The following is a 144,179-nucleotide window of genomic DNA, read 5'->3' on the forward strand; positions in this document are numbered from 1 at the left end:
ACTAACAAACAAGACCAGAAGCCAATACGATAATATTAGCACTGTAGAAAGCTCGTGCATGAGCCAGAAATGGGGTTGATATATATTTTTCCACTAAATGTGCCAGTACAATGTGAAAATGAATAGGTACGAAATTAGGGGTGAACAGGCAGCAGACACGGGAGGGCGGCAAAGACGACTGAACATGTTGGAATATGTAATAACTTTGTGATAGTCTGACATGACTTTTCCAAAACCCGCTTCAGGTCACTTTTAGACGAGAGAAAGACACGAAGGCATTCTGAATGCCTCGGAAAACTAATGACGTCTGAGTTTCCTTTTTTCCATTGTGCCGATTTCTTTGAAGGAGTGACTCCTCGCCTCTGAAGACGATCTCCGCCTTCGAGCCCAGAGGTTCGGCTCGTCCCTGCTTCTTCTCCCACAGTGACACCAGCGTCGAGTAGCCACAGCCCCGCACCCAGAAAAGCGCCATGAAGACCTTCAGCCTGACCACCAGGCTCCCGTCTCTGCGGCGGGCTATAATTAGCTCTGCGGCTGAAACAGACAGATGGGAGGCTGGGGGGGGGGGGGCAACACCAGTGGCGCAAATATTACCTGGGCCACAGCGCGAAAAGTTGCGGTGAGGGGAGGGGGGTCGCTCTCTAGCAGCTAGGGGACCCGCCCTGCAGACAGGCAGTCTGAGGACGAGCTCCAGGAACATGCACAAGAGCCCTCAACACAGCAACTCTGCCGCCAAATGCTGTTCGCATGTGGGCCAGTGGAGACGGGTGTAAACGATCATTTGAAGTGAAGTAAATCTGTGATACGCTTCAGAAGGATTCTCTATTCATCGGACCACAACCACCACTACACGTTTTAGTCTGGAGGAATATGATAGTGGCCCCCTCTGTCTCACTGAAAGTTAACTCCAAGTTGTAAAAGCTCCTACCTGTCAGTTACTTTATCACAAAGGGGGGTTCACAAGATGATTAACGGGATAAGCAAAAGAGTCATTTCCTCTGACCTCTGGTGTTCATCCCGTGTGATACTTTCACCTCTGCGTTCATCTGAGGATCCTTCAAATCAAAGCATCTTGGCCAGTGGGTTGGAAACCACTGCTTTGTGATACAGTCAGAGCTCTGACGTGAAACCGTCACTGTAGGGTCCTTGTTTCTGACTTTGAGTGATTCCGTTTGTCAAACCAATGGAGTATCTTTGGGCTAGGGAAGGGCATTGTGTTAAAACCAGTAGAGTAGCCAGTCCTTTTCTTTTTGATCTGAAGTCCAAGTTATGACTAAGAAATCACTTCAGCCAACGGCTGCCAAACGTGACACGATGTGTTCCCAGACTCAAGATAAATAACATGCCAGGAAAGGCCCAGTTCCAGCTGCTGACGCTGGCCTAAAGTGCTGCTAACGGGAGCTGGTTCCTGGCTCGAGTCAGCCCAGGTCAGCCCCCTAAAACGGATCCGGCATTAATATGTGAACCAATGCCTGGTCGCATTCAGTCCTCCATAGGGAAAGAAGGCTAAAAATTCAGGGCGCCACAGATGAGTGACTGTAATGTTTGACCGTTTTTAATGGCGTTATTCAGCGCAGCACCCTTCGTACAAATGATTCGTTACTGTAATTCATTTGAAGATCAAATCAAATGAAACGGCGACGCGTATTGGGAATGTTTTCATGTGCAAACGGCAGTTCTGGCAATCAGCGCTTTTGAAACACTGATGAGGGCCATGTTAATAGCTGGTCATCACTGTGTGAGGATTATGATTATGATAGAGCAGCAACAGATGCAGGTCTGCATGCAACACACATTTTGTTAAACCCTAGCTGTTAAATCCAACGTTTCTTTGCTTTTCTGCATTTGAGCTCACAAAGCTTGTTATGTCATTACACTCCCCAATTTCCCACTTAAATAACATTCTTAGCTTCAATCCAGCTGGGGCCCCAGACTACCCACATCAAGAACTTTAACAGCCCAAATCAAAAGGAAACTGAACTGGATGAAGTGTCAACAGGTCTGTTTGCTGTCCAGAGTGATGGACTTGGCAGAGCTGCTCCTCTGTTTTACATTTCAGACACCTCTTTGCTTCTCACAGGTCAGTCTGACAGGCCAGTGCCTGTTCGGACAAGGCCTGCACCACTTCTTAGTTGTGCAGGCACCCGTATGCCTGCTTATTCGTGCAATTATCCAATCAGCCAATCGCGTGGCAGCAGTGAAATGCCCAAAAACATACAGATCCAGGTCAGGAGCTTCAGTTAATGTTCACATCAAACATCTGGACGGGGACAAAATGTGATCTCAGTGACTCTGACCGTGACTTGGTTGTTGGGTGCCAGACTGGCTGGTTTGAGTGTTTCTGAACCTGCTGATCTCCTGGGATTTTCACACACAACAGTCTCTAGAGTTTTTACTCAGACTGGAGCCAGAAACAAAAAAAAAACGTCCGGTGAGCAGCAGCATTTCTGTGGACGGAAACACCTGGTTGGTGACAGAGGTCAGAGAAGACTGGCCAGACTGGTTGGAGCTGACAGAAAGGCTGCGGTAACTCAGATGACCACTGTTTACATCCGTGGCGAGCGGGAAAGCATCTCAGAGTGAACAACACGTCCAACCTTCAGGCGGATGAGCTACAACAGCAGAAGGCCACGTCGGGTTCCTGTCAGCCAGGACCAGAAATCTGAGGCTGCAGTGGGAACAGGCTCAACAACACTGGACCCTTGAAGACTGGAAAAACGCAGCTGTGGAACCTTATGAGTTAATACTTTACTACAAACCAAAGCGTCTTGGTTCTTACTTTGGCTCTCCACATTATTCTCTTTGAGATTAATTGTATCTGTATAGTTGATGTTGTATTGACACCCTGTGGAGAAATTTTTGGGACTTTCAGTGTAACTCACTGAATTTTTTACTGTTCTATTACTTAAGCATAGTGGTATTTCTGTTCTCTTATTATAGCTCTCATTCTAGATACCGCATAGACACCAAGTGCAAACATGTGCAGCCTTCTCGTAAAGTATGAGAAACCTTTGCAGCATCTCCTCGTGTATTATAACAGATACGCCACAGTGAAAACACACTCCACAACAGGGGCATTAAGAGATCTCACACACCGTCACAGTGTTCCTGTTATACGTCCTGTGTCCCGCTCTAGTCACTACCAGGGTAGGCCGCAGCTTTAGATATCAACAGAAACCTGGTTTCAACAACAACAAAAAAAGCACATGCACCCATGTTGGACTTATTTTCAATAGCCACCTTTAAAGAACTTTGGCTTGTAAGGAGGACCTGTTCAACAGCTACCTCACCGACAGTATTTTAAGATTGCTCTGGCTCAATTTTCACAGCACAGTTTAGAGTCTGCACAGCTCTGAATGCAGGAGCCCAAACTGACCTGCTCAGTTCTGTCCTTGAAACTCAAAATGCTGTCTCTGTAAACAGCGAAACACTAAATCACATGCTCATCACTCAGAATCCGGACACCTCATCACAAGCAAACCAACGTTTGCAGGCATTTCTCCATCATGTTAGTGGGCAGCGTCGTAATGTAAATGTCAATTACTTAGCCACAGCTGCCCTACATTTCCAATGTTACAGATTGATTTCTCTGTGATCGCTGTCAAAATGTCAGAACGTACCGAGTGTCAGTTGCAGTGGCCGAAGTTGCTGTGTAAGGTTATATGCTTTTCAGCATTACAGTATCACAGTAGCTCGCTGTATTTTAGACCATGAATTCAACTTACCAGTGATGTAAATACCTGAAGTTTGTTAAAGTGCAATAACAACCATCATTGTGCCTTGTGTGAATATCGCACACTCTAGATTTGATTATCTACATTTACCGTAATCCAGCACAATAAACGGCATTAAAAGCAACTCTTTATATTATTTCAAATACTGTCTTCTGCATGAATTTGACTTTTTTTTCTTATTGCTATTTGCATAATGTTGAGGAAATGAACATTACAGTTTTGATGGAAATTAGTTCAAACCATTATTTGATAATGGCCATTTTATTTAAAAATGCAGCTTTAATTAAAATCCAATGCTAAACAACATTGTGAAGCTCTGGTGAACCTACTGTGCTGTGTGTTATCTAATCTGTGTGCTACATGATCATTTTGGAGCCAAAATTAGTTGAAACGTCTGTGTGAGGACTGAGCAAAAGTAAATGCAAAACACAGCAGAAAACCACAGCCGAGTTTTTAATATATAGCAGACAATTTTCATTTCCTTTGCTTGACTTTTGTCCTGTGCTGACTCAGCACTGGTGATGGTTAGCTTAGTGGGGGGGGGGGCAGCTTAGGGAAACAAGTTCAGGCATGAGGCTGTGAGGGTTGTTGAGGCCAGGCATTCTGGGAAAGGTTGAAACAGCCTAGAGAGTGGATCCAAATTTCCTCTGGGAACGCACTGATCCACACAGACTGAGATGGTGTGTTTCAGTTCAATAGAGGATGATGATTTCCTTTACTGTCGAAGCTCCACTTTGTTTCTGTTTCTGCCTTACTCTCTCCACCTCTCCCTCTGTCTCTCTCTCTTTGCCCTTTTCCACTTCCTTCTGCACCTTTATGCCTCTGACACACACACGTCAGACTTGTTGCTGCCTCTGTTTCGCTGCTGGCTATTGCATACTGACCTTTTCTCAAACTGGTCCCCTGGAAAATTTCACACTGATTCCCACTGAGCTGAGTGCAGACATTTTACAGCGTCCACAACGTCTCATACCTGACACTGACATTTAGTAAAGGCTTCAGACACAATCTTCAGGCAGCTTCCCGGGCGTGGCTCGCTCTCTGTCCCAGTTCATCTTTGTACATACTGAGCGATTCCCCTTGAAACGACTAATCTGAGCTTTCAAAAGTCATGTAAATATGTTGTACCTACTCTCAGGGCAGGTTGACTCTGACTTTTCAGTATGGTAATAGTCATATAAGTGAGATGGATCCTACTGTAATAGTAAAGCAGAATTTTAAAGCTGTTGCGTGATGGTGCCTTCAATGTCTGCAGGAGGGGTGGTAAATATTAGCTCACCCTGAGGTCCATGTACGTGAATATACCGTATATTAAGTTGACCAAAACATCCTCTAATCAAACAACACTGTGACTTATAGAGGGAATGTGTAGATGTGCTGTAGACCATACATTTATGGTCAGACTGAAGCAGAAAAAGCGTCAAGCAGAGTTTTTTTTTCATCAGTTATCTTGCGGGATCGTGTATTTGAAGATAGGCGCCTTAAAACGACAACCAAACGTACAGATGATAACCCCAGGACCTTTTAATCATCTGAACGGAGTTAATGTCTCGAGGGACGGAATGACTCATGTTTTTCAAAACACAATTTACTACGCAAACCAACCTTCACAAACCGCTGCCATTCCCATTGCAGGTCACGTTCCGTTTAAAGTCCAGATTTAATTTGAAAGGCTCAGGCTGCCCATCTGGGGTACCACGCCCCACCGCTCTCTATTCTCCAGACCTGCTACCTGGGGTGTCCTCCTCTGCCAGTCTCCAGCCTCCTTTGTGTTTCTGCCACCTCAACCCCCCCCACTTACACACCTTTTCCATCTTTTCCCCGCTATCCCAGCCTGTGTTTATATAGATCAACAACGTTGTTTAGGTTTCAGTATCTTCATTGTGTTTTCTCCTTCCTGCCTGTAAGCCATTGCTATCACCATCGTTTTCCCTGTTAAAAACCACTTAACTGTCCCTGCCACCCCGGTCTGTCTGCCACGGGATCCTCCCTCCCGATTCCCCAACCACACCTGTGACAGTTACTACGCAGGATATACTGTATAGTGGTACATGCAACCACGTTAGGTCAGAACACAGAGAGGGCATTTCACTTTCATGAGATCTTCAAAGAGACGTCTGTTCCAGTCTCCTTTGCTGATTCTTGGTATGATAACACAGTGTTTCCTTAATCCAGTCCATGCTTTTACTCGTGTCCAACTAAACAGATGTGCGGTCCTTAATGGAGTCAGCTAAAACAAAGATAAAGCAAAAACTAAAGAGCTATATTTATGTACTAGATTTTGAAACAGGCTTATTTAGTAATAAAGGCTAATAATGTACAAAAATGCACTAACGATTTGGATACTTGAATGTATGTGTGTGTGTGTGTGTGTGTGTGTGTGTGTGTGTGGTTAATTGTGTGTTTGGAACATTGTGTATGTGCAACCCTATCCCCTAAAATTAAAGTTTATACTAAATACTCAAAGAAATTGCCAAATAAGTTTTCCAGGACTCATAATTGCTGCCTGGATTCTGTTCAGTGGTGTGTTACATTTTATGTGTGTGTCTGCAGCAGCTGCCTGAGAAAGATGGCCCCGTGCAAATTCTTCTGCTCACATGTGTGTCTGACAGTCTGCTTACAATTAACTCACTTATAACAACAACGGTGTTATAAGAAAAAAAAATTGTTAAAGCCATCTCTATGCAAAAGAGGAAAAAAATCAAACTGTCGTCAGTTCTAAGGCACGTTGACACAGTTCAGTAAATCCAGCGGTAAATAAAAAACCCGGTCTCGGTTAGATTTAAACTAACGCATGAGTTTAAATCTAACCGAGAAATTTCCCCGCCTTCTTAAAGCATCGCTGTTGAACAGCGGAAATGACAGCGGACACGCAGGAATCGCTGAAATTTTATAGAAGAGTGACGATAAATGGGAATAGAAGAACCACAGAGAAGTAGCACACACAAACACAAATTGTAATCAGAGCCCACCAAATGTCACAAAACATCAAATCAAGTAGGTTCAGCGCGTTAAGACTGTTGACTTTACATATAATAATTGGGTGCTCAATTATTCTAATGACACACTGTCTGGAATGTGCATCCAATTTTATATCAATCCTTATTCACCAAATGTTTCTCTTGAGTACAAAGAAGTCAGTGATTTGCCTCCAGCTCACTGATGGAGTGTTTTTCTCATTTGTCTCAACAGTTAAATCGTCACGGGTCAAGGTGGATGCAGAGCCAGCTTGAACTTGTCTGCTCTCATTGGAATTTAACTTCAAGACTGAGATCACCTTTACCTCCAGAGTAGCTCTACATGTGAGAAATGTTATGGAAATGCATTATGGTGGTTTAAGATGATCTGAGAGCCACTCTGTAGCGACACTGCTGTCAGACTCTCATTTCTGTTATGAGACAAATCTGTGACTGTCTTGATTAACACCTTTTATTTACTCTGCTGAATACATTTTCATTCATTTGCGTCTGGCACTCAATGTTTATTAGTTTACATTTGAAGATTGTACTATACCTAACTAATTGTGAGCACGTTGAATTTAAAGCCAACCTTGCTGGATCTTTCTGGCTCATCCTTATTCACCTCTTAACCCGTTGAAATCTATATCAGAATTGATATCAAAAATATGTCACTGAATTTATTTCGGTTTTCCCAAAGGGAGGCTGTGTTCCTCCAGCAGGAGGTTCAGGTGAGTCAGTCAGTCTTGATTAATGGCTCACTTAACAGCAGGACTCTCCTGCCCCCCTCTGCCCCTTGGCTCTTTCTTCTTCTCCCAGCCATTTTGTGGTTAAGCAGACAGAAGATCAATAGCTCTTGGAAACCTCTGATGATGATTTGATGGACTTTTTATTTAGATGACATGAAGACATTTGACATTTGATTAAATCACCTTCAAATGTTGTTTTACCGCTGTAGTCATTTAAAAGGGAAGGGATGCTTCTCTTGCCTTATTCAGTCAGCAGGTATTTGAAATATTAATCAATGGAACATTTATATATATGAAGAATACTTTGAGTATATATAATATAGAATATATATAAACTTTAGAAAATGTTTTGTTTTGTGCCTCCATGGAATTTTAAAATATTCGGCTCATGTAAAATTGTTTCCAAATGGAGTTTGCAGTGATAAGCTGACTTTTCTTTAACTCTTGTTCCCTCCCCTACTCAAAGAAACTTGGCCGATCAATAAATGTAGGCTATTTAATGATCAGCTCATTAACAAACGGACATTATCAAACAGAACGCTGACGAGTTCCCAGTCAAACTGCTGAGATATAAATTACATGTAGGCAGCCAAGGTCTCTCTGCCGTTGTAGCCCACACTATGACGCTGTTTGCTTTAGGGACTGTGTGACTGTTAGTGTGGTGGGGAGGCAGCGTGAGTCTCATGTCAATTCATAGAAAAAAACTGCAATACCAGCATATCTCATAGTAATTGATTCATGGCAAAATGGTGAATATTGCCAGCTCTTTGGGTGCCGATGGACAAAGTGTGTGTGTTGGACTGAGAACGTGTGCGTGCATTAATCAGCTCAAACCCTAGATAGTCATGGTCAGTGTGTTTCTTTTAAATTCACGTATTAGAATAGCAGGTTAGCAGCATGTGATGCTCCACTTGCATCATAAGACTAACTATGAAACGTTTAACTTGTTTCTGTTATAGTGAAGGTATGAAGGAGAGAGAACCACAAAACATCACTAATAACAATGAAGGGTTCATGTCTCTTCTGTTTCTAAAACTGACTACCCCTCCTTCAGCAAAACAGACAGATAACCCCATCCCCCGCCTGATAATCTTCGTGCAGTAACTTAGATCACCTGAAAAAGCCTCTTTTGACAACTGAAAAATGAAAATGAATGGAAATGGACTTAGACCCCGAACCACAAACCCACGATGAAAATCTATGGATTAGTCCTATTCCAACTGCTATACAAACAAATGTGGAGATTAGTATTGATTTGAGGGTGGTGGAACGAATAACCCTGCGGTGTCGCTATGAAATTGGAAAAGATGCTGTAGATGTGCAGAGGGAGGAGAACAACCTCTACTTGTGTCCTCTGTGGCCACGAGTGATGATAAAACCAGGATAATTTCTCCTGTTTTCAGAATATTCTATTGTATCAACCATGAAGGGGCCTCTGCACAGGCTCAACAGTGGATCGTTTCATCAGATAAACACTGTTGGGATTTCACTATACTGCCGATGGCGTGTACATAAATTGTTCCCAACAAACAATTACCTGTGAGTAAATGGGTTAAGGCTAAACTTCACAATCATAGAATTGTGAATTAAGTGAAAATGACTGACATTTGTCTGCAAATGAGTCCGTGAACTTGTGTCGCTGTGAAAAAACATGTCAAACTTAAAAAGTACTTCCAGCAACAATGTGACTTCAAATTGCAAAATAACCACACAACGTTATTTATGTTTGGGCATGTGACTGTGTATTTTTACTTTGGCAAAGCTGTGGCCCAGAGCATGTACGTATGTCCCTGGCATAAACAACTTGTTAGCATTTATATTCATGGGACTGTTATATCCCCAAGTCTTAGAAATCCACATAAACATACCCACAATACAGATGAGCAGAGGCAACAAATGATAGTTGTTACCACCTTGGCACCAGATGCATTTTCAAACCCACTTTTCTTTGTAAATACGAAAACATAAGGAGACCAGAGGTTGGATTACTGAGAGATGATACATTACACAATATGAATCATCCCAGATAAATAGTTTGGATGGAAGAGAAACCTTGTTTATATCTGAGAGGTGTTCTCCATCAAATGCCGCCCTCAGTTTGAGTGAGAATGATACCGCTGCATATTCTCAGCCGCAGCGTGAAGCAGGACGCAAACAATATCAGAAGAAAATAATTTGGTGCAATTTGGCGTCGAGCCGACCGGCCGGCTGCTTGTTAGGATTCACATGGTTGATGCACGGTGATGGAGAGAGCTGGAAGCCTGCGGGAGGCTGGGCTCCTCCGGTGAACTCAGCCTAACGCTGCAGTGAAGTGGCTCAGCCCAGGTCTCCGTTTCCCGACACATTTACTCAACAGGGTGTCCATGCTGAATCCCGAAAGCCAGCAGCTGCTGCAGTGTGGCCTGGATTCGCCTGGGCGGGTTTTATGTCATATATGTTTCCTAGTAATTTGTATTGCAGGTGTGTTTAGTCCAACTTAAAAAAGTGCTGGGTGCTTGTGTCTTTGGGGAAAGTATACCGTCGGCTGTTGAGGGGACCTTCACAAGGTCTTGTGCCCGGATTTTTTGACCTCCTGGCACAAACCCACTCAGGTCAACGTGTACATCCTGCGCTGTACTTGCTAGTCGCGAGGTCTGCTCCTCTCACTACCTCGGCTAAACTGTTGGGAGTGTATGAGGTATAGTATAACGACATTCGCCCAGCAAACTTCAATGTCACACCTGCACAGGTGTTTTTTCCCTCTGCCGGAGTAGACTTCTCCTCGGGACTGCGTGAGAGTGTACAGACTGGCCTTGTTTTTTTTTGAGATCAGTCTCCTTTTTTTTGTGTTTGTTTGTGAATACTGGCCAATATCATTTTTTTTTTTAGTGGATGGACGACGGACGACGTGTGTGTGAAAGATGCTGCTCGTTCCGACAAACCAGGGGAATAATCACTCAGCTCTGCAGTCCCTCTGCGTTTCGGTGTCTTTCAGCTCATTGTTTTGGTTTTCCGGCCCACAGCTTCAGTGCTTTGGTTCACTCTCATCGCTGGTCTAGCCTAAACCCTCTGTGTGCTACCACCTAGCTTCAAACATTAGACAGACACAGCTACAGAGAAGGCTGTGACCAGTTTCCTGTCAGCTTTCCAATAAAGGCCAAACGCCCAAAAAAAAAAAGTCGATGATCTGCTGGACGTTCAAAATAGACAGAGTAGCATAAGCAGACTGAGTTGACCTGACAGGAGTGGAGCTTGGTCAGGATTCATATTCTGATGCTGTTGGGGATGGACTCTGGTGGTCTTTAAAGGGACCTTTGGTCATTTCTCCAGTGTTGTCCACACACTCCAGGGCCAAAGGTGTCCTTCCTTCCTCTCCTCTGCTTTTCTAACTGTGTCTAACTTCCAGTCGGGCGCATCACAGCGGTGATAGCGGATGATGGCGAGACCTGACCACTAAATCACAGTGAGCAATCGCTCAGTCGAACCTCCTTCCCCTGCTCATGAGAAGACTCTTGCCAGGCCACTATGACCCTTGACCTTCTTTCAAATTGTAAATGTTACTGTCATATTAAATGTAATGAAATTTAGAGTTGCTTTTTCTACAGTGTCTGTTAGGTTGATTTGGTAGAAATAAGTGTACCGGATAAGTGTCGCTGGTGTAGGCGAGTGGCTCTGTCTTTGACGGTGGCTCGGCTCTACCTGCTGCGACCTGTGTCGCCATTCCATTAAAGACGGACGAGTTTTAATCCTGGCTCCTGTATGTTATTGATGTAAATCAAGGCAGATGTTTAGCCACAGCTGATTGTGAAGCAGCTGCAGAGACAGAACTTCACACTAAATCGTCAAAAGACTCTGGTGGATTACACAGACAGGAAGCTACTCCCTTAGCATTTAAAGGCTTGCTTTTAATTCACTGCCCTATTGATAAAACAAACTTTTATTTTGATATTTATTGGAGATTTAGTCACATGCAGCTTCTCACGTCACTTCTGTTCACCAGCATCCTGTGAAGTGCAAAAGATCTTTTCATCTAAGCTCCATGTAGAGTGAGGGCTTGAGCCTTGCACGTAAAGATGAAACGCACCCAAAGATGTAGCGGGAACACAGAGTCTCTCATGTGTGCACCGTACAAATCTGAAATATAGGTATAGCTGTGTTACAAAGTGCAACAAATGAAAAGCTTGTGATTTTATAGCATAGTGGACCTGAGATCCTGGGGCATGGTGTTTGTTTATCTGGGTGTTTAACCGGAGGATTGCAGCTTCTGTGAGCTGCTCTTGATAATACAACTTGTAGATAATAGCTGTATCTTATACTACATACACGTTTACAGTGAAATTCATACCAAACGTCACAGTGTAATCTTATTGCTGCTACTGTACAAACAAATCCGGGATGTCTTGGTAGGGGAACATACTGTACAATAGTACTACTGTACTAATACACGTCTTTCAGCTAAGTTGTATTAAGTGTTCTATGAATGAATAATCATTTCTAAATCTTTAATGTGTAAGCAGCATTTTGACGTTGTAGCTGGTCAGCTGCAGCTTTGTAACTACGTTACTTACTGTTGGGTAGTTTAATCTGTAACAGTGGATGTAAAACCTTTATCTGCAAAGTAACTAAGTCCTGCTCATGAATAAGCGTATTGGATTTAAAAGTAAAGTAAGTCCCCCTCAGTTATAGTGGAGTAAAGGCGCACATGAAGCTGCACACAACAGAAACACTCCGGTTAAGTAGAGTACACGAGTAAATGTACTCGGTTGTTGTACACTGTTGACCAAAGCCGCGAGGACAGACCAGCTGGCTCTTGACACCAGCCTGTTCCCTGCGCTGCTGTGGCTGCCGGTGTAGCATTGCGGCCGCCCTCAGAGTCATCCCTCTCAGTTTGTAGCTTTCTGGTGAATTTTAATAATGGACTTGGGTGTGTTCGCTGCACAATTAGCTAGCTCCGACTGTTACTAGCCAGATACTATTTCCTCACATTAGCCTACAGCATATATAACAATTGCGCGAGGAGCGACTTTTGTATTTTTGTCAAGTTTATAAAATGAAAGATAGTAAACGGATTCACTGCAGCCTGACTTTGACTCCTGCCCCTACCCAGTGCTGGGTTTGTGCAGGTTATGCCGGCATAAACCCACCACTACACCTCTGCTTTGCCGTGACAGGAAGTGATACAGTGGGTGCTGACGGACATCTGTGACCTTGGCATGCTGCTGCCAATTCAACAATTTATTGCAGTTTATTTACAGTGTTTGCTGATGTGAGCAGCTTCTCCAGTTCCTTTTTAAAATGCATTGTGGGACAAAAGTGTACATCAACACTACGCTCCAAAGTCACATGCGGCATGCACACTGGCTTTCTATCGCAAGAAGTGTGAAGTTTGATTAAAAACAGGCCCAGAACTAAAGAGACACACCTTCTCTCAGTATCTTTGCCAGTCTGCCTAGCGGTTGCAATGAGGCACAGTTTCAGGAAACCTGCATATCATTGAGATGAGATGTAGTATTGTCGACCACAACTAAGAAGTATTTCAGGTCTGAAATACTTCTTAGTTGTGGTTGACTGTACAAATGACGTAATATACAATATTTACTATCTGATTAGTTACATGTGAAAACATGAGTCAACCCTCTATGTTAAATGAGGCACTACACCGAGTCAAACCTGCGGAGTAGTGTTTCACACCAAGCTGATCAGAATTTGATGGTTTTCCTCAACACCTACATATGTTCTACAGGTTGCACTGACATGCTTTTGCAAAGTGAAAATATATAATAGCATAAAGCCAGTACGCCTCAAACAAAGTGCTTGTCGGATCCTTGAACAGCCCCTGAAATCCCCACAGCGCTTTGATCGACCTATTTTTTTCCCAACTTTCTGACACCGACAATCCGACGACCACAGCCGCGCCATGCAGCAAACTGGACAGAAGCCTCCCCACACCTGGCTGTGGCTTTTTTTCCTTTTGTCACGAAACTTCGTGCATATAAACACGGAAATCATTCCATCTCCACCATGCAGACCATGTTCCACACAGACACATAAACACACACACACACACACGGTATATCGATTTGTAATCCTCTCCCTTTCCATCCTGCAGTCCAAAGACTTGATTTATGTCAGGACTGCGATGCCAGGTGACCCATCTATATTCCATAAGTGCTACAAAGCAGAACTCGGAGCACATCTGTGTTTTATCTCAGAGAGAGCACAGAAGATAAAGGCTTGAAGAGGCAGGTTGGGAACAGTCTACTAAATGATAACAGGAGACTAGATTTGGGAGCCTAAAAGCAATAATTCCAGTTTATCTCCTGCATTTCAATATTAAGAGGAAACATAGAGTTCCTCTGAACTGTGAAATGCAGCAGGCAGATGTGCTCTGTGTTGTTGAGAACAGATCGATAGCTGGAATCTGTCAATATATGACCAACAGGCAAATGTAGCTGTCAAGTACAGCGACAAGTTAGTGGCCTTTTGCCATTCAGGCTAAAAAAGGCAGGGAGACGACAACAGAGGAGTGAGGAATGATTTTTCTTTAATGATTATGGACAGATGACAGATTGGAGTTATAGATCTGAAAGTTTGATATAGTGCTGCTGTAGAGGTGAACAATGACCAAATATCTGGTTACTGCTTTTCTATCATACTTTATTTTTTTTTTTTAGATCAAACGTTTGAAAATGTGACCAGTGAAATTTCATGTTATGCATCGTGGGCTGAAAACCAATCTTTCCCATTACACACAGTTACCCGATTGACTGCCAAAATAAACATATGGCTTGTTGTAGACATGTAAGGCTAAGGGAGGATTAGTTTTGACTGTTGTCAGACTGAATGAATGGCCCACGCCGCTGAGATGAAACCTAAATCTGCATGTGTGTCTATGCAAGCCGACACAGAAGCCGTAGCAATGAGGGTCTCCCACTTTGTGTGTGAGCACAGCTACATGGTTAGCATAGTAAGACCTCTGCTGCTGTGATAGATGGTCTCTGACATCAGAGGGCGGCTGGAGACGTATGGCAGATGGATGAACAGCCTCTTTTGGCTTATACAGGCTTTGCAGAGCATCAAGTCACGTAGGCACTTCCATCAGCCTCTGCCCCCCCAGGACAGTGGCATCCTCTGGGGCTTAGCAATGCTTCAGGTGTCTGCCACCGTTGACCATCAGTCTTAAGCTGGGCTATCAGACAGGTATGATTTAACTACTAGCTTCTTGGAGAGAGGTCAGAGGAGAAACAGAGGCTCAACTGATATGGATGTTTGGGAAGTGTGTACTTCTTCACTGAAGCCCAATCGCTAATAGCTTCTGATCTCATTAAAATGCAGGACAATATTCTGGAGGATTTACGAATTTACACCTAATGCTTCATACTTGCTCAGCAGTCTATAAAAAGTGAGGCTGTTTACCAGTAAACAGGATGTAGCTCTTCCTTGTGCTATTTAGGGTCAAGGTAGAGAGATGGGAGGAAAACCGAGGCCTCAGTTATAGAAACAGAAACAGGGAGGGGAGACGGGAGAACAATTCAGTAATAGGAGAAGGGTTAGAGGATATGCCTTGTACCCAAACCAAATCTGGTAATTCCCAAGCAAACGGCAAAATCAGATTTATAGGCTGCATCCCTACATCCCTTGCATGGTTAAACAAAACGCACCGATGGCTTTTAATGTCAACTGGACCCCCTGAAAACTCCATCTGGATCTGTCCTGCTGACTGGACGATGGTGGCCATGACTGTTGGGGAAAACCAAAGTCCTCGAATTGGTACAGGGATGAATTGTGCAGACCCCCAAGTGTCAGCTATCTAAGTGTATCATGTTGCTGAAGCACCCTTTATATGTGAAAGGCCATTAAAGTCTTTGGCAACATTCAAACCTTACATCAAAATATTAAGAACTATAGCCTTAAAAAGGTTAACTAAACATGCCAATGGCAACAACCCAAGAGATAAATGTTATTTATCAGTCATATATTTTTGATTTTCAGGAATCTATGTGTGTTCCTGCATTTGTCTCATTTCTTTGTTGCGCCATTCAACACCCAGATGTTGGCTGAACTTCAACTCCTCCTCTTCGATGGCAGTGTTTCAAATGAATATGAAGCTTTGTGCCTGATTTTTTCCCCTGTTGTTTTTATTTAGTTAAAAGGGATTTGTTTCAGTCCATTACCCTGACCTTCAGGGCCTTTATTGTGGTGCTTTGTAGTTCCAGATGGTGCAACAGCTCAGTTATGACAGATAAGGAACAGTCCTCTTTTATATTTTTTCGTTAAACATGTTAAATGTGTAAATAGGAGCCCTGTCAGTCTGATGGTGTTTCTGTCCATTTGTGGTCAACATACAATTTCATTTCCTGAAAGAGGGAAAGCCTTCTGGGCGACGGAAAGATTTATTGATGGCATTCTTTTTCAGGCCCATAACATGCACTTAAAATACATTTGATCTGTTAAACACATTGAACAGCTGATATTTTCTCACACATTTACATGGAGACATAAATTCTGGAAGAATAATTGGTAATGGTGCCAAATGTTCCTTACAAACATGACACCAGTCAGGCATGCGTTGCACTGCGATATGGCTCGTAACTTAGAGCCACCTCTTGCGGGGTCCGATGGCTGAACGGTAAAGCTGTATACCACATAACCGCTGTGCGACATTTGTTTCATGTAATTCCCTTCTGTCTGCCCTTTTCTCTATCTAGACTGTCTATTGTCCAGTAAAAGTCACCACCAAAAAGTCAGTATTCTATGCTTTTGCATGGTCAGAAATTCAAAACAGGCAGCAGAATTTACTAACACTAAATGATGAAACTGATGGGAAAATTGATCGGGATTCAGGGAAAGTGTTCCCGGCAGCCATGGCCACTAGTAAGGGCTTTGAAAACCATCACTAATGGAGCCTAAGCGAGAACAACATTCTTCTTCTTTAAACTTTTCATTGGTGCTACCCTCCCATCTCATGCACCAGCTGCCAAATATCTCCAAAGTGTTCTGTAAATGTGCGGTCATGTCTGAATAAAGTCTTAAGGAACATTAACATAAGTCACCCAAGTCTGAATGACAAAACGGCATCACTTTAACACACAGATAAAGCCATCACTGGTGTGTATTCCATGTCTGAAAAACAGGACAGTCCTCTGAGGAAAAATGTCAAAATCTGCCGTGACAGCAAAGGAGGAAATGGGGAGATGTTGCTGAAAAGGGCTTATCACACTCAAACGCCGGTCACTTTCTACATCCTGTATTCTCTGATGACTCCACAATTCTGATGTACACACGACGTATAATTTGATTTGGCTGTTTAAAGGGGCTGATCTAACCAAGCAAACCACAGAACCTGACAAAAGACAAACTGCACACTCCAGCGCTCTAGTTGCTCTCAGAAGCAGACCCTGTAATCAGTCACATCCCCTTATTTTGTATTTCACATAACACACATTGAAAAATGGGGGAAACAAAAAATGTCCTTGTCTTTATTAATGTAAAACAGTGATTTGATCAGAGGCTATAAATGTTTCCTGTTAACCACAGAGCAATGGCTCACTCAGAGAGAACGTTCCATTCAACCCCCGTTGGAGCTACATGTCATGTCATTCATGCCAGTTTTGGGAAGGTTGTCAGTAATATGCTAGCATTTCCAAAAAGCTAAATGTCTCATCACACACTTTCACACGGGACTGGTGTATTCATTCGCTTTTATTTCACGTGGTTAAGTGGCACATCCAGTTGGGCAAATCCTTTTGTGAAACATACCTTTGTGTAACAGCTGGCACCATCATACAAGCGCAGTTCACACATAAAATGGATGCGTGAACTGTAGATGCTGCAGGATCCAAAACCTTTTACATACAGAGTGTAAACCTTGAGCCAAGGCGTTTCTTATCCTCCGCCCACACAGCTTCCACTGATTCCTCCTGAAAGCAAAAACGTTGTGTAGCAGTTGTATTGTGTAACGTTGACAGGTGTTTCTATCATTTTGTCCAACCCATTCCAATCAATGAGGGTAGACTAAGAAACAGACACACCTCCATGTATAGCACAACAGCAGCACAAACGGCAGCCTCTACAATGATCATACAGCTGAATCAACACGTCCCTGGAACTGTTTCAACACAAACTGAACATTAGAACCTTCGTGAAGGAGGATTTAGACTGCATTAGTTTCAGATAGATGTTCCTAATAAACTGACAACTGGGTCTGTGTATGTACTAAAGTGACATCCATCAGAGAAGTAAGTGTATCCCCGAAGCAATACGGTCCCAGCAGATGATGACCAAGATGGCAAAATTGTGGACAAAAGTGAGTTTGTTTTCTGATTTTGTTCAATTCAGCTGCCTTACAGTGACATTAACTTTTCACTCGTGTGTGAATGAATGGACATGACATTCAACATTCATTCTAGGAAGCGCCTTGATTTTCTGTTCATGAAAATCCCGAATGTAACCGGTGACGAGGGACAACCCCGGCAGAGGTTGTCACACCTAGAGAACATGCTTCACTTCAGTGGATTCGGAACGGAGCAGGTGGTATGTAGCAACAGCCTTGGCACAGCAAATACTCCACTTGAATTTTTACTCAAACTGGATTGGACAAATATTTTTTCCCGCCTTTGGCTCAAGCCAAGGCATGTCAAAATCTCCCGTCTAAGCTCCCGCATCACTAGACACAACAAACATCAGCAAGAGGAAGTAAATTAGGAATGGGTTCCTGCTGTGTGCTTTAGGGGATTGAGACCTGTTAGTCAAGCTTTTGAAACCACAATAGTGGTTTCAGGTTCTGGCTTGGATCCCCGGGTAAATAGTGCAGAAAGTACATGAGTCACCTTATCTCTTGTTCTTTAGTCATAGCTGAATTTTACAGTTATTATCAAATCATGATGACAAAATATATAAACTCGCAATGGTGGGTTGATTCACCGATTAGTCACTGGACAGAGTTTTCATCTGCAAGTATTTTGGTAACTATAATTTTCGTAATCTTTTCAAACAATAATGCCAAATATGTGATGGTTCCCAATTCTCAAATACTAAACATCGAAGCTGTTCTTTGTTGTATATGATAGTCTTTGAATAAAACAAGCAATGTGGGCTCCTGGAAGGTTTTCGTTTCTTTTTTTTTTTTTAATTTTTTGGACACTTTATTTCTGGAAGTTTTTATATCATACAAAAATATAATTTAGCAGACCAATATGCACAACTGATGCAATGGTAAACATGTCAACCTGTCTGACAGAACAACAGATCAAAGTAACCCCCCCCCCCCAGCAGATAAATGAGGAGTGGACCATGTTCAGAATTGAAATGCATGTACTGCGTCCTCATCCAGTTGCAAATTTAGTCCCTCTTCTCATAAGCCTTTAATTATAGATAAGGAGGGGCAACCACACCCTTTCCGAGTGGGTTTATGGCCAGAATGTTGTCTAACGTGGTTTATTTGGTGGATAAGGGAACTGGACCAGATTAGTTAGAGCAAAGTTTTTTAATGTGTAAATATCTTAAAAAACACACTGGTTGTTAGTAAGATTATATTTCTATTTCAACCTGATGAATGAGATGAAGCACCATCGCTCTATAATACATATATCGAGATCTTTTTTGATGGTGTTTCTTGTGACCAAGCCCGTAACAAGTGGCAGCACTTGGTCTGAGGCATCTGTACTTGAAAGACATGGAAAAGTGAAAGACTCCTTGCCTGAAAAATGACAGACACTTTTGGAACACGTATCTTCGTGGAAGAGTCGTCAGAAAAAAAAAACCTTTCCTGCATCCTCACCACAAAATTCAATATCAGAAGTTTGTAAAGGAAAATCTGAACAAGCCTGATGTATTTTTTAAGCAAGTCATCAGCAACTTCACCGAATTTGAGTTTCTTTATACTGTATATAAATTTGAATATATGTATAGTATAAAGTACTCTTTTGCACAAACCATATCTCTTTCTGTAACTTGTTGTTGCTATTTTACTGCCTTACCTCTTTGTGATTGTCGATTTCCCAGGGAAAATAAATCATGAATACTGGCTTTTATGTTTGGTGCATTTGTTTTTGTGCTAAATATGAACTCTTGTGTCCAGCCGTGTAGCTGCACACCCCAAACCCCCCTGTGGACTGTTTGGTCCGTAGACTTCAATAATCTTAAGAATAGGTGTGCTCTTACAAACTTAGTCAAAGAGGATTTTATCTTCCACAAGGCTACAGTGCTGACTATATACATATGTATATAGTGTGTACAACATTTTAACCAAGATTAGTGTATTATTTTTGTTTTGTACAAGTTTAGAGGGAAAAAAAGGAAAGAAACACCATACAGAAGTTTGGCCCCCCCAAGAGGGGTGAGTTCTCAGATAACTTTTACCAAGGTCTCAGACCTTAGTAGATTGTCAGGGCTATGGCTTGTTCACAGTCATCATCAGGAAAGACCAGGTGATGCAAATGTCAAAACCTTATAAATACTCTGACTCCTCAAACTTTGTCCCAACAATCAGCAGCCATGGGCTCATCTAAGCAGCTGCCTAGTACTCTGAAAAAAAAAAAAAACTGATGCCCACAAAGCAGGAGAAGTCTATAAGAAGATAGAAAAAAGGGTTTTCAGGTAACCGTTGCCTCAGTTTGTAATGTAATTAAGAAATGTCAGTTAACAGGAACGGTTGAGGTCAAGTTGAGGTCTGGAAGACCAAGAAAACTTTCACAGAGAACTGCTTGTATGATTGCTAGAAAGGCAAATCAAAACCCCTGTTTGACTGCAAAAGACCTTCAGGAAGATTTTGCAGTGCAGCGACACCTGCAAAAATATGACCTTCATCAAAGAGTCATCAGAAGAAAACCTTTCCTGTGTCCTCACCACAAAATTCAGCATCAGAAGTTTGCAAAAGAAAATCTAAACAGGCCTGATGCATTTTGGAAACAAGTTCTGTGGATGATGAAGCTAAAATAGAACTTTTTGATCACAATGAGGAAAGGTATGTTTAGAGGAAAAAGGGTGCAGAATTCCATGAATCCAACACCTCTCCAAATCTTAATCACAGGAGGATCAATCATGCTTTGGGCTTGTGTTTCAGCCAATGGCATGGGGAACATTTCACTGGTAGATGGAAGAATGTATTCAATTATATACCGGCAAATTCTGGGAGCAATCATCACACTGTCTGTAAAAAAGCTGAAGATGAAAAGAGGAGGCTTCTACGACAGGATAATTATCCTAAACACCTCAAAATCCACAATGGACTACCTCAAGAAGCACAAGCTGAAGGTTTTACCATGATCCTCACAGTCCCCCGACCTAAACATCATCGAAAATCTATGTATAGCCCTCACAGTACATGCAAGACGGCCTGAGAATCTCACAGAACTAGAAGCCTTTTGCAGGAAGAATGGATCCAAATCCCCCAAACAAGTACTGAAAGACTCTTAGCTGCTTTCAATAGCGTTTACAAGCTGTGATACTTGCCAAAGGGGGTGTTACTACGTACTGACCGTGCAGGGAGACTGAACTTTTGTTTCAAAAACTTTTCCTTTTTTTTGTTATTTCGAAACCAGTAAAAGAAGGAAATTAGAAAAGTAACCTTGCTTAAAATATTAAAGAAATGTTTCATCTTTAAGATCATGCCTTTTCGAAATCAGATCATCTTCCACTCACTATTCACAGTAACAGAAACTTTGACCAGTTGTGCCCAAACTTTATATATATATATATATATGTAATATAATAATATAGTGGCAAGAAATGTCTTCACTTTTTGCAGATGTTATTGTAGATTTAATTCTAAATGCATAAAATTGCCAAGCTACACTCAATAATCCATAATGACAAAGTGAAAATTTCTTTAGAACTTTTTGCACATTTATTAAAAGTCAAACACTGAACTATCTCATCTACAGAAGTATTCAGACTCTTAATCCAGTACTTTGTAGAAACGCCTTTGGCGGAAGCCACAGTTTCGAGTTTTCTGGGCCTTGGCTGTGCCACTCAAGGACAGTCAGAGACTTGTGTTGTCTTGGCTGTGTGCTTCACGTCATTGTTGTGCTGACAGGTGAACTGTCCCCCCAATCTCAGGTCAATTCTGACCATTCTCCCTGTCCCTGTTGCTGAGAAGCCCCCACATAGCGTGATGCGGCCACCACCTTGCTGCTCCACAGGGATGGTATTAACCAGCTGATGAGCGGTGCCTGGTGTTTGCCAGACAGAGTTTGGAGTTCTGCCCAAAGGGGTCGTTTTTCGTTCTGAACTGGCTGAGCAGAATCTGGGAATGAAATGTTGTAAAAAGTTCTGAAATATGTGTAAATGGGAAGATGGAGTGACAATACATGTTTTAGCATTTTACGAACTGTACAAACAGCATGTCCTAACTTGATCAGACTTGATGAAAATCTCTATGTTGATCAAAATCATGTCACTTTTCTTTCAGCATTTTATTTATATGTAAATTTGAACTTTTGTTGAATATTCTAACTTCTATTAATTCTCACAGACCTCCATTGCATTTAACTTCAGGGTTGTGAAAACAGAATCCGTCCAGTTCACCAGCAGAGCTGATAGCTTAGGGGTTGAGACGTATGACTACGAATCACAGGGCCTTGGGTTCGGATTCAGAGGGGGACCTATGCTGACTGTCACTCCTCCACTCTCTCCTGTCACTTCCTTTGCCCTCGAATGGGTGTTCAAAGCATAATTCAACGTATTCCAACCTCACTATGTCGCCCTGATCACAACAGCAACATTTCCCACTGCAATGCAATACATCCTGCAGAACTTAGTTAATGTTTGTTGTGTCCGTAGCTGTCAAAGAGCACCGATCTAGTGGTCTAAGACACACATACCCTGTGACTGCAAGGTCACTGGTTTAAATCCAGCTAGGGAACCTCTGTGTTTTCATCCTGCTGTCTCTCTCTTCTGTCTGTTGTGAACTCAGTTCACACGCATCATGACTCTTGTGCTTTACAAGTTGTTTAATCCATATATTTCAAATCAATGTGCTTGGACCCTGCTAATCGCTGCCCGCGGCTTTGTTCCTTCTTGTCCCTGAACACAGTTCTTTATGACTCTGACTGTGTGTTTTGGGTCGTTGTCATACTGCAAAATGAATCTGGGACCGAGCTGACATTTGCCCGTACTTCTCAAGATCGAGAAGAGAACTAATTCTGACCAAATCCCCACCTCCATTTGCTGAAATATGGACCCAGACCTGCAAGGATCCTCCACCACGCTTCACTGTTGGCTGCGGACACACATCCTGGTAGCGCTCTTCAGCCCAAACTGCCTGCCTCTGAGCTTAACATCCTACCTCGGACATCTCTCGTGGCATTACAACAGTGGCATTTACATACTGATCACTTGAGTCAGTAAAACCACTAGGCTCTATGGCAATGTGGAATCAAGTACCGTACAAATCTGGTTACACAAGAATGTCCACAATACAAATGAGCAGAGGCAACAAATGATAGTTGTTACCACCTTGGCACCAGATGCATTTTCAAACCCACTTTTCTTTGTAAATACGAAAACATAAGGAGACCAGAGGTTGGATTACTGAGAGATGATACATTACACAATATGAATCATCCCAGATAAATAGTTTGGATGGAAGAGAAACCTTGTTTATATCTGAGAGGTGTTCTCCATCAAATGCCGCCCTCAGTTTGAGTGAGAATGATACCGCTGCATATTCTCAGCCGCAGCGTGAAGCAGGACGCAAACAATATCAGAAGAAAATAATTTGGTGCAATTTGGCGTCGAGCCGACCGGCCGGCTGCTTGTTAGGATTCACATGTGTGATGCACGGTGATGGAGAGAGCTGGAAGCCTGCGGGAGGCTGGGCTCCTCCGGTGAACTCAGCCTAACGCTGCAGTGAAGTGGCTCAGCCCAGGTCTCCGTTTCCCAACACATTTACTCAACAGGGTGTCCATGCTGAATCCCGAAAGCCAGCAGCTGCTGCAGTGTGGCCTGGATTCGCCTGGGCGGGTTTTATGTTATATAATTTGTATTCATCTTGCAGACATGTTTGTCAAACTAAAAAAAAAGAATCAAGCTAAGATGTGAAAGTATATCGGACAGCCAAGGTGTCAGTCGGTCTCTGGTGCGGGTACGTTTTTCATGGGTCAATTTGAGATCAGGTCTTTTGTCAAACCAACAGTTGGAGACTCCGACCTATGCCTAGTAATAAACCTTTTTTTATTGCAACAATTACAAAGGAAAAATAACAAGAATTTCAACGAACTGTGTTATTAGACTATTTGTACATTGCTTAATGTTGTGTTTGAAAGGTTAACGTGGATTTGTCTAAAAACAGAAGCTGGGATTTATAAAAATACAGTGGTTTGACTGTTGAGCCCAACTGGTAAGAAAATCACGGCGGAGCTGGGAGTTTTAAAGTTTCTTTGAGGGTTGTTTTCTTTTTTGTTACTTTGATGTGAGAGAATTTCTTGAAGCCCCTCTAAAGTCAAAGGTATACTCCCTTCTTCCTCTCCTTCCGTCTTCTCAGCCAGGCTCTCCTCAGCGGTGACAGCAGACAGCAGGTAGCGGCTGAACGGACCTGATTGCTGAATCATACTGTGAAGTCACTCAATCGAATCTTCTTTCCCAGCTCTGGATGGGTCAGAAAACATCTGCCTCACCACTGTAGTCATTCATCTAAGCTGCTACAGTGTCCAATATGTTAATACTAAATGCAGGCTTTTACTTTTTCTACAGCCTCTGTTAAAAGCTGGTTCAGGTAGGTGAGAGTGAGCGTGCAGGAGAGATTTTATTTTCATCATCCAGAATCACCTCTGGCAAAAATGTTAATGCTTCCATCTCATGTACTTCCCACAGTAGAGGCACGTGTGTGTGCGTATGTGTGTGTGTCTGTGTGTGTGTGAGTGCTTGTATGCACATGAGCACTACAGCTACGATGAAAGATATCTGACATTGGATGTGTAGAGTTGAAGACTCTAGGCGTTATTAATAGCAGGTGTAGCTGAGTGGCCCTGTCATTGACGGTGGCTCGGCTCTGCCTCTGACAGTCACCATGAATGAAATGAACTTTTGACATTTATTGGAGGTTTAGTCAAATGATCGTTTCTGCTCAGCGAGAGCAGCGACATCAGCAGCGCATGAGGCACATAAGATAAGCTCCATGCAACGTGATGGTTTGACCCTTGCATCCCTTAATGCATCTCAGGTGCATCCCAGACCCTCCCTGACTGCTGAATGTAACCAGGTTTTCTGTTATAAAATCGCTTCACTTACTCTTCCACCCTGCAAGAATAAACGAGGTGGTGTACAGAGACCGAAGGTAATGACTTTTTTAATGGTCAGTTAGCAAGCTCGTTAGCATAGCTCAGTCGCTAACGGGACCATTCATTGACACAGTTTATTCAGAAGATGTACTTGTAGCATCGACTCGTGTCTCATAACTGTCTGCAAACATTTCTGTTTGGTGGAGCAGTTTCTGCTCCAGTATAGGGGGTTACATAAATGCGAATTGTGCAACACAGCTAACAAGCTATGATGGCTGCCTCTGTTTTGGACTCTCCGCCTCTCTGTCCCCTCAAAGGTCAGCACTGTCAAGACGGCTTGCTATTGGTCAGCGTCAAAGTTCACCAAAGCTGGACCTCACAGGAACGATCGCTTCTGAAATGGATGAGTCAGAAGTTTTGACTGTGGCGTAGAGCGCGGCAGGTTTTTTCTTTCCATGTGGACAAAGCACGATGATGCTACAAAGTGACTACTGTTCTGCCCTTAATACTGTCGCTTCGGGCAGGCGGCGCACATGACATTCAGTCGTAACCTGAGGACGCAGAAACAGAGCTGAGCAGGAAGGCCGCAATGTTGTTGGGTGTGTATTTGGGTGAGTGTGTGTGTAGGGGAGGGAGAGAGGAGAGTGATGGTGTCAGGAAAATTAGCAAAGACTGGTCCTGTCACTATGGTGAGCTGAGCACCAACATGAGGAAGGCCAGACCAGAGGTAGTGACGCAATGAGGCTCTGGATTTCCATGGCGAAGTGTAGTGTGTGTTTGTGAAGAGACGGTGCTGGCACAGGAAGATGACGAGGAACGGGCAGCAAAGCAGGAGAAAGAGGGAGAGAGGAAAGGCTTCGCTATATTCACCACAACTAAAGCTAGACCTTTCCTAGACCTGCACCTAAATCCTCTTAACAGTTGTCCCTTGGTGCATATGTTTGGGAGCCTGCTGCTTGTTTTGCCCTCCATCTGTTTTGTCGTGTTTGGCTTTTCAAGTGTGACTAAACACTGGCTGCTCTACCCATAGAATCTTGGATTTTGGGGGCATTTCCTGGAGCTAGTTTGCATTACTTCTCACCACAGTGCGTTTGGAAAATGGCTGATATTCACGTTATGCTTCTGCGTAGCTCCTTTTACCCTCATAATTTAAGCAGATTTGTTTGTGGTTTGAGCAGACCACTCCCTAAACGCCTGACCAGACAGTACTCATGAACCTTAAGTATCTAACTGGTGACTTGGAAACAAATGTGAGATGACAGACCAGTCCAACCTGCATAATGACCAAGTCATAATGCATGGTTAGTGTTTCCATCGTGCTTGGAACATAATTGTGATGGATACTGGACCATTACAGATGACAGTAAAACATGTTTTTGCAAAGTGAAAATATGTAGAGGGTGGTTGTTTTGAAAATGTATATTCTTACGCATGAACTTTAAAAGGCATTATGACTATGACATGAGAGGTCAGCAGAGAGGCAGCAGCACCACCTCCACCTGTGTGTCCCTTTAGTCCCTTTTATACTGTTCAAGGCAGGAATGTTGCGCCATAATTCCACCTGGAATTATGGTAGTTTACAGGACCACTTTCCAATGTCCATATCGTAATGATGAGTAGAATAAAACTTCATGATCCGCTCAAGAAAAAGGGGAACGGGAGAGATGGTGTTAGTTTATCAAACATTAAGCTTACTGAGGTCAAAGATATAAATGATTGAACATTCTTATTAGCTTTGCTCTCACTTAACCTTTACCCAAATATCCTCTCTTTTTTGCTCTTTGGGCGCATTTTTGTTAAATGTTATGATAATAACATCGGTCGGTATTAAAACGATGATTAGGTTTTCCTGACACAGAACACCTCTCTTGGTAGCAAGACAGAAATGTAATGTTGCTGCATAAAGCCAGTAGGGGGTAGGGGTGGATGGATGGTGTGCAACGCGTCTGACTTCGGACCACCATCATAGTGTAAACTGCTGCCTGTCACAACACAATAACATTTCCTGGTTGTGAGTAAATGTACAAATCTGGCAAGGAACTGAGCCAAAGGGAACTGCAGCGTCGGGTGTTTATTATAAATGGGCAAGGCGCTTCTTTCACACTGTCACATTCAGTCACCTCTGATACTGACAGGCAGAACATGAAAGCAACAACCTTTTATTACAAAGAACAACATTTTATTACAAAGAACCAAAGTTCCTTTTTGCCCTCTTTTCTCCCTCTTTTATTTGATATTGATTTGAATTTATATCTTCTCTGATTTCCATTCCTGTCTAATTTTTGGAAGTCATAATCCTTTATTTGCACCTGTGGAGCAACTCGATTAAATGTTACTATAACTACACCCTGCTATGTCAACACATAAATGTTTCATGTCAGGTTTTTCCTCTTCAAGAAGAGATCCTTCAAGGAGACCTTGAGTTGAGAGAAACTCAAACTGGCATCTGCACACGATGACGCTGTTCATACAGGGTCTATACAGAGCTATAGTGCAAATCAGTGTCCTCTTACTGTTGGAAATCAAACTCAAAAGCGGCCCCTCTGTTGTGGAGGCTTAGTTGAGCCTCGAATCACGTAGGCACCTCTGTCACCGTCTGTCCCCCGGGACAGTGCCATCCTCAGGGGCTTAGAAATGCCAGAGGTGCTTATGACCGTCAACCATCAGTCTTGGGCCGGGCTGTCAAAGAGGCATGATTTAAGTACTGGGTTCATGAAGAGAGGAGAAAAAGGTTCAGCTTATCCTGAGACTTTTATGTCAGCATTTAAAATGTCATTGTGCCTCCGGTAAAGGTTTACTGGGAATCTGAGTTTTCCAGGTAGAATCATGCCAGTTGCTTTACAACAAATTTGTTTTAGGTGGGTTTCACATCAAAGCTACAGTGTTTATAATAAAGTTACTGTACTGGTTTGTGAAACACACACAAAAAAAAAGAAAAAAAAGGACAGACGATGCCGGTAAAGACGCGTTCACCCTACAGTACAGTGGACTTTCTAATAACTTATGATCGCATTAAAATGCAGGACAATATCCTGGAGAATTTACAAATGTAACCTGATGCCTCACCTGCTCAGCAGTCTGTAAGAAGTGAGGCTGTTTAACAATAAATATAACTGCCTTGTGCTATTTAGGGTTTTTATGTTAGAGAGACATGAGGAAAACGCAGTCATAGAGAGTGAAATGGGGAATAAACTGGAGGTCAGAGACAATAGGGAAAAACCAACTGGATGTTTCTTGTAGAACCTTAAAGAACTCGGGAGTAATAAAGCACCTCTACCTTAGTGAAGACATCTGACCCTTATAAGGAGTCTAAGCGCAATGTTGTGCACATGCCGAACGTAAATTCATCATAAAACAAATCTGAAACATGAAAGCAATCTACTACCAAAGTCTGTTTTCCCCAAATAGTATGACGTGGTGTATACGTCAGTGTTCGCACCAGAGACACGGTCCTATATATGCCCCATGCTGTGGAAGTGCCAAGAGAGACGTTGTCGGAGGAGAAGGTGACGGACTCAGCATGACTGACTCTCTGGAGAGACGGCCAACACAAGTCCACCACAGGCTGTATCAAGCTCCCAAGCGTGGTTCTCCAAACCCACCGATGGAACATAAATGTCGGTTACTCTACATCCACCGAAAACAAGAAGGAAGAGAAGATAGAAATGGAGGAGTACATTAATATCTGGAACTGCACTGCTAATACCAAGTACTCAATATACAGTGTTTAATTTTAGTATATGTTATCGTCTGCTTTTGTCCTTGTTCTTTCCTGGTTGTATATTTTGATGTACGCATATCTTGCGTAACCGTACAGTTTTGTGATATTACCAATCAAGGTCACGAATGGGGGCACAAATCAATCTGCTATTTAACACCCAAATGCCATAAACGTCATTTCCTCTTCTTCACTGGCAGTGTTTCAAATGAATATGACCCCCTACCAGTGTGTGAGTGTTTTGTGTTTGTTTTCTTTGTTGGTAGTTTGTATTCATGTATGGATAGTGGATTTGTTTCAGTCCATTACTCTGACCTTCGGTAACTTTCTGTGCTGCTTTATGGTTTGCAGATGGTGCAACAGCTCAGCTATGACAGATAAGGTAATCCTTTTAGATTGTTTTTTTAAACATGTTAGATGTGTAAATATGACTCCCGTCAGCCTGATGGGACTTCTGACCATGTGGACTGCATTTGTGTCAAAGATGCATGTTGTTTATTTTCTGAAAGGGGAGCATTGTGCTTAAATTGAGCTCGGGGAATCACAAGAGACAAAGCCGCAGAGGGAAAATATCCTGATTGTCCATTCCTTCGTATGGATCAAGCCACAAAAATCCTGCTCCCATGTAGATTTCCCGTAATGCAACTCAGTGGCATCTTTCATCAGCCCCACACCCGAAATCCCAGGCTGGCTGTTAAGTTTAACGGGAAGGTTTAAGGATCATTAAAGCCTCAGACTCAAGGTGAGGTCCTCAGGGCTATCTTTTCAAACTTTGGAAAGCCTCCCTTACAGCCATGGAAGATATTAGACAGCTGTTCAGGCAGAGGCAGAGTAGCACTCCTCATTACAAGCAAACTGAACTATTTTAGAGATGTATCCATTACCATGATCTGTCCCTAACCATGACCATACCTTCACTCTAATGTAGTTGCTACGCTAATAAAAAATACTGGCATGGATGTAGATTGGGGTTGCTTGGAAAGCACAACATTCTCTACGCTGATTATCTTTTTTATAAATAGTGTAGTTAATGTTAGCAGTATTACTAAAACGGGGTCATGGTCATAGTCCACCAGCCCCTGCTATCTAATTTGCATATTTAGAATTACTCACGATGTGGACTGTGGCCAGAACTGTGATTATCAGAACACTTTGGTGTTTTTCCTCGACGCTGTCACCAAGTTCTTGCTCATGGGGGAATGTTGGGTCTCTGTTAATATAACTATAAAGAGTCCCGGTCTAGACCCGCTCCACAGGAAAAGTGCCCTGAGAGAACCTCTGTTGTGATTTGGTGCTATATGAATAAAATTGACTTATGAATTGCATTGAATTATGAGCACTGGGTGCTGTACCAAAGTCGAGGAGTAAAAAGGCCATTAAATATTATAAGGAGCTCAAAACTGTTGTAAACCACAGCTGCCAGCTCCATGTAAAAGATGCAGAAAAGCAGTTCATTAGGTGTAGCACAACATGTTTACTGAGGATCCTGTCTGTTCGTCTACACACATACACACACATTCCCGAACATGAGTGTAAAACAGGTACATGCAACAGGCACACGGACACAAACATGTCTTCTTCACACACATACTGTATAGGCACAACATAGTGTAAGTGTACAAATGAGTAATTGATGATTGTGGATTCAGAGTGTGGGGAAATTCTGCTCAGTGGATGTGTTATTGTGGACATGGCATTTTTATGTAACCTGTAACCCCATCAAATAATGTAGTAAGAAATGCTCCTCGGCCTTTGAAAGTAATGCTGGGCTAAGTTATTAATGTAGGTAGTAAGCTAGTGAGCTGGATAACCATATGATTGCAATCTACGTTAGAACAGACAGGTGTAGTTTAATCCATTCGTTACACTGGTGTTCTTGTGTCTCTGATTTTGGAAAGGCTAATAAAAAAACAACCCCAAAAAAACCTACCCTCCAAACTCTATAAACCCAGTATCACTCTTACTACAGCCAAATGCACACCGCTTTGGCATGTGGAAAAGTACGAAGATTGACATCTCCATCTTATCTAGCTGTTTACACGGTGATGAGGTTATGGGTTATGGTCAAGCCTCAATAGAAATAATAAAGGGCTAAATTTTAAGTCAACACTGGCTGCTTTTGATGTCATAGTGTTGTGTGTAGTGTCAGGTGTGATTATGTAGTTCATCAGAGTGGAGGTTCAGATGAACAAGGGTGGTGGCTTTTCAAATCATCGAATTTCAACAGCACTAATCCTTAAAAACTGCAAAGCATCCATGTTGAATAAAATTCATAAACAGTAAGACAATCTACCAGATATTAACTTAGTTTTGTTGTTGGCTAATGAGACCCAGTGGGATGATTTACACGGTTTTTGGTGGACAGTAGGGATGGTCAAGGTCTGAGAAAGCAAAGAAGACTGATGGCCTCACAAGGTAATGTTTTGATCGACAACATAATAAAACACATCCTCCTTCAGGTTATTTTTGTTGTTTTTTTTAAGCTAGTCCAAAATGGAGGAACAACATGATAAAAGTTTTCAAACTGAGTAAATATTTGAAAGGAAAGCTAACGTATAGAGGTAAAACTAAAGATAACCTCCTAGCTTCCCTAAATACCCTGCAGAACCAGGTCTGGCTGGAACTGAGCATGGGTCGAGCGTATGTAAGCCACACAAACCAGATGGGATGTAGGACAGCATCTCTAAAGAGATACACTCAGAAGTTGATCCAGAGGTGCAGAGACACAGCGAAGACATGAAAGCGGCTGCAGCTGTGTTACCTGGCTGTCAGTTTTTAGAGAATTCATTTTTGAGGCCGTTTAAGGTGAAATCAATTTGATTTTTTTTCTTCAAACGGATCTATAATAATGATTGTCTTCACAGCATTGAGCTGCAAGGAGCCTCTGCGGCTGTCTGGTGCTGTACAGATTGATGCTGGACAGGGGAAAGTGGTCGCATGAAACAGGTACAATCAGGTGTTGTTGGTACAGGCTAAGATCATGCAGCTTCAGGCATGTCTCAGTGGGACCTCACGGACTTTGGGGAACTAGCACCACAAACAAGGTCTCCAAATACATAGCTGGCAACTGGTAGGTGTGTATGGGCTTACCTGGTCATCAACATTGATTTTGTGAAGTTTACTGTATAATATAATGGTGCTAGCGAGGTACAGTTCTCCTACTTGGTCAAAAAAAAGCCTTACACTGTCCGGTTTTCATTTCAAATCCAGGTGGTTTGTAGTATTAGGCAATGTTTAGGTTAAAATCACAAAGAGGGACGGCATCTGCTTCCAGTTCATTAATGACAAACTGAACAGGCACAAGACACATTCAAGTACTAATGAGTCTCCAAGTGAGTGGGACAGAGTGTGGCGACACATTTGTAAGAGGGGAACACGTTTGAGACTAATGAGGGCAGACTCATGCTTCTGGAGGTGTGAGCTGTTCGTATGCCTTGCTTAAAAACTCCAGCTGAGCAGCGTGTTCACCTGATTTGAAACAGAAGTAAAGCGATCTCCCTGTTAGTCCACCGTACTTTCAGCCACGGATTGATACGAATTTGGTGTTGCTGGTAAGTGTTTGTGGCGGCTGGACGGTGTGTGTGGGACTGACTCAAAATAAACTCCAGTGTGTGTGTTCATGATAATGAAGGAGTGTGGCTCACTGGTATGTTTTTAATAGTTTTTAGCCACACTAGCAGCGTTGGCTATGTGAATGGTAGCGTTGGCCGGTCCACCACTTTGGTCCAGATTGAAATATTTTGGCAACGTTTGAATGGATTGCCATGAAATTTGGCACAGAAATGAATCCTAATTACTTTGGCGATCTCCTGACTTTTCCTTTAGTGCCAACAGCAGGTTGACTTGCAAGGTTTAGAGTAAAATACTGTATCTCAAATGAAGTTTGGTGAAAGTTCGACCAGGCAGACTGTCTTCGTGCTTCTATTTTATCTGTCTCTCTCTCGCTTCCAACTCAATCAGCTGACTGAGGGCGGTCACCCTTTCTCAGTTAAACCAATCAGATTTTTAGATGACTTCTATAAGCCAATCATCTTGTTGCTGACAAGACTTTAAACTGTTCCTTTCTTTGCTAATGTCAGAGGTCATTTCAGTGTCGGATGGATGCAACCCTCCTCCACCCCATTCTCCTCCAGTTCTCATCAGAACCAGCGCACGTGGGTCCTCCACTGACCTCATCAGAAGTCCTGCTTCGTGTCACGTCCATCCAGATCTTCAGCATTGCCTCCTCACCCCTTCACCACCGCCTCCAGCAGCATCTCGACTAGGACTTTGGTGATCCCCTCACTTTTCATCTAGCAGCATCATTAACTCAAAAATAATTTGTCCAATACTTTGGTTCATGACTAAATATCTTTAATTTATGGGCTCTGGAATTCATAATTAGCTCACAGTCAGTAATCAAATTCAAGACAGTTTTCTGCAGTCCAGTGGTAGAGTCAGACATTACCTTTAATAGAAAAACTAACAACCCACTCTAAGGAACATTTATAATCTCTTGACACGTGACATGAACAGCATCACACATCTACTGGCCAGTAAGATCATTTACATTGTGTTAAACTGCCTGATCTATGTCACATTTTCTACAAGTGAGCATATGAGCCATGTTAGAGGGTCCTCTCCATCCTCTACACGGAGAGTTAGAGCCTCTCGCCTCTGGATGGGGAGTCGGCCTACCAAAGGCCAGGTCTAGCATGGGTGAGAAATTCTTCTGTCTCCCATGCCAGCAAACTGTTAAATGCTCAGGATGAGTGAGCCAATGATGACTCTTTCACAAAACAACTGGTGGGTGATGATGGTGATGTTAATTTAACCACTGATGACTGGGCTGGAGGATGATGGCTGGGTGCGCTCCAGGTTTATGATGCTGTCACTGGATGTACATCATTTTAACGTGGACACCGAAAACAGAGCTAAAAGGAGAGGGAATATTGGACCTTTAGATTGGAGAAATGGATGCTAATGCTAAAGCTAATGCTAATATTGTAATAACCATCTTAAAGGGTGATAATGAGTCAGAGTTGTGTTCACAGCTTGTTTCTGCTCTCCCCGTGTGGCCAAAAATCTTTTCATGGTAGGATTTGTTGACTGTTAGAAAAACTTTACTTAATCCTTTATATACACACACACGCACACACACGTATACACACACATTTGTACATAACAGTCGTTCTGCATAATTCTTCTGATTGGCTGAATGAGAGACACAGACAGTAGTGATTGGTTTCCTCATGGGTAGACACGAGGAGATAACAGGGGCGGCTGCCAGGCAATCAGTAAAGTTTCCAATTACAAGAGCTACTGAAATGAAACACATGCTGGATGAAGGGAGTGTGCTGATTCCACACACACACACACACACACACACACACACACACACACACACACACACGCACACACACACGCACACGCATGACCTGGTCTTGCCTTGCAGTCTCTGTTGCTCTGACTAAATCACACCCCTAGAGAGAACAAAAAAAAAAGTGGTCACTAATGATTTCTGCCTCTCCAAACATGGCTGACAGGTCTAATACGGGGTGATAATGGGTGCTGAAAGTGTGTGTGTGGATCTGTGTGTGTGTGTGTGACCTCCATACTACTGTGGGGGGGCCTGGCCAGGCCAGAGGCTGGAGGAAGGTGAGAGGAAGAGGACACAAGACTTTTTTAAAAGTCTAAAAATATATATTTACACAGGGAAACTTTACTATATTACACTAGTAACTGAGAAGTGAAATGCTTTTGGCTTAACTGAGGAATACCCAGCTCCTATCAAAGTAACTTAATAGAGTACTCTGCCAGTTCGGCTTTGCACTCTCCTAACATTATCACAGTCAAAAATGGAGGCAGCCGAACCAGAGCTATTTTCTTTTTTTATTCTTTATTCCACACATTCTTCCTCCTTGTCAAAACCTGGAGCCTATGTTACCCACAATCCACCTCGACCGCCGACCCCTAGAAACTTAGTCTTCAGAGCCGACCGTCAGTGACTCAACTGACATAACTTGAGGCAAAGTGTCAGGCTTCATCGCAGCCGTCTTTTTTCACATGTACCAACACCTACAGACAGAGTTTGATAGGCTCTAAGGGAGCATCACAGGCATACAGCCGCACGGTCGACTCCTCTGGAGGCTGTCAGACGGACACACAAAGGACTCATTGATAGTTCTCCAGTCCTTTGTAAGAACAGGATCTGTTTTGAATGAGTAGGTGGGTCCAGAGTTCGGATTGGCCCAGTTTGACTGCTGATTGGCTGCTGGCCGTGGAGCCCTACACAGTATATAAAACCAGGTTGCTCAGCGCAACGCAACGTTGCTGTGCGGTGTTTAGTTTTTCTGTGTAGTGTAGTCGTGCTGGAGAGTTTGGCCATCACCGGACATTGGTGGGGCTTTGCTTTTGGTTCCCCCTTGGCCCGAGGTCACACAGAAAAGAAAAAAAAATTCAAATGACGCCTGATCAATCCAAATCTGATTGACAATGAATTATTCAAACCTATACACTTATGTTGACATATGTATACATGTGTTTTCAGATTCTGCCAAGCATAAGCAACGTCCTACCATTCACGCAGTGAAGGAAATCAGCCTCTATGAGCCCGTCAGTCAAACCACAATGTGTGCCTGCCATCTAATGCAGCTTATACCTTTACTGGGATTGTCTCCAGGTTGAGGTGGGCGACTCACGAGAAGGCGGAAGACCTGAATCACCTGCAGCCTATCTTAACGGGGCTTTTCAGTGATGGGATGTAACAAAGTGCATTTACTCAATTACCGTAGTTTTGTCGGCATCAACGTACTCGTACTTATTACTTGGTATTTTCCAGTTTTGCTGCTGTAAGCACATGAAGTGTAAAAATGCTGGAATCAGCTAAAAACACACAAAGCTGACATAAAAACATACATTTACTGTTGATAGAGAATCGGAATACTTCTTTGATTCCAGCTGATTTAACATTGGATCTACCGGACGTTAGGGAGATTGTCCCACTGAATAACAAGCTTTTGCACAATCGTGTGCGTGGATGGCACTGTTCACGACCAGCGTAGATTTTCCTTCAAGACAAAAGCAACGGTGGATATTCGTTGAACCCTGGAGGCAGCTCAGTGATGGAGCCTAGCGTTTTCTGAGGGGGAGTTTGGGGCCCTCTTGAACCACCTCCGGGACGCTCATCGTGATTGTGAGCGCAGTGGCTCTGGTGGCGGTGGGGTCTTTCCCCCCCCTTTAATACCACGCCGGCAGTTCCCCTCCCGTGGACCTCGGTGCCCATCTCCAGCCGTTCCCCAGCCGCCTCAGTAGGCTACGCGGCGCGCCCTCGCCGCATGCCTCCACTGCCGAGGATCTGGTGTGCAACAGCGCCATCCCGTGTCCGGCCGCGCGGCTGCACCCCCCCGGCCGAGCGCTCAGACGGGCTTGGCGCTCTGAGGTCTGCAGGCTGCTGCTGCCGCCTTCTCTCAGCCTGAGCAGAGCTTTTCCTCCCGCAGAGGACAGGCGTCCCCTCCGCGCTTCAGGAACATCCTTTGGGAGACCTAGAGCAGCTTTTTCCGACGCCGTGCTTCCTCGAAAAATCCGCCTCGGTCTGCCTGCGTGAAGAAGGAGCTGCGGTGAAGAGAGAGAGCCTCCCTTCTTCAGCTGTTACATCCCAGGTGAGACCGTTTATCATCAATTTGCTATGAGAGACGTGTGATTTCGCCACTTGGCGATGTGCTGCTGGGTCGCTGAGCGCTCAGAGAGGCTTGTGGGGATGAACAAAAGCACAACACGGATTGTTCCAGGGAGACGCCACTTGATCCGAAGGAGTGTGGCCGGTTGTTGGCTGTAAATATATAAACCACTTCTGCAAGGTGCTGTCAGATCAACGAGGAGGTTGACTGATTAGTATTTACGGCGCATCAGCTGTGAGAGACAACGCAGACTAACCAGGAGTTGCAGATGGGGATCATCGGGCCGTTCAGAAAGCCCCTGCTCGTCTTCAAACCAGTGATATCCCAACCACGAAGAGAGCAAAACTTCACCTGATCAGGCAGAGAAGTAAAGCTGGAGCAAACTGAGTCAGGAGATCTCACCCCCCACTAGGCTGCATCAACCTGTTTTGGGTGTCTGCCCCCCTTGATAATGGCAAACTTTATGTGGAGCTGTCGTAGACGTGCACTCCCCGGACGCCCGGCCAGCTCAGCCGGCTCCATCCATCACACTGTCCCCTGCTCCCTTCACAAGGTCTGGAAGGTGCCACCTAGGTTTCACCATTCATGTCCCTGAAATGCTGCTTTGGGGAAGCCAGGGTCTGAGGTCCGTGTCTTGCCAGACGCAGAGGTGGAGGGAGGCTCATCCTAATCTATTTAGTAGTATCACTGGCAGCCTGCTCTCATGAATGCTGGAACATTTTTAATAATAGATGGCTGAATAGATTTGCTGGCTTGCAGCATCGATTTTTGTCCGTATGAGCCTGTAAAGAGTCCAGCGATACGAACCCAATAGCAGCACATTTTCCTTTACCAAAGGACCCCTAGTAACCATATGGCGGATTCTGAAATGGATCGCTTATGAATAGGCAATTATGCAAACCCAAGTCCCCGTAGAGATACAGTGATGCCACAGGAGATAAAAAAAATCCTGCGGTAGGTTTAAACTAACTGAAAACAACTGGAAAATTATAGTGATTTTTCATCTGGGTTGGAATAGATGAAATCCATGCCTTGCCCATGGGCGTATTCCTTCAGCTTCTTTTGATTTCACGGGTTGAAGAAACTGTAGCTCTTGTCATGTCAGACCCTTTGTATTGGTTCCAGAGAATAATAACAGCTTCTTTATTGCCCTAATTGAATTACACACCCAAGTCAGGCGCACCAATTATTTCCTTGATTGTGTAACAAGTGAGATGCTGCGGCATCTGGTGTCCCTGTCCCACAGGACCAGTGTGGGGCCAGAGCTGGCCGTGGGCCCATTGATGGTATTAACCCCCTCATTCATTCAACCAGAAACTGCAGAATTGAGAGGGCTCAGGATTTCATCCCCAGGGAATACTAATAACCTTACCAGGGAGATTTGTCTAAGCCTCGCGTACCAGCGGCCCAGTAGGCAGGCGTGATGGCGTGCCAGGACTCTGCAGTCATTTTAGGGGTTGATATAGTCTGGTAGGCTGAATGGGGCTGCTTAAGTAAGGACTTTAATTAGCCCAAGAGAAGTCATTAACTAGTGAATGCTGCTCTGAAAACCAGCAGGTAGGCCGTGTGCTTGCCAAGTCAGGTTTTTCCTCCGGGCATTTACCAGGACTGTGGTGTCTGGGTCCCGTGGGCTCGGACCTGATTTGGTTTTTGCCAGATTCAGGTGATGAGTCAAGTCTTTTCTGCTTATAAACAGTTTCTACAAATACATTTTCTCTCCTTTCAGTATTTTCTTTTAGCACTACATGTAGAATGATCACATGTGTGTGTATACAGTGTACTGTGTGTACATAAGGCTGCAACCAACAGCTATTTTCATTTTTGATTAATTTGCAGATAAATGAATTGTTCTTTTAGTCTATAATTTTTTTAGATTGTGAAAAATGACTTTCACAGTTCCTTGGAGCCCACAGTGATGTCTCTAATTTGCGTGTTTGTCTGACCTACAGTCCAAAAGCGAACGTTTTTTAATTTGCGGCCACGTACGACAAAGACAAGTAGCGAATCCTTCCATCTGAGAAGCTGAAACCAGAGAACATCTGGTATTTTTGCTTGAAAAATGCCTGGAACGATTAGTCGATTTTCAAAATATTTGCTGAGTAATTTTTTGATTAATCTTTGCAGCTCTATACGTACACTTATCAGTCAAATCTGTTGCGTTACCCTACAGATACGTCTCTGTTCATTTTTCAAAAAAATGTTCAAACACTATGGAACGATTTTTCAGAGGTGGCTTACGCCTAGTTCTGGATGTGAGCTCTCATTTAAAAAAGAAAAAAGTCAAGTTGGAACAAACTACAACTAACAAGTCACTTTTCTGGAATTGATCTGAATGGCAACTACGTCTTTACTCGACTACCTAATTCTAAACTGTGTTGTAGAATTGAATGACATAACATTTAATGATCTGTGCCACTGCTTCGTAACTGACCTGACAAGCTAATGTTATTGTTAGCTTTCATCTGTTTGATTGTCCATTTAACTCAGCTTGTTAGTTTTCATCGGCTAAAGAAAACAAGTACAGCGAAAGCCTAGTTTACTGTCAGGAGAAAAGGGCAGTGGGTCAGATGGGCAGTGCATTTTATGAGCTGTACTTATTGGCCTACGCTGAATTTCAAATTAAAACAAGTCTTTACAGATCATTCGCTTTAGGCCCACATTCCAGCAGTTGAGATATCAAACCAAAACTGCTTTTCTAAACTAAATAGGTTTTTATTTATTTTTGTAGTGGCCTAAGATCTGGCTTAAATCTTGACCATTTTTTACATTTGGAGAGACACAGAGTCTTTTTATTGGCATTGCTGGTTTTGTATAGAGTTTTATTTGCTCTGGTTTCTGCCTTGCCTCTGTATCAACCTCGTTTGGGCGTGGTCTTGGCTTTGAACTCCAGTGAAGCTGCTTGTAGAATTGATTTGGATTTGACTCAGGTCATCTTCTCTGTCTCTCTGCCTTTTGGCATTTTTTGGCTGTTTTCTGCTTTCTGTTTGTAATGATTCAACTTTCACTAGGTTACTTTCAGGTACCTCTTTCCAGGCACTATGGCTGGGTATTGAACTTCAGCACTTCTCCTGGTACCGACTGAAATGTGTCCAAAGGTCTGACAAATGCCCGGTCACATTCTGAATCTTCTTTACTTATGTTTTCATCAAATAGTCTCAGATTTAAATCAAAATGTTCTATTCATACAATTTTTTTACTCAGGCAAAAGTTTCGTACACTGTTTGTGTGTAGGCAGCCTTTAACATTTGAGAACTTTGGCTTCTTTTGTGAAATGCCAAAAAAAAAGGCTTTTTTTTAGGAAAACTTTTGTTTGTAAGGAAAAAGGATCAAAACTCGGGTGTCGAACTAGCGCTAGTGGTGAAACATTTCATTCCGTATATTTTCTGGTGTAAAGGATGCGATGCAGTTTACATTAGTGGCACCTCTCTAAGTAGACTGTTTGTAATGAGCAGAAGATGAGAAGTCTGGTACTTAGGACGAGCTCTAAAGTGAGGAGATGTGGTGCAGGTATGTGTTGGGGTTTTGCAGTTCATTAAGGTTGGTTGCGAGCAGTCAGCTGTGCTGCATGAAGCCGACAGAGGTGGCAGTGAGCCCTGAAGGGCTCGACCCCCATCTCCAGCCTCCGTCCTTCCATTCAGCTCTCCATTACCCCTCTCGCTCCCATCGTCTGCTCCTTCCAGTCCTCTGCACGGCTTTGATCGTACTTACACTCAATCTTAACCACTGTCGCTTCCTTCTTTTTCTTCCTTTTCCTTCTTTACTCTTAAACTGTCTTTTTTACTCTCCTTTCTCTCTATGCATTCCTCGTCACATGGATATGTTGAATATAATTTTCTTTCTCCTCTCCCATCTCCTCCAATCTGTCCTCGTTTCCCTCCATTCCTTCTCTTTCATGTCACAGCTTTCATTTTCAAACTTTTTTCCATGCCCTTGGGTCATGTCTGCGTTGGATCACAACGGTAGCGTTTCACTGAGATCAATGACGGCTGAAGATATTTCATTTGAAGTGCCAGATTAAATTAGGACGAACCTCCGCAGACAAGGGTTTAACGGCCTTGATAGAGAGCTGCGACATGCTCTCCCATCAACATCGATTAGCTCAATTGACATTTTAGGGGGAGAGACGAGTTTGATTAATCGGACCCTAAGTAGTACCTGGAGGGATGCCATCTGATGCTATCATGGATTCCTAATTAGCTTTTCTCAAAACTGAGTAATCAATAGCCCAACATTCTTCTGCCACGTCATGCATTGCCGTCTGACCAGCAGTGAATCTGGGCTAAACCATGAAAATCTGCTCTGTTTGCAAACTACTTGCGGATGAGTCGACTGCAAAGCAGTTTTGACACCGGCAACAGCTTGAGTATTAAAGGCTATTACAAAAAGGAGGATAGAAGAAAAAGGCGTCTGTAATCAAAACACAGAGACAAGAGTGCATGAAACAAACGGCTGTTTTCGTCAGTTTTCTGGAGAGGGGAGAAGCTCACTGTGTCTCCAGGCCGAGAGAATAGGGAATAGTGAGAGACACAAAGGAGGGCGGGGTGGGGGGGGGGTTATTTGTCTGCAGTGAGTGTTTAGGGCAGAGAGCCTCATGACACTGATGGCCTCTGGAGCTGCTCTTTGACGATACTGAATGAACTTGTCATGACAGATAGCGCGCTGGGTCCCCGGGCTGCCGGGAGCTGTGGATAGATTCTCAACCGGTTGTTGTTGTTGTTGCTGCAAATGAAGACTTAGACTGCTTGAAATTTGACTTTCACCTGATCCTTCACTTGGGGAGGCTGCAGTGGAGGGAGATGAGTAAGGGACAGAAGAGGAGGTTGAGACAAATGAAACTTCTCAAGCAAGTAAGCTTCTTTGTTGTAAGGTGTTTTAAGGTGTCTCAGCCACTGCTGGTGGTGCTTTTTTGTCATAAAAACCCCTCAAATTGCAGTCACATAATGACACTCCGGGGTTTCTGTCAATGAAACCAAGTGTGCAGTGACACGATTGCTGGGGTGGCTTCACTGCTCATGCTAAGCACACAGTTTGTTCCATGTGTTTATAGATGTAAAGCTTTCATTAGTGTGGATTATGTCCAGCTAATGCTGTCTTGTGTGTAGGGCCCTCTATCTTTGGTTTTTAATTTTTTGGGGGGGAAATTAAAAAAACAAACAAAACAGTTGCACATTTGTGTTTTGTCTGAATATTACTGTCTGCGTTTTCTGAAAGGTGCTTGATGCAAGAGAACCTAATTGACTAAAGAGGTTGGCAGTGTCTTGTTGAAGTAGAAAACACAACTTTTTGAAATGTACTGGCACAGATTGGCTTTTGGGGGAACAATTGCTAAAAACTGAAAACCGTGAGCCATGCTAATGTACAAACGTCACTGACATTAACTTTGACACTGCATATCTGCCATGATCACCCAGGGTTTTTAGCAATGCTTAGCAGTGTGGCTCTAGGGATGGCAGTGTCGGTCCGAGCGCTACCTTGGTACATGCTGAAATATTTCAACGGGTAGTGGATGTATTGTCGTGAAAGTTTGTACAGAATCAATTTTTCCCCGAGATGATCAGTCCTACTCTCTTTGGTGATTTTTCCTTTAGCGACCAGCCACCATGTGGATGAGATTTGTGGTTTTGAGTGAAATTCAAACTATTGGCTGGATTACCATGAAATTTGGTTTTGTAATCACTTTGGTGATCTGGACTTTTCATTTGGCAACACCACCGGGTCAAAAATTCATTTTTTTCCATTGCGTTTGTTTATTCAAAATGCTTGTAAATCGAATGATATATTCTAGTTATTCTCAGCTGTACTTTGTATTTGGTGCTAATTAGTGAATGTTTGTATGCTAGCAAGCTAAAATAAGATGGTCAAAATGGTATGTTACACCTTCCATATATATATATATATATTATATATAATATATAATATATAATATATGTAAATGTGTGTATATATATATATACATACATATATCCTATATACACTACATTTGATGTTAGCCTGCTGATGTTAACATTTATATTAAAGCTCTCAAAGCTGCTAGTGTGGCTGTGGACTCTTAGTCTTAACTACTGACTGTAGCCAACTGATTTGATAAGCACTGCTCGTCTATTTTGTAGCCATTCTCTATTTTAAAAGCATCTGGCAAGTTAGGTAAGAGCATCACGTAAACACTTTAAATGAAAAGGCCTATGATAGTGGTTCCCATAATTTAAATATCAATGACTTAATATGGGTTGGACTAGGTATCCCATCACGAGAAGACGTCAGTAGTTAGATATATTCTGGAGCAGGGCTTTTAGGTGGGGAGATAATAGTGAGAGAAATTTGTCGTGGTACCCTGAATTTCCCTCAAAGTGACCTGGCTTTAACACTAGGGTAACGTTTTCAAGAGCAGAACAGATGTGAGTAGTTCAGTCTGCTTGTTTGACTATACTAACCTTTCTAACAGCTTCTCCAACAACCCACGATGGCACTAGCGCCTTGTTGAAACCTGACATAGTCCTACTTTCGCTGCCTCAGCCATCATTGCTCAGTGTTGCCTCTAACCTTTAATGGTCCAGAGAAAGTCAACAGAGAGCATGTTTTTTCGCCAGCAACATCCCACTTCAGCTTCACACAATCCCACACATTGCTAGTCCGCTGAACATGGAGCTGTTGAGTGCAAACATGCTCTTCAACTGTCAGTGAGCTCCACGAGAATTGTTCTTTCTTTTTCTAGCTACGTTCTTTCAGCCGATCCAGCCGTATTCTTTCTTAAAACGAGGAAAAGGAGTAGGGATTTGGTGCTCTGTGGCTGGCAGCCTCCGCTGTAACTTTGATTAGCTATAGGTTTACTGCTGATTTATCTCTGTATAGGTTTAGAGTGTTGTGGCGTCATTGCATAAGCTACTGCGAGCTCTCTTCGTCGCCTCTGGATGACTTTTAACATGCTTATGTATGCACACAGGGCTGTTACCAGAACTCTTCAAAGAGCACTTAGCTGTAATATTAGTTGTTCAGAACTCTCCATTTCCATTGTCCAGTGTGCTCTCTGTCACCAAGCTTTCCATCACGGTAATACATTTATTATTTTTCTTCGTTTGAGGCTTGACTGGCACTCTTTTAAATACGTCATCCACTGCGCCCTCTTCTTCTGCGGTGTTATGATGGCACCTGACTGGAGAATTAACGCCACCTACTGCTTATCTCGATGAGCGAACTCCTAATATTCGCATACGGTAGTGGATGGAAACATGCATAAATTCGCATTTTCTTTTGTAGAATTTCTGAAAATTTGGTCAAATTTGTGATACATTTGGAAGGAAACCCAACTATTGTGTCAATTGAATGCTCTACACGCTTCCATCATTCAGTGGCAAACTGCCGTTTGATCCAAACCAGCGGAGCCCTGAATTAATCCAATGTTAATTCATTACTGCTGTTAAAGAGCGCTCACTACAGGCTTAACAGCAGCGTTACGTTCCTTCTGATTATTAGAGCTGACAACAGGTTCTTTACTTTGATGCCTAAAATACCACTGATGTGGAGGGAACAAGCTACAGTTGAACAGCTACAGGAAAATAACAGATGAAAAGAGACTTGTATCTTGAGCCTGCAGAAGGAAGAGATAACAGACCCTGGATCTGCTTCATCTCATGTGTAGTAAGGGCACCATTGGGCCAAATAGGCCTCTTTCAGTCCTGGCTCATGCTAATGTATTAATATGAAGCATTGCTGCTGTGCACCACAAAAATGGTATGAATCTGCATTTTTATATCATTTTCTGCAAGATTGATAACCCATCAGCGTGAATGTGGCAGGCTGAGATTTAAGTCAGGAGAAATATCCGAGCATGGTTCTTATTTACATGAGGCTCATTCATCTCCCCACAAATTTAAGCTGAGTTTGACACTGAAATGGGTGTGTATTAAACACAGAGAAAGGAGACTTGGAAATGTATTGTAAAGTTTTCTTGCTCTATCTTAGAAAAGTAGAAATGATGAATGGCAGGATTTTGTAGCAGAAAGGCACGTACTGAAGTAGGCACATTACCCAACCCCTCCCTCGTGATTATGTCTGTCTTCTTTTGTTTTTATTACAAACGCGTACCAGCAGCAGAATTTGACACATTTGCTGTGACTCCCTTAGGGTTCGTCACTTTCAGCTTTCTCTCTAACACACACATACATCCATACACCTATAGGTGTCTAGGAAATTAAGGGAGCTAATTTACATTTTACAGGCCTCCTTTTTTTTCTGCAAGTCCCAAGTCTTCCACACGAAGCCCTGTGCCGTTCGTCTCAAGGCACAGCTACCCGACATCGTGGGCTTTTATGACACGTGAGCTGCGAGCTTCAGTCCCAATTAGAATGACATCTCCATTTGGGTCTTGAACTTGGCTGTCGGTGGCATTCAAAGGCCAGTGGTCACATTTCATTAACCTAGTTGTCTCCTTGTGCTGTCTGTCTTTCTCAGCATGTAAAGGTAGCAAAGCCAGAAGACGTCTGGAAGCACTAATCTTTTCCCAATTTATTTGTCTGTTGCACAATGCAACATGTTATTATGAAAGTACTAAATCCTCTCTGTGCCCCTGAGGAGTCCTCAGAGCTCAGGGTTTGGGATTTTGTTTAGTATTGTTTGTATGTGCAAGTTTTTATATAAAATTAGTGTTTGGATTCACTTCTGCTGAGGCAACTAGCTGTGTATGAGTGTGTGTGTGTGTGTGTGTGTGTCACTCTACTTGCATAACCGGTAGTGGTGTATGTGTGCATGCGTGTCTTGGCAAAGATTTGGCTGGAGCCCTGGCCAGGGAATGTTGCTGACACAAAGGGAAGGCAACCGCTTTTTCTCCTTGTACAACAATCAGCATGGCATCAATCGTACCATCAAAGCAGTGGTGGGTTAGCGCTAGGGGTTAGCCGCGGGTAAACCGAACGGGGCTCCTGAGTCATGAGGTTTCGGGGGGTTATGTGAGTTCACTTTAGCTTAGTAATGCCACATGTTAATGTTTCAGTATACATTTCAAAGCGTGAGCTGTGCTGTCGAAGATGCAAACTTCTCGAGCCGCGTTAAGAATTGAACAGTTGGAGGCTACATAGACAACCACTGCTCTCACTGCATGTTACATAGTCTCACTGATGTATAACACACACTGTAAAATGGTATTTTCTACTGTTGCAGTAAAGAAGGCTAAATTTTTTCAGTGCACAGTAAATGGAGGTAGATGAAATGTAGACTGTCACCCATGAGACAAGGATTGATGGGAAAACGGCCTTATTTTTAGTGAGGCAGGCGACATATAAAATGCATTCCTCAGTAACACGACACAATGAACATTTCATTCTCAGAGGAAAGATGAGTTTTGTTTGAGGGCAACTACAACAGGGCTTTTTGTGGCGTTCTAAAGTGGAGGCGGCCTACCTCACTTAAAAAGAAAGAGCACCTCCACTAACATCCAATGAAATGAAAACAAATAATAGACCTATTAAGTGTTTGGGAAAATGTGCAGGGCACCGCATGTCACAGCAAGGGCCATGTATTTAATAAGTGAGTTGAGTCGCAGATAAACAGAGGTTAGAAGTTGCCTCTATCTTCTATAGTGTGACATACTCTATATCTGAGGTAAACTGAATGTGTGCTGGGTATAGTGGTGAGAGCGATTTAAATCCGATCCCCAAAATTTGATTGGATTTGGTTTGGATTGTTGAAAAGTGGGTGTGGCTTAAACAAATACGGCAGCGAGATTGGAAACTGTGGGGAAATGCGGAGCTGGAGAGACTGTTGGCCTCCACCCACACCTCCCACACCCTCATTGGTTGATCAGGAGGAGGAGGATGAGGGAGAAATGATTAAATTAGACTTCAGTCACAGTCATTTTAAAATGTTAGTTTCTGACATCCAGGCCTCTTTAGCCAACGCATCGCTCTGATGACTGTCACAACCCACCAGCTGTCGGTCTAGTGCTCTTTTATATGATGGGTGGGTAAGCTGGTGGCCCCGAATCACAGATAAATGGATAAATAAATGTATACGCACCTGAGTTCAGGAGGAGTCATCAAAAATAGTGTAGACTTTGGGGATTATTTAGTATAAAAATTCTCAAATGACTTCTTGAAATATATTTGGCTTAGAACAAGAGACTATCGTTAACATAGCTAATTTCCATTTCGCTGTGTCTTTAAATCATCATCTTGTAACTACACGGATAGTGAGATGAGATGCATCAGGATTGAGCTCAGCAGGTGATTGAGTAGCATTGTATCGCATTGTATTGTAAAGGTTACCTGATGCATATCAAAAACTGATACAAGAGTTAGTGCTTCTGCTACCACAGATCTGTCCCAAACAAAATCAATATGGCTGTCAAAAACAGATCCGTCTAAGTAACTTTCTGTTTACACCCCTGTGCCACTAGCTTTTCTATGTTTGCCCCTCTCCTGCTAGCTAGCTACCTAGCTACCTTCACTCTGCTCTCAGCCTTCGTAAACTAACAGAAATGTCAGATCACTGTATACCAGCACAAGGTCCGCGCTGGCAGCGAAGTCACCAGCACAAGGCAAGTAAAGCTAGCGTTAGCTGCTGATGCTACTTCCAGCTGGCCCAAAACTCCTGCCGGTGACTGAAACAAAGAGCTGTGTTATTTACAGGAACATACAGAGTTACTGAAAATGTCAAATACAGAGGGACGACACTGACCCAGGAACTGAGGCAAACTGTAGCGATTCAGCAGCATTTTAGTGAAAAACTCCTTAGGGACTGGCTGAAAAAGTTAAAAAGCTAGTGTGTACGGCTGTCTGTGCTTGCTTACCAGCTTCACAGCAACAAAATGTATAGCTATATATTTTGGCGACACTGGTTTTGGCACAATTTATATGGTCGTGTCTTGAGTAATATGGCTGTATTTGCTCAAAAGATGTGAAAATGGCACAAACACAGCATTTCTATGAGGCCCAGGGGCAGCAACCCATGCATACAAAATGAGCTCGAGTTTGTTTATTATTTCCCCTCTCATTTCACTGGTGTTGCTGCTAATATCCTCTGGGCCTAGATGACACTGCAAAGCCTTTAATCACTGACTGATACACACAAATACATACGCACATGTGCGCGCTCATTCACACATATCACATATACAAATGCATTTCCAATTACTGATTCAGCATAAATTATTTTCCCAAGACTCTGCGCTCGTTAGAAGATACAATTGCAATTAGGTTCCCCGGCTTCGTTAGCTATGGGATTGACAGTAGGCGTGTGCAATCACTCTGGATACAGGATGAGCAGATTTTGCATTCACTGGCTGCTTGATGGGATTTGAGGGGGTTGTTATGATGGAATTGGCATGCATCTTTTTGTGGCCAAATAGACTAGTCGTCATTCATTGATCTGTGTGTTACAGGTTCAAAAGTTGCGGTGAGACCTAATTTATTTAATTTATTTGATTTGGGCGCGCTGTAGCCAACAGAAGCTGTTGGTTGACAATATGAATACCTCTTGTCTTCTTCTGCTGACTCATGAGTCAAATTTAGTTAGATGTAACACGGATCTGCTCAGCCAGGTTTTTCAACCAATGACCAATGACAACCAATGAATGTTTAAACAATGACTCATGAAACAAACTGATGAAATATGTGGGATAATCTCTCATGGCATTTCCTCTATTAATGGCACTATTTCGTTGTTGAGATTAATGTCGCGGTTGTTATTGCATGTGTCATTGTGAGCATGGCAGGTGAGCATGCACACCTCCCTGAATGCATGGCCACATGGGAACAATGACTGAATGCATGAGTCAGCTGAACTAGCGTCATGTAGATATGTGACAAAAGCGCCATTTGGATGGAATTAAGATAACAGGGGGAGGTGGGAACTACAATATTCACTGTGCTCCTTGGTAATTTAGCAAACGTTCTGGATGACATTTTAACCATCAGGAAATAACAGGATGCGGTCTCTAATAGACATCGGCATTCCACAGGACAAAGCCGAAACAGAGGGCCTCCCCGGGGAGGCGCAGGAGAGCGAAAGGGGAGGTAAAGATACTGATTAAAATGACTGACCAGGTCAGGTAATGATAATATCCCCCCACCTCCCATACAGATATAAGTCGAGCCCAAATGGGGCTAAAGAGAGGGATACTCTGTGTAATGGGAAAAAGGGCATCGTTTTATACGGGGCCTTTAGTCATCTGCACACACTCTAGTAGCCTTGCAGCTCTTAGTAGAGTTCTACAGCATATTGATACCGATATTTTACGGCATTAAAATATATGAATCTTAAGATTATGTCTACAGAAATACAAAATGAAATTTTTAAACATAAACTATGCAGTACAGAAGAGAAGTAGGAGAAATGTATGGTGCCACCACTTCTTTGTCCCTACTGTTGCATCTTTTTTGGCATATGTTTGGTTCTTGCTGGTTTTTGTGTGTTTTACAGCAAGGGGAAAAATTACTGTGTGGTGACAGCATACTGTAATGGAAAGCATCTCACTCAACCACTCAGTCTCAATGGCAAAATTCAGAAAAAAAAAGAGAAAAGAAAAGAAAAGACAGAACTAAAGAGGCAAGTGAATGATTTCCAAAACCCACTAAAGACCGAACCACAGAGGCCTGCGGGGGCAATAGGAGCTACATGACATCAGCAACCAGCGGCAAGAAGAGCTTGCCATGTTACATTTACATTTTTATGTTTACACGGTCTGCATGACTCACAGCTTGAGACCATTCAGTAGTCACCTGATTGTCCGTCACATTCCTCTCAGTTGCGTGCATAAAATGTCATCAATTGAATGTCTAATATTAGGTTCTGGCCACCACGTCTAACCAGTGCAATGCATTGATCTGTGCATTCAATAACTTCAGCCATCCGTGCAAGTGTGTTTGGTCATGCGCCAAAAAACCTGAGAGACAGAGAGGAAGCAACAGACTGAAAGAGAGTGAGGAAAACATTTATAGCTAGTAGCTTGGGGTTTTAATGCAAAGAAAAGCACGGTACCACATAGAAAACCTCTAGGTCCTTGTAATATAGTCACATGAAAAATGTCCACTAAAAGTGCCCAAAGAAATTACGACAACTTGAAATGTCAACTGTCAATTGACAAATCCATTCGTATACTAGTGATTTCAGCAATGGTTAAAATTCCTAGATGACCTGTATTAAGTGCAACAGAGCCTTCGACAGTGCTCAATTAAATCTGGATTCCTAGAGGCCAGCTTACATTAACCAGTATTTATGATTTAGGCTGCTTACACCCAAATTTAATATCTACAATATCTTTTCATGTTTTACACTCTGATGCCCCTGAGGCAGCTGAACAAGTCTTACCTCTATTTCCACCCTATCAGCAGGGGAGGACACTGTATCCAAGAAGCAAATATCGACCTGATATATTTAACCAGGTCACCAGATACGGTCTGTCTCTCTGTCTGTCCTCCCAATAAATAGGACATATATAAAATATAGGTAGACAGAGAGAGGAAGAAAAAGGGGTTAGTAAGAAAGGATTTTGTCACAGTTGGAGGTATGTACCATTGTTTATTAGCTCCCTGACCAAAGCAGGCCAGATTGTTTAGTGCTGGCATGTACCCACTTGGCAGAGGCTTCCTCTACATCACCCCCCGTCTCCCTCCCTCTGTTCTCCCTCTGCTGTCCTCAGTTAAAATGTGGTCTTATGTAGTGGTTTACAGGAAAAACCATGGTGTGTTAAGAAACCAACCAGCTCATAATTGCTTCATTATCCTTTGTTAGATACAATTATATTAAAGGAATCAATCTGAGGGTCTTTTGAAAAGGAAGGAGAGCAAAGTACGAATGTTACGTGTGGTTTGCGGTTCTCTTTCCTTTTATAACTATGAGAAAATGCTCTGAGTTAGGCATTTACTTCTGAGGCCACATAGGTTTATGCAAAAGTTCTATCACATTAACTTTACAAACACAATCGCAGCCATATTGAGGTCCTCAGCATTTTATCAGCATCGTTTGCATTGCCCGGAATCACTCTGAAAATGAAACAAGAATAAGAGTCTACAGTGATGCTGGCAGCTCTGTGAGGCTGTCCTTAGCTTTAGCTCAAGGCACTGTTCTGCCTAACATCAGCATGCTAACACAACAGGTGTAACATCTTATTTTAGGGAGTCAGCATGGTAACATTTGCTTCCTTTCACTCATTTTCTCAATGTCCTGCACTGGCAACATCTTCCAACAGGACCAAAGCAGCCATCGTGTCATTACACATCACACTGTAAACCATAGCCTAGTGACTGATCCATGGGCTTGGCCTAATTAGTGGTAATTTATATTACTCAAAAAATAGTGGATGTCTGAATTTATCTTAAGTTTCATCATTTCTGCAGTGATATATATATATATACACACACACACACACCACTTACCACTATTGTTATCTTATAATGCAGTTAGTTTTGATTTCATTTTCTCTGGTTTTGAGATCTGCTGAAATTTGTGCTCTCCCCCCATTGTGATGGAGGTGAATGGAATTTCACTTTATTTGTGGCACTAAAAAAAATTACATCTGAAAAACAGCAGCATTGTGTCTTTTCAGAGTTCCAGTTACAGTTTTTACTGGAACTATTTTCTTCTGAAGAAATAGTCCCAATGAAAACTGACCCCACATTGAGGTCTGCAGACTATCGGGGTCACCGGTACATTTTCTCTGGAAAGACACATTGCTGTCTGTGCAAGCTTTTTGAAATGTCATTTTCCAATTCTTCTAGCAGCACAGATTAATTGCCATTGCAATGAAGCAGGAGTCTAGGAGGTGGATATCTCAAATTTGGGTAATTAAAAGTTGCTGTGTGGCTGGATACCACTGGCAGTAAGTGAGACAAGACTGGATGTTTTTAGGTGAACTGACCCTTCTAAGAGTTCTGACCATCTCACGAGGAATTAAGATTCTAGCCCAAAAGGTGAGATATGTATTGGGCATCTCAGTCAGGATTTGTCAGTGTGAGCAATGGCACATCAGCATAAGAATCAAGAAAAAGAATGCTAATATTTGAGTTTATTTCCTTTGGAGATGTCAACAGTGATAAAATAACCTTAGAAACCAGTACGTAATCTTTACCTACAGCCTGGGGATCGTCTTTGGAAAGTAGTTATTTGTGTTCCAGAACCTTTTTGGAAGTACCACTGGCTGTAGAAATAACATAACATACTGTATGTGGATCATCCTTTAGGAAACTCACTTCATTTTGAAATGGAGGATGGCTAATTATCCTGGAAAAATGCATTTGCAGTAACCATGTAATTGCAGTGTTTATGCAGTTTACTAATGCCAGGCTTGGCCAGAGGTGGAGAATGTCTGACCAAATATTTGTCTGGACATTCCTTCTCATCATGAATCATCATCACATGGATCTGTGGTGTACTGTCTTATCTGTCAAGTTCCACTCTTCAAACGTAATGCTTGATTCACTATTCTACTGTTACCTCCTGCTTTCCCTGATTTCTACCTTCTGTCTCTCTGTACTCTCTTAGTCCTATTCAGCCTTCCATCAAGCTGGATATTATATTCATTACTATTGATCAGATTAGTATGTGCATCCAAGGGGGTTTAGGTTATTTTGGAAAAAGCCTGAACACATTGTAAAGATTTTATCCCTGACCCTGCAGGCCTTGTCAGGGACATTGCTTATTCTTTAACTTTTTATTGAACACAGTGGAAGAACAACAGGGTATTGGAACATCTTTGATGCATAATATATTAAAGTCAGAGCAACTGTCTGTCAGGTTAGCAGTAGCCTTCTCGTCCAGCTTTCATGTAGTTTTACATTTTTCATTTATGGCATTTAACTGATGCTCTTATCTGGAGAGAGGGTGAGCTGGTTCAGTTAATTAATAAGGCTGCTCAAGGATACAGACTGTTGTAGCCATCAGATCCGTGACCTTTTAGTTGTATGATGGTCTCCATACCCTTTATGATATCCGAATGCTCATTTAGAAGGGAATTTTTGAGTGATCTTCTTCTCAAGGGGGCATTTCTTTAGACTTTATGCCACTATACTGCCCAGTCAGATGGAGCTGGAAGCATAATGAGAGAGTTTTTCAAGAGAAATCTCGTATGTCTTTTCCGGTCAATAAGACAACAAAACCGAGGGTTGGGTTCTGACAGTCGGTTTCATTATGGATGTTGGCAATATATTCGAATTCACTGAGCCTCTTTCAGCAAAAAACAACATAGGAAGCATTTAAGGAACTGATTTTTAGTTGGCCTGGACCACCACTTTGGCCTTTTCGAAAGATTAGTTCAGATGTAGCTAATCAAGATTAATTCTGTATATAACTTAAAAACGAGCCAAAGTGAAATTTTGGGCTGCTGGCTCCCTGCACTTGGCCAAAGACCCTCTGTCAGACTTAGAAACACCACTCTTTGCAACATTATATGGTTGTGAGTTGACTGTGTTTTGCAGTCACCAACACAGCAGTGAATCTACCCTGCTTAAACGATCGACAGTAGTTGACTGCGTCACATCTAGATCTACTACAATTCTAGATCTACTACAAATCGACAGTAATTTAAATGTCAACTTTGTTAATCGATAAATTGTTTTGAGTCACTTCATACAGGAATGCCGATATTTTCAGTTTTTATAGTCTTTTTGGATAGTGAACTGAATACCTATATAAAGACCAAATAGTTACTCAGTTAATCGAGATAAATAATCTAGGGCTGCAACTAACGATTATTGTCATTATCGATTAATCTGACAATTACTTTTTTAATTAATCCAATATTCATTTAGTCTATGAAATTTCAAAAATTGTGTAAAAACACCCACAATTTCCCAGGTGATGTTTTCGTATGGTTTTGTCCAATCAACAGTCAGCGTGTTATTTTTTGACAATTTTTGCTTGACAAATGTGTAAAATGATTAATCAATGTTAAAATAGTTGCTAAATAATCAATGGATTCACTGATAATGGCAATAAATGTTATTTGCACCCCTAGTCACATCAATGTCATTTGCCACAATATTCTAGTTAAACTTTTATTCACGTTATGTCAACATTTTAAGCATTACAACGCACTAGTTCCAACTACAGTATTTGGAGAAAGTAGCTGATCACACAGGATTCAGATTTGATAAGTGGATTCAAATTCCGTAGAAGCTGTTGAACCCTAGTCTGAAAATCAGACTGAATTTCTATTTTGTTCCACTTCTTTCTGCCTGACAAAAGCTGATTTCTTGGTGAGGAATCAGCGACAGATCCGTCTCGCCAGTGTCATTTTCAGTTGATACAGCCGTTACGCTAGCAGTTGCTAGGACCAGTTAGTTACATTTTTTTCACATTGACCTAAGTCGTATTTTGATTTAGGAGTTACTGTTTCTGGGAATAGCCTTAGAACAACTTGTAGAGCTCATCGATGTCATCCACTCTGTCATCCACGTTTTTGGGGCCATTTTTTGTCCCAGTTTTTCAGGGATGTTGCTAGGTAGCTAGCTGGCTATGTAGGCAAGAGGAGGAACTCTCCATTCTTTAATCCACCTACAAAGCTCTGATTAGTCAACTGCTTCTCTAACCAAGGGAAACGACTGTCAGTGGGCACAACCCCAGAATTGAACCCAAACTACTGCAAGACCTAATATTTTCAAACAGTTCCTCTTGTTTTTGGGGATAAAATACAGAGGGATTTTAACAAGAATGCTGCAGGGCCTTAATATGAGCCTTCTACAAATGCAATTCTAACACCATTGTTCCCATTATCACAGAAGGTTGAAGTCACCCTGTGTTTGGCTCCACTGCTTTATCATAAATGCTCATCATGGGTTTGGTTTTAGCCTTTACCTTATAGGTTACATACTATTGGCATGAGTACTTAGTAGCTTGCTGTATGTTTAGAGCTTATATAAGAAATGACAAGACAACATTTATTTGTTTCGAAACAGAGAAGAAATTTAAGTGTTTCCTTTTGCCTTTGAAAACCACAAAGACCGAGACCACCTATCTTCTTCCTACAGATCATATCATTTGCTGCCCCTTAGCAGTGACATCCGTCTTCACCTCTCTCTCACATTGTTGAAAGCAGCAGACTCAGAACTTTTATTTGTAGACTCCACCTGCCCACGTCACTCTACATCCTCACTGATTAGCCATGAGTCTCATCTGGCAAAGACACCCAGCAAGGCATTTTGATGTGACCTCAGGTCTGCAGTGGCATGTTTGGCTGAGCTTCATATGTGACACGATGTTTGTAATGGGGTCCACAAAGCACTTGTCAGCTACAGTTAGGTGCATAATTATTTGGACAGTGAAACAATTCTCTTAATTTTGGCTCTGACCACCAACACAATGGATTTGAAACAAAGCTATCAAGATGTGATTCAAGTGTAGACTTTCAGCTTTAATTCAAGGGGTTTAACAAAAATATCACATCAACCATTTTGGAATAACTGCCAGGTTTTATACATAGTCCCTCATTTTCAGAGGCTCCGAAGTAATTGGACATACCCACATAATTATAAACATAAGAATTATTTTTAATACTTGGATGAAAATCCTTTACAGTCAATGACTGCCTGAAGTCTGGATCTTAACCAAATGCTGAGTTTCCTCCCTTGAGATGCTTTGCCAGGCCTTTACTGCAGCTGCCTTCAGTTGCTGCTTGTTTGTGGGTCTTTCTGCCCTCAGTTTTGTCTTCTGTAAGTGAAAAGCATGCTCAATTGGGTTGAGGCCGGGTGACTGACTTGGCCATTGAATATTCCATTCTTTGCCTTTAGAAGCTCGTCGGTTGCTTTTGCAGTATATTTTGGGTCATTATCCATCTCTATTGTGAAGCACCATCAGTTTTGCAGCATTTGGCTGAATCTGAGCAGATAGTATAGAACTATACACTTCAGAATTCATCCTGCTGCTTCTATCAGCAGTCACATCATCAATAAACAACGGTGACCGAGTTCGATTGGCAGCCATACATGTCCATGCCATAACACTACCTCCACCATGTTTGACAGATGATGTGGCTGCTTTGGATCATGAGCCGTTCCTTTCCTTCTCCACACTCTTCTCTTCCCATCATTCTGGTACGAGTTCATCTTGGTTTCATCTGTCCAAAGAATCTGGTCCCAGAACTGGGCAGTGTTTTTTTTTTTAGATGTTTTCTGGCAAAGTCTAATCTGACCTTTCTGTTCTTGGGTGTTACCGGTGTTTTTGCACCTTGTCGTAAACCCTCTGTCTTTACATTCATGAAGGCGTCTCTTGATTGTAGACTTTGACAGTGATACACCTTCCTCCTCCAGAGTGATCTTGACCTTTCTAGATGTTGTGAAGGGTTTTTCTTCACCAAGGAAAAGAGTCTGTGATCGTCCACTTTAGTTGTCTTCTGTGGTCTTCCAGGCCTTGTTGTTGTTGCTGAGCTCACCAGTTCATTCCTTCTTTTTAAGAATGAAACAAATTGTTGGTTTGGCCACTCCTGAAGTTTCTGCTCTGTCTGATAGGTTTGTTTTGTTTTTTCAGCCTAATGACGGCCTCCTTCATGTGCATCGACACATTCCCATGAGCAGCTACCAAATACAAATTCAATACTTGGAATCAACTCCAGACCTTGTATCTGCTTAATTTGTCGTGAAATAATGAGGGAACAGGCCAAACCTGGACATGACACTGTCAGTAAATTGTCCAATTACTTTTGAGCCTTTTGAAAATGACAGACTATGTATAAAAATGGCTGTAATTCCTAAACGGTTCATGCAATAACACCTTGAATTAAAGCTGAAAGTCTATACTTCAATCAAATCTTGTTGGCTTTGTTTAAAATCCATTGTGGTGGTGTACAGAGGAAAAATTACTTATGGACCTAACTGTATCTCTGGACATTATTTATAAAGCGAGCCTGGCATATAGACGTTAGTTGGTGTCAAGGGGTGGAGAGATGAAGGCAATTTGTCCTGTTTCCGTTGTCTCATTCCATTCTGTTTTTTTTCCACACGGGAAAAACCTGGACAGCAGCCATCTCATCTTTATAGCTGGTCCAACAAAAGGCTTGGGTATCAGGGAGGTCTAAAGTGAAACTTTGCTCAAGTCCAAGTCCACTGCTCTCTTGGGGCGTTGTTGCAGTGCCAGATTGGGATTCAAACAGGTACTCTTCCACCAGCAGAGGCTTGAATGCTTTGTTTTGAATGCTAATATACCTCAGAGAGCTTTGACAGTATTGGCTATATGTGTTTTTGCTGTATGGCCCCCTTGTGTATTGAAACTGACTGGTTCAATATGTGCTCTCTCCCCCTGAAGTGCGTCAAAGCTGTAGGAAACATCGTAAAGCCTCCGCAGCTAATATGCACTGATTTTCCAATGAAACCAGAGTAACGATGACATTATCACCTGTCAGTCACGGTGACGCTGTCGTTCATATTGTGGTTTTTCACAGCTCTGTGTATTGTGGAATGGCTGAACTTTTCCCCCTTTTATAGTGCTGGAAACACCTGCCACGTAAGAGTATATTCTTCCCGTCAATTTGTGAGCTCTTGGTTTAAAAGTTGGCCAATGAGGTATTACGAACACATATGAAAAGTGTGCTTTATAGTAGTGTGTTTGTAACACTTTTTTAAATTGTGGAACCTGGGAACAACAAAACACATTTTTAAAAGTGCACTGTATTGAGTGTTTCTAAGAATTATGTTTGTTGGGCCCATGTTGATGTGTTGCTTACAGTTTAAGACACTGAACTCAAATAATACCAATAACAGTAACCGATAGACAGTTAGCTATGTTGCCTAAATGTACACACATGTCTGTTCTTTCATATTGTTCTCTAAATTATAGCGGTAGTTTTTCAGCATGCAACTTGCTGTTAAAGGGGCATTCCACCAATTTTGCACTTCAAGATCAGTTCACTAATCTTGATTAGTACTACTCAGCTTGTGAAACCAGCTGTATAATGCCGTCTGTTGGTCTGGATGAGCTTTTTAAAGTCAGAAAAAATAACTCAAGTCCTGATAATCCCGGTGCTCATCAGGATTATTTTAGCATGGGCCCTGAAGATTACAGGTTTATAAATTTGTGGCACGGATTTTGAACGAGGCTACCACATTTTAGACCGATACCAGGGACTAAAAGTCAGGCCATTTAAAAAAAAAATCTATCTCTAGCAGGCTTCCCATCTCTATGGCATACTGTCACCCTTTAGTCCTCCACTAGGAACATCAGCTTTTTAGCAAAATAGGAACAAATAACATGATGTGTGAATTTCATTTAAAACCATGTTACAGGTTAAAGGTTTACTAAAACCTTTTGCTGTCATCAGGACCTCCTGAAACAAAAATAGGCTTATTGATCCCATTTACATTCTTACATTCTTTTTTTGTACATCCTCTCAAACAGTTTAAAGCTGCAGTAATCAGTATTTTTAAAGTAACAATGGATTAGATGTTGTCTGTGTTTAATGTCCAGGAAGTTGCTTGTAATGACAAACTGACCAAGAATAGTCACCCACTTGGCATATCGCCCCAAATCAACAAAGTGTTTTGGTGTCTTTTAGCTCATTGTTTTGGTTTAATGGCCCTCAACTTAACTTTCTTTCTGTTCTCTCGCACTGCTCTCATGGTGTCGTTTTTGGTCACAGCAGGCAGCTGTTCTCAGTAGAAAAAAGCTCGAAAACCCACCAACAGTCAGTCAAAGTTAGCAGAGAGTCAGATTTTTCCATTGCAAGTTGGTGGAGAGTAAAACGGATGAAAAAGGAGAGTGAATAATGGACTTATATTCGTCAGGTGGCCAGAAACACGACTCCACATTTGCCACATCCACTTTATAAAGTGATAATATACCATTGTTGTTTACAGCTTGTTGCAATGCCTCCAAGTGACAACAATCAAATAATGCAGGTTAAAATAATTTTCATGAGACAATTTGAAGTGGAAAGGATTAAACACGTTTTTAATAATGTTCACCTGTATGTATATAGGGCTAGAGGATTCGAGATCTCCGTGATGCACATAGCTCAGCAGGAAGGGTGGCTCCAGCTAACACTACCCAATTATCTTTCCATTGCTCCCATAAGGAAAAAAAAAAACCCGCAATCATAGCACAGTAAGGTGCTTTGGATAGAGTTATCCACCACGTGGCACAGGGGGAATGTATGTGGCCAGTCTCTGATCAGTGATGCTGCAAGCCTCGTTTTTTGCTGCTCATTAATATCAGTCTGTTGCCAGAAGAGACACAAGTCGATCAGCAAATCCAAGGCCACATGACAAGCCATTATCTTCCAGCCCCTCCCTTGATATACTGTATTATCTGTCTGTCTTAGTGCATTGTTCTGCCTTTTCATTTCAAATGTCTTCTAACTGTAACCCTGAGATCCATGTGGAATGCAGCAGGTTTTGCATTCGAGTAGGTTTTCACACCTGGCAGAGGGGGAAGGTGTGTGTGGATTTACTTTGAGTCATGAAACGGTAATGAGGGAAACAGATGGTGTGTGTGTGTGTGTGTCTGTGTGTGTGTGTGTGTGTGTGTGTGTGTGTGTTTGAGAGAGAGAGCTTGGTGCTCCATAACCCTAAGGTAAGCTTTTTGTAAGTCTGGAGGTTGCTATGAGACACAGTGATGTAATCGCTACTCGTGAGTAATTTGCAATGAGAATGACTTCATCTTTATCTTTCTGGATTGGTTAGTGAGAGCTGGCTGGTACCACTGATGGCACAGAGAGAGAAAACACTGCTGGTATGGCTGATGTGCCAAAACAGTACTCATGACTTTTTTTTAGAGTAGCGTGAAGTACACGAGCCACGAGAGCACGGTTACACTCATTTTAAGTTTCTGTACATTTCAACACATTTACTTGATGTTGATCTAGAAAATTGAGTTGCAAGAGTTTATGAGAATGTTAAAGAAATAGTTTGGTGTTTTGGGAAATCACTTGTGCTTTTCTTGAAGAAAACGCACAGTGAGTGCATTTACATGAGCTAGACACAGTTTTTACTTAGCTTCAGACTGAAGTAAACACAACTGCTAAGCAAAGGAAGTGACCTTGTGATGGGGTGACTTCATGGTTTGGGAGACGACCACATGTTTAATAATGTAATCAGTGTCATGTGTGCTTCCTTTAAAGGATCCTGGTTCAAGTAATAGTTTATTATTTTGGGAAATTCACTTATTCACATTCCTGCAGAGAGTTAAATGAGAAGATGCTTTTATATTTGTATGCTAAATACAGCCAGGAGATGGCTGGCTTAGCTTAGCATAAAACTGCAAGCATGGGGTAAAAGCTAGCCTAGCTGTATCCTCCAAGCTCCCAGCCTTTCTGCTATCACCTCCTGGGTGTAGCTTCCCATTATGTTGAACTATTCATTTAATGTTATACTCTGTAAGATTTGAATCACGTCAAACCCCACTGTTGGTTCTACTTGTGGTTGGCACTTTTTCCAGCAACAGCCCTTCAGTGTATTCATATATATCAGTTACCTGTCTAAATATAGGAGTTTTAATTGGTAGAGGTGCAGTCCGCCATTCTGACGCTGGATTCAAATGACCTACCTATGAATGAGGAGTTCACAGGTAAGAAGACATGAATGTAATCCAGCTTTGCTTTTTAGAATCTTCACACTGAGATCAGCCTCGCTGTTTACACTTCACTTTCCTACAGCCGTAGCAGAGCTAGATGGAGTTGGTGTTATGCTTATCCAACATTTCCTACTGCTGCTCCTTCACATTAAAAGCGCTCAGCTGCCGAAACACAGGGTGGCTTTTGCTGTGAAGCAGTCGCAGGAAATGCAAAGTATAGATATAGTGTTTAGGTAAGTGCTGATCATTTACAGCGTTTGAGCTGAGCTGGTGCAATTGTTTTTGACCCACTTCTTTATGAAAACATTATTTTGTTTGGCTTCACTGTGATCAGATACACAAGTCTCTCTTCTGCTGTATTTTTGAAAAAGTAGCTACTCAAGGCGTGTTTGCTGCTCACAGAATTCTGATACCTGTACTCTTGCCACCTGCATCCACTGGTGTCGCCAAATCCTCCGTGGTGGAAATCTTAAGGGTTATAATGTTGAGGTTTGTCTTGCTCTTTGGTCCTTCGTGGCAAGCACACGTGACACTGGTGACTATCCTGAACATGTGGTCTTCAGGTAGTAGGATGCTCTTCCAAACCATGAAGTCATCCCATCACAAGGTCACTTCCTTTGTTTAGCAGTGGTGTTTACTTCAGTCTGAAGCCAATTAAAAGCATCAGCACTACATTTATACCTCTGTCTAGCTCAAGTGAAAGCACTCAGTCTCAGTTTTCCTCTAGGAAAGCACAATCGATTGTGTATAATAATGTATTGCAATTTTAATTTTCACAACCAATTATCATTAAATGATAATATATGTGCATAATTGAAACAGTCCATTTAGAACTGTACTGTGGTGAAAAAGCCACAATGTGTAGTGAATTTAGATTTAGATTTGTTTTTATTGTGATTAATAGCTAGTAAAATGTACGTTTTTCAGTAGTATAACCATGATTATCATTTTAGCCTTAATCTTTCAGCCTTAATGCTGCTTCCTGATGTAATAAAACTCTGGGATGAGTTAGCCCGTGAGTGCAGGGTGGCCTGGTGGTATGACGGTCTGCAGACGGTGGATCCTCAGTATACAATACAGGAGGACATCACGGAAGCAGAGCTTGCTACGCCCTCATGCTCCAGACATGTCATGGGATTATGAGTAATGCGAATTACTTAGCAATGATATTGTGCGCTTGTGCTCCAGCAACAAGCATTAATACCCTGTAATTGCATTAAGTGGGATTTGCATCAGAAAAAACAGAATAGATAAATAGCAATCACCTACTTTCTTCCAGCAGATCCGCATGGGAAATGTATCTAAACCGGGGATGTGTTAGAGCCATGTCACTTGGTAACAACGGTATCACTATCTAGGTTGAAACATCAAATTAGACGTTTATACACGTTAACAATTACATCTCAAAGTCATGTCAAAGCATACTGTAACATTTTGTGTCAAGTGTTTTGAGGTTGTTCAGCTCTGATCTGAAGAAACCAGCAGACTGTAAGTTTGTCTCTTACTCTGAAAATCCAAGAGACCTGTCTTCCTTTTCTCAGAGGAATTTCTGAGACGTTTCGTTTAAAAAAAAAAAAAAAAAAAAAAAGTCTGCCTAATTTTCACCGTCACACTTCCCCATAATTTAAAAAAATCTAGATTGTTCAAAGCCTTTTATTCCCAAATTCAGCTTGTCTGGCCTCAGCAGCACCAACTCAGTGAGCTGCCTATGCAGTTATCAAGTTAAAGTAGCTGCACCTTTCTTTAATCAAGCCAAATAACCACTACCAATTATTTTCCTAATATTCATGCCAATCCAACAGTGTGACGCATGGCTGCCATCAAAAGCTAACTTGATTCGGGCGTTCTCTGCTGCATTTCCTTTATTCTGTCACAGTTTTCCCAAGGACGCTTACAGTTCTTTGTGGGCTCTCCACTGAACATATTACTAATGTCTGCAGCCACAGAGGAGCTTTTAATGGATTTCTCAGCACGTCTTTGCCGAGACGGGAAGCTTGTGTGTCGTTGGTAATGCACCACAGGAGCCTGCACACGGAAATCAAATCCACTGATCAAAGTGAACATTTAGTTAGAAGACATCATCTTTTAATGGTGACCTGCAGTGTCTATGTGTTTGACTCCTGGTGTTGGGTTTCAAGAAGTCATAAATGAGCTTTTCATTGATTTTTTTTTTTTTTTTTTTTTTTTCCCCCCCCTTATCTCTGATTTCTAAAGCCCATTTTTAGATTTTTTACATATATGTAGATATGATGTGTGCGTAACAAATCTTTCTGCTCTTCCTCTCCAATTTCCCAAACCCAGCCTCCAAGCTTGCTTTGCCCCTGAAAATCCATACGGGCTTTGTGCCTATGGGAGGTTAGAGCCACTACACACACACACACACACGTATGAGGATCTGTGTGCTGCCTGCCAAGAGCCCTGGAGGCCGGCCGCTGCCGGCTAATAACGCCAGTCTGCTGTGTATGTGTGAGCACAGTTGTGTCTGTAAATGCAAATGTTCGAGAGACTGTGTGTAGGTGTGCGATCTGCACTTTCTTGCAGGGTATCTTGCACAGGTTTATGTTTAGGTATGAGGATATGTGCGAGTACAACCCGAGGTGTGCCCTGTCCTCCTACAGGGACGAGGGGGCAGCTCTCCAAAGTATGGTAACTCAGTCAAGCCTGTGAATCTGAACAAGGGCGCCTCCCCTGCCGTTGGAGGAAGCTCATTCATCATAACGCATGCTGTACTACAGCAGATAGACGGGCACACAGACAGACAGACAGAGAGACGAGCATGTGCTGATGAGGAAGACATGTCATGCCTGCAGTAAGTGGATCTGCCTATTTGTGGAGCTGACAAGTACATGTTGTCCCAGAGCTACCAGCCCCCACTGGAGAACTGTCCTTAAAATGACACATTTATCCAGTCAACATGAGAACAATTGACTGGAGAATTAGGCCAGACACTGTCTCAGATGCTGGCTGATGAATTGCTAGGTTTAGATGCAAATATAATAATTATTTTGTTCCTTAAATGTGTCAGGAGCCTCTGTTTTCCCACTGTTTTGGGAGCAATTTGGTCTCGGGGTTTGGTTTGTTTGGTTGTAGTAAGAGATTAGATTTAAGCACAGTTTGGATTATTGTTTTAAGCGAGCCCAAAGAAAGACATCGTAGAAGGAAGAAGCCTCATTTTTCCTAAGAAGCTATTAAAACCGGCCAGTCAAGCGTGGACAGTGAATTGAAGACGGGATGCAAAATGTGACAGACCACTTTCAACATCCCAATGTCCTCCTTTGGAAAGCAAATGGTTTTGTCCCGTGTCTGTGAGGCTTGGAAAACATACAGGAAAGCAACCGATTATTAAATCCGCCGGCTGAGGCTCGGAGAGCATTCTCTGATCCTATTCCCTCTGGAGATTGATGTGTGCAGACCGAGAGCTTCCTTACCATGCTCGCAAGATTTACTGATTTTTTTTTTTTTTGCAGTAATAAAAAACGTCCTCAGTATGGTTTTGCCCTTTATTATGCACACCAGTGAGCCAATCACCAGGGCTGTAGGTTGCACTAATTAATGTCAGAGCTTGAAATTAGTTTTTTGGACACGCCTCTGTGCTGTACAACAGAACTTATGAAAAAGGTCATACCCAAAAAGCCAGGTATGAGCAATCAAATCGGAATTTCAGCTGAGTAATTACAGAGGTTGGAAGATATGTCTGGCAAAGACCAAAAGCAGCAGTGTTAGAAGTGTGCCCTAGATGAGCCTGGGTATTGCATCTCTCCTCTCATGTCTAACACTGTCTGGGTCTGATGCTAAAACGGTTGGCCGGCTCTTGGGAGGGAAGACGAGGGGTGGAGGACTGGGAGTTTGGAAAGAAAAGATGTAGCAGAATCACCATGATTACTGCCAATGTCCATAATCTTTTTGTTTCTACCTTCTGTCCTTCTTTCTCACTGTCTGTCTCTCTCCACCCGTTTGTCTGACCCCCCCCCACGTTCGGTGGTTGTGATGTCTGGATCCCATCGAGCGTTGCCGATGATTTACGCTGTGACACGCTGCCGCTGACGGATGGCTGCATTACTGCCAGACATGTCACACAAGACGAATGGCAATGGTGACAGTTAACGGATAGGGTTTGGGTGTTGTGGGGTGTGGAGAGGTGGGGACTTGTCATTTAGAGTGGGTGGGTATGATGCTTGCCGGCATTGGGGGTTGAATCTGTAGTTACGGTGTTGCAGCTGTTGCAAAAAAAAGGGCTAATTTGGGAAAGAGACCTGTTGTCTCTTCCACAGTGTACTCCCAGTTCAGCTCTGGTTAGGCTTTTTAATATCAGTGATTGGATTTGAAAACAGTGGGGGAGATGTCACACTGCGGGCAGGCTGAATTTCCTGATGATGCAGTCATCGGTGCATGTTGAAATAACCTGCTCAGATGGTTGCTCTAACCTCTCCCTGTCACAGACAGTTTGCATCATCAGAAGCCCCCCACCAAGGACAGCCGTCTGCGTATGATGAATGTGCACAATCATTCACATGCTATCAGAAGAATTAGTACTTTATCACCTGAAATCTAGGCTGGAACCATCCAATGAGAGCTTTAGGTATTGGACTTGATGCAGTGTAATATTGGCTCCAGCGGCTTCACAGCCACTCAGTTTCCTATTGGAATTTGGGAATTTGTTCACAAACTGAATTTGAATCTGTCTTCTGCGCTGGATCGCAACACAATGACGATTTGTCAGTGTGTATCTCACAAAGGTCATTAAACTGAATAACTCAAATGCAAATACACACTGCTGAAATTGCTGTTTTTTTGTGTAGCTCCGTTGATTGTGTGCAGAAATTCAGATTTTCTCCTACTTATCATCCACAGGGACACTGAGTTCAGTTACAGTGCAGGAAACCGTTAGGTGAGTAAGTGTCTTGCTCTCGGAGTCATCCGCAGGGCTGACGTTTGCTGCCTTGGCTTGAACCTGCGCTTTCACTTGAAGAACATTAACTGTAATTGGTGCGCCACCCTGCCCCCTGTCTCTACTTTAAAATCACAAGACGCCTCTGCCAGACATCACAGGCAGCTCCTCAATTGACCTCTGACCCTCCAACACACGGCTCCTATCACACAGTTGCATGTACGCCTGTGAGGTCACCACTCGCAAGGTCAGAGGTCATTAATCCTATGTGTGAATTGAAAGGGTGAAGCCCCCCCACCTCCCCGGCAGGATCATCCGATGGACTCTTGCTGAGAGTTTGGCTGGAATTAGCATTGATCTGACTCGCTCATGTGCTCCCATGTATTTATGACTATGAATGAGCTTCATATTCGGCTCAGCATTGCTTGGTAGACTGGATCAGGAAGGGCAGTAAAATCGGATGGCAGATGAAGGACAAATGATGAGGGCTTTTGGGCATAAATTGATCATTTTGAAGAAAATACTAAGCCACATGTTGCTCAGTGGCTAATAGCACTTTGTTGGCACTGTTGGTTTCTTTTGTTCAGCTTGACTTCCATTTTTTTTAATTGCACTGCTAATTGGTGGGATTTAGGATTGTGGGGGTTGTCTTAGCTCTTTCATGGTACTGAATGGCCCCACTTTGCCACCAGTAGCTGATGTGAGCAACAAAATGAAAACCCTTGCAAGTAGTATCACAATTAGGGCAAAAAGGGTTAAAATGGATAGATGAAGAAGGGACAAGAGTTAGCCTTATTTTGACAGTTTGTTCCATGAATGACTGGTCTGTGTTGGAGGATTTTATCTCTCTCAGTGCCTCCCTCCTGTAAAGTCAGCCTGATGCTGAGCGTGATGTCCCGCCAGCTCAGACCGAGATTGGATTCTTTTTCCAAACAAACAGCTCAGATAAGACAGAGGTCCTGAAATGCGTCCCTCGACAGATAGACAGACAGTTTGTTCACGGCTGAAGAATTGTGGGATAAATAACAGATAAGAGAGAGTGAGAGTAGGCTTTGTTTCAACATGTTTTTCAAATTTCACTGAGCAGTAGTTGAACTCCGGATTGTAACTAACAAAGTAAAGTGCGTGACATTTCTTTATCTGGCACACAGTATAAGCTTAGGAGGAAGTATTGTTTATCAGCGTTTGATGCCCATTTGTACCAAGCAAAGCTCCTTCATGGACAAGAAAACCACTGGCTGTTTGACAGTCGTCCTGGGTATTTCCTGTGATTAAAGGCATTTTGAACTCTTGATTATTTGATAAAGCATCAAATCTTGGCACATGCAGCCCTGCATACGCTGTCGAGGCTTGGCTCTATCCCACACAATATTTTGGTCCGTGTCCCTTTCAGATCACCGTGAGCGGGGCTGGAGTCCTGCCAAGAAATGTCAATACTACACTGGCGCGTTCATAGATTGGTCTCATTACACTGGAACTCTCTGGAAAACTGTTGATTACAGTAGCTTTACAGCCAGCACATGCCTGCATCTCTGCACAGCTGACTGTCAAAATGTAATCACAGTGGGAGCAGCTGACAAAAGCTGGTAAAAGCTGTCAAATAGGCTTGCTAAGTTTGGCTCGCTTGTGTGTGCGCGCATGTTGATTTAAACAGATAATACTAGAGCCCAGGGCGAGACAAAGTGTTTGAGGATAAGCACCGAGCTTTTGGAGATTACATTTGCATTTTATGTATGAAGCTGTGGCTTTTACTTGCTGCATTGTTCTGAATGATGAGGGTTTGCTATCTCTCTCAAGGACACACAGCTACTGGGGAACAAACACTGGCCGCCAGATTTTTGCACCCTACCACTGTTGTGGCTCGTCCAGCTGAGAGAGTCATCGATGACCCTGATGGAGGCCGCAAGCTGAGCTGTGTTGGTCTCACAATAAAGTTGTTCTTTAGTCAACAGCTGTTGTGGTTTTGATCTCGTAACACCCCCCCCCACCACCTTAGAAGAAGGTGAAGTTATGCCAGAAATCCGTTGTCACCCTAACTATACCTTAACCATATCTGCTATCTTTGCTTAGCCTTAACTATGCTGTAGTTGCCTTGATCTGGAGAGATGAGATGTTGTTGAAAATGGGGATTGTAAAAATGTTGGCACTGAATATAAAAAATTGCGTTAAATGTAATCCAGAGTTTTGTAGAATCATGTGTTATTGATTTCCTTTTCTTGGCCATAGGGTTGTCCTTTCTCTTGATCGTTTATCTTTAATTCTGTAAAAGTCTCCAGGTGATCTAACCAATAAATAGTTGTGTAACCCTTGGGTGCCTCATCAAATCTGGTTCACTGAAAGAGCATAAATTGTTTTAGTCCACCTCGATGTCGACAAAGTTGATTGCAACACACTCTGCTGAATGGTTCCTATTTTCACAACTGCAATCGACTGAGGTCAGATTGCCAGAATTCTCACTATTTCTGACCCATAAGAATTGATTTTCCTTGGCTCCTTTTGAGCCTCTCCTCATTCCTTACCTGCACACACACAAGGAGACAACTAGATTGGACCTACAACGGTGATTTATCCTCAACATGCATTTAAATTCTCAGCTGCAGCTGCCACCCGCCTATATGTCTAGAACGGAAATGTCAAGGCTCTATCCTTGCCCCTCTTCTATTTCCTCTCTCAGGTTTGACACTCAGTGAACGGCCGTGGATCATCTGAAATGGAGCGCTAATTGGATTGTCATATTTTCACACGGGAATACAAGTGAGCGAGAAAAGGGCTTCACGCACTGGCCTTGTTTGACTCCCTTTTTTCTCCTCCTCAATCCCCTTCTTTGCCCAATGAGATTTTTTTTTCCATGCGACTAGCTGGAGCTTAAGCCCTAATCTCCTCTGCAGCACATGAAAAGAAACCGGCTATCGCTCCTTTGGTTTTCTTCCCCCTCCAGTTCCTAGCAGATCAATTCACTCCCTCATCCTAACACCACACCCCCTCTGCTCTACACTGTCGGGAGAAGCTACTGTTGCATCTGGAACACCACGGTAACATAAGTCATCTTTTACAGCCGCCTGGAGGGCCATATAATCCCCGCCACCGCCCTTTTCACACACACACACACACACACACACACACACACACACACACACACACACACACATAGACATGTGGACATTCGAAGGTCAGGTCAGCAAAGTAAGAGCAAAAGAGAGATGGGGTTGCTGCCATGATAACAAACATCAGAGTCCTCTGGGACACGGGCCAGCACTGGTGTAAATGTTCTGTTTTAAGGGCCTGGAAGAGTCAGGAGAGGAATGAAAGTGGAGGCATAGCTGAGACGTTGCATTTGCTGCAGAGGTGTTCCTGGGCGAGAAATTTTGGAACAGATCCGAAAGGGAACCATGGACTACATGTGTAAAAAAAAAAAAAAATTAAAAGAGAAGTAATTGCAGAAGAACCTGAGAACATTCAGACCCTGTCCCAACCAAAACCCAGAAATAATTAGACCCAATTCAAAATGCGGTTGAGCCGAACAGAACCAAATGGAGAAATAATACTACCACTGGCAGCAGCGTGACCAAACGTGCTACCAAATAATGAGCAGCTATGGTTGTAAACAGCGGCAGTACTTGTCATTTTACCCTGTACTTTACCCCTCACCCTCTCTGTCTTGCCTCAAAATTGCACTTTTCTATTGTCATGATTTGTGATGCACCACTTTCTTAAAACCAAGAACTGAAAAGTCTTATTGGTTCCACCCAAGTGTTTAAACAATTTTTGAATTAATTTTTTCTGGCATTTTTGCCTTTATTATGATACCAACAGTGGAGAGAGACAGGAAAGGCAGGGGACAGAGAGAGGAAATGACGTGCAACAAGGGCTGCGGTAAGAACTCAGCCTCAACACATGGTACGCGCTCACCCAGTGATCTACCAGTGCGCCCCAAGTATTAGAGAAATTGACCCAAGACTTGCAGTAATAAAGCAGGAACCTACCTAGTTCCATCAGACCCGGCTCGGGTCCTAGGTCGGTTCACACTTACTATGAACTGAGTGGACCTGTGAGGACCTGTAATTTATTGTGGTACAGAGCTACCAACATCACTGAATCTTGGCAAGAAGATAGAAGGATTAGGCAAGCACATGAGAAAAAGTGAACTCGTGTTTTCCAAGGAGGAATGTTGAGGTAGAGCTAGAAAATAATAATTCAGAACTAATGTTCACGAAACTTTGAAGGTAAGACAGAGTAAAGACTTCAGTAAGATTGGTTTATATCATTGTTCTGTAACACACATTTGCAAAAACCAGTGAATTTTGTTAGCAAGGATGAATCTGCTCAATTTAAGAGGTGATAATGCATTGTCACAACGAGAGAGCTGTATCAATAGATTGATTATCGAAACAATACTATACCGGTCCAGTGTATATTTAATGAATCACAGCTGAGCCGGGTAGGAAAAACCTCTCAAATGTTTATATATTGGCCAAGCAGTTTGAGATTGCTAATTTGTTCAGGTGATGGGAGGTAGCAAACCTAAATGACGTGTCGGACACGTACTTTACCGTGAGTTGAAATGAAATTATAATGTATTTTGATCATACCCATTGTAAATTGCTGACAGGACTCTTCTCAGAAATATACCCAAATATTAAACTGGAGGTTGCTTTCATTTGTGTGACAGAGATATTAGGTTGAGTGGGTTGCATTTTTGTCATTCTGGGGATGAAATGGCTTGGAGGTAGCAATTGTGTTCCCCATCGAGGTTCATTGGTGGTACCTTTTTTTAAAAAATAAGCCGTGAGGGTAAAATAGTACAGCTTTTTGTATTAAGAATACAGCTTTCAGGTCAAGGATGACTAATGTGTTGAGCGGACGGAGAGCACCTATGAGACTACTTTTTTGCTCCCTGAGAAGTCCTCACCACATATTGTGCCTTTTACCTTTTGAGGATTATCAGGTATCCCCTCCGAGCAGCAGCACTGTAATAGGGAGTGTGTTGGGAGGACAATACAGGGAAGAAGGCCATGGTGAATCTCATCTTGTGTCAGTGAAAGGAGTCCTGGTAAGCCAGACCTACCAGTAACTGCCAGAGGAGGTTCATGGGGGGTGGGTGCATGAGAATGGAGCGATTACGAGGTCTGGAGTGGGGGAACGTGGAGGGTCTTATGCCTGCCTCCCCACAGGGCCTGTTATCAGACAGGAACATGGCTGCTTCAAGTGCTGAGAGATTAAAATTAGGACCCATAAGTGAAGAGGACCACTGCTTGGGGCAAGAGAAATCTGTCCAGTTGAAGCACAATACAAAATACTCCTCAGTGTCAGAATCTCGTCGTTCGTTAAATTATTGTGATAAATAGTTAAACAGCTTTTTGGAAAATGCCTATATTGTAAATGTAGTGTTGGTGAGCGCACACAACCTCCACTAACCTTTCACCAAGGGGAAATGTTGGTATGGCATGGAGTCAAAGGTGGTGCATAATTTATATGGAGAAGAGTGAGATGGCAAAAATGTGTGAAATGGGTCCGCAGTTACTGTTGACCCATTTGGAGCCAAGGAATCTAGGGAAAAAAGTGCTTCTACGTTCCACGGTCTTCTAATGCACTTTTACTAATGGCCACATGGTGGTGATGTGTGCAGCGAAAAGTAATCAGTTCTTTCATGGTCCTCAGCTAAGCAACTTGTGAGATGTCCTTTTAACTGACAGGCAAACAAAACCAGATATGTAACAGCAAATATAATCTAACTGCTGGATAACTATGGTTTTGAGTGCAGAGCACACACATTAAAACATTTTTTACAGCTGCATGAAAAGAAAAACTGAAGGCAAGTCAGACAGAAGATCTGCACATAATACTAGTAGCTTAGAACAAATGATATTTAACAGATCAATGTGTCAGCGTTATCCAGCTCTGTGCTGACAGGTCTAGTCTGGGAGTAGATTGACTTTTAACCATGCAGATCACAACCACGTGAGTGATACATGTGTTTGTGTCCATATACGTGGCTTGTTGGGCTTTGTGATGTTTATTTTGACAGTGTCTGAGATCTAAGATCAAAGATTCCAAGATCGCTGTTGGATCGAAATGTTACTCTGTTGTTATAAAATTTGCTGGGAGCTGTCATTTATCATTTATCGAGTAAAACTACCAAACATTGGCGGCTTACAGTGTCTCTGTTGGAACACATTCACACTTTGGTTCCGGTGAGTTTCAAAATGGTGGAATTATGTTGGGGATAAGAAGAATCAGTTTATCTGTTTTTCTTATTTGACTTGTATTGATGAAAGAGAAATACAACCACTTAGGATTCAAAGAACTGAAAAATTACTTGGTCTGATCTGAATTGAGGCCAAACAGAGTCAATAGCTTGATGCAATGCAAATCATAAATTTAAAATCCAAAGATATTTTAAGTTAGCAGAGGCTTATAGGACTACAACATTACATTTGCAAATTGAGGAAGCTAATTTCAGCGAGCACAAATGAGTCCCAGCTCTACCTTTAAGTTGAGGGCACACTCTGGAACAGTGAAAGAGAGAACTCAGTCTGACTGCGATCAGTGAATAAAACCATTTTGCATATCGGACCCTCGGAAGGGTTTGTCACAGCTTCATGATTTGCTTAGTAATTGTGTTCCAGCAGTAACCCACAGTAAAATAAACTACATATTCAAACATATCCTGTATATTTAACGTATAGCACTCATTTAAGCAAAGCTAGCCTTTCCGAATGAGAAAACAGTTGCACCAGCCCAGTGTCCTGGTCGTGTCATTACGTTTATGTCTGATAATATATCCATAACGTACTGCGTATTTAGATATGGCTTGTGCGTTCTCGTGGATAAATCAGGTGAACGGGCTGAATTGGCGGTTCGGTATGAGAGAGACAGCAGTTCTCTAATGTCCACAGGACATAGACATGGGCCCCGGCCCTGCACACAGACCTAATCAATGTGCTCATGGCCCCCTGCCTGCTGGCTAATGAACAGCTAATGCGCCCCTCTGCCGCTGTCCTGAAAAGCACCCACTTTGAAATTGCCACAGTGATGATTAACTCCTCCATTTTGCATGAGTTTGGATGTACAGGAATTTGCTCCAGCTCTTGTGCACCCGTCTCTCTCCGCTCCTGATGTGCTCTGGCCTTTTTTCACACAATCATGATACTTTGGTAGTGGATGTAATTTTCCTTACTTGCAGACTTATGGGAACTGTCCTGCTGTGCTTAGTACAAGAGGAGTTTGTGTTTGCAGCAGTATCTCCATTTCTTTTTTTCGCTTTGGAAGACATGAGCCTGGAGCACGAGCTCCCGTGTTCAGTTTCTTGAAACAAGCTCTTTGGCTGTTTTGACACTTACGTCGGTGCTGTTTTCCAGCTGCTGCACTTGTTTTAGCATCATTGCAAACAGACTTAACGCTGACTCAGCACAGCATCAGTGCAGTGCTTTTAAATCTTCGCCTCCAAACAACCCTCTGAATGTAGATATACACCCGCATGGTTTATCCGGTCTGCTAATTAGCTAATTCTTTAACCCCATGCAACTCTGACTGGTGTACTCAGCAATTCCAGGCATTCATTAATTCTGCCTTTGTGCTTTTTTCCCTTTCTGTAATCCACATTTCTATGTCACTGCCAGCGCTGCGATAATTGTAGAGCGAGATAATTGTTTACATACTGTAGGACACATGAACTGACAATAGAGCAGGGCTTGCAGCCTGTGGCACGGAGGAAAAAAGTCGCTTTCTTGTGGAAGCCAGGTCCTCAGGCGACCTTTGAGGAAAGCAAAGAGTTCATGGAGCCGCACGGCTTATTGGACAGATGACAGATGATGCATTAATGACTGCAGCATGTGATCCCCCCCCTCTCTCACTGTGTGAGCTCAGGCTTTATGTAACAGTGGTAGCCCCAGCTAACAAAGGCAAAGTTACAAGTTTTGCTTTCTGAAGAAGCTGGTACAGTGGCACGATGCTGCCCTGTCTGTATAACTGGATTTATCATGACTGCTTTATCATGTCCAGCTGAACAGACGAGGAGCCAGCATTTTGGCTTCCGGGCTTTTTCCTAACTAGATTGCGGCCAAAATAAGGGTCACAGGTTGCATCTACAATATACTTTATTGTAGCCTCATTGGATTGTGAACAGGTAAATCATCTGCTTTTAACTGGTTTGGTTTTGCCTTAAAAAATATAAAAAATATGACAATATAATTATTTATATTAAACAATATAAATATAGTTTAAATGTTTAAATACTCATTTGGAGCCATGTTTCTGGCCTCTTGATGAATGCAAGTCCAGCATTCACTTTCCTTCTAGCTCTGGTTTAGTCTCCACCAACCCCTGAGGGAAATATTCGTTCTCAGCAGCTGAATGCTCTGCGAAGTTCACCAGCTGGTTGCTTATTTTGTCACTCTGTGGCTTGGTGCTATGCTGGAGATGTAATGTGGGGTTATCAGAGCTATTTTTTGCTAAAAAAACAGCCGGCTGCTGTGGCCAGAAAGAAGGTTAACAAGAGCGGTGAGAGCGAACCAAAACAGTCAGCTGAAAGACGCGGAAAGGCTCCATAGAGCTGAGAAGAACGGCACAGTAATTCTCAGTGCAGTGGTTTGTCACAAGAATGACTCCTTTCACATCACACATAGTTTTTTGATCCATTGTTGATATAAAATATCGATTAGTGCAGCTTTAATATACACCAGTGAGACACGTCTCTGAAACTTTACCTGCTCTATAGCAGTTTCTGTGATATCGGCTCTGTTTCTGAAAAGCTCCATTTTTTACATCATGCTAGCAGTCTTCTTCTTCACGGCCTTTGTCGGCACATTGCTGCATTTCTTGGCACATTACTGCCACCCGTAGATCTGTGGAGTAGCATGAAACCATTGGCAGGAATCTGTATTGATTGGTTGATGGTTGCATTTTGTGAAGCATCCTTTTTGAGATTTTTGATCCTGTGCCCATTCTTGTATAACCTGTAGACAGCTGTGAATATTTGAATGGCTGCAATAAATTCAGCATTCACTTTTGACCATGTTGCTCATGGTATAAAATCACATGCTGTAATTAGACCATCTGCATGGCTGATGATAGCTGATAAGTGCAAAACAGCTAGATGTGGCTAAATTTCATCACCCCGGCTAAGTTTCAGCAGTTGATGTTCTTTTGAAATACGCATTTTTGCTTTCTTTCCGAGACTTAGAAGAGAAGATTGATACCACTCTCATGTCTCTCTGTTTAATATGAAGCTAGGGCTGGCAGCCAGTTAGTTTTTAGCTTAGCAGAGAAAGGCTGGAAACGGGGAAATGACGCACGCCTGGCTCTGTCCGAACTACATCTTCCTGCCAGCACCTCTGAAGCTCACTCATTAACAGCAGTATTAATCTTTTCATCTAGCACTCAGCAAGAACGCAAATAAAGCAAATTTCCCAGAATGTCAAAATATTCCCTTAAGGTCAGTTGTGTGACTGTGGATGAATTACTGAACACTTTGCTGTTGGTGTAAACGCAAAATTAGAAGTAAGTTTGAAAACTGAATATGATTTACTTTGATTTTTGACCTTTTGTGCAAAATCTAGGTTTTAATGCATCACAAGATGTAAATAAAATGTTTGTTGTTGATAATGCATAGTCTGTGCTCTGCAGTAATTTGTTGTGCTAACTAAAATCACTATGCAGGGCAACATGAGTGACAGTGATGCCCACCTTAGTACAGTATACTACTGATTCACATAGCCGCATGCTGAGTGTTAATTGGTGTGTGACAATGTTATTCAGCACTCATAGCCAAACCTGAGGACGGACCAGTATGAGTTTGGGTAAATTAGGCTGAAGGCAGCATATGCGCCTGGGATCATGGGATTCCTAAACGGTGTTTCCATAGCAACAGTGATTTCCCCGTACTGCGGGTGATTATTCTGTGGTGGTCCACCCGGCCGTGGCCTACCTCTGGTGGGAGGTTCAGGAGGGACAGTGAGGGTATGTTTAGACAGTCACGCTCATTTACACGCCACAAGATAATATATTTTATTTAGATGATACACATTATGTAAATAAAAACAAGACAATTAGAAGACAATGTAGAGCTTTAAAAGTGCTGCCACTGAAAACCAGACATCAAGATTTAGAGTTAAGTACAAGCACAGATTAGTATTTGAAAATGCTGGTCGACTATAGGTTTATGGAGCTTCAATGAAAGCTTTATAATCAGTAACAGAAGTCAGATGATCTCATTTTAACTTCAGCTGCAGCTCCAGCTGGACCAAAACGTTCGAGGCTTTTTAGTTTCAATTAATCAAAATCTTTCTGTGTGATCAGAAAGTCGTGTGCCGTCCGTGAACAGTGCTGGAGGTGGAATCCACCTTTACCTAAACAACTGGGACACTGCCTTTGTTGAACTGACCTGATAGTAGGAAGAAGCGTTTCCATGGATTAGTGTGCTCATTATGCTTTGGCTCAGAGCCACAGCAGATAAATCACCCACAAACAAGGATGTTTAAGGGACCCGATTTGGACTTGACTGGAGGAAGTGTACTAGACACCTGAATACTCAACACAGCGTGTTGTTATTTGACTGCATATGTCTGTCAGGAGCAGCTGAGTGATTGGCACTGCTCACAAGGAACCAAAGTTCCTCGTGAGCAGTGCTGTAGATAGGCCCAGTCTCTGATTGCAGACCTGTGGGATTGCCAGCAAGATGAATGCATTCCCCTCATCGTACTGGACATCTCACCTCTCTGGGTTTAATCCAGACAGGCGCATGAACAACAACCTTTTTAGTGCTAAGTGAGATCTACAAGCTATAGATAAGCAGACTATGGAAATGAATTTCCACTTAGTGCTTCCGCTTCTCACCATACACAAGTACAGTGTACTGGCAGGTGGAGTAGGAGATCTATATAGTATAAATAGTGCACATGGACATTTCAGTAGAACAGTCTCCTTTGTCCCCTCTTGATTCTTTGGACCAATATTCCCAGGAAGATTTCAGGAAGATACATCAGGTGGAAAAACAAGAAGAAAACAACATGATGCAGACCGGTATTAAAACAACACACACTATGGTCTCAAAAAGGATCGAAGAGTTGTGTGACCATCTGTTAATACAGTCTGCAGCCAATCTCTGTCAAGCTGTTAAGCTCTGTAAAGAAAACCCAGTTATGAGAGACATTACAGTGGAGGTATAAAGTCTGAGGGCAGTGTCTGGACATTATGGTGACATGCAAGACGTCCACTGGCCCCTTTAGGGGACCGATCTTTTCATTAAAATGTTATACAACAGTTTTGCATCCTAATTATACAATTATATAGCTTTTGTAATATTTTTACTGTAGCACGTAAAGTGATCCTTGCATTTATCTTGCATTTGTTTTACATTACTCCTGCAGACAACTTTTCTTAAACACCACCCAGTCAAACTACATAAATACATTGTGAATTGAAGCTAGTTTTCCTTAGCCATCTACTTTCCAGTCCATCCCAGACACCGTCAGACAGCAGAGGAAAAGTCTAAATGAGATGTTTCCCAACTACTCCTCCTGAGTATGGAGTTCAGCAGTTTTTTCCGTAAGCGGACAGTATAAAGCAGGACTCGTGCCATGGCTACATCTGTACCCCCATGTTGCTAACTGTATGCTCCTGGGCAATGTATTTAAAGTTCATGCGCTGCTCGCGGATAACCATTCATCATGTCTGCCATGTCTGTCACTGCCAGTTTGTTATTGTAGCTCTCGTCATCCAGTATGGGGAAGCTCGGCTGCTTACACTCTCACCGCACCACAGACTCATTCTTCACGGACCCCTTGCGTGCCTCTCTGCGTCTCGGTGATCTTTTTGAAAAGATGGTTAACAATGTTTGTTGTCGGGGGAATTGGTTGTATTCTGACAGGTGGCGGCACAGAATGATCGTCGATTATGTTGAGTATTTTGGGCTCTCTGAAGTGGGTTGGCCTCCTCTGTAATTGATGGACTGGCCTCTTTTCTTATGTTAACACGAAACAGTGGTCGAACAGAGCAGCAATACATGGCATTTCTCCCTGCACAGTTCAAACTCCCATGTTTCTTCTGTGATGATAATGAATTCACCACATGATCAGAGCTGATAGCATGTAGTCCTAGACCCACTCGGGAGGTTGGAAATATTGGCACAGGGAACTAAGACATGCGTTAGAAGCACAGGACCCTACCTGACCCAATTAGACCAAGTCTCAGTTACTAAGAACGTGAAGACCTCCTGTTCAGGGGATGGGGAGGCTGGAGCCTATCTCGGCATACATGAAGGGAAAGTCAGGATACACCCTGGACACCTCGCTAAGTTTTGTGGAGTAGAAATGACCAGACTTTCTCTTTTCCTTCAGTTAGTGCAGGTAATTTAAGAGGCTCTTCATAGGAGTTGTGTTTCCATCTGGGACTGCAGTGGTTTTCAGCGTGTGAAGTCAGGAGTTCACGTTGGGCCGACATGCCTCCCCTAGTTGAGTCTCTTGCCCGATAACGGTAACAATCTCTCATCACCTGCCCATCAAAGCTTCTCATTTCCTCCCCTCTCCTCAGCGTGATTCGCTGTCGGGCAGAGTGATGATGGCTCCTCGCCTTCGTATTGGTCGTTTTCCTGCCAACATCCCGGAATGGTTGACTTCAGCACTTGGCACGCCTCGATGCGACTTCTCCTATTCTATTTGTGGTCAGTTCTGAAACCGACCACATCTCTGCAACTTTGATCTTTACTTTTTACATTTTTGTTGTTGTTTTTTTCCCACCAATCCAAGGACTCAGGGCTTGTAAATGACACCAGAAAGCAGTTTAGAGGCGTCGGAAATGCTCCAAGGGCAGAACGACTCTGTCAGCACGTCTGTGTTTGAGTGCTACCATAGACATGCAGCTAATTTACTTTAGTATAGAAAGACAACAGCCGTTTGGCATGTCTGTCCCGAGTAAAGGAAAGTCTGGTTCAAGACTTCAAATTTGCAAATCTTTAAGTCAGTCTTTTTCTAAAAAGTACCAATTATTAGTTTTCACTGTCCACTTAGTTATTTTCTAGGAGTAGGTTCAAATTCTTTCAGGACAAATAGAAGGAAGATGTAGGAAGATGAATTTTTGTCTGAGCTGTGTGCTCAGTAGTGCTACAGTAGTGTTTGTATGTTCAGAGCAGACTGAGGCCCTTCCCATCTTTGATTTGCTTTGTGAGAAAGTTCAATAGGTTCCATATTTCTTCCTGTTCCTTTGCCTCAGAACAAACCCTTCAGAGAGGAAGCTGGAAATTAATGGTTCCTGCCATTTTACATGCTGTTGACATTAGGCTGGGATTGTCAGGAAGGAATTGTTCGAATTGTTTCACCTCTTTGCCAGTTTTATTGTCTCAGATTAAAAGGTGATATTTAGATGTGGGAGGCTTCTGTTTGAATTTACATGTAGTGAACGCTCTGTTTGTAGCTCCCTTTTACTGCACTACTTAGGTTTATTTGGAGCAGCTGTGCTCATCGCTATAATCAGCTCGTAAACCCGGGATGGAGATGCCTTTGCAGTTTGGTGAGATGGGAATTGTGTAGTTGATTTACTGAGAAATGTCAAACACCTTTGGTCATTATTGCATGTAATTCAATGAAAACACAAAAAATCAAGTGTATGTTTTATATTGTTTTTGTGTGTGTGTGTGTGTGTGTGTGTGTGTGTGTGTGTGTGTGTGTGTGTGTGCATATTTGCAGAGATATACACACCGATGAGCCACAACGTTAAAACCACTGACAGGTGAAGTGAGTAACATTGATTCTCTCGTTACAGTGGCACCTTTCCAGGGGTGGGATATATTAGGCAGCAGGTGAACAGTCAGTTCTTGAAGTTGATGTGTTGGAAGCAGGAAAAAAGGGCAGTTGTAAGGATCTGAGCAACTTTGACAACAGCCAAATGGTGATGGCTAGAAGACTGGGTCGGAGCAGCTCCAAAACAGCAAGACCGGTGGGGTGCTCACGGTATGAATGTGGCTATTCCTTACCAAAGGTGGTCCAAGGAAGACAACCGGTGAACTGGCGACAGGGTCATGGACGCCCAAGGCTCATTGATGCCTCCCTGGAGTGCACACACACACGCCAACCCTGTCTAGAAATTACGTTTATATACAATTAAACTGCGATAGCAAATACGTTTTATAGGAAATACAATATGTGGCTGGATTATGTTCAGAGGCAATATAGTTTTTGATTGAATGAAACACTACATTTATTAACAGCAGCAGAGTCTCCAGCAGGTGGCTGTGGTGGATGGTGGACATACAAAGAGCACGACTTTCACACCAAAAAACCTGGTTCACATCCAGATTAAATAAACAGGTTGTGTCTGAAGTCACTGTGAACTTTTTCTGTATTAAACCAGACCAGGATCTTTCCTGAACCTGAACTAAGTGCTGTGAGGGGCTAAACAGAACCATAAAACAGTTTAATAACGCTGTAACTGTTACAGCGTAACTGTTGTTTAACTTCAAATCATGTCCTTTTCATTCCACAGATATTCCAGGGTCCGTTCTCCAAACAGCCGGCCTTCCATCAGCCTTTTTTGGAGCTCTGTGTTTATGAATTAAGAAGTTTTCTCCTCACCGCAGGTCAGTGTTGGAATCAGTAAGCGGTGGCGTGCTCTGTGTGTATTCACTTTGTTTCGATGTACTGTAATGGGAATGTTGCTGTCTGGATGCTTCTGATGGTCTTTTTGTCGTTGCCAAAGGATGAGCCGCCTCGCAGCAAAGGGCTGACACCGTCCATGCAATATGCATGAAGATGACGGACAATGCAGGAGGAAGTGAACACGCGGAGTGCATTTTGAATACAAATGCTTAGGGAGAGTATTGGCTGGATGCGGAGCACTTAGCAGACCACCCAAGGCTAGTGGAAGTGTTTCCTGGTGTCCGGCTGATCGGGCTAAAGGATGTTTTCTATGATCCTGAGGCCCAGCCGGGCCAATAGAGTGGATGATATCTGCTGGATGAGTGTGAGCTCTTAAATGTAAGGAGGCCCTTTAATAAGCTAAAGGTGCTTTTACGTATATGTTGCATTTAACATCAGTAAATCATCAGTAGAATAATTTAGAGCCATTATAAAAGGACCCTAAGTGAAGTGTAGCCAATTTCAGATTAACAGTTGACAGTTGTTTGGCTGAAAACAGATTACATTTGAGAAGTGTGGCTTTTTTCAAAACAGAAAAAATGTTTTGTAGAAAAAACTGCTCAAAGAAAGGAAGTATTATTTTGGTTTTTGGTCATGAGTCCTTTATCTACAGTAGGTATCATGAGTCATTTAGTAATGCTGTATTGATGTTGAAAATGGCACACGTGACATCTGTTAAGGAGTTCCCCAATAATTGACACTGTTTCACAAAAATCGAAGCCAAAGAAATTCAAACTAACCCATAATTTGTTCTAATTAATGCAAATGAAAGCTGAGTTAACGTAGAACCAATGCTGTTCCATTCATATGTGGCGCTTCTCTGCCTGACCAAGTGACAAGGTTACGGTAAGGGAGTTGATTTCACCATGTCAACGCTCAGCCCAGCCTTTTTCTTTAATTTTTCCATCATTGATCATTGATGAATCCAAAACGCTTCCTCACATTACTTCTCGGGTGGTTTCATGTGGTGATAATTCAGCATGGCGGTTTCTCCATTTTGTGCCTATCTATAGTCTTCACTGTGATTTGAGTGTAATTTGTGTTTAAATTGTAATAGAATATGAAAATGTTTAAGCTTGAATTATTGTATTTGTTGAATACAGGGTTCATTTGTACATTGTTTCAGCCGTAGGTTTGGATTTGTTCCTTCCTTACAGACCGTATTCTTGGAGAACTGAGACCTTTGTTTTTTTTCTCCACCTAGCTGCAGATCGTCGGTAGCAGCTTGCTTGCTGCTGCCCTGTATGATCTAATTGGACATCAGGCCTCCAGGGTGAGTGTGAAGTGAGTGGCAGCCAGACAGGGAGACATGACCCAGAACTAAAAGGGACCGCTGATGAACATATTTGTGTGTCTGTGGGTGTGTTTATTAATGAAAGGTTACAGTGTCTAGATTTCTTTCCACTTACATGGTGCCTCAAATCTTCCGATGCTGCTTCTGATATTCTTGAGGGACTGTCTCATTCGTCACCCATACAACCGCCACCACCACCTCTGTGATCACCCTTTCGATTTACTGCTTTGTCTACTTGGGGGAATGTTTCTCGGCTCACCCCCCCCCAACAAATCAAGCAGCTCCCCGGCAGGTGCAGAGGTCAAACAATGCAGAGCTTCATGTTTTTTATGAGGGGGCTGGAGGGACACCGGGCGCACTGACACTGTGGCAGTGGCTGGGATGTGATAACGTCTGCTGAGCTGCCTCCGGGTGTTTGTCGTTGCAGAGCAGTACTAGTGAGATGAGAAATTTCACACGATGAGATAAGATGAACTTTATTGATCCCTGAAGGGAAACTGGGTCATTTCAGCAGCAAATGATGAAGGGGGGGGGCGGAGAGTACAGAGTCAAGAAGTAATGGTAGGTGGTAAAAGCAAATTTTACTCATTTCGACTGTGTCACTGTTCCAAACCGTGTTCACAAAGGATGGCAGAGGAGAGCTTTAGCATAAGCTACATTAACTAGCTACTTTGCTAACACTGTAAGTGCCATATTCCATTAGCAAACCTTGTCATCAGAAGACAGTGTGTCGACTTTCTGACTGAAAAGTCTGTTGCTTTCCAGAAGTAGTCAGGGCACCAGTTGTGTAGGAAGAGTAGTGCATTCAACCTGTTCACCCAGTGGTTCCGAAAACTTTGCTATCGTGGCCCCCTTTGGAAGCAATAAAAATGTTTACCCCGTCCCCTGACAACAGGTAGCAATGCTGGGGAACTGTCTTTGCCTCTCTTGTCCCTAACTCATTGGCTCCACTCACAGTGACTCATACTGACTAAAATGAAAGTGCTGAACAGCCGTCCAACTTGTGGAAAAGTCTCAAAACTCCACAAAAATAAGTAATCAGCCTGTAAATAGTATTTATTAAAAACAAGTCTAACATGTTTGTAGACATTGAAGCCTGTGAAAAGTTGGTTTCAAATCTTATGTTTTTCTCTGACATTAAATTTGAAGAAATTTAAAGTATTGTCAGTATAATTCAACACTCTTATACTCAGCTTATCTGCCTCATCAGGACAGTGTGGGCCTGGTTTGAACAAATTCGATTTACAGTGGCGCGGAAACAAGCGAACGATACCACAGCTGTCGTCAGATTTCGAGCACAGAAAAAACAAACACAGAAATCTCTCCTGTGAAATAACTGAAACTTGGGCAGCTTATTTTGTGTTTGTGTAGGACCCATCCCTAAAATTATATTTCCTGGGCCTTTCAATTGGACAGATAATGTCTCAGATACAATTGTTATTCGCTTAATGAACTGCCATGTTGTTAAGGCGTGTGTGGCTTATGACATCTTGTGATATGTGGTATTAAGGTTGCTGTGTTGCTTTGGAATAAATGTCAGTTTATTCAAGTTGGATGGTCAAAAAAAAAAAAAAAAACACCAGAGTTTGTTTTCAGAGCATCATACAATTCCTAAATCTTAATCTTTACTTGTATGTATTTATCAACAGTGCTGAGTACAGTAGGTCGTGTCCATACTTTTGCATTTGTGCATGTGCTCTTACCTATGATCTTTGTGCTCCTTTGTCTCATTAAGTGAGCCTGTCCTCGTGAGTTTACTCCTACACGGCGAGGTGAACATAATCCATCCCCGCTGATGCTGAAACGCTGCGCGAGTGCAGAGATTTGGCTTCACGGAGGGCTGCTGGCCGAAATGTCACATCCTTAGAGAAAAAGACAGGTTTTATTGAGGAGCTCTGCCTGTTGTTTCCCTTTCGTCCCTACTGCCTCCTGCACTCATGTCTTGTCACTCTGTGTGTGCCTGGTGGTGGTGGTGGTGGGAGGAGGAAGGGGAGAGGGGGGAGCAGTTCGGCCTGAATAGGAAACACACAGCTCCAGTATGCCCATGTTGGCAAACTGGGCAGAAAGTGTGGCCTTTGTCCCCTCTAATTCCCTTATCTTGTGGGCGCGGTGTTGGTGATGTGCCTCTCAGCATGGCTGGCAGCAGCAGCAGCAGCAGCAGCAGCAGTGATCTCTGCTTATCGGAGCTGTGAGTTAATAACTCAGCAGCCAGCTCCTTCTCAGCTCTGTCCACTATTGTCTTAATCCTCATGAGGACCAAACTATTTTGGGAACAGCAAGAGCACACAACGATGATTCACCAAGTCTTTTATGTGTTGTATCTTACCTCCTACAGGCATAAATATCATGTACACTGACTATAGAACTGGAGGTGGACAAAATAACTGAAACACCTTACAATACAACACAATATCCTTCAGAGTTTAGTAGTGTGTGTGTGAGCCTTTCGGGCAGTGACTCTCTAGCCTCTATGCACCTCTGTAAGTTGACAATTGATTTACAAAAAGGCTGATTGTCATTGTCACCAAAAAATCACCATTTTGATTTTTTGCCCCCGGGTTCCCACTGTGTTACTAATTACTGTTGGACTTAATATGATTATCTTTTGTGACGCACAGCCCTTGCCACTGGCATTGGTAGCGAACATTGCAGATTTAATATCATGTGGGAAAAGTCTGAGAGATCATGCCTGTATGTAGCAAACACAAAAGCTGCACTGGCAGCACTGACTAAACCCTGACTGAAAGACAGTAACTGGGATAAGAGTGGAAAGTGCTCTCTATGAAGAAGCTCCAGTGTGGTGTAGTGAGCTGGGAAGTCACCCTTCTCTGAGGAAAGGTACTGAAGCCCTGCCAGCTCGCTGGACACTGTTCTGCAGCTAACCCGGACCTCCGGTCTCTCTGGGAGGAGGGATGTGAACAGAAGAAAAAACTCTCTCCTGCAGAGATCACCAAGCATCTCAGGCTACATCTGCTGTCCAAAAATTCTCCTTGACAACCTACTTTTAAGACAAGGATTAAGAGCGGTTTATCAACTGTCTTAATTTAGTAAATCACTCCTGTCTCTGCTGATATTTAGGAGCACCCAAGAGGTGTCCTGACTGTTAGCAGTTTTCAGGAGATGGTGTTGAGGCAAAGGATCCAACTTGGATTGGGTTTCCATTACCTCATAAAGATAATGTGCAGATAATACTCAATGAGAGCAACATCTCCCCCAGGCTGGATGTCATGGTCTGCACGATTGTTAGGAAAGATATCTTAACTTAATTCCAAAGGACACAATCTAATACAGGATCCTGTCGTCTTCCTCATTATTTATCTATATATTTTTTATTTCAAATAATTGTTGGATCTGTACGTTTTCTGTCTCTGACGTTAAAGAAAATCAATCCGCACATGTAGGGTTCCTGCTGTAAGTAAACAAGGGGTATATTTGAAAGGTGAATAGGACACTAGAAGAGAAGATGACACGTTTTGCTTGGATGGGGGTTTCGTAGTTTTTTTCATATATGATCTTAGTAACCAGTTATCTCAGGTATATGCATTTACACATGAAACCTAGAAAGATGGCGTTGTTTTCTGGATTTAAAATGTTGTATTTTAGAAAATTTCCAACTGCAGCTGGGACATCATCATACTTTCTAATACTTTTGTCACGCTCTGTCAGAGCTCTGTCCATGCTGAGGGTAAGTGCAGAAGGTTTCATAAATTAGTCTCAAGTCCTTCTCTGAGGGCGGGGTGTTTTAGTTCGAGGTCAACTTTCAACGAGAGCGAATCTGAGAGGTTTGCTAAAAACAGGCCCTGGAGATGAGTAGAGCATCAAAACCACAACATTGTGATGAGTCTTTTAGTTTTTTTCCTTGCTTGAAGTAGGACAAATTTTTATGAAAGAAAACAGAAATCTGTGAGAAAATGGGCTGAGAGAGGCAAATATGGGAGACAGAAAGACCGACATGAAGTCATCCTACTTAATGTGAAAGTGAAGTCACTTTACCCACATGGAAGGCTATGAGGTACAGTAGATGCGTGCCTGTGTGTGTCTGCGTGTGTGTGTGTGTGTGTTTTCCTGTGTGCGTGTGTGTGTGTGTGTGTGTGTCATCCAGCTTCTCCAGTCACGCATGAACACTGCTCTCCTGCAGATGCAGTGCACCAACTGAGCCCACACCTCAGCCTCCCTCCTCCTCCACCACCACTGAAACACAGCGGTGTCTGATGACAGATCAGCCCAGTTTCTCTCCTGCATCACTAACTTTGTCTTTTGTATTCTTTCACCAGCTGCAGCATTTTCACAGTTACTGAAAAATTCATATATAGATCCGGATATTTGCCTTTTTATTGAGCATCCGATGTCAGCCAGTTTGTTTTTTGTTTTTTTTATCTGCATTTTTTACTTGGTTTACTGTTCAATGGATTTTTGTCAAATTCATTAATTGTTACATTATTCATCTTTAAGTAGAGTGTTTTAAAATGTACAAACTGGATTGCTGTGGCTGGACAGACTCTCCTCAGTTTACTATTGATTCAGTGTTGATTGGCTTCCTCAGTTTGCCAGCGATCTGTTCAGAACAGAGCCAATGCAATTCAAGTGTCTCATTTCGCTTTATGTTTGCGTTTAACGCATCAGAGTTGAGCATTTACTCAGTAGCGTCACACTTGGCAGTGGTTGATTCAATTACACAAAACAAAGAACAACAAGTCCACCATCTTGTCTGCGAACCCCTCGCTGAAGAGGGCAGAATGTGCAAAAGGTTTAGTTGGACAGTCTCAGACCCATCTGAGGGTCTGGGTTTTGATGACACATTGTATTTTTCAGTGATAATCTAATTCTGTTTCAGAGATACTATTCCCCAGACAAAAGCAGAAGCTGTGGAAAAGCGCTGATGACTAGTACATTGTTTGGCACAAAATCGATCAAAATTTAAGATAATGAGAATGACAGTCTGTCTGCCCTTACCATAGTCATCATCATCACCATGATTATAATGCTGAAAATCTGTAGCTACTTCTATGTCTGTCCTCTGATTAGGCCAGGATCTTAAGGCTGAAATGTACTGCAATAAAATGGAAAATGGTGGGGATATTGGTTGTAGTATTCTAGCATCATTTTTGTTGCAACTTACAAACATGCCAGCGTGCTAGCAGCATGGCTCCATAGATGGCAGTGCTGGTCTCTTTGTTGGTCAGTCCACCACTTTGGTCCAGATTGCAATATCCCAACAACTGTTGGATGGATTGCTATGAGATCTGGTACCGGCATTCATGGTCTTCAGAGGATAATTCTTACTGACTTTGGTGATCCCCTGAATTTTCTTTTTAATGCAACCAGGAGGTTTTCTATTATACTATGAAATATCTCAACATCTACTGGATGGAGTGGCAAAAAAATGCGTTCAAAAATTTAGTTTATAACATTCTCATCAACCTCATCTATATTTTGTGGCTGTAATTTCATGGTGAATACATGGTGAAAATGGTAAAAGGAAGAACAGAAGAAAACAGAAAAAATTTCAATCAAACCAAAATGCATCACCTATGGCCAGGTGAGGATGTTGACTCCGCTTATTGCTTATTGCATAGTTGTGTCTGGGGCAGGAGTGAGAAAGTAAACTCAGGAAAACGTTCCTGAAGAAGATCCCATCTAATTTCAAGAAAGCACAGCAAAATACAGAGCAAAAATACAAACAAACTCAAACTTGCAGAATTTGTTTGTGACTGGACTGAGACCACTTCCTGAAGAGAGTTTCAGCGTAGTGGTTTGTTTTGCTCTGCAACCGCATGCTGTTGCTGTGTTCAGATCTATCCAAATGAATCGTAACAAGGACAAAGATGGACCAACGCAGGGTTGGAAATGCCCTTAGAGCTGATTCCAGCTCGTTTCGCGTTGCATCTTCTGCCTCCAGGACTTGGAAGTCACTGTTTTTCCAGCATGCATTTTACATTGTTTTTGGAGTTAAGGTTGGCCAAGATAGCCTGCGAGAGTCTGACTACAGGCTGGTGTTAGATTCAATGGATTGTGGTAGACATACTCCATTAGCAAGCTTTTAGTGCCTGAAAACGTATAAGCTTTTCCTTTTCTGTTCACATAAATTATGAAAACCAACTTTGAACACCTTTTCCGTGCAGCAGGATTATTCTAAAAAAAAAAAAACCCTGAAGTTGGTGGCTGTTAATCAGCCTGAGTTGGCTTTCTAAGTATGAATGCTATGAGGGGAAAGGCAGTGAAACAGCCACAGGCTGGAACCACCTTCTCCTTCTGTCTAGGAAAGCCTGAACGGTCATTTCACTGTAGATAACACAATATGTCGCTGTGCTCCTCAGTTTCCTTGCTGCAGGCTTTTTCCAGCACAGCTGGTTGCTAAGATGTTTCCTCTCCAGCTTGTTTGAATGTTGGCTGGACAACTCTGACCCTGCAGCCTTCCTTCCTGTCCTCCTCCCATCGTCCTCTGGGTGGTCAGTCTGGACGGAGGAGATGAGAGTTGTCTCATTAGCGCCTCAGCTGGATCTCTTCCAGGAAGAAGCCGGTTTGGTTTATCTGGACGCAAGCTGGAAACAGTCAGCTGTCACCTCTGCGACTGCATCTGGCTCTCTCTGGCTCCCTGCTCTAAGACCCTCTTTATAGTCTTATCCCCCTTTCACTTTGCATCCTCTGGCATGTATATGTCCCTTGACGTATTTTCCTTGTTTACCTGAGGTATTGAGCTTTAAGAACGTAGACTGAGCAATCCGGATTTTTTTAAATACAGAAATGCCGTATTTCACAGTCACATTGTATCACACATTCGGACTGGGAGCTGCCCAGTACAGACCAGTTGGAGTGTCACTACCTTAAACCAACAACCCTCTGATTACAAGGCCACTGCCACCCTTCAAGGGTCTGTCCGATTCACTCGCCTCTCTCTGATTCTGTTTTCTACCTCTGAACATCTGTTCAGTGTTACCTTTGACATCTGTTGTTTTTGGTTTTACCCTTTCTTTTTTTCCTTCTTGTCTGCCCTGTTTTTCTCCGGGCTGTTCCTCGTGGTCTCTGTCTCCCTCTCTCTCTGTCAGTTTCTATAACGCTCTCATCTCTCCCCTACCTTTTTTGCCTCTAAAACCTTCTTTTTAATTGGTTTTGTTTTTCTTTTGGCCTGTCTGGTTTTCTCCGTTCCTCCTTCTGTCTGTCTGGGTTTTCATCTCTGCCCCAGTCTCTCCCTCTCTGTACAAGGCTGCCAGACAGAGTCAGATATCTCCTTTTAAACCATGTTATCCCTCTGTACTCATGTGCTGGCCATTTACCAGGACACTACAAGGGAGGATGCTTCCCCTCTCCTTGATCCTGGACTGTAGCGCATCATTAAAGCATTAGAACCGAGGACGAGGAGCTTTACAGAGATTATGACAGTTAGTAAAGTTGTATAAATAGTGAGTTATAGTTATTGTTCTATACATTTTTTATAGCACTCACTAATTCACAAACTAATTATGACATTAAAGTGGCTTCATATGAATGAATAAACTTCCTATTTTTGACAATTGTCAATCACAGTAAGTCACAAGTGAATTTAACTAATTTCCTAAAGGTTACCAAGTTAACTTAGCAAACTAAGACTGTATTTGTGTATAACCTTTTTACATTATTCTTGACATTAATCATAAAAACAAAAAGTGGCTTTATATGAATCAATTAACAGCTGGTAAGTCACTCCTGACAGTAGTTTGATATGTGACTGACAATCCCCAAAGATTTTGTTGGCAGCTCTGCACTTCAGCTGCTTTAGCTAACGTTAGCTTTTACAGGCAGAGGATGAGATGCCATGATTTCCGAAGGCCTTGATTTGAACATTTCAGATAATCTTGAACAAAGATATAATGAGCTAAGAAATCAAACTGGGAGATCCGGACTGATCTTCACTGTTAACCAGCTATCTGTCATCTAGCTCGACATCTAGCAAGCCAGCGGCTACCTGTCTGAAGGTTACATGATGCAACCAGCTAATGTATGATTTTTTTCATTAAAAAACATCTTTTGGAACAGCAAAGAGATGCAACTAACTCCCCCCTCTTTTCAAATATCAAAATGATACAGAGTGGAGTTATTTTGAGAGGGAACTATCTTTGGCCGAGCATAAATTTTCAGAGGAGCATACTAACCAGACAACAGCAGGGAGCTTCATTTTGCAGTTTCATAGCTCAAGGAATTCAAGTTAACTAGCTGTAGCTCGCTGGCAATCGTTGTCATATGTGGAAGTTAATGTTCACTGAGAAAATTTTCAAGAAACTTGTTAACATGGCTTGTAAAGCCTTTGTTGCAACTGTAAGACAAGTTCTAGCTTTCAATGACATCTTATGGTCCTCTTCGGCAAGTTTAGCTGGCTCAGGTGTCAGGTGAACCAAGTGCAGACCTTTGGTCACAATTAAACAGGTTGTTGCATTTTCTGGAGGAAATGGCTGCAGCCCCGGTCTTGATTCAAGGAGAGTCTTGCGTGTTCTCGGAGTTCTGGTCTATTTTAACCGATGTTTTAGTGACCTGAATAGAGGCTTGTTACTGGAAGGCCTGTTGCTGGACAAAGCTTAAAAACAGACAAACACCCTTCCCTCCCTTTGTAGCCATTACTGAGGTGCCCTTTAGCAGGGCACCAAACCCTGTAACCACTTCAGACGAGCTGTAGTGAATCAGGCAGCAGCTCTAAATGTGAGTAACTATGTGAATACAAATCAGACTGGTAAAAGACAGCGTACGTGCTGAGTCGATGATCGTCTGAATGAACTGCGACCAAACACACAGATTTGATCTGCTTTTAGCAGACTGCTCCGGATTAATTGAGGCGGTGGCTCATGTTGGTGAATAGTAAACAAAACCTCGCTGCCGTTCTGCTATGGCTGTGCTTGGCTGCTAACCAGAGCTGTGGATCTATTCAGTGAATTTAACTGTGGCTCTTTCAAATGCTGCTCACATGAGTAAAAGACAATTACCCTGAGAAGTGTATCAGCTTCATCTGTTATCACAAGTTGGGCGGTGTGGCAGCAAAGACGGCGCCCAAGCTGTTTCTCCTCAACTTTGGCTTCCTCAGTCTTGTTTTTCTGTCTGCCTCACTTATACTCGCCATGCCTTTAAGTTAGCATCCATCTCTTTTGTCACACTTTCATCATCTCTGTTTCAGTCTCTGATACACACTCTCTCTTCTCTCCCTCTCTCTTATTCATTTGCTCCCTCAGGGCCCGAAACCCTGTTGTTAGCTGTGTGCATGAAGACAAAAGCGTCTTCTGCATCCCCAACTGCAGCCAACAGCCACCTCACACCAACAAAGCTTATCTGCTTCTTTGGCTGTCCTTGGAGAATAAGTGAATAGATGTTTATATTTTGCCCAGGGGAATTTTTTCTTTCCTTTCCTGTACGGAGGGCAGTGGGGCGGAGATCGTGCTCTGTGATTTGCTGCCTGTGAAGAATGAAGATGTGCGATTTCAGGCGTGTTCAAGGGCGACTCTCGGGTCCAGCCTCTAGCCGGGGAGGGGACTGTAAAAACAATTGTGTAAAATAAAAAAATGAAAAATGCAGTTTATGTGCCTACGAGAGAATCGAAGGGCTTGACAAGGATTACATGACATAAAAGTTCTAAGATGAATATTTTATAAACAAAATTTAGCCACCATTTTCAGAGATTGGAAATCTGAATTAGTAAGGCAAAATGCACTTACTGTAATTGTGGCTGTTTGCCCAAACAAACAGTGTAACTGAATGAAGGCGTAGATCATGCTCCTCGAACAGGCTTGAATAGTGGTTTCAAAAAGAGTGTGAGTCTGTGAGAGAGAGTGTGTTGAGGAGGACCAGCAGTACATCACAGCCTGGCTAATGGAACACTACACTCCTGAAGGATCCTCAGCTCTGTCTCGTCCATCACAGCTCCCTCATCTCTCCACAGAGGATTGTGGCTAGACTGTGACACCTGAGCACACCCCCGGGACTTAAGTCTTGTTTGTGCGTGTGAAGTGTTCTATCTCTTGTGCTTGATTTGGGATGGGAAAGAAATGTTGTGGTGCAGGGGATCAAAGCGAAGCAGTTAGTCTAACCTTTCAGTTTCCTCGGTATTTCTCTATAACTTCAAATATTCATGACTAAATAAGCAACAATCAAACTAAAAGTTTGGGGGAAAAAACATCCTGGGTTATTATCTATAGAGAGCTTACCACTAAAAAAACTCGCTCTGCTTGTCAGAGCTGTGTTCAACCCTGTCTCTGTTAATATAATACATATTTGTTTCCCCATATCACATTGTGCTTGGACACCTTATCGGTACCGTTTCTAGTGAAGGAATTCCTGCGTGGAGGCGTTGGGGTAGATGTTGGGGCACAAAGGGCAGGACTTTGACACCGGAGACTGGGGTTTGCTTCCAGAGCCTCATGTGTGGTTAGTTTTAGGCAACAAACTCCCCTGAAAAAATCTACAAAGTTCCCTGGATCACCCCACCCCCGTGTTCATCCCGACCCCTCTACACATAAATACAGAAAGAAACTGTCATTAGTGTGGACAGTATTAGTAACAGAGTTAGAATTTGCAGACATGTGAGATGAGCCGCCCTCTTAAGTCAGTCAGGGAAGGTGGAGGTTTTGGGGTCTGAAGTAACTCTCACCGCTTTACAGGCTGCCAGTATAAAAAGAAGAAAAAAAAGTGATGGGAATGACGGCTCTTTGACGGGAGCGGGATCTAATGGCTCGGTTCCTTCAACGATAGAAAGAACGGCTCTCACCAAGTACATCTCGGTTCCCTTCGTTCGAACCAAAGAGCCGTTGAAAAGAATCGGGTCAGATCATTGAAAGCATTTTTTGAATTTGTGAAGTGGGTATGTTCAAGACAAAATGCGGTATTAAGTATTGAGTTTTTTTTACATGTCAAAAGAGTTGACATATCTTGTCTTGTGCTTAAAGTCACTTTGAACTTTTTCTGTATTAAACCAGACCAGGATCTCCCCCAAACTGAACCAGGTGCTGTGAGAGTCTCATCAGAACCATATAAACAGCTGAATAATTCTTTAGTTGCTAACAGTCGGTATTGTGGGAAAACAAATGATGTCCGTGATATTTTAGTGATACAATCTGTATCAGCATTTTACAACTTGTCAGGTACGTTAATTAACGGTTTCTGATTATGTTTATTAAAAAGCTTAAATCGGGCAGCATTATGTCCTTCAAATCGTATTTGCTGATGCAAATTATCAGTATATAAATACAATTTCAAAGACTGTCATAACAACTCTAAACTGTGAGTGGTGGCATCACCCTTTTCTGACTGAGCCCATCTAGCTCAGCGACAAAAACAAATACAGAAATAGCTTGGGAAATAAGCAAAACCAGTCAAATTTACAGATAATTGTGGAGGCAGTTTGTGGAGGACCACGTCCCTCGTGGTAAGAGGAGGATTGGGACAAGTGGTTTTCAGGGCCTTCAGAAGCAACACAATAACCGTTTTATTTCAGTAGTGGCATCCAAAGCTTCTTAATTCAACTTAAACCAAACCCCACTGAGGCAAGGTGCACTACAGCCTGCTATCGATCACAGCTGGGTCACCTCTGTGTTGTTGACTAGCACCATTGTACGCTGTAGCGTTTGCATGTCTACCGGCTTTAGATTATCGTCAGCATGTGATGAGGACATTTGCATGCTGATCAGTAGATGCCTCTAAGCCTCCATTGATTACCAATGGAGCGCCGCAGTGTAACAGATTTAAAAAACGGATCACTGCTGTCTGATGGTGTTTGTTCATGGGATTGCCTCTGTTTGCTGTAATTGCCAATTATGGAGAAAAAAATGACAACATTACATGGAGATTGCTAGTGATTTCAGCATCACTGCTGAAGGTGTATCTAGATAATGTGTTCACCTAGGAGTTGAATGTATTGATGCGTAGCGATTCGTTGTTTTTGTGGATGTAGACTGTGGATGTCAAGGTCTTCTGTTGACCCAGTAAAGACTTACAGTAGCCGACTCATCATGCATCTGCATCTCTAGTTGAACAGTTTTTTTCTTTAAAGTTAGTGAAAAGAAATAATAATGTAGGTCTGCAGCTAACTCTTATTTTCGTTATTGATTAATATGCTTTTTACCTGATTAGCTGAGCCCAACCCACATTGGATGGTTAATATAAATATTGATATGAAAGTTACTAACTATTATAAAAGAAACACACAACATTAACAAACATTTTCATTCATTTTCATTTTCTGAGTGGGACATTTTAAGGCTGAAAAATAAACTTGTCAGTGCTCTCTGGTAGACTGGAAATGATGAATGAATGAGCTCATTTTAAATTTCATTTTCATGCCTTTATTATATAGCTGCAATAGAGGGACGACAGGAAAAGAAGGGAGTGAGATGAGGAACAGCGTGTAATGGCAACAAAGCTGCCAGGCCGGATGGGAACCGGGGACGTTGTGGTTTATGGTGCCAGTGAGGTCCATGTGCTGGTGCTCTTAGTCTTCAGTGATTGTAAACTGAATATCTGGGTTCTGGACTGTTGGTCAGACAAAATGAGCTGTTTAAATGTGTCAACATGGGATTTATTTTCTGACCTTTTATTAGTACATGACCTTTTCACGATCGATAGAATTGTGAAAAAAAACATCGCTTTAATTGATACTGAAAATAATACATCGGAAGTGCTAATCTGTGACATTTGAAATTACCTCACTGATGTCTTGGTATTCCTGCACTGTAATTTCTTGTTAGTTATCGGCCAGTGTATACACTGATAAATATCTGTGGCAAGGTAATCATAATCTAGCCTGCACGCCCAGGCCCCTGACCACACCTGCCGCCCGGCTCACAATGCAGCCCGACCCGATGCCTCCCCCTGCAGGTGGTGGCGGCGGCGGAGTGGCGGCTCCATGTAATTTCTACAGGCACAAGTGGCCAAGGCCCAGTCGCCTGGGAACACCTCACAATCCCCCAGGAGGATTTGGGAAACTTTGCAGGGGAGAGGCTCGCCTGGGATGCCTCGGTATACCTGCTTCCAACACGACCTGACTTCAAATAAGTGGCAAAAAATGGATGGATGGAGTTGATACTAATATAATCTGCGCAGTCAGATATAGGGAGGTAATACACTTGGCCATGCAAAAAAAAAAAAAAAAAAAGCTCTTTACAATTCCCAGAGCCCAAGGTGACTGTGAATTGTGTGTTTGATTTGATCAACATTCCAAAGGAAATCAGAGCACAAGCACATGAAACAGAAAAATGCAGCAAATCCTCCTCCGTTAATGCCAAACATGAACTGTTCCAGCTAATTATAAGTGCCGGCACAGTTAATGGTTGGCGTTTGTTCTTAATAAGCTTAATCAATGACGTAAACACTTAAATGATCATCAAATGTATTATTTTGTCTGTTGTACATCTAATTAACCATTAAACTAACAGGTTAGTCAACCACTCGTTTTAACACTAATGGAAATTTAAAACCGTCACGCAACAAACCAAAGCAAATATTTTGATGTTGATTAAATGTTGATGTGTTAAAAAAAGTGTGCAATGAAATGCACAACAAAACAGCATCCAAGCAGTGCTAGACTCGTAATTTGAAAATGTTGTGTGCATGTAAACCAAAGAGATCAGAGTGACCTATGCAGCCTCCTTCTGCGTGTCACTGTCCATTAGATATAACTGGGACTGCTAACTCCAGGCGGCTAAATCAAGCTTAACTTTGGATTTTCCCAAAATTCTACATTTTAAGGTTGAAAAACATTGAAGGTGGAGTGCAACAGGAGTTCAGTAACCACCCAGAGAAAAGGAACGACATCTACAACCACTGCTACATCAGATCATTTATCACCTCTGCTGTGATGGCTCTCAAAGCTGTCAGCTAATCCTGACAGGTCACATTTGGGCACACAATGAAACCTAACCAGGCAGAACTGGTGCAGTTCCAAACCGACTGGCTCACACCTTTCCTTTAGTCGCCGAGAGCGACAGGTGAAAGAGCCCGCTCAAAGTCAACAGATTGCGGCAGGTGTGTTGCTGCGGATGGATGAGTGTTTATGGGCTCATAGCTGATTACCCAGGAGAGCAGGGGGGGAGAGGAGCAGAAGACGACGAGGGGGGGGCATCCTTATGTCCTTCAGTATGTGTGTGTGTGTGAGAGAGAGAGCGAAAGGGGGATAGGGAGAGTAGGTGAGAAAACACATTCTGCTAACATGTCTATGTGAGCCGGTGTACAGGCAAATGAAATAATTTTTGTTTTGAAACACAAGAATGAAATATTTTTTTGACAGTTGTGTGATATTACAGTTACTATTTTTTTATTCTCACCATTGGCTCAGCAGTATATTTATATTTTGGCAAAATAACCTTGACTCAAGGTCGACTCACCGGCTTTTGCCAGAACATTCAAACATATCCCATATCTCACGCTCTCTCAGCGGATGGAGTTTTCTCAGATGTCATAGAGTTGTCGAAAGCGGAGATTATTCCGTTAACTCATGAAGACCCTGGAAAAAGCTAGTAAGTGGTTAAGAATTAAGTATATTTTTAAATTTTTAATTATTTGTCAGCTTTTTTATCTGGTCATACGTTGCGTTAGTATTATCTTCAATTTTATTTAAATATTTGTCGAATAGAAGAGGGGAAAGAGAAAAGAGAAAAGGAGGAGTAACACTTCAAACTACACTTTTAAAACACCTCACACTCAGGTCTACTGCTCTTTAAGTTTTCCCTGTCTTCTCTTGGCTGCTACCTCTCACGTCAACCTGCCCTTTCCTGCCCCGTGCGTCACACTACCACAGCCTCTCTCCATGCTCCCTACACATGTACCTGACTATCTCCACTTTTTCTCCTCTCTGCTGTAACTCTGTAAGATTCCCATTCATGTCACATCCACAGGGACCTTGGATTCATTGCTGCAAAATATAGTCTGACGTCTCTAAATGACCTGCATGGCGATAGGGACGCATTTTCTTACTTTAAAGTGATGCTTTCCTGTACTTTGACAGTCATACACAGTCAAATCAAGGAGCTGCTCAGTACTGTACAATACAGTCTTCTACTGTGGGATTTGTGCTGGTAGTGCTACTATCTTGTCTTGATCTCATTCAAACCATCCACATTTGTCCAGATGGACTAACGGTTTCCAACTAGTAACCTTCACCAGACATGGTTTGTAGGTCTGAAACACCAGTTACACTCCTCTCCTTGCTGTGCTGTCTCTAGGCAACAGCGGAGTCAGCTGCCATGTTGCTGCTAAGTGAATAAGAAATAAGGTACGATCCTTTTCAGATGGGACACAGCAAGCAGGCTGCGTGGAAACTGTTTTGAGCGACTTCCTCCTTCATTTCCATTGTTACAGAAAGAAATAGAAGACGGCCTCTAGTTTTAACTGAGTGGACGATGGCGAAATCTAATGTGATATAAGGATGTAGGTCAGTTTTCTGGCCTCAACTCCAAGGCTCAAGTGCTATTTTCAAATAATGGAACTAGGTCTGGAATCCTGGTGGTAAACAGGATCTGCCGTTTACCTGTTTCAAGCTACTCGACAGCTTTGTCAGCCCATTATGTACCTCAGCAGTGTCACTTCATTCTCACCTTGTGTAAATGTAATTGGCCTCACTCTGCATGATATTTAATGTTAATATTACCTGCTCATCATTCACCTCTTCCTATTAACTCTATGTGGTCTGTTCAGTTTAGCACCCAGTATTTGTTGTTTGACTGCTTATTATTGTTCCATATCCATGTAAACAGCAGAGCTGTCCCGTTGCGTTCTTTCCTGCCGTACTAAAGGAAGTTTACCTGGTCATATTGAGGTACACGTTGTGTTCCGTTCTGTTCCTCAGCATGCGCGTTGTTGGCTTTGTGGGCAAGACAAAAAGGATGTGCAAAATAAAATCAACTCGTTATTCAACTGTGGATTTTTACTTTTTTTTCACAACTGACTCAGTCCAAAAGGAAAATCATACAGTCTCAATTTGTGTGTATTAGAGTTAGGCTTGTGACTTTTGGAAAAAAAAAAAATCCCGAAGTCAGTCACAAGTTAGACGACAGTTAACTGTGTTAAATTTGAGGGAACTTTAACAACCCTATAGCAACATCGCCAGCATTTTAAGAGCACAATTACATTAATTACATTCCTAATGTAATTACTTTCTCATTCTTTCTCGTAATGTCACCCTATGACACCATGTCTGACACATCGTTATTGAACCTAACTGGAAAAGTAGGGAACCAATTGTATTTCTGTTAACTAGAACAATAGTACATGAAAGTACATGTCAAAGTATAGAGTATAATATAGAGATGTGTTGCAAAGATAAAATACACACAAAAACAGCAGGCTTTTGCATGCGAGGTAAATTAAATGTGGAGATAATAAAAAATGCTTCTAATGAGTCAGATTAGTGAACACACACTAAAGGACAGGGCTGACATTGTGTTATTTGTTTCTCAAATAGCAAATCTAACAATGTACAGTGGTAAGAAAAAGTACGTGAACCCAGTGGAGTGGCCCGGTTTTCTGCAGTAACTAGTCATAAAATGTGATCTGATCTGAACTACAGTCGTTCATGTCTTTGCTGAGACACCCATTAAACATTGCTGCAGATAGATATACATTTGCTGCGTCAGTGAGTATTTAGCATCCCAGAACAGTGTCTGTGGGACTGACTCAAAGTAAACTAGTGTGTGTGTTCATGGCGATGGATGAGCATTTCGTCCAGTTCAACGGAGTGGCTCACTGATGTGTTTTCAACAGCTATTTAGTGACGCCAGTGCCATGGGTCTAAGGACGGCCTATCAGTCGGTTGCTCAGTCCGTCTCTCTGGTCCATACTGATATATCTCAACACCGGTTGGATGGATTACCATGAAATTTTGTACAGATATTCACGATCCCCAGGGAACGAATTCTACTGTCGTTGGTGATCCCCTGACTTTTTATCTGATGCCACCATGAGGTTGCCCTTTGTGGTTGTGAGTGAAATGTCTCAACAACTATTGCACTGATTGCCAAGAACACTCATGGCTCTTTGTGTTGTTTATAGTTTTTGGACAATGGAGCTCTATGGCACAGAGGAATAAATTATCTCAGGCTTTGGGTTTACAGGCCACACTTGGTATGAGGACTAATTCATCGGTGGTTTTGGTCTTTTTATGGTATTTGCTAATAATGGAAAAAATAAAGGATATTTCAAGCCCTATCTTTTTAAAGTAAACAAGACACAAGTGTTTCCCTTGGTAAATGTCAGCAGAGTGTTTTCTGTTTCCTGTCAATTGTAAGCAGTCAGAGGTGGTGGCTCAGACACTCGCGTAGCTGTACAGTTACTCCTGAGAGGACACCTTTGTTGATTACAGATGTCACTTCCATTCTTCACGACATTGTTTTCTCTTTGCCAACACGTTCCCATCTCTGCCAGCCAGTCGTGTTGTGTCAAGGTGAACTGATCATAACCGATGCTGAGAGGCACAATTGTTTTTCCCATTTTGCTGCATCTTTCCGTGTGTACAGCCAAGTAAAGTCAAAATGGATTAGCCCTCAGATTAAGTCCCAAAATATGTGGGAGGATCATTCATACAGATGAAGGATGCGCATTTCTTGTTCCTCCAGACTTCCTTTATTTGATCCCCCCAGAGAGCAGAGTCTAAAATAATTTCAGATAGGAGTCTGGCGACTCTTTGATACCTCATGGTACCTATCATGATCTAATCACCACCAGTAGTTTGCTGTCAGTCAACAGAGGACCTCGGCGGAGAGGTGGTAAAGCTCGAACACTCAAGCCCAATCCAGAGGTTTCTATTCTTTGAGAATATTATTACATTATGAACATTATTAATATCATCAATAAAATCTAAGGCTATCAGTAGAGGAAACCATGCATATATGTAACGCTCTTTGGATTTTCGAAAAGCAGGATGGGATGATGAGAAAAATAAACTCTAGAAAGTTCTAATTAAAGAAAAATGCTTGGGTGTTGTTTTTATATTCTCCACGGTCTGGTCTTTTCAGATCTCACCAAAAAAATCACCTGGATTTTCTATTGCTGAAGTTTGAGTTTCTCTAGGTGTGAAGTAGTGGTGGCAGATGATTGTGTGGAGCATATGCAGAGCTTTATTAATAACAGCAGGCGCAACATCCTTTCCCTAACGAAATAGAAGGGAAATATAATACCAGCAATGATAGTTGTGCTAATAATGAACTGATGCTAAATAAATGCTATAAACAGTCCAAGGGCTTAAATGAGCTGTAAAACACTCTCTTAGGTTTAGAGCAGATAGAAAACCACACAAAACTGAATGGACACAATGTTACACGATCATGCACACATTTATAACGATAAATGATGTGTTTATGCAGAAGCCACACAAAACACTCACAAATGAGCTATTAAACATAATCATCATTCACGCATTGTATGCGCCATCAAAACACATGTAGCAGACATAAGAATACCATCACTACGCACACCTGGTGTTATTCCTGATCAGGCACGAAACTGCCCTAATGACATGACATGTTTGTCACAGCTGTCGTCTTGCTTGAGCTCACACTGCAGACTCTCCCGCTGAATGGGCTTTGCTGTTTCCCTCCATCCCACTTCCTCCTGGGCAATTCTGGGCAGGTCTGAGTGGTCCAAGATCTAACATCACTGACCTCTACCTGTGAGTCAATATTTATGTCTGCTAAACAGGAATCTAGTGCAAGTTGTTAAGCGTGCCCCTTCAGACAGGGTCCGATTGACCCCAGACTGGGTACTATAACCCATAGAGGACAGTCAGCGGACTCCGCGGGGGCTCTGTGCACTGGACAGGGGTGAGTAGTTGGCCTGGGTGGAAATGGGAGTGGACAGAATCATTACACAGCACTTTATACCGTGTTCCGATTTCCAGTTATACCCTCTGACTGTGCCCTCCAGGAGAAAATCAAACAACCCCATTCACAGCCATCTCCAAGCTGGTGCTGAGATCCGTGGTGTCAATCTGGGTGCAACTCCTCCATTGATAATGTTTGCTCCCTCAGCTTGAATAAAAAGAGTGTTACTATGTAAGGCAGTTTCTGACTCGCTCTGTTCCTCCCCCAGACTCAGCAAAGAGCACTGGAGCACTTGCATTGTACAAGAGGTACAGTAAAAACCTATAATGAGTAAGGAGATTTCTTGTATACTGGAACCAGAGAGCTGCACAAGTTGCAAATTACCATTAAAGATGTCCAGATTCAACTGACGTGTAAGAGTAAAAATCCTCTTTTAATGGTCTTGCCTGTGTAATCCATCTTTTCCCTGATTGTGTATATTAAAGGTCCAGTATGCAGGTTTTAGGGGGATCTATCAGCAGTAATGGAATATAATATTCATAATTACGTTTTCATCAGTGTATAATCCCCTGAAACTAGGGATCGTTGTGTTGTCGTTAGCTTAGATCACGCCCTTCGTATCTACATAGGGAGCGGTTCCTGTTCCACGGAGCCGGCCGTAATGCACCGCCATGTTTCTACAGTAGACCAGAACGGACAAACCAAAACACTGGCTCCAGAGAGGGCCTTAGCGTTTTTACGTTACCTGAAGGCCACCGTAGGTTCTCCTACATCCTTGGAAAGGGACGGGCGAGGGGAGGGGAGGGGTACTCAGGTGGTTGCAGTCTGCAACCTTGCCACCAGATGGTAGTCCTGTCAGTACAGGAATAATGTAGGCAGTTAATCACCTACTGTAAATCTTCCCCCTTGATGTTGGCTAAAGGAATGTTACTAATGTTACCCATCATTTTAGCTGCTTAAGATAAACCCCGGCCGTGGTACCTGTACACAGCAAAGATGGTGACAGCTGTGGCCTCAGAGTCCGTGGAAGGAAAAAATTGAAACTGCATGAATAAGAGGAAAAATTCACTGACGAAAACTAAAGAGTCTTTTTTACTAAAGAGGGGTTAAAATGAACAATTATCAATTGACTGCAATTTGACTACGACTAATATTCTGAACATTTTCAATAAAATACAACTAAAACTAAACCAAAAACCAGGGGCCAAAATTACCTCTAGTGGTATTTATGCATTATCTGGCAGATGATTGTGTTTTTATTTGTCCAGGATTAGAATATCTCTTTGTCCGATTACTACAACAGAGCATGTTGGTAACAGTATTCATCCGGGCTCTTTCTTCATTAGAAAGTAGCAGTAGCAAACTGCTAAAAGGGACTCGCAGGGAATTTAGTTATGTCACTGCTGTGAGCACCACAACCTTAGTTCCATTGACCTCAATTGTATCGGGGTGGTGGCAGCATTGCGTACCTTAAAACCAAAGCAGTCTGCATGTAGGAAGACTTGCTCTTGGACACTAGCACAGGAGGTATTCGTCATGTCCATAGTGGGTGTTACCACAGGCAGTGCTGTACATTCAGTGTTAAGGGATGTCCTCCCTAATGACCAGGCCATCCTCAATTTTTTTACAATTATCCTCAACAGTGTTTAATTCCGTGCCCACGGGATATTTGTATATTGATCTGTCAAATAATGCAGCCGGAGAGTGATGTCCATTAGGACGAAGCCACGTGGGCCTGATAATGAAAAACCTGATAGAAGAGCCGGCAGGTCTTCACGTGCTTGTGTGGAAATAACAAGCATCAAGTAAGGAGCTTAATGTGTTGTCAGACTGTCCAGAGGGAGGAGGATCCAGAAAGTTTTTCAGCACCACTGAGCTCGAAACAGTTTAATGAATAGTTATTCGGTAATCTTATCTCAGCCTCACAAACACTGGTCGTTTGAAAAATCACAGTAAACATTTCTTCCGTATTTTGCCTGTGAGCCGTGACATTTCTCCAGCGCTGATATTGATGCTCATGACCATTAATTAACTCATTTGGAGGCAATTATTGTTGATGCCATTCGTCAGAATGCGGACGTGTGCATTTCAGTGAGCGTGCTGCTGATTTGCACTGCAGTCTGTCGGAGTAATTAAACCACAGCGAGAGGTGGAGCCCCTGATTGATTCCTTTGACCTCTTTTGTGTAGAAAAAGGCTCAAATGGAATTTACTGTGACATCAGTGATGCTCACATGTGGGCTGTCAACACACACACACACACACACACACACACACACACACACACACACACACACACACACACACAAACCAGCTGCTGACCAGCCTTAAGGTTGTCACACTGTCAAACCGTATGATGTTGAAATTTCAGACAAAGACATGAAAATCTGCTCCCATGTGTGAAGGCCTTGAAAAAATAGAGCCACCACCTAAAACAGGTTATTTAATCACTGCAGCTTTTGCAGTGTTTTTCACTTTGCAAGCACCTGCGTGTGCACACGTCCACTTTCCTGTCTTTCGTTGTCCTACCAACCTTCTGTGTTGTCTGCCTGGCTTCTTCATTGGTCCAATATGAAGCCACGCAGGGCAGTCACCAGGGAACCAATTACTATTTCAAAGATTGCCTGGTTCTATCTATTTTTTATGGGAGGTAGGGCATGGAGCCGTGCTTGCATTCTAATGCCCCCCACGCCCCCCAGACCATCCATTCGGCGGCAGCCTGGTTCAGTATCAGGACTAGCGTACCACTTTTCATGACTCTGGTAATGATAAGGTTAGCATGACACTGGTATTACCAAGGCTCAGGAATCTATTTAGATACCTGCTAGTGTATCTTACCTTTCCTTCCTCTTCCCTACTCACTATACGATCATTGTAAATGGTTGAACTTTTATATAGATGCTTTTATTGTTTTCGGCTCTGCTGGTTATCTTTGAATCTTTTTCTTCCGTGGCTCTCTCTCTTTTGCTTTAAAAAAGAAGCAACATGATAAGAAAGTGCACATTTCTTAAATGTACTCTAAAATCATGTGGGGTAGAAATGATTAGTCAATTGAAGGGCCACTCCAGCAATTTAGGATTTCCGTAGTACCGTGGGCTCTCAAGAGATTAAAAAACCAAAAGTTAAAACTGACGCAGCAGACCCTGAGATATCCTGATTCTTTTGTTCCTAGTATGGATCAAGTACTTCCCATAATGCATCTTTCATCAGACGTTCCCTGCCTGGTAAGTGCCGATGTCTTTCCAACTTCACACCAACAGTTTGTAACGCAGGGTCTCTGTTAATCATTTGCCGTCTTCAATTTGTAGTTTTCATGCCCAGTCCAAGTTAAAGGTACCTTGTGGAGGTTTTGACCACTAGCCGTTCTATCAAACAAAGTTTTTGTTTTGAGAGCAGGGCCTCATTTTGTTTTTATCTCATGCACATGGATACGAGTGGCACGCTACACGGTCGTGCCCATGGTTTTGCGCTACTCCACCAACTGACAGTAGTTGGTGCAAACCTGTATTCTAGAAATGATGTCTCTATACAGCTAACCAGCAACAGCAAATACATTTTGTAGGGAATACAATTGTGACCACGTCACATTTTCTATTAACATAATGAGAAATGAAATGAAATGTTGGTAATTTACAAATCTGGCCAGTCACAAATATGTTGATACTGAACATGTCAGTAAAATGTTCACAGACAACGTGTTTGTTTTCATCCAGGAACTGTTTTATGGTTCTGTTTAGACTCTCGCTGCAGTTGGTTCAGGTTCGGGAAGGAGACCGGTCTGGTTTAATTCAGAAATAGTTCACAGTGACTTCAGACACAACCTGTTTATTTACATTGAACCAGAACCACCATCTTTCCCAAAACCCTCACCAAAGTGCTGCTGTTGTGTAATCCACAGATGGGACTCTGGATGTGGACCACGGTCTCCTACAAAACAATTTCTAGGAGACTGGGTTGGTTGGTGCTAACAATCCCAAGGAATGTAGCAATGTGCCAACAAAGGTTAGGAAGAAGAATGCTAGCAAAAAAACATGGATGTAAACAATGTAGGTTTCAAATTCTTCCAAAAATCAGTGAGTGAACAGAACTTTGTTTGTTATGAAAAAAAACTGCACTTCTAACCCTGATTACATTCTCAGGGTTATTTTCTCAGACATGCAAAAGCCCCTTCAAAGCCACAAAATACATTATGTAACTATTTCCATAGGCTCAGTAAACTTCCCCATGGCAGGTAACTTAACCTTGATGTGTAAAATTAGTGGCGTGTCCCTTTAATCGTTGAAGAAAAGTAATCAGCAACAATTTTCATAGTGTTATCAATGAACTACGCTGGGCTTTCCCTGGTTCCAGCTTTTCAGATGCGAAGATTTGGGGCTTTTCAGCCTTTTAAGTCAGTGTCTGGGTTTAGAACTGTTTCTCAGAAAAAAACCTTGAAGTCTGAAGATGTCACCTTAGTTTCTGCGGAATTGTTTTGGTCCGTTTCTTTATTTTATATTTTTTAAACGAAACGGTTAATTGAGTTATTAAAAATAAATCATTTATACATTAAATAATAAGGAGTTGGAGCCTTGGAAATATTGTGAAACCTTTTTTTATATCAGAATATTCTTTTGTAATCATACTATTGTAGGATGTTGTCCTGCCATTAGGCAATCAAGTATATTGGGTGTGTAATGTTTGACTCACTGTATAGTACAGTGAAATACAGCTCACCAGTAGCACCAGGCTGCAAACTGGAATTTAACACCCAAAAAGGGAGGGGGAAGAAACACGTGTCAGCAAAATGTTAATGTGGTTCCTCATTACTGCTGTGCTGTTGGAAATGGCACATGAAATAAACCATCGCCTTCCATTGTCACCGCATTATGGCTGAAGCACCACGTTGCAGAGCACAAGGGGAGGATGATGGGGAATGGGGTGAGGCGTTGAATTATGGGAATGATTCGGTGGTACCATAGGTGTGCTCAAGGCTCATGTCCCTCTGCTATATATTTCTGCCTCTTTCATCACAGCTCCGCTGTGTGCACCTCATACATGTAAAGCGGCTTTTTGACGGAGAGAGGGGCAAAGAGGAAAAAGAGTGTCAGAAGGGAAGATGAGTGTAGGTAAGCAGGAATCCTAGAAGAGGGCAGTGAAATGGAAAGGTTGTTTTGAATAATTTTTATTTATTCAGACAACACTGATGAGCGCACATGCTCCTTCTCCGCAGCGTCCTGTTTTCACATTCACATTTGCACCCATTTACACTTTGGAGCCACCCAGTTTTATACCGTTTGACCACTGTGCAGCTCACTGGAGCACTTCAGGGTTAAGTGTTTTGCACAGGGACACATCGACAACAATAATTAAGGCAGCAAGTATTTTGCTATTCACTTCCCTGGCCAGATTTTCCAGTAATGTTTATGTCACAGAGCAGCTTGTCTAAAGTCTAGACTAGCGGCACATTAGGGGTCAGAATGTGTTTGCGTTAAGCTTCGTCAAAGCAATTCATTTGATCTCTGCAATGTTTTTTCTTCAAATGATTTTTTAACAACCCGTTTCTTATTTTTATAGTTTATACCATCCGTGCTAAGGTCTGGGAAGTGATCACGCGGGATGGAAAAAATCCTCCAGTTGAGACATGTTCCTTAATGCTTATTCAGAGGAGCAACCGTGTCTCCTAGAAATTATATTTATATACAGCTTACCCGGAACAGCAAATCGTTTTTTTAGGAAATGTAATTGCGGCCGGATTCCTCAACGTATCGGTAAAATGTTCACAGACATGTTTGTTTTCCACCAAAATATTTGATCCTGCAGCACAATATCCACTTGTAGTGACTCCAGCATTATTAAACTGGTTTATGGTTCTGTTTAGACTCTCGCTGCAGTTGGTTCAGGTTCGGGAAAGATCCTGGTCTGGTTTAATACAGAAAAAGTTCACAGTGACTTCAGACACAACCTGTTTATTTACATTGAACCAGAACCACCATCTTTCCCGAACCTTAACCAACGACCGGTTGTTGTCTTAACCACAGACGGGACTCTGGATGTGAACCTGGTCTCTGGTGCGACAGTCGTGCTCTTTGTACGTCCTTCCTCACCTCCTGGTGACTCTGCTGCCATTAATAAATGTGCAACTTCATTCATTAAAGACAACTCTGACTCTGAACATGAGCCAGCCAAAGACTATGTTTCCTCTAAAACGTATTTCTGTTGCAATTTAGTTGTATTAAATGTATGTTCTAGGAAACAGGGTTGGGAGGTGATAGTGAGAGTGAATGCACCCAACTTGTCAGCAGTAATCCATTTTTGTATAGAATAGCTGCCATAAGTTGAAGAAGTACATGATTGCAACACTCAAACTGGGTCATGAGTTTGATGTTTGCCTTTGTTTTATTTTCTATAATACTTCTACTTCTCTTTCTCTATAAGTGATACAAGCTGGCAGTTATTTTACAACTTGTGTAATTGTCTGATTATTCATATTCCTTGATCATGATCTCACCGTGTCTCCGAATCTCAGCAATAACGTTTGTGATGTAAAAATGTTATCACTACCTCTAAGCACGCTGTCCAAACCTATGAAAATAACAGTGTCTTACAGTCACATGTTCCATACACTATCCAATCATAGATGTTCACTCACACTGAAAAAAAATCAATCCACTCCAGAATCAGAATTGATTGTCATATTCCAAAAATCAATTTTTGTATGTTAATGAAGAAACAGGCAGAACTGGGCCGTGAGGGCAGAACCCCGACATTGCACAACATGCACACACTAGAGTTACCCTCTTCAAAAAAGGCAAGTGTTAAGGCACGTTTTGGATGAATCAACTTAATAAGCTGCTTTTCAAGAATAAGGTGAAGTCATTAGTTCATACGCTGTCTCCCAGAGACTAATGCTAGCAAAAGTGGAGCACTGAACACCAGCACTGGCAAACCACCACACAGGACTTAAGCCAATTCTGATCAGGTGGAGAAGATCCAGTGTGTTTTGTTCTTAAAGGCCCCAGGAGAATTGTGGATGACAATGGGCTTCCCTGACAGTGATCACGCTCTCCAATGCTGGGAACATAACGGCAGTACCAGCCCAGCTAAGCACTACTCTTTTTCCACACTTACTCCAGAAACGTCTGTCTCTATAGAGGACATTTAGCCAGCGGTGGTCAGTAAATTACACTTTCATTTAAGACTAACATGCTTCCAAATTACAGCAGTTAAATCCCACACACTTTTCTCTGCTTTTCTTTTTGATCACTGCCAGTTATGTTCATATTTTATTTTAGTGTATGGTTTGGCACATAGCACACTGGACTAAGAACCTGAAATTAAACAGAATCCAATTGTGAGATTCCCAAAGATTATCACCCCTGTTGTTGTAAAGTATAATTAAACTGAGAGAAGCTAAAACTAACCCAATATAGAAAGTTAAAAGGACTTGTTTTGTCCATATTATTCTTGTTCATTTATGTGAAGTGAGATTGTTCCAGTTGGACGTCTCCTTCTCTAGGTTGCTTATAATGTTGATGACGAGGTAGTGAGGGTTGGGGGAGCATGAGAGGTGGAAAGTGGTCAGCAGAGTGAGAGTAAGAGCGTTGGGGTTCAAGGTTGTGGTTCTGAATTCCAGAGGAGGAGCTGGACAGCGGTTAGAGTGAAACCTCAAACAAAGGTCGCAGACATATCTGCCTGCTCTCATTGTGAGTGTAGGTGTGTAATGGAGATGTTAATGGAGAGGATAATGATCCAGTGTGACCCTTGTTGCCACCATAGGGCCCACCACACACCAGTGCTCTTCAGTACCGCTGCTACCATCCTTTCTGTTAACAGACACAGAAAAGCGAGACCATTATTACATGTATAATGAACAGGACCCCAAGCATATCATTATGGTGTTATTGTAGAGAGTTATTACTATTTGCAGGAGTGCAGCTGACAAGGCTTCTGGCCTGTGCTTTCGTACCTCTTATTTACATTTCTGGTCAGCGCTGACTTGCTGCTCCCGCTGGCTCTTTTTCTCAGTTCCATGCTCATTTGCACGTAGATTTCCAGAAAAAGAAGTGACAAATGAAGGTTTTATTTATTTACAGAACAACACCAATGATAGCATCCTTTGAAATTGTTCGATTTTTTGAGGAAAGGGTTTAAGATAACTCATAACTTGAATGATATTAAAGCCAGCAATCATTTTCTCTTTGAATAGTCACATTTTTCAAACAGTGGATGTCATTTTGGAATGAGACCTGCAATATTGATTACTGCATTTCCAGTAAGTGAGAGTCTGCAAGGTTTGTATGGCTCCGCGCTGGCGACAGCCGTCGCCAGAGGCATTATGTTTTCAGGCTTTCCATCCGTCCGTCTGTCCCATTCTCAAAAACGCGATATCACAGGAACTCCGTGAGGAAATTTTTTTCAAATTTGGCACAAACGTTCACTTGGTATCAAGGATGAACTCATTACATTTTGGTGGCCAAAGGTCAAAGGGCAAGGTCAATGTGACTTTATAAAACACATTTTTGGCCATAACTCAAGAATTCGTACACTAATCATGACAGACTTTCACACAAATGTCTAATAGGATAAAATTATGATGTGGTGTCCTTTTATATCCTAGAGGTCAACGGTCATCTTCACTGTGGCATCATAATGTTGTGCAAAAACACTTTTCTGGCCATTATTCAACACCATAACTCAGGAACAGAAGGGGAGATTGTGACCATAGTTCACATTTGGGCGGACACAGGATTGGTGACACTAATCCTGGGTGCCCACCGTGAAACTGTGGCGGCTGTATAGATCTTCTGTGCTGCTGGGTTGAAGATGTGTGTGAAGCAGCCACGTTTTAGATTTCGTAACTACAACTTTGTGTTCTATCAGAATCAGCTTTATTGTCAAAGCATGTGAAAATGTGAGGAATTTGATTCTGCTTTTTTGGTTCTCTCAATGAATACAGACACTAATATAGTAGACAAACAGCAGAGCAAGAACAACAAAGCTTAACAAAGTCAAGTCAAATCAATTTTATGTATGTATCCCTATATCACAAATCGAAAAATACACTTAATGTCTTTTATTAACTTCCTTAACAGTCTTCACTCCATATATATATAATGAGTCTGGACGGACATGGATGTAAACTGCAACTCAACTGGTTGGCTGAGGCGTACAACCATGGTGGCAACCAGGTGGTAATTCTAGTTGTACATGGATCTGTGATTTAGACTGACAGATTCAGTTTTTTGTTCTTGTCTGTCCAAAAACTGAAGCCAGACATATAATAAAACGTTTTACTTCTACTTCCTTCATCGTGACAACATCACGTCATATTCTACCTAAGCCAAGTGCATTTTTTGAAGACTTGATGACTCTGAGTTCTCATCTAAATGCTATCCGAATACAGATACTGTTAATTCTGGATATATCTGGCAAGTTTGCGTCTTTATTTGCTGAGTGATGGCAGGGGATGATTCATAAATACTTGGATCCAGCAGCCACTGTGGCCTGTAGTTTCCTGGCATGATATTACTGTTGTCATCAGAGCTCAACTAACACAGGGTTGTTTTTTTTTTCTAATTTAAATGGCAGTTTAGAGTGTGCAAGTTCAGAGTAACGGCATGTTCACAGCAAGCACATTTGGAACAGATTATTGGTCTGGTGAGATCTGTTGTATGGCACTAGATAAGAGTAAAGAGATGACTAAATATGATAGCAACTGTCCTCTTCCAAGGGGACTGCAGTTTAGTTTAGGAGTAAAGGATTTGGTATGTTTTATGTGAACCAAAGGCAAAACACCAGTTTTAAACGACCGCGCTTGAACGAGGCATGAAAAGCCTGCTGTCATAGCCTACTCCTGGCTGTAACCCACCACGTGCCAGGTTTCTCTCGAGGGCATTTGTATCTTTTGTGTGTCTTTGTAGTCTCAATGCGATGAATCGTACAACTGGTGCTAAATGACGCACAATTTCAGATAGAAGCAGTTGTGCGAAAGACGAAAATGAGCGCTTGAGAGAGAAGTTAAATACCAGCTTAATTCTGCTCACCTGACCAATTGTAGCATAAAGTGGCTACGTTTTGTGGGATGATACTGCTGTGTAAGAAAACACTCCCTGAGTGGGGACAATTTGACAGGTTTTTTCAGTCTTGTGGTGTGTGCATGTATTGTCCTGTATCACCGTGCATTGCTGCGAGGATACCCTCACTCTTAGCTCGTCCATCTTGTTGGAAAGGGATCATAGGTTTGCGATGAGGTTGGTCGGCAGTGGTAGTTTGTGTGGTGTAGCCTTTAGCTTAGCTTGTAGCCCCACTTGCTTCGCCTGGTTCTGCTTTTGCTCTCTCTGCCGCTGCCGATGTCTTCTTCCTGTGATATTAGCCCAAAATGATCCCAGACATCTGACTATCTCCACTGGTGTCCGTTTGCAGTCAAACGTGAGGTGATTGCATGTAGTATCCATGTGCGCCGCTATCTTGCCAATATATAATGGGGTTTCACCATATGCGGCATACTGAGGAATTAAGCATGTTATCCCAATCAACTAGACAAAATAACCAAAAGAGTTATACCCCAGATTAATGGGTAAAACGAGACTGATGTTGACATCCAACAGTCCACCATTTAAAACAGTGCAAACCAGTCTGCTTTATTGCTTATGTTCCGATTGTTTTTAATTTGTTTGCAGCTGGTATAACAGAAACTTACTTTGACTAGCTCTGTTGCCAGCCCCTCTTAAACCTGCAGGATTTAGGGTTATTGAACTTACAGACACCAAGATATTTCTTACTTTTTAAGCCCTGCTTTGCTAGTAGGTAATTGTCCGTTATGAATGTGAATGCAGCCTAGTAAAATGCTGTCTGAGGGATTTGTTGACAAGTGGTCTGATAGACACACTGTTCATGTTTCTTGTATCCCTGACTGTTGGTTCTGTGGGTGTTAAGGTGTTTGTAGAGGTGAGGCAAAGCAGCGTTTACCTGAGCTAAACTGTGTCCAGTGCTAGGGCATATTAAACTTTCCTGATGTCTTGACAATCCCCTTTATATTTTGACCACACGGTGGTTTCATAAAGCACGTCGTTTTGCGTCACCTGGTGAACCGCTGGCTCCAACAAGTGCACAATAATTTTCTAATCAATAACTTTGTTATCACCAAAACTCAAGCTTTCAAAAGCACAGTAAAATGACTCATCATGCTGAATTCTCCTTTTCAGTGTTTTTATAATATACGGTAGCTGTAATATTATTGGATTATTATTATTAATGTATTAACATGTAAGCAGCATTTTATTGTTGTTGCTGGTTGAGGTGGAGGTAATTTAACCACTTTGAGTTCTGTTGCTTAATCTATTAAAATGTGTCACATTTTATACATTGATAATATATTTTGTATATAAATTTGTAACCTATAACTCCTGCTGTCAGATGAACATAGTGGGAGTAGTAAGTTCTGGGATGTAGTGAAGAGGTGTCAAGTAGCATAAAATGAAAATACTCAAACTACAAGAACCTCAAAAGTGTTCTTAATGACAGTACTTGAGAAAATGTACATACTTTCTACAACTGATTTCTTGTTTCATCAGACTTCATTTTAGCAACGTTTGCATTTTCTCAGATCTCAACAATTAACCGGGTGTCTTATGCTTTTTGCTGATAAATTTCTATTATTATAAATGAAATATATTATTCTCTCCTCTTATATAAACCACTACATATCAGAGTATCTGGGCAGAAACACAAAACTCCAGCATGAATTTAATTCAACACCCTGCAGCCGTGCTTCAGGCGGACCACCGAAGTAGTGAAGACATGATAGAAGATGAGGAGCTTTGACAGGCTCCCCCCAGTCAGAGTGATCTCATTCTTTACTGGGAGTACTGGCACCTTGATCCAAAACATGAGGGAGAGAGAGTGACGAGTATGCCACACACTGCTCGATTCACCCCCTCCGATCCTCCTGAGGCCTGCTTCGTAAGCCACTATTTTTAAACATGCTGTCATCGGGATCACTCGTGCGCGTGACCTCCCTCCTCAGTCAACGTTGCTGTGAATCCCAGCCCCACCCCACTATACTCAGCAGGGAGTCTGACTACACTCGCTGTGGAAAACCAACTCTCTATGAATATTGAAAAGGGTTTTTAGCATGCAGTGTGTGTGTTGCTGGGTTTGTCTAGAGAAATGGCCTCCATTCTGCTGGTAGAGCAGTTAACATGATAAAATGCACCTGACTGGCTGCTTAAACTGCAAAATCTATAAGGTGCTCTGAACATTATACAGAGGTGAAGGGAAATGAGTTGAGTGTTACATTTGTGACTCACCAGGCACTGACATGTTGCAGGTGTCAGTGCATGTGTGAAGTGAACATGAGCTTTCGGTCCGAAGAATTCTGTGAATGATTGTGAAACAGTTTCACATCTGAAAGTATGTTAATGCAGATTCCCAGGCTTTAACTCTGCTGCTCTGGCAGTGTTTTGTCCCAGGGGTTACCCATCTTAGCTGACACTGGCCTACTTAAATATTCAAATGAAGCTGTTGTAGTAGTCTTGATATTTACTGTTTCATATTTGCTTAATCCACAAACCAAAATATTCAGAAACAGTCATAATTAGCTCTTGTTTCAGCCGATGAAAGTTAAAAGAAACAATCGAATAACTAATGCTTATTTGGCTTCCCTATTTGCAGGATGACTGCACAGAGGGCAGCTAATGCAGTGATTTGGGTGCATAGATTAAAGGATTAAGAAGTGAAGACCAGCTGCCATCCTAAATGCAAATAAATTCTTGCTTTGATGGAAAGTTTGGAAAAGAACTGTGGCTGGTAAACAGCCGTCATTTTATTTGTTTTGTCTGGTTCAACAGATGTGGATCTCCTTTGATTGGCCTGTTACATTCTGCTCTATTTTTCTCTATTTTTCAATCTTAAAGCCCCTCCATCTGTAGAAACAATAATTGCTCCAGCTAACAAGCTACATGCTAATGATGGATAATGATGGTTTGCCAAGTTCTTTCCGTAGAGTGTTTAAATAACATGTTGAGAAATTCTGCTATAAAAGTTGTTGTTTGTAATTTTTTATGAGCACTTATAACTCCATTGCAGTTTGTAGTCCTAACTGGAGTATTTGTGTGGTGGGTTCCAGTGGTTTTTTTCCCACATGGGTCTGAATTTATGTAGAAATGGTTCAAGCTAGCTTAAATAAACATTTTGTTCTGTGAAAAAACTACATCCACAAGGGAACCAAAGCCACAATTGTAATGGGAGCTCTCATTTTTAAAATTCAATATTTGATTTAAAACTTCACTGATGAGCCGAAACACTATGACCACCCCTGACCATATGCTGTTGGTCCTATGCATGCTGCCAAAGCAGCTCAGACTTGCCAAGGCATAGACTCTACAAGTCCTCTGAAGGTGCCCTGTGATATGTGGCAGCAGTTCCATTAAGTCCTGTAAGCTGAAAGGTGGAACCGTTGCGCATCAGACTTGTTCAAGCACATCCCCCAACACCCTGTCACTGGTTCGTGGTTTGTCCCTCCTCAGACCTCTGTCGGTACTGACGGCTGCTGACCTGGACCACCCCACAAGCCTTGCCGTTTAGGTGGTACTCCGACCCAGTCGGCTGGCCATATCGATTTGGCCTTTGTCAGACTTACTCAGCTCTTTGCACCTGCGCATTTCTCCTGCATCCAGCACGCTGATTACGGGAACTGACTGTTCACTTACCATCTAATACATCCCATATACGTGTAATATATATGTGAACGAAGACTGATACCAAAGCCGTTTGCGTGCTAGCATGTAATTTGAAACTTTCTGCAAAACTCTTTCTATTGGACGCTTTTTAAGCTCAGGATACGAACATATGCCTAGAGAAATGGTTTGACATTTTTGGAAATATGCTTATTCACTTTCTTGCAGAGATTTAGATGAAATGATTGATACCATTCTTGTGTCTGTGTGCAAAGAGTGGAGTCACTGTTGGAGCCAGGAGATGATTAGTTCAGGTTAGCATAAAGACTGAAAGCTAAGGAAACATTATACCACACGTTTTTGTTTTTACAATAGCTATTTCTGTTCATGTACAGATTAAACAAACAAGATATGTGTCGATCACCGACCTGTAGAGGTGTTAGTAGGCATTTTTTTGTAATTTGGAGAGAGCCCGGCTAGTTGATTCACCCTGCCAATCTTTATGCTAGCTAATCACCTCCTGACATTAGCTCTATATTTAGCGCAAACACTTGAGAGTGGTATCCATCTTCTCATCTAACTCCCTGCAAAAAAGTGTATTCCTGTAAATTTCAAACTAATACTTTAAGTAAAGCATTCAATGCTTATAAAATGTTGCTCTTTGGTAAAAAGCAAAAAAGTTACGGCCGTTGCTCAACATACATGGACATTTCAGACATCATTTTCAGGAGTATCAAGTACTGAACTTTTATGGCATATTAGAAAGAAAGTAATGAACTTCAGCAGTGCTTTGGAAAGGATTGTGTGTTATTTCTGAGGTAACACGAGTGAGAAAGGAGAAAAGCTGCCACTACAGAGAAGCAATGCCCCCTCTCTTCTGCCTACTAGTGTAGCATTAGCTTGGCTTTATTAGCAGCTGATTCATGTTCTACCTGTTGTTCTACCTGAAGTTGCTCATCTGAGAGCTGCTGTTTGTTTTTGTTGTCACTAATTCATTCAGTTGCAGTGCTTGGGGAGATGGGTCTGCTTTGAAATTCTTTCATAAAAACCGAACTGTGTCGGTTAAGTGGTGGCTTCTGAGAAGTAACTGGAATCCCCTTGGAAGCAGCACTTTTCTTCAGCTATTTGTTTATTTAAAGTCATTAAAACTTGAGAGGATTTAATCAAATTTCCTGAAGCACACATTGTAAAATCGCCTCTGTACCCTGCAGCCCTTGTTCTGACACACACATGCACACGCACTTTAGAATAGCTGGTGTTGCCTCCGTGGCAGGTGTGTAGGAGCTTGTAGTGATGCCCTGGGAAGTTTGCAGGTTTTACGAGTGATCCCTGGTCCTGAGGAAACCCACCTCTGCTTCAGACTGGACCTTATTAATTAACAACCCGTGACACTTCTCTCACCCATCTTATAGACCTGACACAGCTGGTTCACAGGTGAACTGTAGTCTGAAGAGAACTGGATGTTACTTAATCTTAAAATTTCAGAGCAGATGGAAAGTTTGCGCAGAAATACTTTTTCTGTCACCACTGACCAACTGTTATTTTGAGCACATAGACCAACTTCAGTGTCAAAAACCAGGTGATATTCTATATTACTTTAATGCTTAGTGACACCTAGATTTAATCAAAACTACAGATGAGTGAAGTTTTTCTTAGGGATGTGATTGCCATGCAGGTACACATTAATTGTTCCTTTTTAACGTAGGTGCAACCAGAACAGTCAAATATTTTAAAGCATTACGATGCTTAATATAGTCTTTAAAGGAGTGTTTTGACATTGAGAAATAAGCTAATTTGCTTTTCTTGCTCAGAGCTGGATGAGAAGATTGATACCGCTCATGTTTGTGCACTAATTATGTAGCTAGTGCCGGGGGGTGATTAGCTTAGCTTAGCACAAAGACTGGAGCCAGGGGAACTGAGATACAACAACATATGGGAAGTTTTAGAGGTGCTGGCAGGCAAATGTTTTTAAAGCTAGCTGTTTTACCCTACTTATAGTGTTAAGTGTAATCTAATTAACTCCTTCCGCTAGCCACACATAGCAGGAAAGCAATTAAGCGCATTTCCCAAAATGTTTAACTAAATTGTTAAGACCCAGATAATACACATTTTACCTATTTTACATTAACCATAATTGAATAACTGAATGATTGGAACTTTTTTACAGTAAAATTTGATGTCACTTCCACCCAATTTTTCTTGAGAGCAGTGGTTCATTGTGGAGGTGTAAACCTGAGCGGTCAAACCATGATTCCGTGTAAAAGCGTCAACTTATATTCTTTGGTATAAAAAGAAATTCTGCAGTGCTTCTTCCTTTAGCTTGGTTCATTTGGTAAGAGTGTGCCATTTAGTGCCACCAAGAAGGTTGGAAATGTGAGTCACATTGTTCTTTTAAGAATACTGAGGTACAGTTTGTCAATATTATGAATTTAATCACAACCTAATATGGGAAATGACACCAAGTGGGCCATGTTTTACAACTCCTGGTTTGCTTTACAATGTGGATCTAAATGAACCAGGTACAAAATGTCAAGTCTCCACGGTGGTGCAGAGCAAGTAAACAAACTACAGGTGTGATTTCTGCCTGCAGTGCTGTGTTCTATGCCTTTTGCTTTTACAGTGTGATTATCTTCCCTTCCTGCCCGGGACTCTTGTTTTTCAGCCTACTGTCCACACGCCTTTGTTGTTTCTTTCCATCTCCTCTGTGACTCAGCTTTAAAAGGCTCAGCGGCTGCATCTGATGGGAACACTCATCCTCCCCCAATGTGACCTGAACATAATGCCCTCACCTTCGCCTTGCTGCCGACCGGCCTCCCCCAACTTCAAAGCTGTGTGAACAGGGGGGCCTCTCATAATTCAATTGAGTATCAGCCCTGATCCAGCACATCAACAAGTCCACAGCTTCTGAATGTCATTGGTTCAACTCTTGAAACGCTCCTCTGCTCTCATCGCTCCCTATTTCCCCCTTCTTCCCGGGGGTTAAGGGGAATTTGATCTCTTGCTTTGTGTTGAAAAGAACCATGACGTTGGATGCAGAGATTGCTGGAGAAATTAGATTTAGTGTTGTATCATCTGGGCAGGTAGGGTTGGGGGTGACAATACAATCAACAGAAAACGACAAACTTGTGACAAAATCGAAGGCAAAGCTGTGAAAATGAAATTACTTTCCTGGATTTTTGCTTTAATCTCATCCCACATAAACACGTTCATGGGCTGTTCGCTAGTCACATTTACATGTCTCTCAAACACCCCAGCACCCATGTGCGCGAAGTCTGCATCTGGTGTTGGTTTTTTCTGCATTTGCATGGTGCTGGCATGCAATTTAAGATACATGACTGTGCATGGCAGTTTAATTAAATTTGCTTTTTTAAAATGTGAATTCACCCCTCGTTGGAAATTAATTTGCACCAAACAACCCCTGGGCTGTTCATTTCGTGTGACAGGCAGACGGACACACATTAGGTGCCGTTCCATGTAATGCTGAGAAGCATGCCCGGCATTACCCATTTCGCTGCGACAGCCTGATTTCATTTACTGTCACTGTACTAGAGTTGCCTTTACCATTAAATTCCCCTTTTTCAGCATTGCTACTTTCAACAAGTGCTGTTTTTTGTGGGTATTGTTTACAGTCCCCAGCAATAGTCTGTCACAAGCTGTCCTCTCTGTCCACTTACAGTTTCATGATATTAAGCAGTGTTAAAGCAGCCTTTGATGAGGCTGAATGCAACATACAACAGCTGCCTACTTAATTTAACTCACAGATACTGTATTTTTGGCTTATTGACCAGGGTCTCCCATGGAAGCCAAACATGTTTTGCTTTGAAATATTGATTTCTCTCTGGTAGGTCAGGCTCCAGCTCCTGCTGCTTCATTATGGGGCTGATCCCATATGGAAAACATCAGAATCTGTCTTGCTTCATGTCAGCAGTGCAGGCTTTCTGGCAGTCTGATTTGATAATTGAAGGATTTCAATCCAGGAAGCCATTTATCCATTTTTATAGTGGAATTCCCCCTTGAAAATCCTAATGGAATTGCAACCAAATTACAGCAACTAAACAATTCCCTCTTAAAGGGCTTCTCCAGCAATTTATTACTGCACTCCTATAAAGTTGGGAGACTCATAAGTGACAGATTAAAAAAAAAAGAGTGGTCAAAATCAAAGAAGCAGAAGCTTTGATATCTTGAATTTATAGTCTCCAGTTAGTCTGCAGCGTCAAAAATGTTGAGTCCAACATTTCCCATTATACGATTCAATAACATCTTTCATTATGCAAACCTGCCTTCTAAATGCCCATTTCTTTCAAACTCCGAAGCTCCAGTATTTAACACAGGATTTCTGACACAAAGAGAGGGTTTTAAGCTCAAGCCGAGATAACTGTTATGACATCATTAGGATTATTTTTTTCATAATACAAAAGAAATAATACAAGACTGAACCTAATTTGAAAAATCGGAGGAGCACCCCTTTAAGGACAAAGAGGAAAATGTCAAATAAAATGCTTGTAATTTCTGAGGGAATTCTGGGGCCAAACACACCGACCTGGCGCCTCCTGCATAGAAATATCTCTCTCATTTCCCCCCTTCCTGCCGGGCTGTCATGAAAGAAAGCATGCAACTTCCACACAGCGTAGCTGTCCTGTATTGATTGGCTGTTGTGTTTTGAGTGACAGCCAATGTGGTAATGCTCCACAGTCTCCCGTAACAAGTGGCTCTCTGTGTTGATCATAACAGATGTCGAAGGGTCTCGGGGCCTAAATTGAAATGTATCCATGTGCAGTGCACATCCACAAATAATGCAGTTGTTGTGACTTGGCAGTTAATGCTCGCCGTTGTTTTCGGGCAATCTGTACAGCTAAATACACGTGTATTGGGTATCACAGTTTTATGCTTGTGGTACAACACTGAAGAAAGACTTGCCTGTAGTGTTACTGTGGTGTATAGACAGAGTAAATACTAGGATTTCGACAGCAGCTACCTCTGTGAGCTCTCATTGTAATTGTAATAACAAAGGGGTCATTGTAACAAAATAAACATCTGGCAAGGTGATTGATTGCTATGGAGAAGCTTATTTTGCACTTACGGCAACCTCACATCACACAGCTAAGACATTCATCATTTGACAGCAAATATTGATTTGAAATTGTTGTCTTACAAGCTAGCAAATAAATTACAGGCTTCCAATAAAACTGTCTACAAGGAATGTCAACAGTAGCCAATTCAGCGACAAACAGACACAGGCTGATTTTAAGACATGCCTAAACAAGAGTTAATTGAATATCTACATATGTAACTTGTGGCCATAGGTCAAAATCCCTTCCTAGAAGCGTTTGAATCATATTGACTTTGCAGATACACAGCGACGAATTAAGGTTTAATGGTGCTGTTATTTCTGCAGGAGAGTCACATAAGCCTGAATGGCTCAGAGAGAGGCCAATGAGATCCCACTCCTCCAGAAGATATTTAAGCTGTGTCTTAAATTATTCATAATAGCACTAATCCTCTTGATGTAGCTTTTACTAGCTTGTCTTATTTATTGTTGTTTCTCTGTGACTCTGGGGGACAACTAGAAAAGGCCCCTCAGCATTATGTCTATGATAGGTCATGTGTAATTAGTTTTTTGTTAACATTTTGTCTTTTCTGACTTTTTTCAATGTTCCAACATCAAGCTAATTAACTAGCAGTTTCATTCCGCCCTGTCATTAAAGACATGTTTTTAGATACATGGCTTAATTTGGTTTTACAGGAAATTGCTTGTTTTTTTTTCTCCTACCGCGTTCTGAAGCATTCAGCAAAGCAACCCTGGTATGTTACCCAACCCAGCTTTCATTACCAGTTAACTGTAAAAACGATCTCTTTAACGCACAGGCAGTTTTCCATTTTCCTTGTCATTACCTAAAGAGAATGCATAATCTGGCTCATAATTTAACATCTTTGCTAATATTTTACACCAGCATTGAAGGAATTAACACAAATAACATGATTATCACTGCCTCAGTGTTGCATAATGTTAACCTTGCATTCCACTCAGCAATTGCTCAACAGGGGAGCCAATTTATCTAATGTGTATGCATTTATGCACAGGGATACTTGCCAATATTATCCATGCATAATGGTGGCATCAAGCTCTTTAGAGAGGGAAGGTATGGGATGCAGGTCTCACTGGGAATTAGTCTTCCTGTGTAGCAGACTGGCCGTTCAACCATTTAACGTTCTAGTGGTTCTCACAGCAACTGAACATCCCCCTTCCCCCATGAATCACATCCCTCCATCCCAAATCTTGTGCAATTATGCTATTGTGTTGGAAAAGAATAAGGGAAGACAAATCACCCCTTTTTCCTCATTGGACACTGCCTTTTAATCCCATTTCTTTGCAGTATTGCACTTACCTGTCCTCGTTCTTTATTCTTTAATCCAATCTTTGCCCATATTGTCAGCACACAATAGTTTGGATTTTTGGACTCCTTACGGCTCCTCTCATTGAAGCTTAGCCCAGCAGCGCTCACTATAAGGAATAAACCAGGCTGGTGTTGGCTAAAATGTAAGCCAGTTTAATGTACTTTATCTTGCAGTGTAACATTGGATCTTCAACACAGACATACAAAAGAAACCATTCCAGCACCGTCAACTAGCAGGTCCAGCTCACACGGCATCTGCTAACAGCCTTTGGAAATTCTCAGAGCAGTCACTTAGTTGCCAGGCACAGGTGTAAATGTGCATTAAGGGCCCTGTATTATGCAGTTTTCCAAGTTTAATTTTCAGATATATTGTGGCACTAACAGGATCTAACATTAGACTCGACCCTGATTGGCTGACAAGTCCATCTTCTAAAACTCAAATGAGATGACTCCCTTGAGTCAGTCTTGTTCAGATGTTACATAGTGGCCCAATTGGATTGATTTCAGATATTCCATAGTCAGCAGAGCCAATTAAGGTTAATCTGTGATTTAAAAATTTGCTCCGTTTCACATTCCTTTTCAACAATTTAAACATGCATTTCCTGTTTTTGTGCGATCTGCAGTGGATCATTACCCTGTTTAGTACCAAATTACACTACCAGGCTACAAACACCAGCATTGTTTGTAATTGCTCCGCTCAATATCAATTTTCGACACTGAAACCAAGACATCAGTCTCTTGTCTAGGGGCTGAGTGCAAGGCCACTTTGTTGAATAGAAAGCTCATGTGACTGTACCTTTTATCTGAGGGTCCCTGGACAAAGGGATTTACACCACATATTTCCATGTTACAGCATGCACCTTTTCATCTTCAGTTAGAAAAGTCTTTTTTTAGCAATGCCATCGTTCCATCAGACGATCGACTTCACACGTCACTAACACTCATCTTGAAAAACCATCTACTTTCAAAATGGTATCTCCCCAGATGCTGAGGTTAGACACATCTGTGATGCCAGCACAGGCGTGGAAAAGAAGACGGTGAAGCAGATGGAGTTTCCTCCACATGCCCCAAACTCTTATTAGCAACAAGTCTTCCAGCCTAAACGAGCATATGGGTCAAATATGACAAATACGAGCATACTAGCTTCGTCGTCATAAAAAAACACTTGTCTAAGGTTATGGAACAGCCACAGTTTGGTTAGGTTTAGGCACAAAAACTACTTGGTTATGTTTAGGGAAAGATAGTGGATGGGTTTAAGTAAGTGCTTCCTCAAGGTTAGAGAATCTTCATTGTCATGGTTACAATAATACACAAGAAGCAATGTTGACCATCTGTGTTTTGTTGACCCATCCATTCACCCCAACCTCCTCTTAATGTGGGCTTTGTCAGTCTATATACTACGGCACCCAATTTCACCCTTTGCCTCCATTATAATTACTACAGCTGCTAGAGGTCGCCTAACAATAAAACCTAACTTTGGGTTGGAATAAATTAGACTTAGTTAGAATTAGTCAAATTAGTTAGAATAAATTAGACCTCTCCCATCAATGGTATTGGTTTCAGAGCATATTAGCATTGTTTCCACCTTAATAGCCCAAAGTAGTCATTAATCATCATAATCATTGGCCACACTTGTGACAAAACCGAAACCCAAAACACTCCTCTTGAAACACAGTTTAGGAACTGATGTGCATTTGTCCTAAAAACACAGGATCTTAGAGAGAATGAGTATTTCTTTGTTGAGGCTAAACAAGACTAAGAGCCACACTAGCAGCTCAGTAAAGTAGTACTTGGGCACAGCAGTTCTTTCAGGTACTTAAAATACTAATGCCAGCATGCTAACATATTCACTATGACAATGCTAACATGCTGATGTTTAGCAGGTATAACCAGGTTTACCATGTTTACCATCATATTATAGCTAGTAGAACTGGTAACATTATTAATTAGTACTAAACACACATTACAGCTTAGGCTGATGGGAATGTCATTAGTTTTGCAGGTATTTGGTCATAAACCAAAGTGTTGGACAAATTAAAATTTGTTCTTCATGGTGCCTGATTGAAAATGAAGAGATCAGCATAATTTATCCTATGGGGGACATGAATGTCTGAACCAGATTTCATAACAATCCATCAAGTTTGTCAAGGCAAGTCACTCAAAACCAGAAATGACTAAGCTAGAGGAAAAATCAGGGAAAAGTCATTAGGAATGTCTGCAACAGATTTTTTGCTAGTCCCTTTAGTAGATGTTGAGATATTTAACTGGATAAATGAAAAACTCTGACTTGCTAATGGCACTAGATGAAATGTTAGGGGATCGCCAAAATCCGTAGGCTTCCTTGTCCGGGGCCATGAGCATCTGTACAAATTTTCTTGACAGTCCATCCAATAGTAGTTGAGATATTTAGGTCTGGACCAAAGTGATGGACTGACTGAGCCACATGCAGACTGACATTGCCGTCCATGGAGCCATGTTGCGGGTTTACCATTTAAACAAAGTCAACATTCTTGATTCATTTAGTAGGGCCGCGTCATGTGAATCAGTAACCTGCTAACCAACCCTCCGCCCTCACACTGTTGACAGTAAGAGGAGTAATCCATTGTCCTCAAGACGCTAATACCATCACTCGCCTCTGACCTCGACCTGAGCGTGTGCTCACCAATGTCACTAAGATGGATCGGGAGAAAATGAGATGTAACAAATCAACAGAGAGGCAGGAAGTTGGGTGAGGAAGGGCAGGGAGTTGGGTGGGGGTGTTGGTGTGGTCCGAGCTAAGTCGTCAATCTCTCCCTAGCTTGGTGCTCATGCCTGCCCATTATCAGGGTGGCTGGCCATCATGCGAGCTATCTCCACATGATGTGATTATTAATGTGCTTGGTTATCATGCCATTCCACCTGTCTGCAGCCTGTCTTCATTACGGCAGCGGAGCAATGGGGAATCCTGCACAGGTCTGGAAAGTCATATGGAACAGTATGGAAAATTATTTTGAAGATTTGCATGTTGGAAACATTCTTATCTGGAGAATTTGGATTGTGGGGGAGCATTGAGGGAATACCTACCACTGGTACATAAATAAATAAATGACAATAAAAATATGAATCAAAACTTAAATTGAAACGAGTATAGGAGCCCTGAGTTCCAACAGTGGCACAGAGGAAATCCACTCAGCCATCCAGGATGTTGAGACAAGCTGTCACTCTCAGCGCCACTTCCCCAGAGAGCTTTCCTGGATGTTCATGCTTGCCCAGAAACAGCTGGGGCCTCGGTGAAGCATGTTGATGGTGGTTAATTAACAACACCAGAGGTTAGTCATGTCCCAGCCATGTTCTCATTCAAAAAGAATGAATGGACAACACCAGAGGGTGATGACTTTCTCTGTGGCCCCGTGTTCTACATCAGTCACTCCCAGGAGGGCGTTTGGTACTATAATTATGAGTCAGATGAAGAAAGAGCACCTTCAGTGACTGAGGGTATACTTGTTGTGTACTGGGTTTTATTGATGATCAAACCCTGGGAATGTAAATGAATACACAATGTGCATGTTTTCTTAAAAAAACATGTTATGAATGAAATCATGGGTTATTTCATGTCAGACTGCTTGAATAAAAGCCTAATTTCAAAGGATTCAGTTGTCATGTCTCTAGTTTCAGTCCTCCCATACTCCAGAGAAATCCCTGTGACAAGCGTACGGTGTGTGTGTGTGTTGAGTTTTGAATTCTAATTGACACAAATGCCCACACATTCATGGTTGCACGGCACCTGTTGGACTGGTGAAATCTAATACTGACGTTAATCTGGATATTGTTGGAGGATGAAATTGGGTGACTTTTAATGGGAGGCTGTGATGATACCAGCACTTATCGTTTTTCAGGCTGATGAGTGTTTTAAATTCCCTGAAATTGTGATGCTACCTATTTTATGCCATAGCCATATGTGCGATACTGGCTTTGCTAACATAGATCATTTCCACTAGGGTAAAGACTGATAGGGAATTGTACAGTATATAAAGCAAGTTGTTAAGCCATTGTACACATTTTTTTTCTGCAGAGCTGCCTTCTGCTGGAAACAAGGCTGATTGGAAGGGTGAGACGTAACCAAACAGAAAATGTGCTGTTAAACCAAAACAATGAGCTAAATGAACCAAAAAACCTCCGTAGAGCAATTGTCTTTCACATTTCACGTCGTCATTTGATTTACCTTCTAATTTACAACTGATTAATGGAGCTTTAATGTTGATACTGATAAAATAAAATGTTTTTATCAGTTTGCAAATTAGGGTTGGGTGTTGTGGTTATGTATATCCTTAAATGGTATAAATATGTGAACGGTCAGAGATTCTGCCGTACCATTTATACCTAGGTTGCCGTTGTGGCCATTGTGGATAGTACAGCAAATCAATGAGCAGGATAGTCACTTCTTTATCCATTAAGAGTTTTTAAATTGGTTTGCTAGTAAATTTACTACATTATAACACACGTATATCAACATCACAATATTAAATGGGATATACCATAATAGAGTATTTTTTCCATATAGCTGACCCCAATTGCATGAAGTCAAACTTTCATCCATTCAGGAAATAATGTCCAGTGTTCCTCCTTTGAAAGCCGTATACAGTAGAAAACGAGTTGTTGGCCATCCTACTGGCGGCTTGCCCAGGAAACCCTTACATTTAATTGGCTTCCCGTTTGTTTTGAGCTGCAGCCACCCATTACGATCCCTCATAAACGTGGTTGTATAAAAGAAAACTGCACCTGGTCATCCAGAGAGAGAGAGATGGAGTAAGAAGTGCTCTGCTGTTAATGTCATTAATGGCCCTGCAGGAAAGGATCTCACATATTTCTCTTATTTATGGAAACCCTTATCTCTGAACACACACCCCAGCTCACCCGTAACCACTTTCAGTTTGGAAACTCTTCAAATGCCCTCCATCATGGCCACCAAACCTGGAAGCCAGGCGATGGTCAATCGTGATTATGAAGGAAAAGGTCTCTTCAGCAACAACCTGTGAATTGGATTTGGCTCTTTTAGCTCTCTTCCCCCCCTTTGTAGAACCATACCTGTGTTTTCGCATTTTACAGCTCATTAACTACAGGTTGTATGCACTTTACATTGCTTTTCAAAACGTACAATTAGCTTTTAGATTTATTTCATACCCTTCAGACAGCAATTCAGTATGCTAAGAAAGTAACATTTTTAGAGGTAGAGGTAATTTATCACAGCGAATGTTTAGTTTGGTTTTGCTCTCTCGACTGCCACACAGCAACTTGTTAAAAGCAAAAAAAATTTCTTTTCTTCAACCCCATTTTCATGATAATTTCCACTCATTCCACTCATTCACTTGGATTATGTGACAACATATTTTGTTAATTCGGTACTTTTTGAAATTTTAGTAAAGCATCCACCAAGGCGATCGTTATCTGCTCTTTACAATCAGTGTCTTACCTGAATGTGACACATTTTTTCTCTCCAGTCAGCCTTCACCTTACTAAGCTACTGTTTTTGTTTTTGTATCCCAGGAGGAACAACAGTGCTTGCATGTCAGACAGTACATCACGAATGTTCCCATCAAACCTCTGCTCAACATACCTCCAACCCTTGTGTTGTTTTCAATATCGTGCTATGGCATTTGCAAGAGATGTCCTTTCTTTTTCAAATATCTTATATCGTGCAACGGAATGGCAGCATATCTACTTTCCAGACAGCTTTAACCTTGTAAGCTGTTGTTTTTGTATCCCAGGATTGAGGATGACTCGCACGTCACACATCACCACTATTCCCATCAAACCCCCGCTTGGCTCATAAGTGCCTTTCAAGCTGTGTCTCCCTGGTATTCCCATCATTATTGACAGACCTCAAACAGCTTCCTTAAAGACTCGCCTGGCTTGTTTTTTCTTAGGTTCTCAAGTGCGTGTTGTTTCAGAAAAAAACGTTAAAGTGGCTCTGCATGTCTGTGAGACCAAAAGGCATGTTCTGAACAGTTCGTCTCCCTGACATTGTCTGTAAACTAGGACTTGGCCTCCTGGGAATTACTGGGAATGAAAGTGGTCTTAGAACTGGAGATTTAAATAATGACTGTCCTTTTCCACCACTGGTTTTCGGGAACTGTGCAGAGGTGGGATGAAGCACCTTGGTAGGGAATATGAGGGAAGAGAACACTTTTCACAGCCAAAGAGAGTTGACTCAGAGTTTATTGCCTTTTTTCAAATGAGGGAAACTTTCCAGGAAACTATTTTTATGCTTTACGTTGCTTTAATGTCCTGCTGCATCGGGTAAACCTTCAGTCACACCATGTTACAATTCCGGTGGGATTTTTTTCGGGAGACCGCTCTGAGCTGCAGGAGGTAGCAGTCAGCATGAAAGTGGATGTGGCTGAACAAATCACTCTCAGGATCTGCAGTATAGGACATCTTAAGCTGTCCATGTATGAGGAATTTAACCCACTGTCTCCTGGTAGCCACCCTGTCTTTGTGTTCTATCCAGACTGACAGACTGTGAACAGAGTTTGCAGAAAAATACATTCGAGAAAAAAAAAAACTGAACTGTGACTGAGGTGATTATCACATTGGTGTTTTTGAGCAGCTTCCCAGGCTAAATTGTAACAAATCTCTTTTTTTCTTCTGTCATTTCAGGATCTTCTTAGCACTGCTGACTGCTGATCTATGGTTTAAGGAGCAACAGTGAAGAGCCAGAGGAATCCTGGGTCTGACGTAGGTTCAGTCCCCTTTTACCCATCATCTCATTATCCATTTCCCTTGCTTGACTTAAATCTGTGGTCTGATACTTGAGTCTTTGTCTTGTTATATGCCAGAGGCTCTTAGACATATTTCTGCTGTTGTTGAGATTCAGATTCAAGGTGAGACCTTGTGCGTCTTGACTTTAAAATCAGTATCATCCTTAAATCACTCAAGACCAGACAAGGTCTGTTCCTGTGTTAAACAAAATATGAGTGTTTTTCAAACCAGCAACTGGACTTTAATTAACGAAAGTTAAAAGTAGTGGTTACAGTCAGTCCTCACTGGATTATGTTGCATGACATCTGAGGCGAAGTCTGCGGTTAAGAGGGAGTTTTGTGCAAGGATGTGTATTCTGCTGCTTATTGAAATCAGCACCTGCAAACCTACGAAAATGTGCCAGCCAGCTAACCGTCAAACTGTTGGCTAAATGCATGGGAATGTGAACACAGTGTGAAATGTGTTGCTGTGTTGTCCTACTTTGATGGCTCTGTTTGGACCAGACTTTATAATCACTGTCAGTCAAAACAGCGATCAACATTTCTTAATAGTAGATTATGGGATTATGACTAGCTCTAATGACGGTTGAGTGGTCTACTTTGGCGCACAGTACTTTGATTGTTGCTTATTTATCATGGATATTTATACAGTATCAATATCAAGGAGAAAAAACAAGTTTTTAGAGGTGTTGATGGTAAACAATGGAGAGCAACTGGACACATATTTGAGTTTTATAAAAACCATAAAAAGAAGTAACTGTACAGTAGAAAGCAATCTGAATCAGTTTATATACATTGGAATAAAGACAAGGTTCAAGCAAAAAGTCCAACTGGTCTCTGGTTTCAGCTCTTCTAGAAAGATTTGCTGCTGTTCTTTGATTTATATCATTATAAACTGGATATCTTTTGGTCTGGGGGGGCCCGCATTTGAAGTTGTCACCTTGGGCTCTGGGAAACTGTGTTCGATATTTTTCACTGATAATTAATTAATTAATTAATTGAGAAAATAATCTGCAGATTGTTGAAGATCAGCGATGGTTGTAAAAATGGTTAAAGCAGGCCTCTGTTTTTCATCTGTTTAAAACACAATCCAGATTGTTTTTTTTTGTAAAATGCATAGCAAAAAGCAGTTGGCAAGACTTGGCTTCCTCACTAAGTTTAATTTTGCTGCTTTGATTTCCAATTAAAATGGATTTGTGTTTGTATTTGGTGATTTTCTTTCCAAAGTATAAAAATGTGATTAGTTGTAATTGATGGTGCATATATGTCATTGTAAATAATTTTTTTTACGTATTAATTTATTTTTTGAATCTTTTGGCTTCCAGAGATTTGTTTTATTATTATTTTACCCTACTCTACTACACAGCACTGTACTGCAGTAGACTGAAGGTACTTTGAAGATAGTGTGTTTTCTGGCACTCTTCACTCTTCTCCTCCCATCACGGTGTTCCTACTGGTGCCTCCACATGCTGCCTCTACGCTCTTTGTTCCACTACATTTGGGTGTGTGCCTATGTGTGCCTGTGTGTGCTCCTCTATATGTGTGTGTGTGAGTGTGCATCAAGAGAGCATTTTGAGGATGGGTTGGATCTCTCCGTCTGCTCCCCCACCCCATCTTCCCCGTGTAACTGGAGGGTTGTGTGTCTGTCAGTAGCAGTGTTTGATGTTGTTGAGTGTAAGCCTGCATGGCATGTGTATGTCCGTGTGTGTTTCTGTATGTGATGTGCAAATGAAGAAGGGGGGAGTGTGTAAGTGAATCTGTGTAGGCTTGTGGTGTGTGAGTGGGAGTATGCGCTGGTGAATGTGTGTAAAAAAGAGAACAAGATAGAGAGAAAAACACACTCATATACTGTATGCATGCACGCACACACGTGTGTTGAATTCCTCTGTAGGTGTAGTGTAGAACCCCCCCCCCCCCCCAACACACACACGCACACACACACAACTCCAGAGACCAGCATGTTCGTTATTCTTCCTAAAAGAACCATTAAAATTTCATCAGTGCAATGCAATCTGTGGCAGGGCGGGGGTAGGACAGTGTGCACGAGGGTGTGTATGTAGGAGACTCAGCAGGGTGAAGGAGAGGGAGGTTGCATCCTCCACTCATTCACCGCTGCCTGCCTTCATGCCTCTCTCCTCCTCCTCCTCCTTTTCTTCTTCAGCTTCTTCTTCTCTGGTGGCTGGCTCGATTCCCTCGCTGAGAGCATGCCGATGCGGAGATAACGCCTTCTCTCATGATGTGAGCCACCAGAATACCTCCCCTCCTACTCCCTCCATCCATCCCACCTCATTCTACTACGACTACTCCGTCTTCTCACACAGACAGGCAGTGGAGGAGGCTTTCCTCAGGCTACAGGAGGAAAGAGTTATCATCCAGGACGAAAGGGTTAAAGGTGTAGTTGGAATTTTCTCTCCTGGCTTGCAGGCGGGTTTGGATATGTGAGGTACGGAACGCACATTCACAAGATTAAGAGCTGAATCCTGAGTGGAAAATCTTTTTGAATGGAATCCTCCTTTAAACTAGTGCGTGGCTGGAGATTTAAAGGTGAGCCATGCATTTGATTCCTACTACTGCCTAGCTCCTCGGCGACTCACTTGTTGATTAGCATGGAAAGAAACCACGTGACTGATGCGTTTCCTTTGTAACAAACTTTTTGGAGTTTTGTGTTTCAACCTGTTAATTAGACTGATCCAGCGTGTCATACTGGCGTTTCTTGTAAAGGTGCGAGGCTCATTAGCGCCGCCCTTTTTCTGTTTTGACCAGAAACACGGGGAAATTAGCAGCAGCCTTTACAGACCACGGGAAGTGAGCGAGTGGTGCATTTCCTCCACAAAGCCCGTCACCCCCCCACTTCCACCACCACCGCCCGATCCCATATGTTGCTTTGTTTTTGCGAGCACGAGTGCGAGGCGCCGTCTCTCAGGTAGATCTGATGATGCTCATTGTGTCCTAATTGGGTTTCCCCTCAGCTGTGGAGGTTTTTGGTTTCTGAGCTGCTTAGATACTCACATGAAAGTGTTTGCGGGGTGGAGTGTGTGTGTGTGTGTGTGTGTGTGTGTGTGTGTGTGTGTGTGCGCGAGAGAGAGAGCGTAAGTGTTAAGCTGAGAGCTGCTGTGCATGTGTGTATGTCTGGCCAACCCTGTGAGGAGTGAGAGAGTGAGTCCAGAGCTCCTGTGAATATATGTGTGTGTTGTCGGTGACTATGCCTGTATGTGTGTAGGTGGAGGTGGGAATGAGTATGGAGTCTGTGTGTGTGTGTGTGTGTGTGTATTCGCAGGCCCATCTGTGGAGGTCCTGTGTGATGGATGGTGACTGACGGAGGGTGTGAGGTGTGTGAAGGAAGAGGAGGAGGATGAAGATGAGAGGCAGTGGGATGGGGGAGGGTGTTGGGAGGAGACAGGGAAACTGGTCTCCCATCTGTGTGTGTGTGTGTGTGTGTGTGTGTGTGTGTGTGTGTGTGTGTGTGTGTGTGTGTGTGAATTTAGGCAGTAGAGCAGTACATCACAGACTAGCTAATGGAATACTGGAGACTTGAAGGGTCTCCCGCTTCTCCTCCATCACCACACCTCACCCTTCCCTCCACGCAGCACTCTGTGTAGAGTGTGACACACTGGAGGGCATTCCCCGGTTTCAGTCAGTCTTTAGATTCTACATATGCACCAGACGGGTCAGGGACTGAAATGAATGACATCTAAGAGGGTTTGCAATACCTGAGTACCAAGTGCATTTTAATAATACACATCCCAGAATTCTGTTCAAATTTACAGGTGTATCAACCCTTAGGCGGCTTTTCTCTAGCTAGCCTTGCTAGCTTGTGTGCTAATACTGCAAGAGGTTAATCAGTGAAGAAGCACATAACACAACTGTCTAAAATTAGCAAAGCCCTCAACAGCAAAGGGGAAAAACGCAGTGAACGTTGTTAATCTTGGTTATTTCTAGTTCTTCTATCTTCATTTACGGTAGTTTTAACAAAGCAGCACCTCTCAGTGTGAGGTTAATGTAATGAATGGATTTATGGATTTTTATTTCATTACAAGCTGCAAAGGGAATTCATTTTCATGTAAACATAACTGCTAGTCAATCAGATTTTACAAAACTCATGTAAGGATCCTTTCAATACATGGTGCTTTCAAATTTCTGTATTACAGGCATCATATCACAGAATTTCACCTCAAATTCTGTAGGCTACTGAGTGGGTCCATCACAGAGCAAACGTCTTCCACCAGCTCTGTTCATATTGTCTGTCCAGACAAACATGACAAACCGCAAAGCTTAAGCTTAGTGTCCTCTCTCCCGGTCGTCAGCCCGGCGGCTAGTTAGCTAGCATGGTACCAACTGTCTTTAGCCGAGAAACGGAGAAGGTGAAAACTGATGAATGCGCATGACTATTTATCGCTGCACTCTATTAATGATGGTTCAACTTTTTCAACACGACACCAACTTGGCTTGCTGTGTTACCATGGCAACCACCTGTGTAAGAATGGTTTACTCTCCCACCAACACTGAATACTACTCTATGGAGAGGTGTATGTATTTAATGGTGATGTATTTTGAGTGGCTATAACAGAAAAAATGAATTTAATGAAAATCTTATTCACGTCTATACAATTTATGTAAACACGTTAATGAAGTATTATTATTTTGACATTCAAAGTAATATGGTTACATAATAAACTCATACACTGGGTTTTTGACTTATGCTGTCCTCCCCTTATTCTGTAGCCATGCTAGTGGCTTTGTGAGGCTGTACTTAGGCACAGAATTGCTTTGAGCTAAATGCTAATGTCAGCATTCTAAATGCTAAGAATGACAATGCTAACATCCAGATGTTTAGCAGGTATAATGTTTACCATGTTCACCATCATCTTAATTTAGCGTGATAGCATATTTACATTTCCTTTAAAGAATTATTAGACAAAGTGATGGTGACAGTTGAGGTTGAAGTTAAGGAATCACCAAAGTTATTACAATTAATCCTTAGAGGGGCTTGAATATATGTACCTAATTTCTTGGTAAATCATCCAATAGTTGTGAAAACATTTCACTCAAAACCACAAATGTCAACCTCATGATGGAGCTGGATGAAAAGTCAAATGATCATCAAAGTCATTTTGATTCACCCTCTGGGTACCATGACCGTTTCTATTAAATTTCATGGCCATCCATCCAATAGTTTCATTAGTTTAGACTTTTTCACTGAAAAACTAAAATCTCAACGTCATGGTGGCACTAGAAGAAAGGTCAGAGGGTCAGCAACGTCATCCTCAGGGTATCATGAATGTCTGTACCAAATTTCATTGCAATCCTAGCAGTAGCCGTATTTATTGAGTCTGGTGGGTGGACCGACCGAAAGACTGATAGACTGACAAAATGACATTGCCATCCCTAGAGCTATGCCAGTCGTATGGCTAACCGAAATAAACACTGAAAAGTATCAATGACTCTCAGAAATTCATATTCTTATGAAGGTTTTTCTTGCGGAATTATTTATTCAGCTAATTATTATATTATATTATATTATTTATTTATATTATATATTAACATTTATAACTAAAGTATTATATTCTATACAGAAGCACTTTAACCTGAATAAACTTAACTATATCAATTTAACTATGTCAACAGTTGCAACTCTGTCCACCTCTGACAGCAAATCACGAATTAAATAATATAGATCAAAACAAAAAGACTGTCTAAATGCTTTTGTTGAATTTTATTTTATTAGATAGAAGGAAACTGGAGCACCCAGTTAAAAATGCAGGAAAAAGGAAGCAAAGAAGCTACAGTGCAGCTCAAACTCTCCTCTGGTAAGGTCAGATGGGGCTTAGATTGGTCCAGCTGTGCTTCCAGCACATCTCTTGTTGGCCCTGGCGCGCCTCTGGTCAGTCGAGAAGCCCGTCTGGCGAACTAGAGTGACCCATGGGCCAGCCATGTCCTTCTTCATTCCCTCAAAGTGCAGGACATTAGCTATGCTCATACTCTCGTTCTTCTCTTCCTTGGCTCTAACTTTCTCGTTGTTGAGCTTGTGGTTCAGTTCTCGAATTTTTCTTATCAGGACATACCTTTGTTGACATGCCGTGTCTTTCTCTGCTGTGATGGCTTTGCATCTGCCCTCCACACCTTCAAAATTTTGAAGCTCTTTGCGTAGCTCCTGTATTTTGTCCAGGAGAACAGAATTCTCATGGTTAAGGCTTTCTTTACCTACTTTGATTTTATTTTACTTACTGCTTAAAGTCCTTTGTCATCTGAACTTATTGTAAAGCTCCAGGAATTCCTGTGTGAGGGTGGCCTTCTCATGGTAAATGGCATCCATCTGAGCTTTGATGCAATAATATTTGTTGAGCCAAGGTTTCGCATTTTCGTATTGTTCTTTCAGTTCTTGGATTCTACATTATATTCTACGTTGTAATTGAAGTCCATCTTGGCCCCTTTTTCCACTTCAGTGTTGTATATTGGGCTCTCATCATTTCTTGATCTTCTAGTTTTTTGGTCAATGCCTGAACCTAACGTTGGAGATTAATGGTGCGTTGACTTAAGGCGTGGTTCTCCTTCTTTGTTTTGCATTTCTCTTCCAAGTGATCTTGCCTGGAGATTGTCTGCTGCAGGTCCTGAACCTTTTGCTGCAGCAAATTATTTTGCTGGATCAGCGTTTTCTTTTCTGTTTTTATTGTCTTATATTCACCCTCCAATGCTTTGTGATCCTTAAGTTTCTTGTTTATCTCCACAACTTCTTGTTTGAGAATGTTGTTATTTTGGATTAGGTTTTGTTTTTCTTCTTGAGCAGACCTCCATTTTTTTTCTCCAAGGTTATTTGAGTCTAGAGTTTAAAGTGCAACTCGTGCACTTGTTTTTCAAGGTTTTTGTTTAAATCATTGGCTGCTTTTCTGTCAGCTTTTAGCTCTTTATATTTATGTTGTAAGTCTTGGCTATTGGCAAGCTTACTGTTGAGCTCATCTATTTGGAGATTCAAGGTGCAATTCTGTTTTTTTTTTGGCTTCTGTTTCTCCATTCACTGCGCAAAACTTGTAGAGAAGACTTTTTTGTCGTTTGTCTTTGTTGTTCTCCTGGAGGAGGGTGTTGTCCCTGTGAAACTCCTTGGGAATGACATGTTTACGCTGAAACATGTGTTTCAAACTTGTGTTTAGTTTTTGCCTACTTTTGTATACTACTGTATATAAAATGGTCTATATAGCAAGCTGTCTTATGGGTATTAAGGAGATAATACACTTTAACAATACATTTTTGTAATTTGTATACATCAAAGCACAGCGGGCACAGTTTTGTTCTCTTTTAGACTGTATACTGTATATGGAGAAAATGATGATAAAGTCTGCGTTGTTGACAAACACACAAAAGACAGATTCTTCATCTATAGCTCAAAACTCCTCTGATGTACATAGTTCATATAATTATGATGGGGCCTTTAAATGATCATTCATTTATACATGACAACTGTGAGATATTAATGCATGATGAATGTCATGACAAGATGAGGAAGAAATTGTAATTGTTAGCCGTGCTCTGCTGATGGCAATGTTGGTCGCTCAGTTGGTTCACCACTTTGATCCAGACTGAAATATATTGAACCATTGGATGGATTGCCATTAAACTAAGCAACCATGGTTCCAAGACAATGAATCCCATTGCTACTTTGCTGATACCCTGAATTTTCATTTAGTGCCAAAAGCAGGTCAAACAGTGCCTCCTCAGCACTTGTCCACCGAAATATGTCCACATCTACTGGGTGGATTGACACATTGACAATTATTGTACATTCGTGTTTACGAGATGACAGGTTCACATTTCTGGTTTTGAGTGACATGTCTCAGAAGCTATGGATGGACTGTCATGAAATTTTCTCCAGGCCTCTATAGTAACACTTTGGTGATTTGTAATGTTTTCTCGAGCACTGTCACCAGGCAAAATTTCCAAGTTTGGTTTATAACGAAATAACTTCAAAACTAATGTCATTCCCATCAACCTCAGCTGTACTTTGACTTACTACTCTTTAGCAAATATTAGTATACTAACACACTAAACTGAGATCTAAGAAGCTAAGTGAAAAATCTCTCACATATCCCTCAGTTTAATGAAAGTACACTACTAAATGGCTGTAGTAGCCCTTCACTCCAGGAATTAACACAATACGATAACTAGATGTAAGTTACTAATGTTTTCTGAGGCTGGCAAAAGTTTGTTCACGTCAATAATTATTGCAAACACACCAAGAAAACAAGCCGATAATGAAAATGTTAAACATTAGACCTGCTGGACATCAGTTTGTTAGCATTGTCATTGCGAGCATGTTAACATGCTGCTGTGCCTCGCAGAGCGGCTAACTTGGCGATAGACTCTATAGACTCTGTAGAGTTGGTTATATTTGATTCATTTTTGTAAATTTACCTCATCCATTGTAGCTCTAAACTTATGTAAATATGCATGCAATACATATGTATACAATACAACTTTCAAAATATTCAAAACATGCTTTGCAAATGCAAAAACTGCACAAAGTACTTGCGTGTAGTTTTTAAGATATTACTGGCATACAGTTTAGCCAGTTAATCCATATATTGATGTATGAACTGTGGGGAACCAGTGTTCTTTTAAGTACTAGATGACACAGTCACACACAGACATGGTGGCTTTATTCAGGAGCCACACAGAACCAGGGGATATTGGTGTTGTGCTTGAATGAACTAGAATATCTCAATTTGCGTTTTTCATTTTATTTATTTCCGTCCCTTCATCATTGCTGCTGGGCTGTGAAAACCCCTCTGATGATGTTAGCAGGAATCTGATTGCAACTACAAGAACTGATTTTCCCAACCATTGCCTGCATGAAGGGAAAGCACCCCCGCTCTCTAGTCCCCGTTTAGATGTCCCTCCCCCAACACTCCCCACCCTGTTGTGAATATAAAAAGATGATGCATTCGGCAATCAATGGTTGCAACACAGCTGTGCTGTTATCCCTCATTTCTGCTGGGGCCTCAGTGTGATTTAGTGACGCTCCTGAGGCTCAATAACCAGCACGGTGCACCACTGAGGGAGGGGGAATGTGCGTGTGCATTTGTTTTGTGCATGTGTTTGAATGCATGTTTGTTTTCATACAATGTATGTGTGTGTTCAGCATGTTGGCAGTGCGGAGCAAGGGAATTAAGAGTGTCTATCTGCAGAAAATGCTTGAATTTGTGTGCGTGTGTGTGTGTGTGTGTGTGTGTGTGTGTGTGTGTGTTTGTGTGTGTGTGTGCAAAGTCCCCCCCAATCCTATCCACCATACACCCCTCTGGGAATAGGGGTGTCTGCCTCGAAATATGATTTTAGCCTAACAATCTGTTTTATTTAACAGGGCAAGGCGCTCCCCCTGAACATTACTTTGGTGTGGCTGTGTTTTAAACGGAGTAAAATTGAGCCGCGCCCCGGTGCCGGCTGTATATCACTTAGGCAATTACAACCTTCACGGATCTACTGGTAGTAAAAGAGGTTTATGAGGCGCGAGCATAGGGAAAATGCTAACAGAGAAGGTGTTTGGTGTGGCGGGGCGAGGTGTGTCGAGCTAAAGGAGGAGGGTTAGCTTGTTTGATTTGCTTTGTTTTTTATTGTGTCGTGCTGTACTACGACACATCCCATTTTGACCCCTTAACCTCCGTTGGGTTTGTCTCAGTCGACTGCGCCTTATGAATGTGTGTTCAACAGTTCCACATGACGAATTAAACGACAGACTCCTGTGTATAATAGATTCAACCTCCCAGATGCCATCATGTGAATTTGAGATTTCACACCCCTGATCTCATCTCTCTTCTTCCTCTTTTGCTCTTTCTTGCTCAGCTTTAAAAACCTAAAAATTAAATAAAGATGTAGCCCCCCCCCCCATCTAATGTCGCCTCCTCCATCCTTCCCTCTCCAGTGATCCACCACAGCCGTAATGAGATTTGATGTTAATCCCGACACAATATCACAAGATTACGTGCCATCATAATGCTCGACAGAGGCACCGCTGACGGTGGAGAATGGGTTTGGCGCATGCAGAGGAGGCTCGGCTGGGTGAAAGCACATTAATGTAATCTAAGTGTAATTGAGTGGTAATGCAGCTTGTATGTAGATGAATGGAAGAGCGGGAAGGGTTTTTTTTTTGTTTCTCTTCCGTGTCAGACGAATCCAGGGAGGGAGACCAGGGACAACGTAATGACAAGAGAGAGAGACAGAGAGACACTGGATTTGCCTCAGCTAGACAGGAAAAGAAGAGACTGAAAGGGTGAAGGCGAGAGATTGCCTGGAGAAGGCAGGGAGGGAGAGAGAGAGAGTGATTATTTATCTCCCCACTAATGTCAAATTCTTGTAGTAAGAGTGGACTGTGCAGAGAATGTGATTAATGAACAGAGAGAGGCAGGAGAGGGGGGTTATACACAGAGACCACGGAAGAATTTTGGATCTCTACACTGTTAAATTCAATTTCATTCTCAAAAAATGAAATTCAGTCAGGAATGGGTTGAAGTCAACTGTAGATTGACGTAAACATTAGGAAGCAATTATTCACGACTGTTAAGAAGAAGAAAAAAGGGAAGAAACTTGACCATAGTGTGTTCCAAAAAACAAGATACAAAGAGTATTCACAGAATTTGCTATTTTGTGTTGAAAAATTGAGATTCACTGCACTGCATTTTGTGAAAAATAGTTTTAAAGAATTAGTTAATTAGTTAATAATTTTTATTAATGGACATTTATATGACATGATTCTTTCTCATATTTTTAATAGTATACTGCATTCTGTAAAAAAATTAATTAAAAAGACTGATTATAATGTTTGGATACTGTTTGTATGGTGACATATTGTGATTTATAAGTCATATGACTAAATGATGGACTGTATATATAAAGATAGAGGAAACAACTTCAGTTCCCACCCTGATCAAGGCACGATACCCAGAAATATTTGGGGATTAAAGCACATTATGGAAAATGTGGAAAAGAGTTGTGTAACAAGCTACAGTAACAATAAAATCAGGCAGAGGGGAGGAAGAAAGAAGAGAAATGAAAGGGCTGAAGAGAGAAAGAAGAAAGAGCACGCCAAAACTCAGCTTCTTGATTCTGAACGCAATAGACAGGCTTGTGTAAATACAAGAATTTGAGAATTTGAAAACATAGAGGTCATTGTGCATCTCACAAACAATTGTCCAGTTGTCCTATTGGCATCTCATTTCACGTGTCTTCTGGTGCATTCCTTGAAACTACATTCTCTACATTCAAATACAAGGTCTTCTTGAGTTTGCCACGTCTCTCCTAATTGTCTAAGAGCTCAAAACGTTCCTGGACATTGCTAAATGATGTCAGATAATAATGTTCGTAGAAATATGTTAAATCACACAAGTAAGTAGAACAAATGTACTTAGGAAGATGTTCCTCATGTGTTTGAAAATCTTTTGAGTCAACCCATTAAACTTTTCCACCCAAATTAGTTAGGTTTGCGAACTGCTTTTAAGAAATTACATCGCCAAGAAGTCGAATCAAAAAAAGTTACTAACTAACTAGTTAGTACCTAACGGCTCGCGAGCCAGTTGTGAAAATGCCAGTCAGTGTAGCTTGCTTACTGACAGTTAGCCAGCTAACTATCTTCTTTTTTTTTTTAACCACATGCCACCTTTGATAGACGTCAGTTCTGGCAGCTAACACGACACACATTCCAGTGAGAAAGCAGTAGTTGGCCAAGTAAAGTAGGCAGCTAGTAGCAATGATAATGCTAAATGAGCCTATACACAAAGTGAGCTGCCTATGCCGAGAGAAATTCCCTGTGTGTGTCGAGAAACATTAACTGACAGCACAGGTTAAAAGACCAGAAGGCCCCTGACGTTAGCATGAAAAAAACCAACGTCAGCATGAAAAAAACCAACGTTAGCATGCTGTTTGCCTGCTGCCCAAGTTAAAAGCGGACGCGCTCATTCATGTTATTATATTTGTAACAGTAGCTCTTTTGAAAGTCCTGCTTCTTCCTCAAAATATACAAAACACTGGAGAGATGCCAGATAAAATACGTTAATCCAAAAAGTCAGAGATGATTGAAGTGTAAACAGACAGAGCTTCACTCCTGATAAACTGCGTCAATACAGGATTTCATCAGTATCATTGATCAGCCACACAGATTCATTAAATGAGACTGCACGCCTGTTTATTTTAATAGTTTTTCTTCTGGAATCTTTAAGCATAACTACATGACACATTTTCCGCCCCAAGGCCATCAGTCTGCTCCTCTGTCAGCTGTCACCGATTCTCACACTGAAACTCTAAATGCATGTCAAACAAAGAGCCTGACAAGTGTTATCAATAAAGCACCACGAACACACAGTAAAAGTGTGAACTGTCTGACCTTAAAACTGGTGTCTATTTCTGCAGTTTCAGCTCAAAACACCACCGCCTTAATAAAATCCACAGCTCTGACCAGACCGCTGGAGCTAAAGCTAATTATACACTCTGAGCTAACAGGCAGGTATACCTCTTGGGATAATGAACATTTTCCATTCATTACACTCATTTAAATGTTGGTGTGACTAGGCGTTTATAAGGCAGACAGGCCAAAAACTAATCTCAAAGATAATGAAATAAACACATCTACCATATTTGCAGTTTTTTACCTCTGTTATTAGTTAGCTTTTCTCGCTAGCTACAAGTCTTGTTGCATGTTTGTAATCCAGTGGTGATTAGCCAGTTGCCTGCAGCTTCAAAAGTCTTAATAATTTCCCTTTTTATTGTCAAGTACATTTGTTTGAAATGGTTTAATATTTTGTTTAGTTTAATCTTGCTGCCAGTGTGAGATTTAAAATCCCAAGTGAGCATGGGTGCTTGGCAGGCTTTAGCTGTGACGGTCTTGATATCATTTCCTGAATCCTTTTGCCATCACAACCAGACACTGTGTCGTCTCCGAAAACAATAAACAGCAAGGTGCCAGAAAAATGTCAGGCTCGGGCAACTGTGTGCAACAAGACAAACAGCGTAAATTGACACTGCAACATGCATTCCTCAAGCTAATGAGCTGCTGCTTCTCGTGTCAGTCTTCACCTTCACAATAGTGATTACCGTGTTAAAGAGAGCCGGGATACTTGCAGCCCCACACACAAACGCACCCACATTTATGCTGCAGCCTTCTCTCCTCAGTTACCGTGACAACAGAAAAAGCCAAGGTTGCATTTGGTGCTGATTGTCGCTCAATACCAATTGAACATATTAGCAACCCTCAGCTCATTGTCTATCACTCCAGTGACTCCTGGCATGTAAAATCATGGTATTTACATGAGAACAGTTTGCCTTGCTTTTATTTAGCTGTTCACACATCTGAGCCTGCCAAAGTTTTGGTTGTATGACAAATTTCCAGCCATTGTGTTTGCTCGCGTGCTGTTGTTACTCTACCCCAGGCTTTAACATATTCTCAACCGCACTATTCTGTGTCTTCCTCTCTCACTCTGGTTCTCCTTGGTTTCTTCTCTCTCTGTCACTCTGCCTTCTAATAGTCTGAATTCTCCTCTTTAAGTTTTGCTATAAACACTGGGATATGAGGCAGATGACTGATCAAAGGCGTAGCTCACATTCAGCTGTGTGGATGTTAACCTGCGTCTGTCTTTATGCTCAGTAAACCTCAGGAACAGGTAGCCACGGACGCTTTCGCACCTTTTTTGGTGCGAGTTCTTCTTTGAGCTGCACCGTTAAGGTCCAGGGAGCATCAGATCAGATTGGATATGGATACGACTTAAACTTGAGTTTTGGTCTCTGAAACCAAGGAAAATATGTTGAAGTTACAGTTCGGTAGAACTACAAGAGAGAATAGTGTTGGCACTTCATTGTGTATTATTGCATGTCGTGGCTTTTAACTCGGACATGCTTTCATGTTTCTGATCCTTATGGCTAGTTATAGCTTCCTCCCTTGCACCTAGTGACCTTTCCTGGCCTTAGAATGTTTGGTGAAAGTAATATCCCAGGAAGAAACATTTTGTGGATCAACCACAACAGCATGTTCAGTGTCTAGATGTTCAGTTTGGCTGAGGCAGCAAACTGAAAAGTAAACACACTACTCTCATTTGGAGCCTGACTGTCCAGAGCCTGGAAAGATTCAAAGCGGTTGGTATCGTAGAAGGCCTCCTATCATACATTTCTCCTGCATTAGGACTGCATACACACCTACACACTTTCCACACACACATATTGCCTCTGCAGGCTTGTCTATGTAAATACTACAATGCACATTTTGCACAGCATTAATATTTACTGTATCATCTGGTTTCTTTGTTTCCCCATATGGTTCCCATTGCTATGTTGTGAGGTAGATATACTGTAATGTAGTTGGCGATATTTTATTCAGCTTTCAGTTACTTTATGATGCATTTGTGTATGAATTTGGGTTCATTTAAATATTTTGTATGAATTTTCTGTACATTTTGTTTCTGCTTGTTTCATCCAACCACTATAGTCCTATCGTCCAACCTTTTGCCTACTTACCGTATTCTTGCAAATGTTTAAGTGCAGAATATTAAAGGGTATACTGTACATTAGAAACAAATGAGCATATTGTAAAATAAAACTCTGGTGCCAACTCCTTGTCATTTGTAAAAGTGTGTTTTAAGTGTGCTGAGGTTTCTACTAGGGAGCTGCTGAGTTGTCACTGTAGTCCCCGAAGTGCTATATGTGTAGCATCTGTAATGTGGATCCCTACTGCATTTATTGGATTTTTCAGTATTATTAATGACCCATTGTGGGGCCAAGTGAAGTATGGCAAGGCTATTATGAATGTCCTAATTGTTGAGAATATTCCCATTACTCTAATTCTGCCCAGTTGTCACCATACAGCTGACACTAGTTCACTGCTATTATGCATCTATGTATATGAGAATATTGTTTTCTATCTTTTATGCTGTAAAAATGACATAAACGTGCGTCTGTGTATATGTTTGTTATTAGTGTTTGGAGAAATGAAAGGCTGCTGCTTTAATATTAGATATATGCATGAATCATACTATACACCATGCTCCATTTGTTAATTAACTGTTTAGTTGTGAGTAGTGTGATATAAACTTGTGGCACAGATAGTTTCAGAAGGTAAATTAGTTTTAGCAACCATATCTGATGTGTTTTGATTTTCCGTGATTCTCACTGAGGCTGATAAAATGAGGTTTTATGTTGAAATAATGCCATTAGGGCATTATAGCATTTTAATGTGATGGTGTGCCGTTCTTTATGTTTGACCTGTGACCTATTGAGGTGATAATTTACAGCGCATGCTCTACCAACCCTCCCTGAGGAAATCAGGCTGGATCTATGGCCGTCATTTACATCTCCTCGAATTAAAGCGCCAGTGTGTAGTTACGGCCCCAGGCCTCATGAATCAAACTTTATTGACCACTTGGAGAGTTACAGACACCCGCTGAATACCGAGTGCTTGGAAAAGCCAAATGGGTGTGTGGGGAAATGTCGACCAGCTGTAGAGATTGAAGGTGGGATTACCAGCACTACACACCAGGCTGTGGTGAAACTGCAGCAGCTGTTGCTCATAAATATGGAGATTTTGCCTCTAATAAGATTCTTTACAACCGGAGGGGATTAAAGCACACAGTAATATTCCCTAAAACAATATATATAGCAACATTTTACCGGAGACACAGTTTTATTCCATTTATGATGATTTCAGTGGGTGTTTTGCAAATCAGAGCTCTTCAGCAGCGAACACTTCACATAGATCCAGTTTTTCAGTTTGACTGTTCCCCATCAAGTCTAAATGAACTGTTCTTGGTACTGATATGGATAATAGCTGGCGCCGGGTTTTCGTTCCTTAGCGCATTATATAGTTTTCACACACAGACATAACAGTTATGATTGAGCAGTTTCTTGAGCTTTGCGGCCATGCCCAATCTTACTTAAGATTTCATAGTGAATTGTGGATCTCTAAAAACATCTTTATACTTACATGTACAGCACATCTCTGTCAGGAAAGAAGACTGAAGGTCTCAGCATTTGCCTTTAAATCAATGTCAAATGCCTGTAGGATTTACAGAAAGACAAAAATGTGGAAATGGATTATATTGATTGGATCTCCTTTGAGTAACTGCTTGAAGACGTGAAAAATGAATATGTTTATACCTATATCACAATTTGAGACAAATGCCAAGAGCTGTGTTTTATTTTGGCTATAACTTTACAAAATTAATTTGGCTGCAGGAGGTTTAAGTTTTAGGTGACTCTTAATTTCGCCAGCTGTTACAACTGCAATTGGCAGATTTACTCAGCTGTAGCTAATTAACGTGAATTCTGTGAGTAGGCCAAACAACAAGAGGAAGATATTACTGTCTCTAATTTTGATGAGACTGGCCTGTGCCTTTTGCCTTTTTGTTCAAGAAAGACCAACAGAGTGGTGAGTCTTTCTCTTGCTTGCTTGACATCATTTTCAGACAGGTTGCTAGAAAACTAGCATGTTAAGGTGTTGAGTTGTTGGAGTTGCACTTCAACTTTTAAGTATATCATATCATTTTGTTTAGGCTTGTCACCATAAAAGCTCTCAATAAGGAGCTCTGCATTTTAGGGCTGTGAAGCGGTCTTTAAAGCTAGGGTTAGCTGTAGCAGCTACAGTACAGAGCTAGGGACCGTAACATCAGTTGTGAGTCGGTTTTCAAAACATTTTCAGGCGATTTGCAGTTCATCAATAAATATAACACCACTTGTCAATGCCGTGAATATGACTGAGTTTGGTAAAATATATCAGTAATATAATATCTAAATAAATGTGATTGAAATTGAAATTTTTTTCTGGTGCAAACTAGCTAAGTTTACTTAGAGGTGACTTTTCTCAGACTGAAAGGTTGTAAGAAAGAACTCTTGGCTTGTGTGCCTCAAGCAAATGACTGCACTATTTTATCAGGTCCAATTCATGTAAAAACAACACTTGTTTGTAATTACGTTCTGTGCAAACATATCTTTTTTGATACTATTTAGACCACACATACAGCATTTTTCATGGAGGACATTTTGACATATAACATTAGGTAAAAGCGCAGGTGTAAATAATGAAATTAATGATGACTGAATTCCATTAAGATGCTTAATTAAAGGATTCTTGTGCATGCTGGCTCACTACACCACTGTCATGGCCAACTGAAACAGTAGAACAGAACCGTCACTAATGTATGAGTAACACCTGTGCTTTTCCTACTCTTACAAGTCAAAATATTTGTTGTGAAAAAGGCCTATCGCAATCTAAATTGCAAAATTGGTAAGAAGAATTGCAACTAGATTATCTCTTCTAATGTTTCATTCCTATTTTAGCTTTAACAACAACCATAGTGAATATTTACTCTGGTGCCACACCAATCTTTTGATGTCTTTCTTCTTGGGCAGTTTGCCAATGTGGTTTTCTTGACATTCATGTCAGTAAAGCTTGTTGAGTTGAAATTACAACACTGAACTGCATTATTGATGCTTAGAGAGAGACAGGGACAGTTAGAAAATACTGTTGGAATAATGGTCATTTTAATCCCATAAATTGCCTTAGATTTGTAAATCAACCATGGACGTTTTGATATTTTGAATACTGTATATCACGTTTTTGTCATCATGTATCTTGACAAACCAAGGAGGGAGCAAGTTACCTAGGTATATGCTTGTAGGATTAGACTGTGGTGGGAAATGTAAGCATTGTCTACAAATATTGGTATGAGATCCTATTTAAGTCTAGTTTTTCCATTACATAGTACAAGATGCAGTGCAGCAATATCTTGTCAGGTGATTTTTTTTTTTTCTTCTGGAGAGTCTGTCCTTGCTTCCTCGATAAGGGTGCTCTGTACCTGCTGTTTCTGAAAAGCAGATGGAGAAAGACCTTTGACGCCACTGGCCTACATTGGAGGCCATCTTTCTCCCTTTGACAGCAAATGCCAGCTAGCCCCTTCCTTGCGGCAAACAGAAAGTATGGCATGTTATTCCCTGCAAGGTTCCATTGTTTCTTTTGTAATATTCAAGAAGAAAAAATGGGTAAATTAGCACTCATGCAGTATGCATTAGTTTATAAAGCCCCTGATATAATTCCACTGCTGAGGGAAATGGGGAAGTCTAGGAGCAATACAGCTGTGCTTTTAGCAACTTTAGCATTTCTGTTATGCAGTGTTATTGCCTATGCAAAAATTTGTGGTGTTTCTAGTCTTAGGAGAGCACTGGCTTAGTTTTCCTCATCACCCATTGCTGCAAATATTCCCTCTACATAGCTTGTTGTTTGAGGGTACTACATAATGTAATGGAACAGCATCCCCATGGTACTTGAAAGGAGTGCTTTCCACAGCTTATTGCTAGCAGCTAACTCTGA

General features: G+C 42.0%; 1 protein-coding gene and 1 long non-coding RNA gene across 2 annotated transcripts in view; both read left to right on the top strand.

The window, feature by feature from the left end:
• The first annotated feature begins 35,751 nt into the window (after positions 1–35,751).
• Positions 35,752–80,063, top strand: LOC120798657. The gene is made up of 3 exons (XR_005708734.1): positions 35,752–35,996; positions 78,862–78,955; positions 79,075–80,063. It is a non-coding gene; the product is annotated as an uncharacterized LOC120798657 (long non-coding RNA).
• Positions 80,064–125,782: 45,719 nt separating this feature from the next.
• The window catches only part of nav3 (neuron navigator 3), a 343,409-nt gene continuing 325,012 nt past the window's right edge, over positions 125,783–144,179 (top strand). The window contains exon 1 of the mRNA XM_040143100.1: positions 125,783–125,831. The gene's annotated coding sequence lies outside the window, so the exon portion shown is untranslated. The remainder of the gene's footprint in view (positions 125,832–144,179) is intronic.

The sequence above is a fragment of the Xiphias gladius genome, chromosome 2 (genome assembly GCF_016859285.1).
Source record: "Xiphias gladius isolate SHS-SW01 ecotype Sanya breed wild chromosome 2, ASM1685928v1, whole genome shotgun sequence".
In the NCBI taxonomy this organism is placed as follows: domain Eukaryota; kingdom Metazoa; phylum Chordata; class Actinopteri; order Istiophoriformes; family Xiphiidae; genus Xiphias; species Xiphias gladius.